Below are 144,179 nucleotides of genomic sequence, written 5' to 3'. Positions count from 1 at the left end.
TCCTCATCTCCATGACAGAATTTGCTTGTAGCAAGCAGAATGCAAGTGCTTCGCTTCACCCCTCTGATGCATTGGAAAGAATCAGCACTACATGTTTTATTACCATGGGTGTAGAAAAACTAGACAGCAAGTCACATTGATCAGAGAGCCAATAAAGCAAAGAACTCTCCCTGCAATATGGAGCCTGCAGAAGCATTGCCAAGTAGCGATCACAGCACTGCCAAGTGTCACTGCAGCAAGGCATAGAGATACTCAATGCTGCATTAAATAAAGGATGAGGCTTGCTGCATTTCATAATGCAGCTAAAAAGAATGTTTTGCACTTTGCCACCTTTTTGCCAAGGATTGCTATGCACTTTGCACAAATTGATGGCATTCAGGTTCCAAGCACCCATATGGAGTAGTTTTCCATATGGCAGAGGTTCTTTTCTGTCCCTAATAGTGCACTGCACTCATTATTATGCAGTAGAATTTTTGTTTCTGCATGCCAGGCCTGGGTTCTTACAAGGAAGTGATTATACTTGCCTAAATGGAGATTCTGGTGACAAGATAATTTACAATGCTCTGTTGCATAATCATTGAGCCAAGGTCAGGGAAACCATTGATGTTGCATAGCCAGGGCAGTTGTAAATAAAACACACATCACAGAAGAGTTTGCTCTCAGTGAGAGCAGATGGATAAGAAAGGACAGACAAGAAAGAACCTCCAGCACCCTCACCATGGTAAAATCTTACTCCCCTCCCTTGCCTCCACATATCCTGTGGTTGGCTAATTAAAGAAAGAGGTGTAACTATCAATCTAATCTCACTTGTTCTCAAATTTACCATAATTTCTACACTTGAGAGGCTGGTGAAATGAAACAGCACTACTACAGTTTTCCATTCATCAGCAGGAAGTAGAACAACTCAGGGAATTGGGCTAAAAATACTTCAGAAGGAGGATCAGGTGCTGTGCGCACGCATCTGTGTCTCTACATGGGCGTGCAGGCACACAAGCATTTACTGGAGACAGCATCAGTAGCATAGGGGGAGATGAGCACCACTAGTAATTTTATCTCAACATATGAATGCTTGCAGATGCACTCACAGCATACTTATTAAGGAGGCAAAAAACACCCAAGAAAACTGCAATCAAATTACACTGTAAACAAAGTCACTGGAATCATACTGTCAGCAGTGCTGTAGGAGCCACTCAGGAGCTGCTGGGACGACAACAGCGCATGGGGCACTCAGCACATGGCCCTTACTACAGTGCACTGTGGGCACAGAGCATGTATCTCACCTCTGAGCAGGAAGCTTGCCATTTTCTGGAAGCACCGGTGATATGTCATATCCCTTGCCATTGCTTTGCATTCATGCAGTAACACCAGAGCTTTTCAGAAGGTATTGGAGTGACTTTTTGTCACAGTTTAGGTCCATCTAGGAACAAAGGACCATGATTAGCCATAAGTACCTAAGGACAGAGAGGGCCGAATTGCCACTTATGGTCCCAGGCAAAGCAGACAACTCAACTTGGGAAGGAAAACAGAAATTAGTTTAACTCACCACCAACCAAAAACATAAACCCCAAAACATAACAAACAGAATGAAGAACACAACCAGCCCTTTAAGAGCACCTTCTCGCCCATCCTTTCCCTCTTCCCAGGCTCAGAGCTGTGATTCTGGGTTCCCCCCACCAAATGGTTCAGAGGGGCAAGGAATGGGGGTTTCAGTCAGTCTTTTCCTGATGGCTCCTGCCGCTTGTCCCTCCTCAAGGCTTGTTCCAGTGTGCATTCATTCCGAGGGCTGCAACTCCTCTCTGCCTCTCTGGTGGGTCTGCTCTGGGGTGCACAGGCTCTCCAGCACGGCCTGTGCCATGGCCGCTTCCTCATACAGTCTCTCGCCCATCGAGGCACACTCACACAGAGCTGCTGGTGGCTCTCAGTCCTGCCATTGCCCTCCATGGGTACAGCCTGCGTTCTTGTCACAGGCCGCAGAAGGGTGTCCGGTCTAGCACTCCTCCTTTCTTCTTTCTTTCCTCCTTCTCTGACTGTGAGGCCTGCATGGTCCCCCCCCCATCTTGTACCTCTCCTCCACCTCCTCTTCCAGTGCAGATTTCCCATCTTAAATAGTGATGGCAGAGGCACCAGATTGGCCTGGCCGGGCTGGAGGTGGGTCCACCTCATAGCTGGGAGATGTTTCAAGAACACAACTCATACCACTTTTTTACTTTTCCCACTCAGGCACTATGGAAGCGAGGTACAGGGCTGCTGCTGGAGGCTCCACTCTGCACAGCATGGATGCGTCTGGTTCAGGACCTCCTTCAAAACACAAGCTGGTCAGATACACAGATATCCTGAACTGTTAGTGCTGTTCTTCAAAATCCACTCAGATAAGACAGCTGAGAAGGAAGATGAACCTGAGGGGCAGGCCTAGGATAGAAGAACTAAAGTAGCTCTTACCTGAGGAATAAGCTATCCAGCAGAACAATTATTGAGAAAGCTTCCTCAACTTTACTACTAGTCAGGTTACACACACAATTACATGCCCTGTTCCAGGAAAAGCCTTTATCTAGTTTGCAGCTCCTCCAAAAAGTGTATAAAGGAGTGATAATGACCCAAGTCCTCAAGCCAGTGTAAAGCAACGCTATTTGCTTGCCTCTGCTGGAAAACTCACTCTTTATTTCGGTTAAAGAGCTAACACAGTATCTTAATATGCATTTATGCTAATATTTGCACTTTGTAGGGCTAGGTAGGTTGTGCAACTGGCACATGTCAGACTAAATGTCACTTCCAAAAGATAAGGGACCAAACTGGAAACTGACATTCAGAATGATTAGCCGACATGTGGAACCTCTCCGGAAAAGCCTTTCCCCCTCAAGCGCCTCCTTGTGATTAATCTTTCAGATAGGCAAAACACATTACAATTTTTAAAAGAAGAATTTTTAAGGACAGAACATGTTAGTGAACAGAGCAAAATGTAATCAAATTAGCATCCTTAGAGGTAGTGGCCAGGTCACTACAGACACCACAGCTGTAGCTGCTCTCTGCAACATTGCCTCCTGGCAGCAAGACTGGATCCATCCCCGGAATCTGGACTCTGTGCCAATCACTCCAGTGTTATTAAGATGCATAACACCATGGCAGAATTCAAATCAACTTTTCTTTCCCACACGTTGCAGTGGGATAGGCATCAAGGTTGACACGAAAAGTGAGTGTGCTGCCCAGTAATGATGGAGTTTTGTATCACACAAAATTTAAAAAATGTGCACATTATTGCCTTTCACTCCATATTTGATCTTGCAGGGCTACACAACTTAAACTATGAGTGTCTGTCAGAATTTGAGATAATTTCACAAAGACTTGTCATCCTCCTTCACCATATTGCTCTCTGTAAGACATAATGGAGGGGGTTGGAATATATCATATTAGAATAAGTATAAATGGTAAAGAGCATTCTCCTCCACAACAACTCCACTCTAAGGAATCAGTTAATTAACCTTGACTCAATCAGGCTTGCCAGTCAGGAATATAACAGTTGAATTGATAACAGCTGACCTCTACATCTCAAGGATAAGATTCAGTAACATACAGAGGGACCTTGACAGGCTTGAGAGGTGGCTCTATATGAACCTCATGAAGTTCAACAAGGCCAAGTGCAGGGTTCTGCACGTGGGTAAGGGCAACCCCAAGCACAAATATAGGCTGGGTGATGAGTAAATTGAGAGCAGCCCTGTGGAGAAGGACTTGGGAGTGTTGGTGAAGGAAAAACTGAATGTGAGCCAGCAACCATATCCTGGGCTGCACCAAAAGAAGAGTGGTTAGCAGGTCAAGGGAGGTGATTATCTCCCTCTACTCTGCTCTCATGAAACCCCACCTACAGCACTGCATTCAGCTCTGTGGTCCCTGATGTAAGAAGGACATGGATCTGTTGGAGTGAGTCCAGAGGAGGGCTGTGAAGATGATCAGAGGGCTGAGGCACCTCTCCTATGCAGACAGGCTGAAAGAGTTGAGGTTGTTCAGCCCATAGGAGAGAAGGCTCTGGGGAGAGCTTATTGCAGCCTTCCTAACCCTAGGTCTTTAGTACCTTTGATAGCCCTTTTAGTACCTAAAGGGGCCTACAAGTCAGAGAGTGACTTTTTACAAGGACATATAAGTGATGGGACAAGGGGTAATAGCTCTAAATTAGAAAGGGTAAGTTTAGACTAGATACAATGAGGAAATTTTACTCTAGGGGTGGTAAGGCACTGGCGCAGGTTCCTCAGAGAGGATGTGGATGCCTCATCCCTGGAAATATTCAAGGCCAGGTTGGATGGAGCTTTGAGCAGCCTGGTCTAGTGGAAGGTGTTCCTGCCTTTGGAGGGGGGTTAGTTCCAACCCAAACCATTCTATGACTGTTTATGTTAAATATTAGCTTATCCTGTGAGGAACACCCAGAAATCAATAGGGATTGCACTACACAAGTAAGACAGGCAGACTCTGATGCCAATTATAAACTCAGATTGGCCCCCAGCTAGGTATTTCTGTCTGGTTTTTTATTTTTTATTCTGTCTTTCCATATTCCTCCTCCCTCATGTCAGCACTCAAGAAAATACAGAACCTTCTCACTTATAGAAGGCATTTAAATGGTTGCTTTTCTTTTCTCTTTAATCCAAAAAGTATGACTACTTCTTGTTAAAGGAAGGTAACGCTTGACAAAACTTGGCAGATTTGAGTGTATTTCTAAACCTGGAAGGAACTCAGTCTGTTTGATAAAATGGAAGCAACAATTTGTGGCTTTTAAATGTGAAGTGGTTTATTTCTTCTTGAACAAAAAAGTGTAGATGAAATCACCAGCAAAAGTATTAAGGGAAGCAATCTGGACTTAAAGAAAAGGAGATGTAAGATGTGCACTATATTTTTTTTAGACCAAAGTGTGTGGGGGAAGAGGTGGAGAGAAACAAGAGGACGTATTTTCCATTTACAGTTCCTTTCCACAAGATTTCCCAGTAGCAGAACAGACTGTAGCTGGGTAGAGGAACTGAAAGCCTAAGGATACTGGTAAAGAGAATACCCATGTGACGTAAAAGGGAGATGGGAGAGAAAAATCCTTCAGCCTTTTATTTTGAGACAGCTCAAAGTTAAATTACATCTTTCTGCACAGAGAAACCGTGTCCCTTGAGAGCCACAACTTTGATTTCTGTGTCTCCTCTCTGGTCTGGCCTCCTGCATTGGACCTGTCTCCTAAAATGTCACTACCATGTGCTGCCTATAGTAATCTCCTTGCCTCAGCCCACCTAGAAGAGCACATTTGGACCACTAGCTGGGTCAGGGAAGCTGGAGGGTGGTGGGCGAAGTTGCCTGCTGACCTTGCAGAAAAGCAACTCAGCCTTCAACCTTTTGAGTTAGCTCAACACACTGAAGGACAGTAAACTTAGGTTAGGCAACCCTAAAAGCAAGCCACTTTTCAATGACTCCTAATGAAGGAGTTATTAGTGTGTTAGATGTTTACGTGGCAGAAACTGTATTTTTGATCACAAACATTGTTTTAACGGGAAATCTAGAGGCAGACCTATTTCCTACAGAAAAGAAGTACTCCAAAAAACATCCCACTGAGATCTCAGGAATGAAATCATGAAGAAATCATCCTTCCAGTACTGACATGCCAGCACAATAGATTCCGATGTTTTTTACTGCTGAATGACTATTGTTCACTCTGGCTCTTTGAAAGCTGAGTGACAGATTGTGCTGGAATTAGATGGGAACCATTGCTACCTTGAAGCTATGTAACTGTCTGTGACTTTGCAACAGGGACTAGTTTTAAGTCTCTATTTCTGCCCAGCCTCAACCCCCCGACCCAGTTCAGTAGGTATTTATCTGTATAAATTGGGTGCTTCCAGGTTTTTTCAAGCTTGTTTTTCACATCAGGCACTGTCTGACTGCCTGAAACTATTGGATACCTAGCAAGCTAAAAAAAACCAAACCAAAGAGCTGTGTCTGGCTCTGGTGTTGTTTTCTACTCGTGTACTAAAGCCACGTCAGGTTGAAATAAGGTACACAGCGTCTCTCCCATCCTCCTTCTTCAACAGTGTCTTGGTTTCCATGGAAAAAAATCTGGATCATATACTGAAGGGGAAGTGAAGCATGGTAAAATAGGTCCCTGATGTAGATGTGAGGGCAGCAGGTCTGTGGGCACTTGCCTGGCTGTGGAGACAGAGCTAGCAAGTAAGGGCTGTCTTATTCTTTCTGTAGGTAGAATCAAGATTTATTGCTTAGTGTAGGATTGCCTCTGGGGTTGGAATTGGATTTCTCTCCAAACTGTTACTTCATTTCATGTTCTTTTCAAGCTCCTCTTCTGTGCAGAAAATTTTAGAAGGAAATGCCACTGGATTACACAGCTACTGTCTGCCTGGGCTTTAAATGTGCCAATTTGCATCAGTCTGTAGGCAGTGCTGAGTACAGGCTGGAAGGGACTGCAGCTTTCCTATGTTACTAGTGTCATGTTACTTGCAAATCTGAAACAATCGAAGGGAAAAGGTGCACTAGAACTAGAGACAGTCAGCTCTGAGCTACTAAAAATAAAATAATTCCTTCTGAGAAAAGCACGTGTGAAACACAGTACTCTTGAGGGATGCCCTACAAGATGTCAGTGTGAAGCAGAAGTATTGACGGAAGAAAAATGAGGTTCACAAAGCAAAAATGTCTCAGTTTGTGTAACTCAACAGGCTGGGAATGAAAATTGTTGCAAACAAGCCTGTTACTAAACACACTGAAAACTTTTTAAAGATAAATGAGAACAGGATCAGTGTACCATAAGAAAGCTGATTCCTATCCTTGTTTTGCAGACACACGTAATCTGGGTAAGAATCCAACTGTAGAAATGCTGGTCAGCAGTGAAGCTCTAAAACTTTGTAGTTACCTTTTTTGCTAACAGAGCAGCAGGGATTTCAGTACGGGAAGCATCACCAAACATCATCACTACAAAACCTAATGTTACCTTCATACTGCACAAGTAGGTTTTCATCTCTTAGAGAGACCTGTTATTTTGCTGTTCAGTCTTTGGGTTATGCAAGGACTTTGTACCTTGGCAGGCTCAGAGGAGGAGGCAATGTGAACAGACTGAAAATTGGCTGTCTGCCTTGCCTCTTGTTAAATCAATTCTGGTGTTGAGTTGTCTCTTGGGAACCAGAGATGTTGGGCTGAGGAAGGAACTGCCTTGCATGTTGGCTGCACATCCTCATATTGAGACTGATATATATGTGTGAATGAAGCAATTCAAATTTAGAATACCTTCAGACTTCTTTTATGCCCAAAAGGAAGGCATAAGCATCTGCTAGTGATGCACAGAGCAGACAGATGTTAGAACACACGTCAACAAAACTTCAGTTTACTGTCATTTGCCCTTCACTGTATGAGAGACTTTTAAAGGTCAGAGTGCAGGAAAAACACTGCTCCGTGCTTCCACAGAGGAAGGTAATGAAACCCTAAGACACTGATGAACCAAATTAATAGAAGAGTAAGATAATTTAGTAACCACCATTCTAGAGGTGTCAATCTTTGTTCAATCATAACTAACATTATTTCAAGACATTTCTAAATATTTATATCACCAATATCATGATTGCAATATTGGCTGCTCAAGTGCATCACTCCTCAAAGTTACATGCTTCATTTCAGTTGGCACATTCAAGGAGCTGAGTATTTGGTATCACAATCTGACCCTATGGTAAAGCACATAAAAGGCCTTAACTACTAAATTAACATCTCTGTTTTCAAAAGACTGTGCAAGAGGAAGAAAAAGACAGACTGTCTAGTTAGCACTTAAAAAATTTAAGAAAGATCATACAGAATTATTAGAGAAACTAACTTGGACAGCTACTGCTATGATTATCTTGTGGGATTCATTAAGGCCCTGTTTGACATTCAACTAAGTTCTTTTTTTTCTGGTGGCAAGAAAGAGAATGTGTACTTTAAAAAAATTACAGGATTTAGAATTGAAGATGAAAGATTCAGCACTATCTTCTAGTTACTTTCTGCTTCCTCTGCCCTCTTATAAACTGGAAATATTATGACAAGATGTATGGTGGCCTCTGATGTACTGCACAGAAAGAAATGAGAAAGTTAATAGGGGAAGCACCAAATTAGACACCTGAAAGGAGAGGATTAAAAGATGAATATTATATCACTTGTCAGCATGGCATTATAGAGCCCAACATCATCTTTTTTTCAGGTTTCGTTAAGCAAATGACTGGATGGGGCTGCTTCTTCCATAGCCTGTGCAGCCTACTAAAAACGTGGGATAGATTCACTCCAGTATTTGCATGGCAACAACTTGCAAGGCCTAAAAGTTATTTCATAAACAATGGAAGTTCCTATGAATTTGTATTTTACATCACTCCCCCTCATCCTAACTGGACCTAACTTTTCCATATAGCCCATTCTGTGATTGGGACTGAGCAGAATCCCGCCCCTGCTGCTGAATATCCTCATAGCTGTTTCACAGACATTTCTGCAGCCAAGCCACAGATGTTCTTTGTGGTTACTCTATTAAATACATAAGTGAACAGGGTTCGTAACACATAATCTGCCCTTCTTCTTCCCTCGCTCTTCTCCCAGCCATGCCATGATAGCATGTAAGGTCAGCTACAAGTTTCCACTATAGCTTCAGGGGAACTGCAAATGTGTGTGTTTTGCTCCTCATTTATCATTCAGCAGCACTCAGACTTAAGATGTAGACCCTACTGATGCAAGATCAGAATATGATACATACAAAGTAAATGCTTGCAAGTGTTAAAGATGTCATTAACCATTGGGGCTTATTCTTCTTCAACTCCCATTTGTTCCTGAATATCTACCAGCCACATACAAGCACATTTCTTTCCATATGTGGGCTGTAGGAGGTAATGCTCAAATACTATGATGACGAAGACAACCTAAAAATAGATAAAATCTGAGTAGATTAGACTAAAATAAACACAGACAGGGATGTGTTGGGAGATGATCCTTTTAGGTGAAATTTTCACCTTAGTGTGGCAAGGATTGAGATTTTTTGCTGTTATGGAACATTATCAATCCTAAAGTTCTCCCCAGGCAAAAGGATGTATTGAGAGCAGCATAAGTAGATGAAACATATAAGATCTGGCAGGCTTATGGAAGATGTTCTGCTTTTTTATCAGCCTATTATGTGTATTTTATATTTGGGTTGATGCTGGCTATATGAAAGATGTACTTTTCAAATTAAAAAAAAAAATCAGAAAAAATGCATATCACAATATATCTTCACCTGTTACATGTAGTCAAACTCTTCTTAGGAATGGTTTCTCACATTCTGAATGGGTTTTAATAAGTTGATTTTTACCTTTAAAACCAATTTTAGTTGTACAGAAGTTTCGCTGCTACTCACATAAAAGACTGAGATGCTAAGATATTGTATTAACTAAAGTGACTGGTACCATATATAGCTATTAGAAGCCAGTAGGATTTTCCTCTTTCTTTTCAGTTCATATAAGTTTGTTTTGTCTGGCACCTTGCTTTAAAATTTAGCTGGAAATAAAGCTCAGTCAAAAATCACTCTTATCAGAGTGAATTCCAAGTAGTTTTGTATCCAAGTGCCTCCATTTCCTCAGACACTCCTTTCTAGAAATAAGAGACTGAGTTTTAAGCTAATTACAAACATTAGACAAGATTCTAATTGGCCTGATTTTCTTTCACACAACTTCATCTGCACTTCACAATTTCTGGCACACCCCCCTAAATAAGCAATATGTCACATCCTGGTTGCCATGATGCATCTGTGGGACTGAATAAGTAAAGCCTTGCAGTTATAAAAGGATGTTCAGCCTGCATCACTAATTTCTAGTTCTACTTATGATCCTACTTCATTTACCAAAGACTGCTCCTTTAAATATCTGCTCAAACTGTCTGAATTGGCTCACTGGAAATGCAGTTCTTGGCATACATATTAGAAAATATGAAAGAAAGAAGCAAGAGAGTGGAAAGAAAATGATCAGAGAAAAGGCAAAATAATCGTTCTGTACTAGATCATCTCTGAGAGCTTTCTTTTATCTTGTATTTTGTCACCTCTCAAGCATTTAATTACTCCAAACTATTATTCCAGGACTAGTGCAGATTGATCTCGAGAATCTCTATTTTGGATGTCATTGAGTAATATTTTCTTAATATGACAGCCGATCTACAACAAGAAATCAGCTGTTATCATTTCTCTGTCTTTCTCTTGGGTTCAGAAGGAAACATTTCACTTGAAATATTCTCATGGTGAATTTCAGAATGTTTCTTTACACCTCTCTCACATTCTGGCCCTGTGGGGAAAAAAAAACCCACAGGGTTTTAGCAAGATGTTTTTAGCATCTTTCATACAGCCTACACTTCAATAAATATTAAATGATTATGTCTTCAACTTTTATGCCTGAAACACACCTATGCAAGAGGATTGCGGAGTTACAGAGGTGCTACATCAAAAAGGTTAAATGCCCACAGAGGTGTCGTGTCCTGAAGATTAATTTAATTTAGTTAAGGCAACCAACACTTCCTTTTTCTGTGGGGATGTTCCTAAAGGAGTATTTTGTACTTTGGGGGCACCCTTATCTGCTATATGATCTGAATTAACCCTCTCTTAAACCACATTCTCTAATTTGCCTTTCTGTACTTTCTATTTCTGCTGCTGGAAGCGTTTCCTTGGGAATCAGAGTAAGTCTTGTTTCTTTACTCCTTATCAAGGCCACTGTCTTTCTCATCTCTCAAAATACCATAGGGGAAATCTCCAGCTCAACCTCTTTTAGATCCAAGATCCACATAGGCACCAATTTCCAAAGAGAAAACCCTTTTTCCCCATTAAAGCATGTTCCTTAATCCCCCTCAATGACACTGGGAAATCATATGCTGCTTGGCACAGTTCTCTTGATTCTTTCCAGCTTTCAGCTACATTTTCCAATTACAAGGGCTACAGAGCAGCCACGCTTTTATGCAGAGTCGTACCCTTTCTCATCTCTAGCCCCGTGCAATAAGCCTGCTCAACTTGGTCCTTGTTCACTTCAGGGTCACATACCTCCCAGGACATTTTGATACCTCAAGCTTCATCTTTGTCTATCAGGGAAGACTTCAAAGCAGTGGTGGGGTCAGGGTTCAGATCCTTCTCTGGAAAAACAAAAGAAGATTCTAACTGTAGCTTATAAGGCATGATTACTTTTTGTCAAGCAGAATGAACTACACATGGGCTATCCAACAAACAAATCACTTAAATTGCAAGCCATACTGACTCCATGTTCTTTTAGGAAGTACCCCAAAGGATTTGAGAGATACAACTATAGAGGAATTTTACCTACCAGGAAACAAAGCACTGAAAGATTACCAAAGAAATCAAAGCAGTTCTGTAATGGAGGGGATTGTCTTCCTTTTCTTGAAATGCAGAAATTTCAAAGTGCAAAGAGATTTCTAAAGTACAAGCAAAGACAACCATAGCAGGATAGCCTAAATCAGTATTCCTGGATTTCCAGACACAATCTATCATGGAAGTAGGTACCCTTATACAAAACATCAGGAAATAAAAATTTGGAGAAAAGGAAGAAGAATGTGTAAACCCAAATGCTAGTCATATATACTAGTCCATTGGTGAATTACGATAATTAACCCACAGCAACACCAGAAAGGATTACTAATCTATGAGCAACCTAGAGAATATGAGAAGAGCTGACTAGGTTCCCAGATAGCAATGAGACCACACAATTATCCCTTGTGACTGGATGAGACAGAGCAAGGACTATAAAATACACCAAAGGATGCTAACGTGTTCAAAGGATGTTTGCCACTTAGTACAAAGGAAAGCATCATAGGCAAAAGGGTTGGTGATATAAGTCAGACCTGAGGTAGCTAGGAAGAAAGACTGGTGTGGGTAAGTTTTGATCCTTCTGATGCCATGTGCTTACAAAAATAAGTGAAGACAATCTGAATTCCTTTGACAAAATCTCTTGACTTCATGCCAATTTGCTCTAATGACAGTAAATCTTATTTTGAAATGGATAAGTTTATGTAAGGTAAGGGCAGAAACTGGATCTCTATTCAGGGAGATGCTTACGGTTCTCCAGAGGATGACAGGTAATAACACAAATGCAGCTTTTGCTCTTTAAACTTGACATTAATAATGCCGAGCTATTCCCCTTTCCACACTCTATTATGACTAGTTGTTTTTGTTATTAATAGTAACAATTACTGCTAGTGCAGTAGAGCCTAGATATCTTAACTGAGATCGCCCCTATTGTGCTGTGTACTTTGCAAATACCTAAGAAGGAGCTTGCAGCCTCACCCTGCCCAGGAGCTCAACTCTAAAAAGACAAAGCAATCAAATGCTAGGAGGAGACCAGAGCAGGGAGAGATGGGAAAGGAATCAGCCAAAGGTCACATCTCAGTGTTGGAAGGAAAAGCAAAATGAGGCGCTGGGCTGGATGGTTGCCATTGCCAGGCTGTGCTGTTGTCAGCCTGGCCTCTGGGGTCCCAGTTGATTTGTGCCAGTACCTTGATGATACTTTTGCAGTGAACTGACTTAGACAAGGCTGGGTCTTTCAAAATAAACTTGCACAAAATCCTCAGATTTCTTGCCTGCACTTTCATTTTCTGATGCAGATGTTTATTGGCTTCTAATAAGCAGAGTAGGGTACCTGAACAACCCAAGTGATTAAACTTTTACATTGGTACCTGGTAAAACATTATTGACGAATTTGAGCTCATGGTACTGTTAACCAGAGTAACTTTGTCTCTCTTATTTTTGATCCATGCATCCTCAGTTCTCTCCTGTGTTATATGACACAGGCAAACAACTGGTGGTCTCCTCAGCTCCAGATGAAGGCAACAAATGTCCAGTGAGAAACAGAAAAGCATGTTTGATAAGAGGAACTACAGTCTGAACGTCAGCCTCTCATTTGAAGGGATTGCAAAGCACTTTCTAGGACTGATTAAAAGCTCCACTCGGCTGCTACAGGATGGGAGATGGCAGCCATGCTGACAACTGGCACATCCTTGCTGCAGAAAGATGGAGAGGTGGTAATTTTGATCAAGGATATGAATGCAAATCCTTGTTGCTACCAAGAGTCATGAAATTTGTAACAGTGAATCAAGAGAGAACAAACAGGTTTTGTGTTTTTTTCAATCCCTTGATAGAATTTCAGCTGCTTCTTTCCAATAAAATCCAGGGGAATAAACTTGAGCACCCTGGAACAGTTAAAATAAACACATTTCAGAGAATCGAAATGCTACAATATTATTAATCCCAAAAAGCAAACCCCAGAAAAATCGTGACATTTTAAGACAAGACCATTATTTTTCTTCAGTTTTATTTTGGCATGCTGCACCCATGTTTTCCAACTTCTGAACTGCAGATACCAGAACTTTTTTTTTTCCTAGAAAGCAGTATTTTAACATTATTAAATTTTTGTTGAAGTGGGAAGCTTAGTAAAAACACTAACACTGAGATAAATGCCAATGCCTGTGATGCAAAAAAAACCTTAAGCCATTTCATCTGACTAAACAGCATAAGAGACAAAGACCTTTGAATTGCTAACAAGTTAAATCACAAATTGTAGGTTTTGCTGTTAAATATAATACACCACAAGAAACTTTATGACAAGCGATTAGAGCTGGCATTAATTTGTGCTTGGCTTCGACTCCATAAAGCCCAAGTGCACCCCTGAGAGGGGAAATCCTTGTGCCTGTGGAAAATAACTGTGAACTTTGCCCTATAGTGAGTTTGTAAGAGGCTGACATACGAAAAAAGAAGTGAGTAGAAAGGATCTGACTGGAAACACAATAGCAGTCTTAAAAGACTTTGATAAATGAAAAGTCAGTCCAAGATTAGGGTCTCATTCAAAAACATAACAAAGACATTTTCTGGTATGTGGCTGAAAATAGATTCCATATGAAAGCGCTTATTAGAGCTTATCAATATTTCTCATTCTCAGACCTCTGAATAAATGCAGCATTTCTAAAAACTAAACCAGCATTTTAAAATCCTCCTGTAATTGAGACACAGAAGCTACACAATTAATGCTTTCATTTTTCAAACCAATAATGCAGTTTTAAAGGTTCTGATGTTGCAATTCCTTCACGGGTTTTTTTCCTTCCATCTGCCTGATCTTGTCCTCACTTCTCGTAAAAATACCACAAGTGAGGAAAAAGAAAACAACTTTCCTTGCCTGAAAACTGAAGTGATTTAGAATCAGGTAATTCAAATGTTCCAGAAGCTTTATGTAACATTTAGCGAACATCTCCCATGTTCAATGAATCTTTAAACCTCTCTTATCAAGACACAGCTAAGATTTTGAACTTTGTAAAGGTCCGTTGCAGACAGAATCCGTTTTCTTTTGCTATAAAAAAAAAAAAAAAATCCCTGTATGGAGTGAATGTGAAATGCAACTTTGAAAAGGCAAAGCAAAAGAAAGAAAATTCAGTAAATTTTCTCAGTTTACCTAACATCTATTCATGGTACAGCATACACAAATAACTCAGTTGTTTAACAGTAAAAGCACATCTGGTGGAGAAAAAAAAGTGCTATTATTCTGTTGATATATTAGATATTAAATCCTTGCAGCACAGAATTAAACCACTTGTAAGTATAGGCTTAGTGCTACCACGTTTCTTACAGACGACATTAACCTGAGAACACAGATGGACATAAATGGCACACAGGCAATCTCTTATTTCAGGAACCTCAGCCAAAAAATAATATCCCACCTCCCTAGAGCAATCTTACTCTAAAAATTCACTCCAGTCCAAAGGGATAAGGGATGTTGCTGTGTAGCTTGGTAACTCCAGTACTTTCCTTCCAAAATAAACTGAAAACTCAGGAGCCTAGGCCAGGCACACCCTGGGAAGAGGGATGGAGAAGAGGATGTAGGAGAGCACCACCTAGTGACTGTCACCACGAGAATATCACTGGTGAAAGCCACCACAGGAAGGAAAGGAGACATTGCACTTTTAACAGCAGTGGGCCATGCCAGTTCATTTTTGTCTCTTTGTCATTGGAGATGTCTCATTTTCACCAAATACTGATGTAAGTCAAGATGCAATTTAATTTTAAGTTTAAAATAAAGAACATATTTTACCAAACCCCAACATGTTTTAAAACAGTCAGGTCTTCTATTAGGATTTGCACTTTAAACACTGTAAATATGCAGTGAAGGAATCTGGGAATCCAAACCACCAAAAACTCAATTCTGCAACCATGACTGAAGTGAATAATCATGAGACATCTGTGGGACTTCTTCCAGGAGTAGTAAAAGCAGCATATGTCTCCGAAAGTGCTTAGAGCAGTACAATTCTGCCAATTTTATCATGAATCTTCTGTCTGTTGGTTGAAGCTGCAGCTTCTAGAGTCAAGTGCTTCCACGTGAATCTAAATTTTAACCTAAAAGGAATAAAAAATCTAGTTTCTAACTCAGAAGAGAAAAAGCTTGGGCAAGTGTTAGACGCATCAACCTCCCCAAACTAGAAATCACCATGAGTAATAAAGCAGTATATTTTAAAATCTGTTTGAATGCCACTCAGAGCGCGTGGGCCTGGGTGTCTGGAGATGGCAATACTGAGCAAACTCTGTGAACTTCACTCCTGTGTGCAGCAGCTCAGCAAATCAGCCTCTCAGGAGAGAGCACCCCACCCGAACTCTACAGGCTTGCTCTTCTGCTGTTGCAGTCTGCTATTTCTGAACAACCCTGTGCAAGAGGCTCGAAAACAGTTCTGCGTTGCTTTGGGGAAGGAAGAGGGAATAGAGGAGATACTGACAAATCCTATTTATTTTCACAGATCAAATGTGGTAACCATGGGTAATTACACTTGTATTAACGCATACAACTTGTAACTACAGTGCACCTTCTTCAGCAGAGAAGTAGCCTAAATGCATACACAGCCACAGGATAGCCATGTACTATATTACTCCTCTTTGTGCTTCTATTAAAAATACAAACTAACAAACAAATCTAGTTATATAGGTTGTTTCTTCCCTTTTTCCACAATGAGCCCAGGTTTTCTGGTATTGTATTACGAAGCAATCTGAAATAGCAAATCTTTCCTCTTCATTGGCTGAAGTCTGGCAGATCATAAGATTGTAATATGCTACAGGAAACTTATTTTACTGTGTTTCTGTTGGTGTTTTGACCATTATGTGTAATTTTAGTTGCTGTTCACACCAGTTTGTAGCCTTTAGGTGAAGGTCAGTGTATCATCTAAACTACATCTTCAAGGAAAAGACTTGCAAGCTGTGACTCTGCTTAGGGGTTTGCTCTTGTGGGGGAACAGGCAAGTTTTCCTCCTGGTTGCTTCTCAAAGCATCTTTCTTCACTACACTTTCCATCTGCCCTCTTTTTTTGCTAACCATTAAGGAAAGTCTGTGTGTTTTTCCCACTCTGCATGTTGCATTAATGGCACTCTGAAATTGAGACTTTCTCTGGATGGGAAATGTTTGGTGAATTTTTAAATACCATTATTGATTTCACATTAATTTTCTTTATGAACCAGGAAAAGCTCTTATGTGAGGCTGTAACACCCAAGAAATACTTGACAAGCTGTTTAAAATCTATTCCCTAGAAGCAGTCTGATAGATCAACTACTTTACTTTCCTTATTTTTAAGTCTTTAAACATATCTTGTCTTCACTGATTAGTATTATTCATCCAGTACAAAAGTGATCACATATTACCTGCAGCAGAGGTGACTACCTTGTGAATTTTTGCTGCGAGAGGTATGGATATTTTGCCCAAAGCCCTTTCTTTCCTCTTCATTTCAATGGCACATGATTAGAACATAGTGATTTTTGTTTCAGTGCCATTCAACATTGCTTCTGTGGCTTCTGTTTTAGGACATCAAACCTGTAAAAGGGCAGATTCATTCATATAAGCAAACTTTTCAGCTACATCTGTTTATTTCACATCCCATGAGTCTCCTTTTGGATACAGATTATTGACTGCTCTTCAGTGAATAACTTTTTAGTCATTCTTTGACCTCAGAAAATTACCTTTGAAATGTTTTATGCAAGAGTATTCATTATGAACAATTAATGTACTGAAAACGTCAGCACCTCAAAATGGCATTATATAAAAGATGAGTAAATTTATGTTCACACCTCATTCAGACTTCCTGCATTTTTCATTCTTGTAAATGTATGTCTTACATTGCAGTACAATAGCTTATATGAATTTGATCACCTGAATGGAATAATGTCAAAAGTGCCTTACTGCATGTTTTAGAAAAGGAAAGAAATTGATTAAAAGTTTTCTTTCCTCTATAATTATTTTTAGGTATGACATCTGGCAGCTTGATAGTAATTCAAAGGACTTATCCTGGAACATCTCTTTGCAGTTTTTTAGTCAGAAGCAGAAAAAAATTGGTTCAGAGGAAGCTACAGTCTACATAAAGACATTCACGTAAAGTAAGAAAAGTCTTTTGTGTCAATTTGGGGGTAAAAGGGTTACTTGTCCCCTTTTATCTTGATATTAAGTTTTAAAATATAGAAAAAACTAAATTTAAACTTCTTAAATATTTATATTTGACATGAGGAAGGATCTCAGATTGTTTCATTTTATTTAGTAATGTTTAAGCCTTAAAAATGATGCATGTTTCACATCACAGTCAAAATGCTCTACAAAGTATTTTAAAGATACTGCCAGCTAATGAAACAAATCCAGCAGCAGCAGATTCTAATCTAATTTACAGTAACATTGTGAAGTAATACCATTGGTCACTTCAGTTGGTCTGCACTGCTGGAAGATATGAGAGCACAGGTCACTCTACATGACTCGCTCCAGTTATGGGCACCATATATCTCTCTCGCCATGTCCCAGCACCACACCTAGGAGAAGATGAGCAGAATTGAATAACTGATTCCTTGTTGCCAACAACAAAGTCCTCCAAAAACCAGAAGAACCTTCAGCTCTGAGCTCTCAAAGTCATTGATCAGCTCCCTTCTCTGGTCTATTACAGCCACTCTTCAAGGTCAAAACATGGGTGCTGTCTTTTTACCATTTTAAGAGGAAAGGCACGAGATGGTTTGTGTTCATGGCAGAAAGGTTTATTGATTTAGCTTCATTAGTTTTTTTGCTAAGTTTAATACTGGATTAATAGTGGTATGAATTTTAAACAAAAGTCATTAGATAGCAGACAGATTAGGGACAAATATGTCAGTTGTATATCTCATACACTATGACAAGGGAAATATTGTTGGAATAAGGTCTGTATTTCAACTTAACTATATTTGGCAGGTTAATTAGAATTTCTCAGTAACCATGATACAAATATTTCCTCTTTGAGGGTGCTATAGTAATGCATATTTTTTCCCCTTTTATGTCACAATATGAATTATGAACGTGATGATTGTAATTAAAACCAATGCTAAACATTCCATTCCTCAGTCTTCATCTTTTTGTTCCTTCACTGACTACTCTTCCACGCCTCCAAAAAAATTGAGTCATAAATCAGACTTCTACCTGTTTTCTCCCACACGTCATAGGTTGAGCGTGGAAATATTATGTATACACAGTTGAACACAGCATCTTGCAACAGAACATAGTTAGCTGTCAAGACACTCATGTAGGCTGTGGAAACTCCATGATTGTGGTAGCTGGACCTCCCATATCCACCCAAACATGTTCAGAGCTATATGAAATCCCAGCACTGGGCTGCCACAGCCCAGAACTGCTGAACATTAGTTGCAGTAGTCAATGTAAATGTTGCAACAAAGTTTATATAAAGAAAACTTGATTTGATGACTTTCTCTATTTTCAGTTGTTTTCTGCATCACACCTCACTGAAAATAAAATGCCTGACTCCATGTTTTGTTGTGAACAAGTATTACCCTACTCCGTACTGAAAGTAGTTCACAGAGGTAATGCTGTCTACACAGATGTAAATCTAAACCAAATCCAATTTGCATCAAAATATGCCTGGTTTTGCAAAGCAACATTACAAAACAAAGTCATTCATTTAATGACACACAGCAATAACATCACTGTTTGATAAAAAGGAAGACAAAGATCAGCTGTTAAGAAATGAAGATTATAAAACAAACAATAAAGGTTGAATGTTGACAAAATTCTAAAGCAACAGCTAGCCTAAGTACCTCAAACATGCACTTGCAATGACTGTCAATAACCTGTATACACAACACAGCATGGACACGTCACTTCCCTGTATCCCATTCCTAAGAGGAAAATTTTCTCAAATATTAAGACTAGCCTTGTCCTACTCAAGTTTTCCTTCTCTTTTTAGCTGATGTTTGAAAATAACATCATCATCTTGATTTTCTCTTTTTCCTCTTTTGTTTCGCTGTGAGGAAAACAATAAAAGATTAAGCTGAGGAACACGAAGATGGAAGACTTTTGGTGACCCAGTAAATCTGAGTTTATAGTACTGGACACAGACAAGTGGAGAAAAAACAGACTTTATTTAACATATTTAAAGCAGTCATTTGTAAGCTGTCCTTACAGTGAGTTTGCATTTACCTATACGATATAAATTTCTTCAAGGCCTAGATCACACTGATGCTCATCACCAGTAGTCAGTGAAGAGGATTTTAGTGGTACTGATCTCATTTACACACACACTCCTCTGAATGGATGATCTCTTCTCCATCTCTGCCCATCAGCATAAAACAGATGAGATCCCAAGATATTAGTTATAGGTGACAGAGGTGTGCATTTTCCATATACAGCAGCTATTATTTATCTGTTAATTTGGGTGAACTCCTGGTTTTATGTCCTCTGACTAATGAAAAGTTCAAGTATCTTTTGGTATTTATGTTCACATGCTGGGTGACATACAGTCAAGACTAGAGAATATACACCTATTGAATGTATATCATACACTTTGCTAGGGAAGCAATGCAAGTACTCATTTCCTTCAACTGCAAAATCCTTGATCCTTACAGGGATGCTGCCTACCACTCCAGCACTCACTTTGGCAAACATAAATATGCATCATTTCAAGATTAGCTAGTTAGTGGCAAATAAACATTCAAGACTCATTACAAAGATTTTTCACTCTGAAAGTAAACCAAATTGATACTCCATGCAAAACAGCCTTTACTCAAAGTTCTGAGTCCCAAGATGGACAGAGATTAGACTACTCAAACCAGCAATGTCATAGTGAAAGGCATTGAGAACAGGATGTTCAGAGGAGGTGAGATCTGATCCACTGAGGACAAGACAACACAGATCTCCCCAGAGAAAGTCACTGGGGAGACAAAAAACAAACCCACAACCAAATCTTTGATGGATATAATAAAGAGGAGTTAGGAAAAACTTCTAGAACTAGAATAACCTAGGATGACAGTTGAGGAAAGATTCAAAGGGAGATGACTGCAGCTTGTTGCCTCGTAAATCTATTTTTATAAAGCTATTATAAGGTATCCTTAGCAAAATACTTTCTGATGTTGATTAGCTGATCCTGCTGAGATGTAGGAATGTTTACATGTAAACATAGGAGCAAAAATGTCCTCACCATGTGGATAACTGGCAAAACCATGCAGCACTGAAAAAAGTAATCCATAGGTATTGACCTGTAAGGCATTCCTTGCCAACTTACCTGCCACTTGCTCTCAGCAGTGGAAGTCCAAAGCTCTTGAAGGTAACAACCAACATCATCATCCCATAGCCATGAAGAGAAATAAGCTGTTGAAAGTCATTATCTGTCTTAAAGTCTGTACTCTCTGTGTTACCCCGAGTTGGTCATCTTTTTAAGTACATGCTGTCACCTGCTTAAATGGATAGCTCAATCAAGAAACAATGTGGTGCTTCAGCAGCAGCCCAGACTCTACAGCATAGCAGCCATGTCTGAGAGCACGCCAGTAAAACATGCCTAATTAAAGATGACTTTCACCCAAAGGCCTGGGGAAATGCTAAAAGTGTGCTTCCAGGTTCACAGTAAGCCAATCTGTATGCAAGCTTCCTTTGCCACATAGGGGCCAGCCTTTCCCAGCACTTCTCTGTGCTGGCACTTGCACACGTGCCCGAAACAGCTGCGCTTTCAGCTGGATTAGTTTTCAGTTAGATTACCTCTCTGCCTAACCATGCTGCTGCATAAATGCTAGTTGACAGAACAGGTGACAGGGCAGTGGCAGCAAAAAAGATGCCTGTGAAGAGGACTGATTCTTAATGGCGATGACAGTTTAGACAACTGCAAAATGCTCTGCAGGACATCCAAAAACCCTTTCTGGGGAAAGATCTTTCAGTCACAAAGATAATTAGACCTTTTTTCCCCACTCATCAGATAAGCCATGAGTGAGAGATCTAACACAGAGTGCAAGATGAAGAAAAAAAGGACCGTAGGCCGTCCTCTCCTAGATGCCCAACCTAGAGAAAAAGCAAACTGGCAAGACATACACATATGCCATGATACCTTTTTTTCTGAGTGGGTTCATGGGAATTAATTTTGCAACCTTTCTGTATTTAAAGAATTCTTCTGTAAAAAAGGATACCGTTTTGGAACTGGACATTTAAAATGGCACTGATCTACCAGGCAGCAAAGTTAAACTGTAATAGTCCTCATATTTTTCCTTTTCAGCATGAAAACTTTGCTCCCACCAGTAAACAAAGTCATTTGGTGGTAGGGCAAATCTGTCAGATAATAGCAGTAGCACCAACCCCCACCTGCTCTCAACATTTGAAGGCAATCGCACCATATGTGTTTATGTGCCGATGACAAGGCTACAGACACTTTTAGTTTTTTGTGTCCAGGACTGAAGAAGTGTCACTTATCACTACTGACCCTTCTCTGTAAGGGGGCACCAAATCTCATTTAAGAGGTACTCTTTGGACACTCCACAATGCCACTAATAGCTTGACATGCTGAAAAATGAAGATTTGGATTTCTTGTGCTCCTTTCAGATTTAGTTGCTCATAATGAAGATGAAGCAAAGTGTCCATAACTGCTCTTGCTACTTGAGGCCTGTCTTGGATAAGCATCAGGGAGCATGACTGCTATGTAAAATTGGGAAGAAGCCGTCATTTTCTTCTTTGTTAGGCCTAAACTCAGAGGCAGGCCCTCATACAACTCCAGCCTCTTGGTAGCAAACGATTGACCAGTTGGTGCTATTGGAAGTAACACCCTTACACCTGAAGCCTGACTCAATTATGAAGGATTCGCTCAGGCTGTATCCCCTCCAAGGCAATAAAAACAACCAACATAACATCATTATTTGGGGCAGGAAATCCCCAACTCTAAAGACAGAACTTGCCTTGCAGCAATGTTGCTGATGCAATGAGCAAAACAAAAGAAGACTCCAAGAACTAAAAAAAAAAAGAACAAAAAACCAAAAAAACCACTATAGCCAAGCCCAATTTGATGGAATTGTTTAGGTTGAAAAATGACCTTTGAGGTCACCAAGTCCAACCATTAACCCAGTAGGATTAACAAGACATGGGGAAATTTCTTAAACCTGAGACTCAGACTTGAGAGGAACTAAAAGTATAAGGTGTAGCCCATGGGTTTTTTAATCTCTGTATATGCATGTCTGAAAAGCAGTGGTGAGAAGCACACCTTGAATGAATAACAACCACCAAGTCCAAACATTATCTATCTCTGCCTTAATTGTATCTAGGCAGATCATTCAGGAGAATCATGCTATTTTGACAGGTCACTCAAAACTATGTGACTTATATCCAATGTATTTTTATTAGTTTTAGCAAAGCTTTGTTTCAGTTCAGGCTATCCGAAACATCTAAGTTTAGTAAAATACAGAGGACCAAGGTCAGGGACATCAGTGGAGGGCAGGGGGTGTCACTGGGAAAATGAGGCTGAAAACATAAATTGGATGCTTGAGACAGGGTGTCATCTACTCGACCTCATCAACATGAATTCCTGTCATTGGCTGTAGGCTGGTCTGCAAAATGACATCTCTGCCCCAATGCAACCTTAAAAATCACCATTCAGGCTTCATCTCCACTATAACCTGTTGCTCCTTTCACTCTGGACTCCAGATCTCTTACATTCCTGATTTATAGCTGTGATTGAACATAACTTGAAAAAATAACGCCATGTGCCAGTACAGATTGGGGAATGAACTGTTAGAGAGTAGTATAGGGGAAAGGGACCTGGAGGTCCTGGTGGACAGCAGGATGAGCAGGAGCCAACAATGTGCCCTCCTGGCCAAGAAGGCCAATGGTATCCTGGGCTGTATTAGAAGGGCTGTGGGCAGTAGGTCAAGAGAGGTTCTCCTCCTCCTCTACTCTGCCCTCATGAGACCACATCTGGAATATTGTGTCCAGTTTTGGGCCCCTCAGTTCAAGAAGGACAAGGAGCTGCTGAAGAGAGTTCAGCACAGGGCCACAAAGACAATGAAGGGAGTGGAGCATTTCCCTTATGATGAAAGGCTGAGAGAGCTGGGGCTCTTCAGCTTGGAGAAGAGTGAGAGGTGACCTCATTGATGTTCACAAATACATAAAGGATGGGTATCAGAAGGATGGAGTCAGGCTGTTTTCAGTGATGTCCAACAGTAGAACAAGGGCTGTAAGCTAGAATACAAGAGGTTCCAAAGAAATACAAGGAAGAATTTCTTCACTGTGAAGGTGATGGGAGCACCGGAACAGGCTGCCCAGATGGGTTGTTTGAGTCTTTTTCTCTGGAGACATTCAAAACCCCTCTGGACGAGTTCCAGTGTCACCTACTCTAGGTGGTCCTCCTTTGGCAGGGGGGTTGGACTAGATGATCTTTCAAGGTCCTCTCCAACCCTTAAGATTCTGTGGTAACATTTTCTCAAAGTTTCGCTTCACAAAGGTAGCTATTGACCTCATTTTCCATGTGCCCTCATATACACCACCTCAAGCTGCACAACGGAGCATGGTACCCACTCTCACAGCAAGCCTGATTCTCTCTCTGGGTTAATCCCCATTCGACAGTTGTGCCAGAGGCCAGCAACTACAGCCCTCTGGTAGCAGCCCACAGGAACTCCCACCCCACCCCTTGCCTCCTTTCTTGCTAGTGACCCAGCAACACAAAACTGGGTGTTTTTTCCCCATAGGCTGACATTCCTCACATCAGACATCTTCTTGCCCCTGAAAATATTTGCGCAAAATAACAGAAGGCAGGTGATGTGTATGTATGCACATGGTTATGAAGGGCCTATCAAGACAGCCAAGTAATGCTTTGAAACACAGACACCATACCTCCAGGACTTTTTTTTCAGCAGTCACTCTTTAAAAGAAATCAGAACTGAAGTGCCATTCAGGCTTCCAGAGAGCTTTTGTTAGGGCAGAATCAAAATTAACATGTTAGATAAACATGTTGCAACAGTCATGGGAGGTTATAGGAAACACCACACATTTCCCCATCTCAAGGTCTTTATTCTTTCTGCAGAAACCAGGTTGGTACAGCAGCAGAAAACATTCCAGCCACAGACATTCACCCAGCAAACCCACTACGGTCAGCTAACATCAAGCCACATTTCAGGAGACACGAATTCCACAAAAACAGAGGGGGAGGAAGGGGTTAAGAGTCTTGCTGAAAGAGTGGGAAGATTTAGCTGCATTAGCTGGGATGTAAAACAACTAAGAGGAATGGAGGGTCAGAGAAATTGCAACCAAAATGGCATTAGTATTTGAGCTGTAGAGCAAGTGAGTTCAATCAGTTCTAGGTATCACTGTTTCTGAAAGGCTGACTTTTTCCAAGCTTATAAGCAACCATTTTCTAGGCTTCAGTAGTCCACATTGGGTCAGTACCAAATCTTCAATGCAGTACTTTCAATCCAGGGATATAGCTTAGGAGATGGTTAGAAATAATAGGCAAAAGTCTTATGCTTCTAAAAGCTGTAACATGACACTGTGGAGAAAGCCTCAGATAAGGACTCCTGTACTCTGGGTTCTATTCCTGGCTCTGTTAATAGCCTGTAAATGCTCCTGGGAAAGTAATTTCAGCCCTTTTTTTGCTTCACTTTCATCTATAAGGAGAGGGAGACCCATGTAGCTCTGTTGCAAAGCCACCTGAACCAGATTAAAAAAGTACAATAAAAACTGACTTCTTGTATTTCTCATTCAAATCCATGAGCTGTAGCTAAAGGTTCTGCAGCAAGCTTTGTGTAACAAACCGCCAGAGTGCTCTCAAAATATTTCTTGTTCTCTCACAAATATTAGGAAGGAAGAGCTAGTGAGAATAGTGTGCATCTTCCCTTTAATTGCAAGCCAGCAGGTCAGTGGTGTTTTTTTCAGAATTCAGAAATTTGCAGACCTGCTTCTGCAGGGGGGTTGGACTAGATGATCTCTAAAGGTTCCTTCCAACCCCTACTATTCTATGAATCTATGATTTTTAAATAGAGCTCTAAGCCATGGTACACAAGTTAAAGTCTGTTCTTCCTTATTTTTTGTGAACCCCTTAGAAGTAATCCACAAATCACCATCATTGGAAAGCTATTATCCTAGACTTGTTTTGATGAACTGTTAAAAATATTCACATCCTCAGGGCAAGTAAGGATTGGAACTTCCATGAATCTGACCCACATTCAAAGCATTTCTAACAGCCTCTGAAGCAAGGCTTTTCAGGTTGCTAATAGATACGTACACTAAAGGGAATAAAATAGTGGTGATTTCTGCAGATCACCCCGGCCTGCATCAGCCTTGCCGAGTTAATAATTTACAATGCCCCAAACCTGCTTCCCAATTGTGCTTATTCTGTGCCCTCCACCATCTCTAGTCTCTTGTCTATTCCCTGTTGAGATTCTAGAAAAGGAATACTTAACTGTTGCATTATTTTGACCAGACTTTCAAACTGGTTTAACTTTCTTCCTCACTTTAGAGCAACTCATCCAAATCAAAGTCACTCCTGCTTCTGTGCATCACCTCCACAAAAAAAAAAATAGGAAGACCAATACCAATATTTTATTCACTACAACTTGTACTACTTCTGTCTATGAGGCTGCCTCATTAGCTACAAAGCTCTAACTATTCTATGTTAGTACATAATTAACAAGTTACTGTTATGATCACTAAGCACTCTGTGGCATCCCTTCGTCCACGCATGAAGGAAGGTGATCTCTTCAAAGTAGCAACCAACTCCCCACGTACAAACAGAGAACCAAATATCATTAAGTTTAAATACATATACATTTGAAATTCAGTGCAGCTTAGAAGATAGTCTCATATGATGAGCTAGCACTTGATGGCTCTGCCCAAATTGCTTATGCTGTAAATGGTTCAGGTAAACGATTCACCCAGGTCTTATGCCTTTCTGTTAATAACATGAAGTTGCTCATGGGTCACCAAAAGGTGATTTGTGGCCAGCGTAACCAGTCTAGCAAGCATTTATATTGTAGACAATTATGCAAATAAAAAAAGAATCACAGTATAGCTTAGTTCCATGTTCCATTCCCTTTCTTCCAAATTTCAAAGAAAAAACTGTTTTGACAAAGGCAAAATTATTTTGCCAATATAAACTGTACCCACATCCAAGAACATTTTATTAGCACATCATACAGGATGGCTTAAAGCATCTCCACAGTGGTCAATACAATAAAACCTTGATACTAGTTTGGCCTTCCAGTGTAGTCTTCATCCCTCAGTGTTTTTCCTCTCAGAGACTATACCACATCCATCCTGTGTCTCCATTGCTAAGTACATTTTACAGATTGACCTACAAAACTCCGATCATGGTGATCGAGTCCCAGTCATCTCCACTCAGATAAGACAGATTTAAGTTGGTTATGAAAAGAGATACAGAATTCTAGTCAAAAGTGTTCTGATGATTTTTCAAGCTTTCTAGTGTCTGGCCTTCTAAAGTGCAGCCAAGAATATTAAGTGAGAGCACTGTTTTTCTACTTCATGTCTTATATGCTACCAATGAATACTTAAAGTAATTTTGCACCAGTAATTTATTTAGTTAACTTCATCAAGTTTGTTTTACTCCATATACAAGGTTCTCATCATGGAATCATATAAACTCTGAGCATCTTTCACAAGTTCTTGCACAATCTTCTACTAACTGCCCTTGAAGCATTCTGGCTAAGACAGTGAGACAACACACTGGAAATGCTTATACATAGATTCATATTCTTCCCATTTACAGTACATTTTGCCAGACGCTCACAATCACATCCCTAACATGAGTTATCACTGTCGAAAGTCAATTACAACAAGTGGGTTTCAGGCCACGAGATTACTAGGTGTCAAATTAGTCCAAGGTTATTTAAGAAATAAGCTTGCTCTGATACAAGTTCTCAATACAGATTTGTATTGAATAGGTTTTCAAAGGCTTAGAGCGCTAAAAGTCTGGAGCACACAAATTTCACATAACCTTGCACCACTAAGAATCGATTTGCTAGATCTTGGTGAGGAGAGCACAACTAGAACAGCTGAACAGAAATGCAGTTAAACTACTAAAATACTGTATTTAAAATCTTATAGGTTCTTAATGATGTGCAACTCCCTAAGTATGTCACAAGAATCACAGAATCTCAAGGGCTGGAAGGGACCTTGAAAGACCATCTAGTCCAACCCCCTTGCCAGAGCAGGACTTGAGTATCATCTTTCTTCGTATTCAAAAGCTACAACATAGTTTCACAATGCTGCTATGAGTAGAAAAAAAAAAATATGGTATGTGTATGAAATTGCACAACTCCACTGAATGTTTAGTGTACTAGCCTGGTAATTGTTATGATGGAAACTGGCCCCAAACAGTGATGCTCACTCTCTTTCCCGATTTAGTTATTTTCACAAGAGCTTAACTTTATTATTTCTTCCCCTACTATCAGAAAAGGTGGTAAGATTTTTTTTTCTCAGGCATAGAAAATAATCCTCCACTCTTTCTCCGGTCATTTCTCGAGGCAACAAAGTGGCAAGTCTCAGAAATGCTCTTTTAAGAGCTATGGTGAGATTTCTGGTCATAAAAATACAATTTCAGTGTCATTTGCGTTAGAAACACAACCACAACCATTTTTAAAGCTTTTTTTTTTCAAGTGATAATTTCCTAAACTTATATTATACTTTCATTTATCATCTTTGAAGAAAATCCTGCCTAATGTGTTTTTAATTACAAACATTTGTTTACATTTTATATCAGAAAACACACTTCAGCTTTTCCAGTGCAGACATGGGCCCTGCCTCCAGACTCAAAATGCTTAGCCTAAGCAGGGCTACACACAAACCCACCTTTGCAGCACAAGACACAGATTCCCGAGCACCCCTGCAAAGAGAAGATACATTCTTTACCGCTTGGATTTTGCCATCCATTTTATTAAGTGATTTAAGAAAAAAAAAAAAGCACAACTTTTTTTTCCTCGGGACATCATCTGAGTAGCATCATGACAAAACAGGAGAAGCCTCATACTGTCTAAACTGCTAGATCAACAGCATGTTGCTGTAGTGGCAAAAGGTTACGCCAGCATGAGCATGCCCAATGACCAAGGAACTGACACATTCCTCTAGTGAAGCCGTCGTTAACTACCAGTCAGGAAATATGCAACCAGTACGTGGAAACCGAAACACAGCCGACACCCCCAGCCCGAGCCGCATCACGGCGAAGCCCACACCCAGGGCAGGGTTAACAAGAAACACAGCACGCAGAAGGCATTTTCGGCAGCCGCCGCCTGTCTTTGCCTCCCGCATCATACACGGCCTCGGCGGAGTGCTGCGGGCGCTCAGCCACCTCCACACTCCCGCTCCCTCCAGCAGCCCGAGGGCAGGCTCGGCCGAGGTCCCGGCGGCACCCATGGTGCGCGCCAGCCGCTGACAGGCACCCAGGTTACCATTGCGGGGCTCGCCCCCGACGCTGACTGCCCCGCCTCCTCCCCGGCCCACCGGCCTCAGGCGGATCCAGCGGGACAGGGCGGCGCGGCGCGGCGCGGCCCTACCAGGCCCAAATTCGTGAGGCCCTCTCTCTCCTCACGCCGCGGCAGCGCCCGCTAACCACCGGACCTGGGCCTCAGCCGGACTCACGCCTCAGCCCCCACCACCACCGCTCAGCAACACCTCATACAACCACCAACCCCACCCTCCAACCCGCCGCCCCGACCCTTATATCGTGCTCCGCCACCCCACCCCGCGCCGTGCAACTCGCCCGCCCCTCCCCACTCCGCATCCCATAGAAAACGCGCGAAGATTGGCTATGCAGCTGCGGGTAGGCTGTGTAGAAGGCGCCGATTGGTAGAACGCGGCCGACGGCGGGTGCCTCCTCACGAGTGTGTGTCTCTGGCAGTGTCAATGGCTCCTCCTGCCACGGAGCAGCGACGGGCTTGAGACAGGCAGGACCGCGGGGCTCCTTTAAGAGAGGGATTTTCGGGGGGGCCGGGGAGGGGGGCCGCGGCGCGAACGTCTCCCACAGCCAGCGCTCGGGAGAGCCAGCGGCCGGCGGCTCTTCTGCCTCTCGAGCGAGCCGGCGAGGAGGCGGCAGCGGCGGCGGGACCCGCACCTGGAGACCCCCCCCCCCCCCCCCGCCTCCTCCTTCCCTGCTGCCCGCTGCTGCGAGGCGGCCGCGCCGGGGTTCCCTCCTTTTCCCCCTCCTCGACGAGGCACCGGTTGCCGGAGGATTCCCCCCTCCCCTCCCGCCACCCACACGAGTCGGCAAATGAACTCGGTCCGAGCCGCCAACAGGAGACCCAGGCGAGTGTCCAGGCCGCGCCCGGTGCAGCAGCAGCAGGAGAGGAACAACGCCGCCGCCGCCGCCGGGGATCGGGGTAAGCCAGGCGCCACCGCGCTGAGCGGAGGCCTGCACGGGGCTCGCCGGCGGCGCTGGGCCCCGCCGCACCCGGCCGGGCACCGGCAGGAAAAGCCCAGGCTGCTTCACCCTTGGCTCCCGCTCAGGCCGCGCTTTGTTTGGCTTGGGCTCTGCCCCGACGCGGGGCCGCTGGGCCCTGCCGCCAAGCAGACGGGAGGTGGGGGCTCGGCCCCTTTCCCGACCGCGCTCCCACGCCCGCTGGGGAGGGGGGAGCCGATAGCCTCCGGCTCTTCGGGACGGAGCGCGGCGAACGCCATCCCCCCCCGTCCCCAACCCTCCCACCCCGTCCCCAGGGGCTGCGGGAAGGCGAGCCGCCTTGGCCTGGGGGAGCCGGTGCCTCCCGGCGGGGAGCGGCGGGCTGGGCCCCCGGGCCGGCGGAGGGGAGAGGTGGCGTGGGGGAAAGGGCGCGCGGGGGGCCGCGGCGGGGGGTAGGGCGCCAGTGCCAGGCAGCTTGCGCCGACCGACACCTTCCTCGCCGCTGTCGGCGAAATGGTGTCCGGGGGCGGCGGCCCAGGTCTGGCCGAGTCTCCGCGGCTCGCCGCGCCGCGCAATGTTTGCTGCGCAGTTCGGCGCCCGGGCTTCGGTTACAGTGCCCGGCGGGGGGGCGCGGGCCCGCGGCCGATCGGCCATTTATTTACCTCAGACATACTACCTCCCCCTCGCCCGCCCCCACCGCGGCACCCGGCGGCCTCGAACGGGCCGGAACCGAGCACGGGGCTCTGGCCCCTCGCGCCTCAGCACTGCCCGCGGGTCCGCCGCGGCTGTGGGGCCGGGGCCTAGTGTAAAAATGTTGACAATTTGGAGCTAATGGGGGAAAGCACCATTGTCTGAGGGGATGGGGAAGTAACGAGGTTGGGATTCCTCCCCTAACAGCTCGGAGCGGGGTCGCTAGTGCTGGGGTGTGGGGTGGGGGGGTGGTGGGGTGGGGGTGAGAGTGTAGCAGTCCTTCAGCCCTGGACAGTCGCCCGAATGATGGCTCTGGGGGGTGCGAGTGTGCGTGTGCTCTCTCTGTGCAGGGTTGGCTTTTTCTTTTTTTTTTTGAAGGCGAGATGGGGGTGGGATTGGAGGAGACATTTTGCATGTCTTATCTGGTGGATTGGATTTTAATTTTTTATGCATTGACTGTCACAACTCTGGCATGATAAAGGAGACTGATCAGTGGTGCAGTTTTAGATGTACAAATGTCTTTTTAAAATTAAAAAAAAGGCCTTCATTGTCATCTGAATGCCTTTTGTTTGAGTATCTAGGATATCACATCGAGAACAAGGTATTTTAACAACGGGAGATGAATCGTGGTAAATATTTAAGTGCGTTTTATGCAATCAAAACATTTAAAGCAAATGAAGTAAAGAAAATTTAATCTGAGGAAGTATTTTTAATTCTCAATTCCTCCCCCGGTCCCCTCCCTCCCCTTTCCTTCCCCCGCCCCCCCCCCCCCCCCCCCCCCCCCCGCACACATTGGTCGGAGCAAAGAATGTTAACCAGACCAGATTGCTGTGTATATAACCAGAGGATGTGATGTCTTATGCCCAATTATGGGTCTTGTGTAAACCTTCCAAAATCTTCAGTAATTATATAATTAAAATGACTTCTCTGGTATACTGACATTTAAAATAAAAAAAAAAAAAAAGGCAGCCACATAACGAAAAGAACTTCCTTGTCTCAATGACATGCACAGAGGATTTTCACCATCAATGTTCCATATGCAAAATATAGATTTTTTTTCAACCCCACAGTTTACTTTTTCTTTTAAATGTAACTACTAAAGGGCATCTGGAAAGGTGTGCTTATGGATTAAATACTGTGATTTTTTTTTTCAGTTTTATATTGGATTGCCAGTCTCAAACTGTTCATATGTTACTAATTTGCTAAAGATACAGGCAGAAACTTTTTCTGTTAAAATATGAGACTGCAATTTATTTATATTACTCTGACATTTTGTGGGACTTTTTTTTTTTTACATTGTTCGTTGCTGTTTCCCACTCAGTGGTGATAAAAATTTTAACAAAATCAAGTTTCATAGTTTGCTGAAATTACTGTTCCATATGGATGACTGCGTGCTTTTTCCTTGCATTTTTGAAGGTCAATTGTGATAGGTCTGACTTGCCCAAAAATATATCAACAGTGTTAAAGAATCTTTTGTTGTTAGTGTTATATCTACATTTGGGGTATCTGTGGTGCAGTTCCTATTCCTGTCTCAGAAGTTGCAAGGTCTGATCCACTGTCTCTGGAAGCTAATGCCAGGTTTACCTGTGACTTTGATGATTTTGCGCAGGGCTGTTACTGTAAAGGATGATGAATAATGCTACTAAATTATAAGCCAATATACTAGGGTTAGACTATACCACACAAGTCAGTGGTGACTTTTTTCACCTTTATTCCCAGGCAATGTAGGTCATCTTAAAAATATCTCTACAAAAGGAGCACTGTAAGTTAGTAGGAAAGGATTTCTATTAAACTCAGGTTTCAATTTGCTTTAAAAAATGTTACTGAATAGTGGGAGTGCAGCTATAATTAAATGAAAAATATATTTTGTTATTATTAATTTTCTCCATCTTACCACACTACTTAGAAGTACAGATATCATGGAACAGTGTTGATAATGTAGCACAGTTAATATTTGGAACTTCTTGTTTTATGTCGTTAAATAGATCGCTTAGTAAAACGCATACTAGGTTTTGAGCAGCTTTATTTAATGCTGCGTAAGTAGACCGTTTTGCAACTAGGTAACAGCTGTTACATTTTCACCACTGGGTAAAAATGTATTACTTCTGTTATTAACAAGTAGATCACCAAGAAAAAAATATTTTATAAAAATCCTCCATCAAAAGTTCCTCATAAGGATTTAAAAATCATACAAGGTTGTGTTTTATACTGCAGTGATTCTTAATGTATTTATGTAGTACGAATAGATCTAATGAATATGTAATCATGCTATCTATATTATACATTGATAAATCCTGTGTTCTAGTTAGTAGGGAAGGGAGATCATAAATGTTTGCAGACAAAAAAAATTTCCCCCTCACACTCACTGTGTTGAACAGACAAGATAAGATATCATCAGGATATACTTCCCAAGATGTTTTGCCTTATGTTCTGCTGTTCACATCCCCTTCCACTCTGGCTAAACTGTGCTGCTGCTGTTTTACTTTCTAACTCATGATCTCTCCTCAGTCACCAGTGGGGTTTCCAGTGGTTTATTCTGTGGGTTTGGAATCCTGCATGAAGCGTACAGAATAGATGGGTCCTTTCATTTTCTTTAGGACAATGGTCTACCCAAAAGGAAATCTGGACTGGGTGATGTCTGTGTTTAAATATTCCTGTATTTGCTTATAGTGCTTTTTTTTTCCTTGAGGGTATAAGTTTGACTATAATTTTAGGAAGAAGACAAGGTTAAACACTTTTTTTTTAATGTTGCCCAACATGCAGCTGAAACTGTCAACCTCAGAGCTACCACATAGGATCTTTTTCTTCTTATTTCTGTTCTCAAAATAATAACTACATTAATGTGTATGTGCTTCTTTATAACATCGTCATATTATTGGATATCATACTAACAAGGTTCTGAGCTTTTTGTCCAGCATTGGGTGCATTCAAGATTGGATCCTTTACACTGTTAAGCACCAAACATGTAGCACCATGGCAGCTGTGTCTGCCACAATCCTGTGTGTTCCTTTTCCATGGTGGCGGTGTCCATGTGACAGGGCAGTGAGCTGGCTCCAGAGCTGCCTGCACCAAATGCAAATTGCATTTTGCTTTTTTTTTTTTTTTTTTTTTCTCTCTCCCCCCCCCCAGGCTGATTTTTGGCACAAGTGCTGGTACAAGGAAAGGTGCCTGTGAGTATGGTAGGACTGTGGCAGCTCCAATTTAAATTGAGTTAAGCTGAGTCAATAATTTTGAAGTTGGGGCATATTTGATACATACAGCCTGTAAACCTAACTTGAAAGTTTGCTTCCCCTCTCCAGTCTATTTTCCAAAGAAAATTAGACTTTACACACATACGGTCTGTCTGTCAGTCTGCAACTTCTAAACTTGTTAGCTTGTTTCAACCAGATTTGACAAAGGGATGTGAAGTCCTTAAGTTTTGTGGAAAGTAATAGCTGGGCAGAGGAAGAAGACAATGAGGGAAAGACATTTGTAACTTATCTTTCTCTGCGCATGCCAAGAGGCAGTAACCAGCTGGTCTGTCAGCACACAAGGTAATTTAATTAGTCATTTGTCTGTATAGGGGACATGAGGGCTTGACGTACCTGGAGAAAGAGGAGGTTAGGCCATGTGAGACACAAACGTGTAGAAACTAAGCTCCAGTAGATCTCTTGCTCACAAAGCTTGAATTTTGTAATGTTGAGATAAATATCTCAGAAAAGTTAAGGAGTCTTTATTTGGCCCTATTTCAAGTGCATGTGTGTAAGCATGTGCATGGGTTTTCTTTGTTGAGTTTTTTTTTTTGTTAATATATGCATCAAAAGGCTTACATTGGTGGGTACTGGGCTGTAACAGTAACTAACTTAAATGATTCTTATTCTGAAGCAAATGCCCAGACTTGCATCAAAATAACTACGTTGGTTTCAGTTTTTGTAGGATCATTCCTTATGGCAAGAAATCAGGAAGTCAGGCATCAGTCGCTCTGACTGAAAAGAAATCTAATTCAGACATTTCCATGTTCCTTAAGAGAGTTGTAGGCTGGAAAAAGATAAACTTACGTATTAGATATGTAATCCTTGTATCTGCAATGAAAGGTTTCCAAAAGCTACCTTACAGATAAAAGTTTAGAATCTATAAACTTGGTACTTCAAGTACAACTTCTGTTTTCCAAAGCCTGATTCTGCATCATGAGTACAAAGGAGTGTCTGGGTATCTCTTTTGTCCGTCAGGTAGGACAAGTGCCTAAATTTATGCTAAAGTTTTCTATCTGATTTGGAGAGGTCAAAATATAGTATATTTGGTCTTGTTATACATGGTCACGTTCATTGCTCATAGTTCTGGTATATTTTGGTAATTCATAAGACTATTATCATGTGTTAGGATTTCCCAGAAATACAAGATCTTTTATTTAGTTTCTGTGTTAGAAAAACTTTGAGTCCAATGGTTTAAGTAAATAGGTAATGAAGTCTCCTATATTGGTATATTTGGTATCTTTCTGTTTCTGGGGAAGGGTGTGCGCTATGGCATCCTCCTGCTCTGCTGCTTCCTGGGAGCATCACAGTTGTGGAGCAAACCAAAGCCACCCAATGTGTGTCAGGCTTTTGTTGCAGGTGTGCAGGGCATTAAGCATGATAAACACTGTGTCCACTGGATATGGAGGATTTAATGTATGTACACAGAAATGGAGCACTGCGAATGCTTTGTCAGCCCAGCAGCTGCCTGAGAATGTCAGGCTTGCTGCTTGCTTTATATGGTGGTTTCCTCACCAGCATGGTAAATCTGGTGTGCCCAGCAAGTGCTGAATTTGGAATGCCTGTGCAGAGTGACTGCTGTGCGTCTGTGTTTTTTCGGCACATTAAGCACACTTACTCTGCACATGCACGGTGGTGTCACTGGCGAGGCCAGGTGGCAGCCAGTGGGGACTGCTGCTGCAGCAAGGACAACTGGTGGCCCACTCTGAGGTCTGCATCACTTCTGTAAAGGGAGTGAGTGTGCACCAGATATATTGTAACGTGGGTCACCTGCAGCAGCACTTAAACTTCCTCTTAGAGCTTGTGGCTGTAAACTGTTTGATCTGCTGGCAAAGGGAGCTGGTGTGCTTCTCTTGAGTTTTCTAAATTGTGCTGGTTAAATATAATTAGCCTTATATATTATAACACAATGTCTGAAAAGTAAATCAGAACTGTGTTGTGTGTGGACAATAAGAGCAAAGAAGATGTGACTGAACTAACAGGAACAGAGAAAATGAAAGATTTGTTCAGCTGACTTTCTTATTATCTAATCCTCTCTTATTTTCTGGTTGTTAAGTACTTGTGTTTGTTTCTTGCTTACATAGTGTTTGTCTGATCAGCCCTTGAATATGAGGGGAAGCACACTTGGTGATTTTTGTTATTGTTTATGAGATTAAATTGTACTATCGGAATGTCACCTGAGATTTTAGTCTGACTCTTTGCTTTCTCCATCATTTCATTAAGAAATGAAATTAAAACATAAAGTGAATTTACAGAATATCTATTAAAATTATTTTATAGGATATCACTACTTTTAAAAAAGACTTCGCAGTTTTTGTGAAAGAAAAGGGCAAGATCTAGGTGAAGATTCTAAAGTAAAGGAGAAATCTCATTATTTAAATTGTAGAAAGTTTAGAAAACTGTTAGAAAGTTAGAAACTGTTAGAAAGTTTAGTGAACTTTTTTGAGGTGATTAAAATCTCTGAATCTTGAATACTTTTTAAAAGATAACTTGCATAGTGGTTATTGTGGTTCTTCAATAACTACATTTTACAGGTTATTACTGCCACTGTTCTTAAAATGTTGTTCATCCATACATGGGAGCTGGGAGGACACAGATGAGAAACGAATGAACACTTTTAAAACATACAGTTCTTTAAGAAGGCTTTTAGGGACTATTTTTTATGCTGTATTCTGAGATACTTCCTTTAGTTGCATTTGGACAGGATAATTAAGTAATCTTATAGCCTGGTTGCTAGAGGAAGAGGTCATTGTATTATTCCTGCCTGTAGTCCAGTGTTCTTACTCTCTGCCTTGCCTCTGCACTTGTAACTCCCTGAGCCAGATCACCACGGAAACTAAGCCTCCAAAACACACTAAATGTAGTTACCTGCTGGTTTAGCTCTTTGAACTAGCTGCAGAGTTTGAGTGTCTATGGGTAGCGGTCATCAGGTAGCAGTTGGGAGTGAGAGGAAGGAAGTGGGAATGTCCCTCATTGTCACAGCTAACCCTCAGATCAGTTGAGCTGTCACGTGAGACTGTGCACAGTGACTGGCAATGATCCTGTCCATTTGAGAGGGTCTGTCGAAATGCTGCTGAGACTCTGTTCTATGATACGTGCTATGATACATACAATGAAACCTACTGTTCAGTGTAACAGAAACCTGCAGTTTCCACTCCATTGCCAGGTTTGTCAGGTCCCTCCTGATGTTTTAAATGTGAGAGGCATGGCTTTGTTGTAGGAGCTCAAACTGCTGCATAGTTGTTTTCTGCCTAGAAATGTTACTGAGACTTCTAGGTTTGTTTCTGATAAGCTTCTATGTTTTCTTGATTTTACTTAGTTGATTCAACAAAAGTATATAGAAATACCATTCCAATACATACCGGATGTTGCTGGTATTCCAATAACAAAATAATAGTAGTATTTATCTTCTTGTGCAACTGGTTCTGTGTTCCAAAAAACCTGATTCAACTGTATAGCTTTATCATGTGAGTGCCAGTCCAGTGTTGATAAGAATATATACAGTTTTCCATTGATTTTTCTGTCTTGCTTGACTTCATCGAGCTTGGTAGACGTTTGGATTATAGTTGTTTGTTTGATCATGGTTTTTGCGAATATTAGTGAAAACATTTAAAAAATGAATCGAACCTCTTTGGCATTACTCATAGGCTGGGAAAATACTGGGGATGAACAGCAAGAGTATATGTGGGTTACTCTAGCTGTAGTTCACCAGGATAGTCTTTCTCATGTTCTAGAGAGCTCTTTAGTTCCTAGCTCCTGAACACAGCATAGAGAAACAAGCACTCCTGGGAATGAGATTGGGAAGCAACAACTTGTTTTTTGTCTTACTGTGAATTGCCATTACAAGGCAAAATTAACATCTGTACTTGGAATTATTATACTTGTTTTAAATAATCACTGTCCAGACCAGCAGAAAGCTGAATTTGCAGTCTCCTAGTCATCATACTGTATGTACCCTTTTATACCAAGACTGGTTAGCATGAGTAGGTCACGTTACAGTAACTATTTCCTTATGGTAATCCCAGTTTGTAGTGTTTGGAAACAACCTGTTTGCCTTAAGGGCTCTGATTTGTGGGTTCTCTTCTGTTGCTTGTCAGTTTATACATCTAGAAGCAAGGGTTCAAGGGTTTAGCCTGTTTGTTTTCTGAATAGGGCTGAGTTGTAGCTCTACAGCCAGTCTAAATTTCAAGCTATCTTTGTATTTGGACAGGTTATTGTAAGATGACAGGTTACCATATGTCAGCTGATCTGTGATATCTGATTCACAGTAATTGTTCATGTGTATGCTCTTAGCCTGTGGCAAATGGAAGGTAATTTGAGTTAGCTTGACCCTCTTTCATTATGCTCTTTCAAGGCACTCCCTTCTTCACATGGATTGTTAGACCTGCTGGAGCGCCTTGGCTGAAACAATAATGCAGTTTCTGTCCCCAAGCTAATTTGGGTGTACCTATAAAACAGTAAGATGAGGACTTTGCCACAGTTTCCTGTATTGTTGCTGATGTGAGACCATACCTTGGTGAGGGAGTGAATATTACAAAGATGCTACCCTGAAAGTCAGTCAAGATATTAAAATTACTAGATGTGTTTTTCTTCAGCAGAGCTTAGGAAAGCTTTATTTAGTACATTTTAAAACACCACAAATAAGTAACTTATTTCACCTTGCCTTGTTACAGTTTCTTGTTTTTAAAGAAATGGGTTTTACTTTGAGTTCTTTCAGAAGATGCTTGGTAATTGAAATCATTCTATCACCGCAGTAATGCTTTTGGATGTTCTGATTCAAAGCCCACTGAAATCCTGGCTAGCAGAAAGATTCCTATTGACCACAATTGGCACTTGAATTTAGTCTGAAATGACATGAAAGGTAAAACAATTGATTTTTCTTTAGTGCTTAGCTCTTATTTGAAATTTGATTTTGCAACAGTAAATACATAGCTATCCAGTCTGGTTCATCAATAATTATTAAAAAGTCTAAAATACTACTCTAAATGCATATGGAAAAAGACTTCTCAGTAGTCAGATATTGCCACCCTGCCTTGCTGCCTTATTGACTTTAAGGTCCCCAAAGAGAAACTCAGAACTGCCTCTTGAACCTACTTTGTTTCCACTTCTCCCACAGATCAGGTGGATCTGCAGTACTGATCCTGTCAGCATATGACAAATAAAGTTTCCTCCCCATTTTTAATTCTTACTTGTCCAATGAGAGTTTTTTAGGAAGTATTGGATAGTAGTCACAGTTCCTAAGCTCCTTATTCTTGGGAAAGTGTCCTGGGTTTGGGTGAGATAGGGTTAATTTTCACAAGATGCTGCACTGGTACAGGTGGGCTTTTGGTGTAGCTTCCTTGGAGACATAGGAAACTGAACAGCTGTCCAGCCTGCCCAGTCTCTTGGAGAACCCTTCTGCTATGGAGTTACTGAGGGCTGAAGAACAACAGGTGCTAACTGCCTTCACAACAGTACATCAGCAGCAGTATCATACCAGCTGAGACACTCTGATTCCCATCCATGAGCTCATTCATCAAATAGAGAGCCAAGGGGTGATCAGCAGGTCTCATTCACCCTTTAACAGTCCCATATGGCCAGTGAGAAAGTCTACTGGAGAGTGGAGACTGACAGTAGACTACTGTGGCCTGAATGAAGTCACACTGCCACTGAGTGCTGCTGTGCCAGACATGCAGGAACTCCCAATATGAACTGGAGTCTTGAGGCAGCCAGATGGTACGCCACTACTGACACTGCCAACACATTCTTCTCAATTGCTTTGGCAGCGGAGTACAGGCCCTTGTTTGTGTTCACCTGGAAAGATGTCCAGTACTGCTGGAATCAACTGCTCCAGGGGTGGAAATACAAACAGAGCCCTACCATTTCCCATGGACTGATCCAGGCTGCACTGAAAAAGAGTGGGGCCCTGCAACACCTACAATATATTGATGACATTATATGGGGCTACTCAGCAGAAGAAGTTGTTGAGAAGGAAAAGAACATGGTTCAAATCCTTCTGAAGGCTGGCTTTGCCGTAAAATGAAGCAAAGTCAGAGGGCCTGCGCAGGAGATTATTAGGAATGAAACGGTAAGATGGTTGTCAGCTCATCTCAATGGATATCATCAACAAAATTACAGCCATGTCTCTGTTGACTGAAGAAAAAGAAACACAGGCTTTCTTAGGCACAGCAGATTTTTGGAGGATACATATTGGGCCTTGAAATACACTGTCTTGAGGTAGTTTATGCTAAGGATACATGATGCATCTGAGCCAGTCGTGGTAGGGTGTTTATACCACTTATTTCCTGTTAGACTCCCTTCCAACAAAGTGAGCTGTTGGGAGCCCCCTAACACTCCAGAAATACAAATGTGTTCTGTTCCTTTATGGGTGGATGGCATCAGTGTACATTGTGCACTGGTGTCCACTAGAGCTTTATACTTCTGTGGGTCTGACGTGCTAGGCCATTGGTTCCACACAGTCCAATGAACTCAGTTGTCCCTGTCTGTGTTCTGACTGGAGGCAGGGCCCCTGTAGTACTACTTATTGCATTTATCAATGACTTTTTGTGGAAATGAGCAAGAAGTCCCTTCAACAAGATCAGAAGTGAGATCAACCATTATACTGTCTTAGGAACTCACTGCTGAGGCAGCATTTTTCCATGAAGAATCTCCTTTTGTTGCTATTTTTCTCTTGTAGGTCATATGCGTATGCCTCTAAGCTCAAAGTAGATTTTCCATCCCGCTTCCTCATGTTTTCTCCATGGCTGCACAGGTAGAACCACAAGGTACCCCAGGTATGTAAGTATAGAGAATACACAAGTGTGTCTCTAGGTCTTCTCTCTTGGTCAGAGGAACATTTACTCCGAAGAGCTTGGTCACTGGCCCGTATAAGTGAGGAGTAGGATATATCTTTTTTTTAATTGCTGGACCTTCTGGGATGATTTCTGCACAGCTGAGCCACAGGACCGTAGGGAGGAACAGAGACTTCCTTCATGTTGCTTGAATTGGCCAACTACTTCATCTGCTGTTTCTCCCTTGCCTTCCTTCCAGGACATGACTGCCAATGAGTTGGCATAAGATGGTGCTGCACTTTGTAGGAACTTCTGCTACATTGGGGGGTGTGCACTGGACTTTATCTGTGAGTAACTGCACATTATCTGGATCATTATAAACCACCACCAACATGGCTAATTCCGTCAGGTACTGGATACCTCTCTTCATAGTAGTCCACTTGCCTGGATGACATGTAATATCTTCCTTGAAGGTGTAACTTTCCTTCACGCCTGTCAGAAATCACCTCCAAAGGCTGAGGACTTGTGTCTCCAATTGCTGTGTTGATGCCTTATTCCCTAGACAGGGATCCTGGCAGCTTGGCTTTCCTGCCCCCAAGTTCCAGGCTACTGGCCCCATTATCCCAGCATCAGAGCAGCCAGGTGACAATGTGTTTCCCTGAATGACGGCTGAAATCCTTTAGCGTATCTCTCAGCTTGCTCAGGGATACGGATTGGGTGGTAACTGTCTTGTTCATGACTTCTGCCTTGTATTCCTCTTCGTGATGGCCCTGCTTCTTCATCCAGTTCCTCCTCCCCCTTTGTTTGTTTCTTCCCTTACTAAATGAGCTGACTTTCACATTCAGTATTTCTTTTCCTGTATAGAGGCAACTGATACTGGTACAGGTTTGTTCTCTGATTCAGCTGCAGTGCCTGTTTGGTGGGGTTTGAGTAGCCACAGTGCCTGTCAGTCTGTTTTCCTTCCCCTTCTCTCCAACCTGAGGGTGTTTAGCAGTGTTTGGTAGATACTGGCCAGGGCGCAGGACACTGTGGTGAATTGTACCTCTTTGGAATAGCCGCAACATACCCTATCACTGTTGTAGTTGTCCAGGGCTGAAATTCCAAACCACTGGAGGTGATAATTTCTCTAGATCTAACAGTCATTGAAGATCAGTTATTCAAAATAAACCTGAGTTTACTCTGGAATGTTGTGTCCAGTTCTGGGACCCTCAGTTTAAGGACAGGGAGCTGCTGGAGAAAGTTCAGCACAGGGTCACAAATATAATGGAGTGGAACCACCTCCCTTATGATAAAAGGCTGAGGGAGGTAGAGCTCTTTAGCTTATCTTGGAGAAGAGGAAACTGAGGGGTGACCTCACTAATGTTTACAAATATGTAAAGAGTGAGTGTCAGGAGGGTGGAGCCAGGCTGTTCTCAGTGATGTGCAGTGATAGGACAAGGGGCAATGGGTACAAGCTGGAACATCAGAGGTTCCAAAGAAATGCATGGAAGAATTTCTTCACTGTGAGGATGAGGGAGCACTGGAACAGGCTCCTAGATGGGTTGTTGAGTCTCCTTCTCCAGAGACATTCAAAACCCACCTGGATGAGTTCCTATATGACCTAGTCTAGTTGGTCCTGCCCTGGCAGGGGAGTTGGACTACACAATCTTTTGAAATCCCTTCCAACCTTTAAGATTTTGTAGTTCTGTGAATTTCACTTGCTCCATTTTGACCTGTATTGACTGCTACTGCCCAAGCTTAGACCATTGATAGGGACAGAACATAGCTGAGCTTCATCCTTTTGACTTTGGAAGTTGCAAGACTGAAGGTCTAGGATGGTTGCAGTATATGAAAATGAGAATTGGGTTTTCAGTCACAGGAAAACAAACTATTTTATTCAGATCCATTTTGACCTTTCGCTCTGGCTCCATTTTTAACTCTCTGCAAAGTCAAATTGTAATTAAGCCTCTAATGCATATGCTTCAGATCATTGTTGAGGGAACCTTCTTCAACACTGTGCTAGCTGAGCATTTGTGGGAAGGCCGAAGATAAATACTTTGGGCTATTGTTGCTGCCTGGGTGATGCTGCTGTCTAGAAGAAGAATGGATATGACTATGATAATGGGTAATGTCTGAATGACTTCAGATGGCCTTTCATAATGAGCGTAGACCCTTTCATATCTTGCCAAATTTTGTAGCAGCAGCTGCTTATTGATCAGCAACTTATGATCAATAATATGCTGATACACTTGACAGTATAAGTATGGATGCTTACCATTGTCAAATTTTACCTTAATTTAAAAGGTTTAAGTAGCTGAAAAAGGCATACCTGAGTAGGTTCGGTGGATGTCTAATGAAACTCTGTTCTGAAGGTAATTATGGTGGATGTAGATATGCTGGATCTCCCATTTTGTATAAGTAACTTTTGAGCATCTGAGCTTGTGAACGTTAGAAGTATTAACAGAAATAATGTTTTCTGACAGCTCCGTCTTGTCTAAACCTATTATTTAAATGCCAGGGAAGAATAAGAGGTGAAATTATTCTGATTTTCAGTTACAGACAAAGTGGCCTTAGTATGTAATTTTAAAGGAAATATTGGTCATGCTAATATTGAAATGAGCACTTTGTCTTCTGGAGCTTCTTGCTTTGATATAGCTATTAGCTATAGTTTCCATTATTGGGCTGAAAATAAAGTGAATTGAAAGGAAGTGTTAACTTATTTGTAAAAATGTGAATGTGTATGGGAAAAATAATGGAAAATTAATTTAAAACACAGTTTTATTTTAATTTTTCAGTATTGGTATTATGTGGTAGAACAGTTTAAGATAAGTTTTCACATTAATTTTGTGATTTTTGTTTTTTTCTTTTTTTTTCCCCAGCCTAAGTTTTTCTGAATAATTTTTTCAAGTAAGTAAGTGTGCAGTCCACTGTGGGTAGCTTTTGTGTTGATAATACCACAGAAGTGAAACATAGGTCATGTAAGGAAAATCATGGGTTTTAGCTTCTCTGTTTGAAAGACCTGCCATCCACTGATGCTGTAAGAGGGGGTTCATTACTGTGTTGTTGAGTAAATACCAACAGACTAACGGCATGGTTTGTTTCATTTATTTCAGTCATCTTAATGACCGAGATCACAAAGAATGCTATGAGTTGCCCATATGTTTTCTTTTGTGTAAGATATAGAAATGTTATACAATTGTGCACTTAGTGGGTTTGTGTGGCCAGGTTTTGGTAGTGGGGGGCTGCAGGATTGTCTTCCTTAAAAAAAGAATCTGCTAGAAGCTTCCTCTGTATCTGACAGAGCCAGTGCCAGTTGGCTCTGAGATGGACCTGCTGCTGGCCAAGGCCAAATCAATTAGCGATGGAGGTAATGCTTCTGTGTTTAACATATTTGAGAAGAGGAAGAAGTTGCTGTGAAAATGCTGAACTACAGCAGAAGAAAGGAGTGAGATTTTGAGAAAAACATCTCCGTAGACACCAAGGTCAGTGGAAAAGAAAAGGGAGGAGGTGTCCAGGCACTGGAGCAGAGATTCCCCTGCTAGAGTGGTGAAGGAGGCTGTCCCCGTTGTAGCCCATGGTGGTCCATGGTGGAGCAGAGATCCACTTGCAGCCTAGTGAGGACCCTATGCTAGAGTGAGTGGATAGCTGAAGGAGACTGTGACCCTGTGGGAGGCTGTGTTGGATCAGGCTTCTGGCAGGACCTGCGAACCTGTGGAGAGAGGAGCACATGCTGGATTTGGTTTCTGGCAGGACCCCATGGACAACCCTCACTGGAGCAGTTAATTCCTGAAGGACTGTTTTACCTGTGAATGAGACCCATGTTGGAGCAGTTTGTGAAGAACTATGGGAAAGACTAACATTGGAGAAATTAATGGAGGACTGTGTCCCGTGGGGGAGACCCCACACTGTAGCAGTGGGAAGTGTGAGGAGACCTCCCACTGAGTGGAAGCAGTGGCAAAGTCCATCTGTAATGAACTGACCATAACCCTCATCACTCATCCGCCTGCACTCCTCAGAGGGAGGAGGCAGAAACTTGCGCAGAAGGGAGGGGTAGGGGGACATGTTTTAAGATTCAGTTTTATTTCTCATTTCCCTGCTCTGTTTTGATTGTTCATTAAGAAACCATTTCTCTACAAGTTAAATTTATTTTGCCCATGATGGTAATTGCTGAGTGATCTCCCTATCCTTATCTGGACTCACAAACCTCTCATTCTATTTCTCTCCCTTGTCTAGTTTAGGAGAGGGAGTGATAGAGTGGCTTTGGTGGCACCCAGCCAGGGTTAAACTACCACAGTGTGGAATCTAGAACAATAGCTGAAACATGGAACATGCCAAAATTATACGAAGTTAGGCACAGCTATTTGCAGACTAAATATGTTTTGAGTGCCACCCCAGTGTTTCTTCCTTAGCAGCAAGTTTAGACGTCCAGCATTTGTCCGACCTACCACTATTAGCAAAACCTAAAGAAGTGATCTGTTTTAGTATCTTTGATGTCTTGATGCAGATCTAGTCACTAAAATAGATATATGTGTATTGTGTATTCACCATTCACTGATTTTTTTATTAATATTTGTATGTAGGGTCCAGTTGGCAGAAATGTTATATTTTTTTTGTAATACATTTTGTGTACATTATGGTGGCTTGAACTGGGTTAAAATTTCTCTTGTAAGATTTTTGGGATATATGTTTTGTCTTTCCTGAAAATTCTTTAGTACTGAAGAAGTGTCTGAATCTGTTACAGGAAGTGAATTTTAATTCTTCTAGTTCATGAAAACATTAGATCAGATAGATCAGAACAGCAAAATTTGAGAACCTAGTGTCCACAAATCCTTCTTGTGTCGGTTTTGTAGTTTGGTTAAAAAACCTTAACCTGCTCCTTTGTAATTAATATAAGTAAATGATAGATTTCCTCCTGAGGCATGCCTCTTCCTCCCCTCCATCAGATATTTATTGCATATCTGGAGGCAAAATTCTTAAATATCCCTTTTTCCAAACCTATCTGGCGAGGTTTTCTCACCTAGATAAAATTTTTGTTAGCAAGAGTCTACATGAGAGGCATAATAATCTTAGGGATTTAAATTAAATAAGAAATTACTTTATTTAGCAACTTTTTTCTTTTAAGAATAGACTTATGTTTATGTATGCATACACTTTTTTTCTTTAAAGCAAGAGGAGCAATTCAGTGATTCTTTCAGTACTTCTAGTGACTGTAATGCAGCGGGTAGAGTGAGGCTAAGGAGCAATTTTTAGTCCAGAAGATTCCTATCTTACAGATCTCCCCACAGAAATCTCTGGTTTTGTGCGCTCTGAGAGTTTATTTTGGAAAGATCTCATCGAACATTCAGAGACGTAAAAAAGATCCTAACCAGTGCTCTCAACTTCAATCCTTCCATTCTGCCTGAAAGTCTTTTGTTGGGATTGAAGTAAATGTGGGGAAATGTCTCTTATTCCACCATTTCTTACAGTGATTTTAGTGATGGCCTAGAGTAATTTCAGGTACTGATAAGAATTCCCTTTTTTTCACTAATTTATTTGTTTTGCAGTACTCTTGTGTCTTGTAGGCTTTCAGTCATGTCTGTAGCTGTCCTCATTGCACACCTGGGATGTAGTGAAGTACCATTCAATGTTCTGACTCATCAGTGGGAAATTAAAGCATAAAAAAATGATGTAACTTGCCCAAAATCACCAAGGAAGTTTGTAGGCATGGTTTCACTGTTGATTTAAGCAGGGAAATTGCAAATGGTCACTAAAGGGGATTTTCTCTGTGGTACTTTGCTTCTTCCTCCCTTTGTTGGTTCCAGTGATAGTGCAGTCACTGGTCATGTGTGAGGAAGCTGGTGAAAAAAGGTCTGTACTCTCCATTATGGTAATATTATACTTGTAAATTGATGTAATGTTGTCATGCAACCACATCTGTGGCAAAGCGCAGAATCCAACATGATGCTCTTGGGTTCCAGTGGTTGGTTATCTAACTTTGAAGTGTACAGTGTCTCTTGGTACAATATCTGTCTCCTTTCTGGACTTATTTTAATGTTCAGCTTGTCCCAGGATAGAAACTGGGTGGTTGAACTGAGAGTTTGTTGCTCTCCGTTGTCACTTGTATGCTCGAAGCTGATCCTCATTCAAGGCAAGGTTCACTGAATGGCTCAAAATATGGTTGCAGTGGTGCTTTAATCTTTCAGGGCAGCATATTAAGGTAAATGGGAATTGCAATTTGCTGGCTTAATTATGCTAGGCTGAAAACTTGAGCCACTCTTGCATTGCCACGTGGGCTGCATGGCCATCTGTCATTGGAGCAACAACTTGTATTCTAAGGGGCAGCTGGCAGGGTTGAGGCTTGCTTCAGCTGGCAGACTTCTGTTGTAATTTGCCACTGCGTGTCAGTCAGCGCTCTTATTTGTGGGTAAGGAAGAGAGTAGGAATTGCCTTAATTGTTTGTGTAATTAACTTTAAAAATCCCAAGAGGAACGGTGGGTATTTCTGTGAGAATAAATTACATTCATGTAACTTACATTTTGTGTCCTTACAGACTCTTTCTTGCAGTTTTGAGATAAAGCAATAACATGACAGTTGTGAAACCATAGGTGTGCCTGTGGGTGCACTGAACCATATATACGGCAGAAGAAAATGGCACATTCTTACTAAAATACTGTGTTATATTGTGAAAGCACAAATACTGAGGAAAATAGGTTGAGAGACAACCTACAGAAAGGATAATGCAGAAGATTTATACATTTAGATTTTGCACTAGTTCTTTAGAAGCTTTGTCTTTCAGGCTCCCAAGTAAGGACCTGCGAATTCTTAATGGTATTGGATCACATTGCTGTGAGCAGAAATAAAAATCACCAAAAACATAATTTTATCTGAGGAAGACAGTATGTGTTTATGAAAGGAATTGTTGGGAAAATCAGTTGTTGGAGAAAACACAGCAGTTGGCAGTCAAACAATGTACAGTTTTTAATTTGATATGCTGTGAATATTTTTATCAGAAGAGAGGGTACAGTTCCCTCTGGTTGATTGAAGCACTTCTGTTGTCCTTTTTCAAGACAATGAGTGAATGGATAGTTTACTGTTTTCAGTAAGCCTCGGGGAGCACAGGATAGCATTTTACATTGGCTCTTGCAAAGTCTTAACTGCTGTTACTTGTTCATCCCACATGGCCAGCCGTACGCTTGAGGTAGAGGTTAAGAAACAGAATAATGTGAAGTAATAATGAATTCTTAGTCCTCAAAGATAATCTGGAATGGTACAAATGGTATTGTGGTCTAACTTAGACCAGAACCTTTATAAAGGTAATGATAACTGGCATGTCTGCTTCTCCCCCCATTTCTAGCACATCCAGTAGATGGAAGATCGTTCAAGGGAATTTGTGCAACGTGGATTTGTTGGCTTTGTGCTTAAGAGACACTGGTTTGGTCTCAGAATATGTGTCAGTGTTGATTGTCTTTGCAATGTTTTGAAATAGTTGGTAGGGCCTCCAGACTGTTAAGGTTGGAGTCTTACAAACATTCAGTAGGACATGGCTGAAGCATCTCCCTATTGCTACATGTAGCTCAAACAACAGGCTGGAATTGAAAATTTCTGTCGAACCATCCTCCTACATTTTGTCATTTGCTAGGTGAAAGCAAATTTTTTATATGAAACATTTAAATTTTTTTTGGCTTTCAGACACAGTGGAAGCATTTGTCTTTAATAATTGCTTCAGATTTCCAGGAAATCATATTCAGTTCTCTGTACTTTCCAGTATGAAAAATAGAGTTGATTTAAAATATAATGAATTGAAATAAAAACTTACAATTGTAACCAGTACCAGAAAAGGTACTGAGGAACTATTGTGCTTGTTTGTACTGGCAAAATGAAGTTCAGTGGCACTTCCAAAATTACTTTCATTGTAATTATTTCTGTTAAGGGATTTGTCTGATACTGTCTGTATTTCGAGATATTCAGAACCATGACTTAGTTACCTTGATTTTGGTCTTCTCTCTGGCACCATGCTTCTGAATAGATTTATGTTAGCAATCATGCTGTCTTGCTTGTTGCTGTCCCATTGCAGGTCATAGAGGCTGTGGAGTCCTGGCATTACTATTTTTTTAAAATGTCTTTTTAACTTATGTTTTAATACATATTGGTCTCCTATCTCCAATGTCATTTGTAGTGATGAGTAGGGAGAATTTGGTGTCAGTATGACTGACTTTTTCCTCTCGTTCTTTTGATATCAAGTCTCTTCTTTGTTGGAAATTCAGTACTCTCTTATATTGACAGTGAGGAATTACTTTAGAGTAACATTTGACTTTATAGAAGTTGAAAATTCAGTTTGAACTACTCTTTACTCAAGATGGCTGCAGCTTTGTATTTGTTCTCTAAGGGCCCCAAACAGATCTTTTTTGGCACTTACGTCGTTGGCAGTTTTGTTGCTGTATTGGTTCTAGTTTTCCCTTTGTATGGTTTTCTTCCATCCTTGACACTGTCATAGCTGAAGGTTTGCAGATCTTCAGCCATAATCCATTACTTTTAACAAAAAGAAAACTTCTTTCCCATTTGTTTTCTAAAGAACACAGAAGATTTTTTTTTTAAAACATTTTTTTCTCTTGCCTAAAACATCTAAGCTGAAGTAGCCAAACTGGTTTTTGATTTTTTTTTGATGTGACTTAATAGAATCATAGAATGGTAGGCGTTGGAAGGGACCTTTAGAGATCATCTAGTCCAAACCCCCCTGCAGAAGCAGGTTCACCTAGATCAGGTCGCATTGGAACACGTCCAGGCGTGTCTTGAAGACCTCCAAGGAAGGAGACTCTACTACCCCTCTGGGCAGCCTGTTCCACTGCTCCATTACTCTCACGGTGAAATAGTTTTTTCTTATATTTAAGTGGAACTATTTGTGTTCCAGCTTCATCCCATTACCCCTTGTCCTGTTACTATCTACTATAGATAAGTGGGATGTCCCAACCTCCTGACACCCACCCTTATTTATAAGTGTTAATAAGATCACCCTTCAATCTCCTCTTCTCCAGACTAAACAGCCCCAGTTCCCGCAGCCTTTCCTCGTATGAAAAATGTTCAATACCCCTGATCATCCTGGTGGCCCTGTGCTGGACTCTCTCCAGCAGTTCCCTGTCCCTCTTGAGCTGAGGAGCCCAGAACTGGACACAGTACTCTAGATGAGGATGCATCCCAGAATGCCATTGGCCTTCTCGGCAACGAGGGCACATTACTGGGCTCATATTTAGTTTATTTTACTTTTTAAGTTTAAGAGTGCTAGTTCTCCAGTGTGAAACGTGATTAACAAATTTTTCAAAACCTGCTACATTATCTCTCAGCTCTTCACTATGTTTGCAGAAATGCTGACATTTTCTGACTAATAGATGGCACCACATGTAGTGTAAATGGTTCTCACCCTTGGAATATTGAAGAGTTTGCTGCAATGATAGTTTTACTATTCTACCTAACTACTGCTCTTAAAGTCTTGTTAGCATAATACTGTTTCATGTACACTTAATTATATGTATTCAACAGTTTACTGCCTGGCAGTAAATCTAGTCTGAGCTCTAAATATGACTTTTATTCTCCCAATCTAGGTTGTTACAAATGTTTAATGTTGGTTTTTTTTTTTCATTCTGATAACTGCATTTGACTAGTGCACTTCATCCAGAAAGTATTATTGCTCTATGCTTTACTTAATACCAGATGGTAGCCTTGATATATGAGAATTGCATCTCTATATGTTTAATTAAAGCAATAGGTGTATATTACTTAAAGAAGCTGTCAGCCTCTTTTCTGTAAGCAAGGCCTAGAGTTGCTTGTGGATTGTTTCTCATACATGATGTCTGTGTATGTACTTTTTCTTGTGAGATAGCATGAACTGCTGTGTAGCCCATATCTCAATTAAGGTGTCAGTATGACATATAGCTATTACCTACTACAGGCAGAGTGCTTGCTTTGTGGGTAGGAAGGTCGGTGATGGGAAGAAGGGATGAGTAGCGGTTTCTTCAGTTGAAACTACAGAGAGCTTACTAAAAACCAGGAATTTATACATTTGTTTTCAGTGATTCCATCACCTGTTCTGGGAAGTGAGAGTTGGAGAGTGTACTGAACAAAAAGTGATACTGTTTTTTTTCTTCCTTACAGAACTGTATTTTTAATTCCCATAGATCTAGAGGTGCAATACAACTATTAAACTCTAAATGGTTACTCTTTGTTTTTTGGGGTTTCTTGTTTCTTTTTTTTGCCATTTCCAACTTCATATATGTGGTCTCACTTGCTCCTTAACAGGAGAGAAAATGTCACAGCATTAATGACGGATTCCTTTGACTGTTGGGTTGCTTGCATAGTTGGTGTCCCTCCTGTTTCGTATTCCCCCTCATAATTTTGTATTTGGGTTTTTTGCCTTTATTGTTATTTTTAGTGTACCCTATGTGAATACTCAGATGATAAAAAGTAGGTGGATGAGGATGTTTGAAAACTCAAAACTTAAATACTCTGTGCAGGTAAGGCAGATGACTTTTCTGCTGAAAGACTTAAAATTTCTATCCTCAGCAGAGTCCACAGAGACTAGTCAGTAACTGCAAGGAGGGAGAAGTTTATAGTTTTGCAATTAAGGGGGTGGTAGGAGTAGAGGAGAATCAAGTGCAGGTATGTGTCCTGACTCAGGACTGGTATTTTTTTCCTGCAACCTCTGTTAGTCCATAAAACTGAATGACCAAATGTAGGAATCTCAACTTCAATTGGAGAAGTCTGCTTTGTGGTCAAAAGGTGGGGGGAACTCAATGACTGGGTGCATCGTAGTGGGGAACATAGATGCAAACACAATTTGACAAAGATAAAAAGTCAGAGAAGATCTTAGCAGTGTTTTATAGTGCTGTTACTGACGAGTGGGTGAAGGCTAAATGTATCAAGTTTCCATGGGAAGGAACAGAAGAGAGAAAATCTTAGAAATGAGTGAAAGTATTCTGGAGGGTGTTTATTTCTTTGCCTAAATGGTTATAAAAACAAGTCGTGTTTAAAGACCTAGCATATACTGGAGAATTGTGCTGTGAAGGTTTTGTCCTCTTATTTGTGCTTTATGCCTTAGACTGTCTGCAATATTTGGGAACCAGCCACTGCTGGTGTGGTTAGTCGCTTTGTGTACAGATTTGGAATCCTCCCTTGCTGCCTTCTGTGGCTTTTTCCACGAGTGAAATTTGTAGTCCAAAACAAGGAAACCTCAAATTTTACAGAGAAGCTTTGCATTACCTAATCTTATCTGTATTCATATTTACTGGTACGCTATTTAAAGATCAGACAGAAAGTTATTTCAGATTTCGAAAACAAAAGGTAGGTTACTTCTCAAAGTTTTCTGCAGGGTATGTGAGGAGAAGGTAAGGAAAAGATGAATAAAATGTAGAAGAGGTGAAATGGTGGTGGAATTTGTTCATGTTATGAAAAATGAAGTCTTCCGGAAAGGGATTTATGGTTCTTGGTAAATTAATACTAGCTATCCTTCCTTAATAGAGGTAGTAGTTCCAAGAAGAAATACTTGTTCCTACCAATATAGTGGTTTTTGAAGTTGTGAACAGAAATCAACAGAAATCAACCCCAGAAAGCTAACCCAGGTGGTGTATTTATAGCATCTGAATATAGGATGAATATTGATATGTATGCAGGAAAAGGGTAAAGATTGCTGTAGAAAACTTATGGATTAACTTCAGAATGGTGAGACATGATGTATGCTGAAAGTTAATATTTTCAAGAATTATTCTTAAAATCTGTATTCTGTGTAAAGTAGTAATAAAAACTATGAGTGAACAAATTACTTTGGCATTAAAAATATTAAATGTTTAGTTGTTCAAGCTATACAATATGAACAACTTGTTTTTTAAATTAGCCATAGTTGGAGAATAAACATTTCAAGAATTCAATCTGATCTAATTTTTTAGAATACATCTTAAGAATTTTTTGTGCTGAGTTGAGCATGAGTATATAAAGATGGCTAATAATCTATGCACTCAACCGAAGTACAGGGGGAAACATGACAAAGCTCAATGCACTTGTAAAATATTCTTGATATTCTTGTTAGAACACTTTGAATATCCAAATTTTCCTAGTAGAAAAAACAAACAACAAACAGAAATCTAAGGACTTTGTTCTGGATAGAGTATAATTAATAGTTTACAAGTATTGTATATTACAGTTCAGTGGAGGAAAACATCTACCTATTTAGTAGGCTGCCTTTAACCATATTTGTGACCCATGTGGCATACTTTGAGTGCACAACTTGTATTTTACTTGCTAAAAATGACTTGAATGCTTGTGATTTAAGAACAATTCATGAAGGATACTTTAAAGTATCTAGCAGTGCTGAATCTGCTTCTGGCTATGCTTGCACTTCAAATATAACAGACTGGATGAACTGAAGTCATGTAACGGCAGCTTTTTATGCCACTAGCCCCATTATCCCAGCATCAGAGCAGCCAGGTGACAATGTATTCCCCTGGATGATGGCTGAAGTCCATCGGCTGAAATCCTTTTGCATGTTTTGCAGCTCTTGCATATTTTGCCACTTGCTCAGGGGGTAATTGTCTCATTCAGGGGGTAATTGTCTCATTCAGGGGGTAATTGTCTCATTCAGGACTTCTGACTTGTCTTCCTCCTCATAATGTCCCTGCTTCTTCATCTACTTCTTCCTCCTCCCCCTTTGTAGTAGGAGTTTCTTCCCATACTGCAGGGAACACGTAGAGCATGTAGGAATTTGAATAACACCCCCATGTAAACAAATGAGTCAGCATTGTGACCAGTCTGTGTCATTTAACTGTTATAAGGAATCTGTATAACAAATGTGTTTTAGCACACTCTAGTCAGATCTGTCCTTATCTCAAGCCTTTGTACCTCTCTTTGGGTGCCAAAAAAAAAAAACCTGTTGTGGTTGAAACCCAGCTGACATTTACCAAACTGTGCAGGCTGTCAGTCACTCCTCCTCACCTTGCAGGATGGGGAGGAGAATTAGTTAAAGCTTTGTGGGTTGAAATAAGGACAGTTTAATAGAAGACCACAAGGAGAAAACAAACAGCCATATCAACAGCAAAGGAATACAGAAAATGAGTGATGCCCAGTGTAACTGCTCGCTGCTCGGAACCCAGCACTTAGTCCTGATGGAACAGCCCCAGAGCCAGCTCATTCTCTTTATATACTGAGTATGAGGGCAGTATGATATCAAGTAGCCTAGCCACTGCCCCTTGCAGTATCTTGGGAAAATTAACCATATCCCAGCCAGACCCAGGACACTGCCATGATATTTTCCCAGAACATCACTATATTGCAGTGCACCTGTCTGTTACCAGTGTCCATTGTGCCTGTTGACTGGAAATAAAGATTCATTCCATCATAGTTCAGGCATTGGCACATTTCTCATCTTGGGCCAAGTATCAGAAATACACACAGCACTGACAAGAAATAATTCACTGGCTGTGAAGTATTAAACTTCAAAGATAACAGCCTGATTCAATGTCAGGCTTCATAGTTTTTCAATCATGGTTTGACTGATGCACCAAAATTTCTTTGTGCTTCTTACTTGTTACTCCTTAGTGGTGACATGTACTCTGACACTTTGGGGAAAAAAAGATAATGTCAGCCAGCTGCTGTACAATGACAGGGTTTTTAAAGGTGTATTCTATATTCAAAGTAGCTGGCATTCTGGCTATTCTGGTTGGAATCCTTAGATTTCACAGTGTTTTGAGTAATGCCCACTTGTCCAGCCTTTACTTAGAGCACTGAGAACCTGTGGGCCATGTATTTTCTTCACAAGATTAACTGCTACCCAAGGACCTTTTGCGGGTGGTGTGTTTCTGAAACACATGCTTGCTTGTGTGGCATCAAGATGCTTTTGTTGTCTTTGAGATGGTTGGAGAACGTGGCCATTCTATCAAAATTTCAGTTGCATTGTAGTGAGCATGACTATAAATTGTGCTAGTTCAGTAAAGAAAAATGTGAGGTAAATGTGGTTGATGAAATTAAGGACTTCTGGTACTGAATTAATCTTGTAAGCCTTAGAACAAGGTAAAGTAATTCAGATCAAACATTGGAAAGGGAAGTTGTCTAGATATGCTTTTATTATCACCAGCAGTTTTCAGTGGAATTTAAATTCAAAGGAGTTAACAGAAAATACTTACTCTACCCTTGCTGTATAGCAGCAATGTCTGAAAGAAATAGTAACTTAAAAAATATAAGCAGCAATGTCTTTTAAACCCTTCCCATGTACATTTGGAAGACAATTATTTATGTGCTCCCGAATTGGGTAGGGTATCTCAAGAGGACAGTAGCCAGTTCTGCATTGGCTCCATCAACTTCAAGCAAATCTTTGAGGGCAGAGGTCTTAAATTATGTGGCTGTCATACCAGATGATCAACAAAGAGAGGAGATAACTGTAAGAATGCCAACAGGGATACAGAGATGAGGTCCTTGTTCACGTAACCCCAAAACACTGCATAGTCAACGTGCAGGTATAAGCCAGTGTGAAAACAACCTAAACATGATTGCATCTTATGTCTTATTTTGTCTTGTTCAAGTCCTGCTTGTAACCACGTCCATGAGCTCTTTAGGCTAAGTCTGGGTTTTCCCTCCCCTGCTTTTAAGTATTTGAAGTGAGTCAGTTGGCTGTGTCTCCAGGTGCTACTGCAAATTAAAAACAGTGGAACAATTGAGTAGTTTACAGGTGTGTCAGATTGCTAAGTTCAGAACAGGTGAAACTGTGATGGGATGATTTGATGAAGGAAGCTGAAAGTAAGACCAGGATTACAAAAACTGACAGAAAATAGGGCCTTATAAATTAAATTTGCTGATATTATATAACCATCTTAGTGCAGCCTGTAGATTCATTAGTTCGAGAACATACTTTGTAAGAGAGAGTGATTGCATGTGGCTTCACTTTTAGAAAATTGGCTGTAATTTAGAGTGAAGGTGTAGGAGGTTGAATATATTATTACCCTGATTTCTAGCTGCTGTGATATTGTTTAGCAGGTGAGTTTTTCAGTGTGTTCAGCCAGTATGTGTTCTGGCACACTTCAATTTACAGTTTCATAGATCCTTGAAACCATGAATTGGCACAGTAGAACTTCTTGATTTAAAAAAAAAAAAAAAAACAAAAAACAAAACATTTTTAGACACTGTGAGCCTACAAGAATAATATGGAAAAAAATCATTACCTCTTTTTATACCAGGAGGATGTTTGCAGGTTTGTACATAAATGGTGTACAGCAGTAGTAACTATTTAGTCCCAGATGAAAGGTGGAGAGGGTATATTGTTTTGAAGATCACTCTTAAGTAGGTGGTGCTTGTAAGCCAAGTATATAATTTACTGCAAGTGCACGAGATGGGTATAGGAAGAGAGCAGAGCACGCTGCAGTTGTTTCTGCTGGATGCCCATCCCTTCTAAGCTGCAGGATAGCTAAATGTGCACTGCCCACGGCTAAGTGCCCAATAGGGCTGCAAGCCTCTGCTCAGGTTGCTGTGCCCAAGAGGGCTTTACTTCTGCCCAGAGATGGGAGGTTATCACTGCTCTAGCATTTAATTTTGAAGTCTTAACTCTCTTAAGGAATATCTGTTGGATATCTTGGACTGTATCTCTTAACTCGAGTGGTAAGGGATAAATATTTTCCTTTGTAATCAACGCTTTTATTTTTGTTTTAATGAAGTTGGAGTAGTGTAAATGAGATCACAAAGTCAAGCAGCAGTTTTGTTGTTTCTGCTGGGCTGTCTTCATACCTGCCTTGCAGGGTGAACTCATGTATCTCTTACCTTTTGTTGAAGTCTTTAATGTGATGTGCTGGTTTTGGTATGACTTGGAAAAATGAGGAGGGAAGCAGATTTAGTTCTCCTGTTTAAAACTTCTGCAGATCGCCTTTGACCACCTTCTGTATTTTTTTAGTAGATATAATTAAATAAATGGAAGGTTATGTTTTCATCAGTTACTTATCAACATTAAATTTTGTAAAAAGTTCGCAACTACTGTAAAGTAGCCCTTTAGCTAAAATAAACATAGTGTGTTTTAGGCTTGGTGATGTTTCACTTGCCTGATCAAGTGTGTACCCTGTGATGTTTTACAACCTAACTCCTGGTCAGTATGTTTGGTAATGGTCTTTTTTCCCTGTAAAGCTCTGGGCCAGGACAATGATGAAATGAGACAAAGCCTAACAGTTGAGAGGGAATGAGGTAATGTATATGTTATGGAAATCTAAGCAGAACACCTTAACAGGTTGTATTTTAGTACTTTTAATCAAATCTGTACATTATTGTGCTGAGGATGTTTTGGTTTAACTTAAAATATTTTCATTCTTTCATAATAAGTTTGTTGCTGACAAAATATATTTGATATAGATTCTTTGATTGCTTAACGTAGTAATGCTTGTCAGTGTAGAAAATAGCCACGTGTATATAGCACTGTAAGCTATGTGAGGCTGTGTAGTTATACATGGGTATGGTTGAAAATGCTGTGGCCTGTATTCTTATCCTAATGTCACGATGCCTGGAATTATTGCATGTGTGGAGTTCTCAGCAGAGTGAAATTGATGCTAATTTACTGAGATTTTTATAACAAAACATTCCTTGGGTGAAAACAGTTTGATTGGAGCTTCAATGTACTAGTGAAACCATATAAGAGGAAATCTAGAGGGTAAGTAGAAGTCCTGGCATGTTTGGCAGGAGTGGGAGAGCTGTTACTGGGCTGATGAGAATGTTGGAGTCAAGCAGTGAATTAATTGTTGTCTGACGATACCTTCTCTCTTTGCTGGCTATTTGAGAAGTCTGGGCCTCTAACTTAGATAATCCTTCAAAAAATGTCTGGAACAGACTTTTGAGCTGATGGTCTTTTACTTGTTTTACTTCAGCTCAGATAAGCCACGTTAGCAAAGCAATGGCTGCCTTGGAAAGGGCGCACAGAGTTTGAAGACTCTACAAGCTCTCCAGACAACCTGTTGTAGCAGTGCTCAGTCACCCTCACACAGAAAGAAAGAAGGAAAGAAGGAAAGAAAGAAAGAGTAGTCTATTTATGTTCAGATGGAAATATTTCTTTAGTAATGTTATTCCAGGGCTTAAGTGCATTCTCACCTTACTTGTGTAGAGCTGTAAGTGAACTTTTGCAGAGCTTTGGGCCAAAGTATTTGTTTTTATTTTAAATAATGCTTGAGCTGTTTATCCTCCAGAAGAGATAATTACCTATAAGATTATTTATCATACAGAACTTACTTGAATGTTTTTTAGCCATGTGTCTTATTAGTAATACAGTGTTCACCCTTGATGTTAATACTCTTTATTCCTGCAACCTTTTAAGGATATAGTCAGATGACATAAAAACCACAAGAAAATTAATACTTCCAAGTGGCAGCTGTCCTCAGCTGAGGTATTGCAACTGATCTCGTCTGTTGACGTACTAAGTAAAATCAGTTTGACTAAATGAGAGATGTTTATCTTTTCTGGTGGCTCAGTGTCTTTGGAACTGTTCCAGGGCTATACACTTACGACTCTTCTCTTAAGATATGTATTTTTTTTTAATATATAAATCAAAATTGTCTGCAAAAGAATGCCTCGACAGCTATGGATATACAAACAGCTGTGTTTCTGTTCTATATGTATTTGTTTAACTTCTCATCAACACTAAGAAATACTAAGAGGGCCAGGATGAAACTGCATAAGATTGTTGGGAATACAGAGGTAGAAGAGGAATCAGCACTAGTCATAGGATGGAGGGGAACGACCCCATGCTGCAGCTGCTATGGGAAACTTTGTCGTATTTTTTTCCTATTCTTTATCTGAAAAATAAGTCAGGAAAGGCAGGTAAAATAATCAAAAAAGGAATGTAATGATTTTTTTTTTTTTTTTGCATGTGTTTGTCCACAGACTCTCGAGTGTCTTGCTCTCTAAATACTCCTCTTTGTGTATATGCCTGAGAGAAAATATGTACACAGATAGTGATGGAACTGTCCAGACATGAAAGAAAAACTTACGTATTAAGATGGTCAATTTTATAGATAATTTTTTTTTTTTTGGCATGGTGATAAAGAACACTTCTTCCTCTTAAAGCTTCTTTAGATCCTTATGGCCTTCAAGCATAAGGATTATTTTTGGTGGCTGTTTCAGTCTGTATTTTAATGGCTCACAATACTGTGAGCTCAGAATTACTGTGTTTAGTGAAGGGTTTTGAGAGTCTGGAAAGGGCTGTGTTGTTGGACTTTCTCCAGTCATACCATTTCACCTCTGGGTTTTGTTGAGCATATTCAAACAGCTTTTACACTTAATACACATTATTATAAAACAGTTTTTTATATAGAAATTTGCCATACAGAGGAATGAGAAACTGTAAAGAGTTTGTAGGAAGTACGGTGGGTAAGGACTTCAAAATGAATTTGAAACAAATGACAGAACCATTCTATATGGTCTCAAAATTGGTGAATATCCATAACTGAAAACTAAACAAAGTGGGAATTTAGGTGCATGAGAAGGAGGACCTGTTTATTCAGGTTCTACTGTAAGTATATGCAAAGACTGGACATAAAAGGCAATGGAAAGAGGAAGAACAACCCTGTTTAAAACTTTCAGCACTTCTTGGATATTTTAGACAGTATGAAATATTAGTAGTTCATCTTGATTTTGTGACTTGTGCTTACTCTCGGGTAACCAAACTTACATTGCCTACTTGAATTTTGTCTCTTAATGTTGTTAAAAAAATACTTGAAATGCTGATAGCAAGCATCTCTTTTATTAGGAGGAAAAATAAATCTAATAGACTTTTTTTTAAGATGAGTTTCCATATTGGTTGGTATAACAGAGCTTTAGCCAAATTGAGACCATGACGAAAACAGTTGAAAGATGCTGAGTAAAGAAGCTAGACTTTATTTTTCAAAATGAAATTGTCAGTAGTCAAAGGTAGTTCATTAAGATACAGGGCATCATCTGCAGTTTTAAACGAGAGCATTCACTGTAAAAGAGTCTCAGTTTGGAAACTCTGAGTTTAAGCTGTCTTTACATTTTACTTCACAATTCTCTCAGGAAAAAAGGTATTTATAATTAGTTACCAAAAGACATAATTAATAGCCAAATACAATTTTTGGGGGAATTTTTTTTGTTTTTTTCCCCACCCTATCCCCATTTACACCTTGGAAATTGCAGCTGCTGATGTCTTAGTCTAAGTTTTACGGAAAACTGAGTTCCTTTGTCAAAATCAGTTGCATTATGCATTAAAAATAGGGATTTTTTTCCTGAAGTTCAAGTACACTTGAATATACATACTTATATGTAAGACCTGCTCACAATGTGAGATGACTGTTAATAGAAAATACTAATGACAGCTTAAAGCTTTTCCTAAGTAGCTACTTAGAAGTTCATTGATGCAGCGTTTCGTGCATAGTCCTGCTTTTGGTGGTAAAAATATATGGTAAGTCTGCATCTGACTGCATGTTTCCACTGCAGTTGAAAACAAGGGAAAGTTACACATAAATGAGTGTTGTAGAGTGCTTGATTATGAAGTGCTGTGGAATGAGTTGGATAACTAATGTGTATAGAATTTAAACAGAGGGTTTAGGTTTAAAGAAAGTATGTGTCTTTAAACATGGCTTAAAAACCCCTCTTTTTAGAAGGAGAAGACAAACAATGAAGATAGACACTAGGATTAGTATATCCAAAATTATGCCATTTTATTTTCTAATAAAAAAATGAGGATGTAATTTTTTTCCCCTCCTGCAAATGTCCAAGAGCAATAACTGCTGGATTGGGGTTCTTGGAAGTTCCTTACTCCACAAGCCAAGGAAGAAGAACAGAGTGTCCTCCCTCTGCTGCGATTTCCCTGAACATATAATACAAAACCTTGTTTCCAGCTCTCCTGGTGTTTATTTTGCAACACATTAGCAATGGAAAACAGACAGACAAATTCTTCCAATTTGTATTTATGTAATGTATTAATATCTTAAAACCTGGTAGAAAATCCATTTAGTCATATCTCCTGGAGTGGATTTGAATAGTTCTCTGTACAGGGTTTCCTCTCTTTCTCAAAGGAGCTTGGGTTTAGGTAGGTTGTTGGGCCTTTGTGCGTAGTGTTTGGTGTTGATAGCCATTGACTGAGTCTTTTTATGTACCTCAAACTTAGATTTGAATTGGAAGTGGCCTGCTACACTGGTGTTTTATAGTTTGATGACAATTTCTTTAACCCATCTGAATAACAGATATGCTGGTAAGTAACTAATGAGTAATGTACATTTTCTTCCCATGCCCAAACATTGCTTGTTTTTCCCCACGCTGTTTTCTCATAGCCATTTCCCTGAAGCTAAACAGAGCCATGCTTTCCTGTTCTTGTCAGGCACCTTGGAGTTTGTAATTGAAGTAACAGAATAATAGGAACAGTCATTTAGAAAAATTTTTAGCCATTAATGATCAGAAAAATTAGACTTAGTGTATGCAAACCTTGCCACAGTTAGTCTTGTAAAATTCGGCATTATTACAAAGTACGTTAGATACAACATATGTTCAACTAATCCAAGGATAATAAATGTTCACTTTCTTTTGTGTGTATGTGTTTGTGGCATAATTACCACTGAATAGCCTTGCTGATAGTCAGATTTAAAATAACTATATACTGTAATCGGGTGCTGGGTTGATGTCTTTCTTTTTGGTGAGTAAAATAAAATATTTCTTTTTTTCCTTCCCAGTCTGTAGTGTATTTTATTTTTGAATGTACCGTTGCTAGTCATGTTGTTCATATGACATTTCATGAGGGGCTTTGGAGTGGGGTTTTCTATGAGGTTCAGATTTTATGGGGGGAAGTTGGGGTGGTGTTCATTTCGGCTGTAATATTTGAAATGTGTAAATGTTGATTGTAGTACTTGGGTGGGAGGAGAAAGTATTTAATGTCATTGTAACAGAGGAAATGGCCACCGGAGGTAACGGAATTTGTGTTCCACCTTTTGCAGCTCACACAGTTATCTTTTTCTAGTGACGTACTCTTGGATATCCAAAGTTGTATTATTAGTTCAAGGTGTTTTTTCCTCCCAGCTATCTGCCGAAGTTACAAGGTCAAGCTTTTACCTGTGAACTGTTTGGTGTTCTGCTGTTTGTTCCAAGACTGATGGTTGGTGTAAATAACTACTGCAGCTGAACATGACTTCTTGGTACAGTATGTATTTGCGCATCTATACCAATAGGTATTTCTCCAGAAAATGATGCTTCATAGTCTGTTGACTTGTATAGTCTCTGAAGGTTATCAAAACGTTACCTGGGACCTATAGAAAGTCAAGAATTGAACCAAGATTTTCATGTTGACTCTCTGTTTTCGTACTTTAAGTCGTACAAAGAGCTTAAGTTGGTGGTTCCTGGTTCTTGATTATTATTCTTTTCTTCCTCTAATGTAACATAATAGCAGGATACAGAAAGGGAAGAGTGACAACCAAAACCAGTAAGATTTAAAGTACTGTTAGTGTACTTTTTCTTTCTCTTGCTTCTTTCTTGGAGGAACTAATACTTGTTGTGCCCCCTCACCTTCCTCCCCAGCACACAAAGAACTGTCTGGCCTTTTTTTTTTGCCTTTGCTACTGCAAGACAGGTCCATGGCAACAGATCTATGGCTACCTTTCCTTGTCATGACAGACGTTTCAGAAACTCTTTTAATTCTGAAGAACCTTGGGAAATTCCTAGTTTAGTATATCGAAACTGCTTCTTGACATAATTAGGTTCCAGCTGGGCCAATGTATTGATAGATGTCAGTCAGTTCTGATATAGAGTCCATATAAGGCAGATGGCTTTGCATGGCAAGTATGTCCAAATCTGCTACTACTCTTAGTAGCAGGAGATAGATTTAATTTTTTTTCAATGACTGTGTTACAACAGTGCTCTGCAGATGTGTCGTATGGCAGAGGAATCTGTGGGAGGATTTCATTTCCTGAAAATTTGGTGAAATTATTGTGCCCTGAGATTACTTTACTTGAATTAAGCTTGAATAGTTGCAATAGGATTTAGTCATAATGAAACTTGTAGCTATGTGGATTGTTTCACTGCTCATAAACTTTCCTGCCCTATCAAGAGGAGCCATGTTTCTCTTAGCTTGCCATGCATCACAGAAAATTTCTGCAAATGAATCAGTTATGGGCCATAAAAAATTAGAAGCGTAAATTGTAGATGCATTAAGTGAAAGCCCTGCATTCTCACTGAATTTACTCATTCCTGTAACTGTGGATTCCCCCTGTCCTTCTTTAAAGATACCAGAAACTCAAATGAGAAATTAATAGTGTCATGCCTGTTCTTTAGTTCCAGCAGTGCTAAAGGCAGTTACTCATGCAGCATGAGATTAGGCTGGAAATAATTGCCACTGGAAGTTAATAAAACCAGGAATTTACAAACTTATAATTCGTTTTTTGGAGTTTACGTGTATCAAGAATATCCAGACTTACTCTTATTACAGAATGTGAGCTTTTTGCTTCATAGCTCAGCTACTCTCTACTTATTGGAAAGAATCTATCCTCACAAATAACTCATATTAATTTTACATGTGCTAGTTATGACATGTGCTTGTTAGTGTTCTAAGAAAAATGTTGTCTAGCCTGAGCCAGGCTCTCAGACAAGATGGAAATACTGGTACTGGTTTGCCTTAATGCCTGTTCCATGAAACTAATTTATTTAATTGTCCCCGCTGACCACAGTCAGAGTCTGTGTCTTTCCAGTACAAAAGTTTTGGAGGCTGGTTTTCATCCTGTCAATGTGCAGCCATTTTACTGCCAGCGTAGTTCAGGGAAGCAAGTTCTCTGTTGGTTGGATTTGCGTTTTCTCTTTGTTTAATTACGGTGGCTGCATAGTGGGATCATTCCTCTGTGCCACCAAGGTAAAGTGCACAGTGTTCTGGTTGCTTTGGTGTTACTGTCGGAAAATCTGTAATTTCTCCCTGTCTGAGATACCAAAAGTGGGATGTTTGTAGGAAGGAAGAGGAAGAAAGGGTTTGTGGTTCTTGTTTTTTTTTGTTTGGTGTTATTTTCCATCACAGTAGCTCTGAGGGTAAAGTCATGGGGTTGCATTCTTACCTGTATGGAGTAATCTTAAAATACTACTTGAAGTTAAAGTATGATGGTTATTCAGAAACATGCTTTAGGTCAACTGTGACACTGAATAAAATGAAAATACTTGAACCTCTTTCAGTGTGGTTATATTGTTGTTATTGGCCAGGCTTTTCTAATGAGATGAAAGTTGCTGGTTTTCAGCTGGAGAAGGAGATGACCTTTAAGAGTTGTAACTTGACTTGCTCTGACAAAGTGATGGGACCAGGTAGAAATCGCAATTAAATTGTTCCTAGCTGGAAAATTGAGTCAGTAGTCAAAACAGACAGAAAAAAAGAAACAACTTGTAGTAATAAAGTCTATTTTCTTTACTATCACTCAGAAATGTTATGAGTAAAGGCTCTTAAACACTGTATATTCCTGAACCTTTATTTTCACTAGGTTCAAGGAACCATCCAGCACGGCCATGGCTTTGAAAGTATTGCTTTATTAATAAGGAATGCACCCAAAAAGGGATCCTTGTCCTTTCTCAATGAAAGCTTGTCAGAAGAGTCAAGCTGCCTATTAAGCAGGAAGGGAAATTCCCTTAAAATACTTGCAAAGCAGCCACCTGGAGATTTGTTTATTAGTTTGGTAAATATTATAGACCATGCTGTAATACAGATATCATCAGTTTGGGAAAACAGTATAATTTTTAAAAATACCAGAGGTAAAATCTATTTTCTTGTTCTAGTTTGTCGATACTATTGTTTGAAACATGCCAGTGCTGATTATTAGAGCTACTTATTCTTAAAGAACAAAAAATCTTTTTCTATCAAGCACGTAGCTGAAGTATACAGGTATTTGCACAATAATTCTGTAGGTCTAATTAAAATGTGTGTGTGTTAAGATAATTTTCTTTTAGAAATTCAGTCTTTAACCTAGTGTTAAATAGCTCTTTTGGGGGAGTGGCTGTGGAGAGAAACTAGAATTTTTAATCAAATCCTACTTTATCGCTTTCTGCTCCTGGCTTCTGAAAAGGAAAATATTCGTCATAGTACCTAGAGGGGTTTTTAACTAGTGTTCACGCACATTTTTTGTGCTAGATGGTTTTAGACTACAAAGTCCCTAGTGAATGAGGTTAAGAGATGAGAGTAGCTGGTTGTGACAGTTGATAATTTTTACAGAAATAAAGCTGGGGACAAATTTTGGGCTTGCAGTCAGTTTATCTTTCCCAGTTGTCTCGTTTCACTTTGTCTACTTTGTGCCAGCTCTAAGAATTTAAGTTTTTATGTTGTGTATATAAGCTGTATTTTTAGTATGCAGCATTTTGACGGCGCTAGTTGACCTAGCAGACCTCTGAGGGAGTGTTTGTCTCTCCTGTCTGATTTGAGTGACCTATGTAAGGATTGCTGCAGTGGACTTCACAATGTGCTGAGGAGAAAAGATCGGATTCTTAGATAAAAGTTAATTTCCATAGGTCCTCTGAATAACTGAAAAAATAATTTGAGCCTTAAGAAACTCTCTGTGTAGATAAAAGAAGTAGTTACTTTTCTCCTTGTAGAAAAAAAAAATAAATGTGTTGTAAAACTAGCATGAGCTATTGAGCAAATACTAATAGAGTTGGCTGTCTGATCTATTCTTATTTTTTAGGCCATCGTGACTGCACAACCCACTTCCAAAGAATAATATGCTGTCTCATTTGGATATCTGTTTTTAAAAGCTTAAAATGTAAAATCAAAAAAGGTGCTGTGTGATTCTGGAGGTGGGGGGTGGTACAGGATGTGTCTTGGGTTTTTGTTCTTACACAAGTACCAAGACTTCTAGTTTAAACCTTTTTTTTATTCCCCCCTTGCAATTTAAGAGAGAATGTCCGTACAGTAACAATTTTAGGTATTCCACATACTTCTTGTTTATTAAAAACTGTTAAAAATTATAATAACATTGCATGTTGTTAGGTAATTAAGTAAGAAATTGTATGTATATTTAAAATATTGTTGTAGTCAATAATAGTTACTGTTGTCTTAGTTGTTGCTTCCCAGAAGGCAGACTCTCTTTACTCCATATGGCATTCAGTAAGTCTGATCTTTCTGTAGTCTTTAGGAAAGCGTACATTTTTAATGTTAGGTCTCTACCCTTTCCAAACTGAAAGTCTGCTCCTCTGAGTGGAGATGTGTCTTTAAATCTTCTTGTTCTGTCTCTTCCAGTTTCAAATAACATTGACTCCTGTCAGAGATTAATCCTTCTAGTTGACTTGTGCCATCAGAACCTTATAAAACTACAATATCTTATTGCTTGGAAAATACTGCAGAGTTTCTTTTGATAATGATAATTAAAATATATTACAATATTTATTATGGTAGTAGTTATTTATTTGTGTTAGTAGTAGATGAGTTTGCAGCTGCTCCTTATTTTAATATCAAGGATTTTTAATGTAAAATGAAGGGAGTTGCTGTATACATGTCTCCTGTTTCTTTTGGTGCCTTCCTTTGGCTTTTGAGTTTTTTTGAGATCCGCTTCAGAGAAGTGGAACTTGACAGCAAAAGACTACCAAAATGGTCTTGCCTTCAGGACACGTTGGACCTGGGCTCAGTGAACTTTTCATGTCATCTTTCTCAGGTTTTGAATTGTATGTTTATGTCTTTGGGGTTTGTTTTGTTGTGGTGGTACTTCTTTCTCTTGGGAGAGATAGATACATAAGTAGCTCTCAAAAGAGGATAGTCTCCATTTCAAAAGAAACCTGCCATCTATGATTTAACCTTTAAATGCTGCCTGAATCAATGAGAAAGCCTCTGCAGATGTGAGGAACTTCTGCTCAGAGATAAGGAGTAGAATGTGCCAGTTCTGTCCTCGGTATCTTTCAGGTTTTGTTACTGAATTTGCGTTTAAGTGTCAGCCACTTGTTGGGAGTATTTGCAGGAACATAGGATGACTGCCAGTCACACTTACTGATATGTTCATTTATTTAACAACTCACTCCTAGAGTTTTGCTGCTTAAAGAAATGCTGTGGTTGTGCTCTCTGTTGGGATTTACAATTTGTTCTGGAGATGTTAGTATTTTTGCAGTTGACTGTATGTGCAAATACAGAATATCTTTCTTGTATTTCTGTTTTGTAAGTTTTTTTGCCTTTGTTGCTATCTCTTTTTTTGAGTACCTTCCTTTTCTACTGTCCTAAATGTGTGTTGTCTTTTCATCTCCATTGCAATTTTAAGTTAATCCAGCAGTGAAGTGGCTGGAGCTGTCATCTCACAGGTTATCAGTATGCTTTAGCCACATTTTACCAGCTATATGGCAAGAGTTGCTCTACCTAAAACAGCTGAACTGTATAAAGTCACATTTTAGTTGCATTTCTTAGATTTTCCTCTATTTGTGAAAATGAATAGTATTGGAATTTTTTGTTTTCATATGTTATTTCATTCTGAAATGGCACCAGTTCTACTTAGGACACTATATGATGAATTCTTGTTGCTATTGAAATTTGTTTGATAGGTAAGATGAATCATCACTTCATTCAACTAGGTTTAATATAGATTATTTTTCAGAGGTGGTGTTGTAGGACCTACTTCCAATTTGATGTGGATTTTTCTGTTTTAAATCTAGTTTCTTGCTGTTTTCTTCCCCCAGTCTGCAGGAAAAAATACAGTGCTGTGTCTGGGAATACCTGCCACCCCCAGCATTTTGTCTGTCTTGACTACAAATCTTTTGTTCTCTTCTCTCCATTGTATTTCGGGAAGATTTGGAAAAACGGCCCCAAAAAGAGAAATTTCAGTGTTAAAAATAAGTGATTAAACTGTACAGATTAGTGTGTGAGCTTTCCTTCTTTGAACCCCCTAGCACCATTTTTTTTATTTCTGGTAAGAGTGTATTTTAGAACTTTTAAATACTACGTGTATATGTATCTTTTATAGCCTTACTTTCTTAAACAAAAATTGTATACTTTTAAAAGTGTATAATTCTGTAGTGTTTCGGGAAGTGCAAGGTGGTTTTGATTGATTATAGTAGTTGACAGAGCACCAGATTAATTTTGTTTTTCTTTCCCTACTGGAAGTATTTGTGCTTGATGGTCTTTTGTGGATGTTTCAGCTTGTAGTGTTATGGTTCAGGTTTCATAAGCTGTTTTGAGCTATTAGATAAAATACTCATAATTTAAATTTAGATTTTGACCTGTTAGTGTCACTAAGTTCAATAAACATGCTTTTGTTTGAAATTATTTAATCTTACTATACAATATAATTGGTGTAAAATATTCAGGTAAATGTTTATTTGAGTGCAGATGATATTAATTTAATATCTTAAAGCTGCAAATGTATTGACTTGCTTAAAACTGACAGCATCTGGCAAGCATTTCATCAGGTATTTGCATGAGGATATTAATATTACATACACACTTGCCCAAATTTGTTTATTGACTTTTATACTTCTACCATCAACAAATGTGATTATAATCCCTTTTTGTTTATGTTATTAGATGCAGAAGCTGATACTGTTTCACTTTAAAATAGTTTTTAAGAAGTATTTTTGAGGCACTGAGGTTGATTTTTCTGCTTTACAGCAGATAGGTCTGTCATGTGAGTGGTGATTTGGTTTGTTTTTAGTGGATGATTTTGAAAATACAGCTCTTGGAGTTCTCAGTTTGTATTATGAGCGTTATCATGTTACTTGCTCAGGGAATGTTAATGTGTAGTCTTCAGGAAGTACTAGTTTGTGAGCAGCATTTTTCTGGTAGCTAGCACTGTAGCTGGTTTAGTCTGATCAGAGCTGACAAAGGAGCATTTGGAAGGCTAAAACCAAGAACCAAGTCTACTTCTGTAACCGATTACTAAAGACTTTCAGGTCTCCTGATAGTGTTTCACTTGACAGTAAGTACACAGGCTGCGTTTGGAAGAATATTATCAGTTGGTATTGTTCCTGAAATGTTAGAAATCTATGCAGAAGCTGGTCAGGCCCCAGAAGTGTGATAAGCTGCTGGTGGACAGAAGTCATCCAACTCTCATTATCCTTCTATAGCCAGCAATTACCTATGCACAATTAGCAGGTTCATGGCAAGGCTAGTCCTGAGACTCTTGATTCCTTGAAGCACTCTCGTCTCAGTGAGCCACTGTCACAAAGTGTGAGCTACTGTCATGATATGTTCCATGTGCAGTGCCGCATGGACTGGTGCCTCCAGACTAGCATTGCTCAGCAGTGATGGGCACTTTGGCACGTGTGTGTCCTGGGTATCCTTCTTGCTTCCCATGTGTTGTGTGTGTTCATACATTACCTGGGTGTGCTTCTCTTATCTTCCTTACTGTTCCAGTGGAAAAAAGGAAGAAGTTCAATTCTTCTGATAACCTGCTGTGAATCTCAGTGAATGTGTATATATCCATTAATGTTACCTGTGCTAGAAGAGTGATCTTCGAACAGGACTCCTGCCATCCTCCCAAACCCACTGCAGGAAAATGAACACACTCTTTTTCTGCTTATCCAGTCCTTCATCATTTCAGCCAAACTGACCTTTACCTCTATTTTCCCCCACAGGCTTCTTCCTTCTCTTTCCAGTAATAAAATGTTTTATCCTTAGTGGCCTCCTCAGGTTTACTTCTAAGGGTCTGATTGGGGCTCGTCTCTGCTCTTTTCATTGCTATCTGAGGGATCAAAATGCTGAGCTTTGATTTTTTTTTCTTAATTACTTTTATTTTTGTTTCCCCCCCCTCCGTTTTCTTTGCATATTATGCTGTCGATGTGTTTCATGTGACAATTTTGAACTCTTCTACTGACCATCCAGAAACAGGGGGGAAAACCCCAGTTGTTCAAACAGTCATTTTGTGTCTTCAATGCAAAGTAGGGGAAAAGGCTTAAGACACTCAAAATCCCTGAGTATGCTTCAGGGAATATTAGCAACAGAAATCATAGTTACTGTATCAGACCTTAAATAGAATTAAGGGGTGCAACCCGCTGCAGTGTTTGAGTACATTTGGGCATTTTGTTGTGAAAGCGCCTTGCGGCTGGTGGTGGCTCCCTGAATTCTTCCTAGTGGGGCCTTTTTCAGATCCACAGCTGCTTTCCTGCTCTGGCCCGCAAGGGAAAGCTGAGGACTCTGCTGTAGCAGCTTCTCTCTTCTGCCCGCTGATACCTTGTTAAATTGTGTCATGCTTTGGCCCAGCTAGCACAGAAGCACCACGACAGTCTCTCGCTTGGTGACCCTAGCATGGGATCTTATTTAGCAAAATGAATCTCTGCCCTTGATGCGGGGTCTTTAACGAAATGCAAACAAGTCTCGGCTTCACCAGTCCTCTCTGTAGAATGCAGAGGAGTCTCTGCTTCAGCACACCTCCTCCTCTCTTTCCTCACTGACCTTGGAGTCTGCGTGGTTGTTTCTCTTCCCACTCCTTGCACCAGCCAGAAAAGAGGAAGGGACAGAAGAAGAAAGAAATAGGAAGAAGCCTTCTCTTCCGATTTCTTGTTAAAAAGCGATCATGGAGGCATCTAATTGGCTCAGCCTCAGAAGTGGATCTGGCTCAGAGTTGGGGAGAGTTTCAAGCAACTTCTTACAAGAGCCATCTTTATAGCCCCTTCCCCCTTACCAGAAAAGGCTGTCATGTCAAACCATGACAAGTTAGAATATTTTCAATTGGAGATTAAAAGAAACAGGTAAAATTAGGCAACTGAATTGTGAGCGGGAAGTGAATCTACTCTGGAGTCAGTAGCCTCCCCCAGGCATGCAATGCCAACACTGGGCCAAACACTGCTTCCCAGGAAGAAGCATAGCAGTTCATCTGTTAGTGTCCTTTAGGTCTTTTGCATAATGCATAAACACTTGGCTTTCATAGGCAGAGAAGTGCTCAGAGGCTAGTGAGGTGTGCCATGTAAGTAGCAGATGGGTAGAGGGGAGGAGTGAGCTAGCTTCTGGTTGAAGTTATGGAGGTTGCTCTTTTTAAAAAAGTGGTGTTTTTTTGGTAGAAGTTTAATAGTTCACTTCTTTCCTTAAAAACCTGTGCTATTGCTGCAAAAGAAGTGGTTCTTCCCAATTGTGTGGTCTTAGTCCCCTCCTTGTGGCTGTGCTGAGCTGGACCAACTGCTGTGCTGGAGGAAGGCTAACTATAGAGGTGCTTCTCTCAGGGTTATTTTTTGGGTGGATTGATGAGCTGATGATACTCTCCTGGATTGTGCTGAGCTGACTGTGTGAAGTTACATGCATACCACCAGCTAACTTCATCTTTTTGCCAGCTTCTGTCCTGTATGTAGATGTCTTGGCTATTTATGATACGTGGCAAGGTTTGGCATTTATAAATGTTTGCTAAGATAGAGGGAAAATTGGGCCAAGAAGAGAGCAGGAGGACACTGAAACAGCTTTTTTTTAAAAGAATTTTGTTAGTTAACTGTCACTGATGTTGCAGCTTGGGCTATGATGGTATGCATAATCCTATGTAAATGCAATGTTTTGTAGTTTATGTAAAAAAAAAAGTGCCCGACAAACAAACAACCTCAAAAAACCCCAAACCTTAGGAAAATGACGGGATTTAGATCTTGAAATGTAAAAGAATTGTTAGAATTTTTTAAAATTGCTTTTCTTTGAGTTTAATATCTGAAAAGTAGGAGGAATGTTATGGTGGTGGTTGCATGTTTTTTGTTTGACATCAGCCTCTTGTCATCCTAATATATTCAGGAAAACTGCTTAATCTACAGTATTGCCTTTTCTGACTGTTGTGTTTACATCATGTGTTATCCTGCTTAAAAATGAAAAAGCAGTTAAAACAAAAAGGAAATTAAAAAATCTTTTCTCATGGTTAAGCAACTGCAGAAAGTGTACCATTTACTGAAGTGGATCTGGGCTGTATTTTCTTGGTGTTTTGTTTTGGTTGGGTTTTTTTAGTTCTAGCCTTTTTAAAGTACTGATGCCTTTCTGTGATGCTAGCTATAGAGTGTGCAGTGGTAAATAATTATTCCTTGCTTGTTTCAATTACATTCCAAAAATAAATAAACATGGAAAATTGAAACTAGTGAATCAAAAAAACCTTTCAAAGTTCCATGCATCTCACTGTCTGCGTGTTGCGTTGTTGTTGTTAAGAGCAGGGAGAGAAGACACTCTTTACTTTTCTAAGTATAATTTAGACAAACAACTTGTATTTAAATCTACCTCAATTTTACAGGATTTGTGTATGGCCCGGGCTATTCCTGAAGTGTTTTTGAAAATTCTGCCTTTTGTATTTTGTACTAAATGCTATGTTTACTACAGGAATACTTGATAACATCTGGTTAATAATTGAAAATCCAGAGTTTCTTGTTATGCTGAGGTAATGAAGTGATAGAATTAGCACTATGAACTATATACTTGCAAAAGCATAGGTTTCTCTTGTTGTTGGGTTTTTTTTTTGTTTGTGCTTTGATTTTTTTAAAGTAACATTTGTTATAGCTGCTGTGTACATATGGAGAATGTAGGCTAATTCATGTGTACTTTCTCATGTAATTTGATACATGCTGTATATATTAATTTTTGCTAAAAGTTCTCTGTGCTCCAGCACTTCTTCCCCATCCTCCTGACTTGAATGTATTTATCTGAAAATTTCTGTAATATTTTTCTGGTCTAAAACAAAATTACAACTCTAATTAGCAAATTTCCTTTTTTGTTGACAGATGATGATGTACCTGCAGATATGGTTGCAGAAGAATCAGGTCCTGGTGCACAAAATAGTCCATACCAACTACGCAGAAAAACTCTTCTACCTAAAAGAACAGCTTGCCCTACAAAGAGCAGTATGGAGGTAACTTTTGGGTTATTATGTTTTTAAGTGTCAAGTAAATCTCTACTGTCTCAAGAATAGAAAACTAGTTGGTACTTTTAGTAACTTAGCTAAATGACTGAGCTAATTCTTATTTATTTCATTAAAGGGTGCCTCTACTTCAGCTACTGAAAACTTTGGTCACCGAGCTAAACGTGCTAGAGTATCTGGAAAATCCCAGGATTTATCAGGTAATAATTTTTTTGTGTAAGTAAGAGGTTGGGGAATGATGACATTTTGATTTCACTCACACACCGCCCCTGAACTTATTTTTCCTGCCTGTTCTCCAGGTAAGAAATGGTAGTGAAATACAACTACAGACTTGTTCTGAACTTCAAATTTGGAAGCATGATTTTAATCTGATATGTAGGATTTGGTCTTTTGGCCTTCCTGCTTTACTGCAGGCATGTTGGCTTGGGTTTTTTTGGGTTGATTTGTTTTTCATTCTGTGGTGTAGCTGTATCCAGGCTACTTATTGTTAGAAGCAGCGATGCTGCAATGGTGCAGCACTCTGACTAGGCTTATTTACAGTTTCTAATATTGATGTATTGTTCCAGTATATTTTTTAGAGGCAGCTTGGGGATGTCATTATAGCACGTCATTGTGGAGAAAGTGAGAGTGTTTGCACATGTTTATAACTAAAAGGTACACATATACCTACATAGATACATGCACATTTCACACACATATACAGTATATGTACCTTGTATAAAAAACCCATGCAATACATCTGTATATATATTATTTATGTGTGTATAGATACATATATTTTTTGTGTACGCACATTTTATGTATATGTACACAGACATATATAGGCACACATATCCTACTTGTTTATTCTCTACATGATTTTTCACTTTCTCTGCTTCTACCCCTTTTTGTTTTCTGACACACTCTTTAGTTCCAGGAGATTTACTGTCACTTTTCCTTAGAAAATCAACACCCAACGCTTGCCAACTCCTATTGATGTGGTTTCTGTTTATTTTCTTGGGTTTTTCAGCCCATGTCTCTTTTGCATTGTGAATTAAAACTGAGCAGCTGGCACAAGGCTTTGGTCCATTTTCAGTGCTTCTGTTGAAGTCTGCTCTTTCTGGCTTCTCACCTTCTCTGCAGTGTAGATTTTGTCTTTCAAACCCTCTGTATCCCTCTGTTTTATTCTCACCACTACTGCATCGTTCTTGACTATTCAGCAACTGTTTAAGAGTCATTTAACCTCAGATTTATATCCTTGAAATAGCCAGAACCAGCTGAATGTCAACCCACATCATTCTACTTCCAGTTTAATTTCCTGATTTGGTATCTGAAGCATTGTGGAAAGTTGTCTTGTCAGTTTCTCTTGCCAGTTCTTGGTTCTTCTTCAAGGTCCTTCACTTTTGATGTGTTCCTCATATGTGTTTACTCACCTCCTTGCTTTAGTGAGGGTATGTAACTTTACTTGAGTCCTGTGGTATAAATTACAGTGTGAATGACACTAATTTTCAAAGGAATTCTCCACGCTTTTGCTGTGCATTCCTTCTGTTACATTCTTGAGCTCATGTGGGGAAAGTACTGGCATTGTGGAGGCTTCTGCAGCATGGAGTTACTGGAGGAATTGTATTGATTGTGTAATTGAACTTTTACGATTGTATTCAGACCAGTCACAGTCTTAACTAGGGAGTGTCCTTCTAAACCCATTTTCTATTAATCTCTTTCTTATTATAAATGACGGTTATTTTTTATTGTCCTAATTGAATGTTTGAGATGTTCCTTTAAATTTGTACAGGTATTGATTGCATTGAGTTTTGTTTTGGTGTTTTTCCCCAGGTTTTTGTTAGCATAGATAATGATGGCTGCTGTGACTGAGTTGTAAGCTTGAGACTTTCTGGATTGTCATCAGTGGAGATTATATATTCTCATCTGGAACATAATAGCTGTTTATTTTAGAAATGTAGGTGAAATACAGGCATGGGACTAGAAATATAGTCAAATGTCTTGATGGAGAACCGTTGTTCTTATTTGTACTCTGAACTGAGGAAAATTTGGTGGAGGTGAAAGGAGAAATGCTAGTCGATTAGAGTTTCCAACTGGAGTGGAGCCAGTAGTTGGAAAAACAGAAGATTTCCTTATTTTAGTACTGATTTCAGAATTAGAGCTGCTGATGGAGAGTTGATATATTTTTTTTTTTTCCCTGTACAATTTGAAATAATGACATGATTTTTTCTATTATTTGTCATCCTCCATTTGTAATTACCTCCAGTAATCTCTGCAGTGGGCAGGGAGTTCTTCAGTCCCAAGACAGAAGTATTAGTGAATATACCAAAATTTTGATGGGAAAACACATTATAGAAAATATGTAAATACTTTTTCACTTGAAACCTTAAATAGAATTAAAAAAAAGAGAAGAAACCAAAAATTTAGATAAGAAAAAGGTATGATGGAGCTGTGCTGCAAGCATCACGAATGACTGATGAACCTACGAATTCTGCATTGATTTGGCACCTGTAAAAAACATTCATAGCTCTTATCTTATTGATCCAAATGTTTGTGTTACATGCTTATACAATATTTCTCTATTTACACATTTTAAATTCAGCATATCCTATTTCCTAACACTACCTAGACTGTAAATACGTGCTTCTGCTTACCAGAATATTTCAGTCTTCAGTATTGCTTGCCTTCTCATGTCACTTTAATTCAGAGTTTTAATGATTTGATGTACTCTTCCTATTTAAGATGTAGGTTTTCTCCCTCTCTTGCTTTAAGATCCTTACATTTGCATATCTGTCTTATAGTGGGCTGTTCTTGGTGAATTTTAACAGTCTTTAGAAGACCTCAGTTTAGAGACAAATTTTAATTTTTTTATTTTCACTGATCTGCAGAGTTGCAGTAGATAGTCTGGGTTACTACATTCTTCTGTGCTTTGGGTACATACAGAGCTGATGTTCACAGATATTGTTGCCTTTTAAAATTTATTTTTTACTCTTTCCATTGATTTAGAAGATATTTTACAGAACACTGCATGCTATGATTTCTGACATATTTCTACTTCTTAACAAAAAACTGTTTTTACTAAATGCTTCTTTATAGAACAAAAGCTATTTATCTCCATCTTCTCCACTAAAATGAATAGAAAAAGGTATCCATACAGGAGACAATTTGGGATTCGTGGGATGGCATTTTCAGTCTTTGTACAAAGAAATCTGTCTGCTAAATGATCAAAATTGAAACGCAATTAGCTTCACACATATGGTGTAGAAACAGAATGACATAACCAGCTGTATTTCTAATTTTCAATTGTCTGGTGTATTAACACTTTATTAAAATTATAAATAGTTCAACTGTCAACTTAGGGCAAAGATAAAGATTGACCTCCTGCACTCTGTATTTATTCTTGTCTGGTTTTAACAGTTATTTGGAAAACTGTAAGGGTTTTTAGAGAGGTATATTGGTTTTGTGTTTTGTTTTTTCTTAATAGATTGTAGCATTTTTTGCTAAACCTTTGATTTGTCAGCAGGCATAAAACTGTCAGGAGTAGCAGCACATTAATATATCTGATTTGGTAGCCAAAGGAACCTTTAAAATTGTTTTGGCTTATTTTTGTAAACAGGGAGGAAGAACATACCAAATGTACTCTTGTGTTTAAGGATTACTAAAAGATAACCAAAACATGAAGTGTGAATTTATAAAAGAAAAGCAAGGTCTCTCTTGAACCCAGAGGATATTAAGTCTTCCCATTAAGAAGCAAATTAGGTTTTTTCAAATTATACTGGAGAATTCCACCTAGTAATCACTGTATCGGTGATTTGAGGGAAGAAATCTCAAATTATCCCCTTCTTAATTCAGCAGAAGGGCAATTTAAGTTACATGACCCCCTTCTGTGGGATTTTGGATAAAGATGGGTGAGGACAGAAAACATCTGTAAAATTCTCATCTTCATTTTGCAAGCAGTGCCTAAGTTTCCAAGTAAATACAACTTGAAAAATTGCAGGAAGAGTATAGGGTATGTTACTGTGGCTTTTTTTTCAATTGGATGAAGTGTTTTTAACACTATCATAGTTGGTCCCTGCCCCTTGCAGACAGGAAACACATCTGGATTTCAATTTCCATTTTTCAGATAAGGCCTAGGCACGAAAATGGGAGTGTGAACAGTTGAGCAGTGGGGAGGTAACTACACTAGTGAACTTCCTTGTTCAGTGAAAAAATGAATCAAGGTCCTGACATAGATAAACCTAAAGGAAGAAGAAATTCTGCAAATTATTTGAAGAAGTAACTGATTGTCTTGGGAAAAAGATCAAATTGTATGCCTCAGGAATTTGTGCGTTAAAAGGAGAAGACAGGTCATGAAAGGCTTGTGAGGATTTACTGCTTTGTATTCACAACGTCACATTTCAACCTGTAAGACAGTAGAAAACTGTATCTCCACATCTAACTGGAAAGCTACCAGAAAAAGATGGATTCAGAAGCAACATCCAATTACCTTAAATGCATTTCAAGAGTAATTAGGACTGTAGAATTAAATGCTGCTGCTTGTTTGACACAGGAAGGAACTTTTATATTTGCAGTGGAAGAGGACCTTTTTAAAAACCAGCATTGGTTGTGCATGTAACATTTTTTATGATAACCAATCATTCTCACTTTATGGACTGCTGGTAAATGTTCCTCAGACTTTGGACTTCCCATGTGTCTCTAGAGCATAAGGCCTTTCCAGATTACTTGTTTTTTATTAGTTACTGCCTTCAGCCTGGCTTGCAAAGACTCATTTTTGTTCTGTTTCTTGAGTAAAAAAATTTCTTTCAGCTGGCTTTAATAATACTGCTGGTGAAGGGAACTGTCTTGGCCAGCTTCTGGGTGCTCGTTCCTGCCTCCTTCCTTGTGCCCATGCTAGCATTTCTGTACCACAATGAAGTGTAACAAGGAGCTGATCCATAAAAACATTAGTTTGGAGGAAGATGGGTAAGAATTGGGAGTGGGGTGGAGGGAATCTGTTTTATTCTGTCTGTGATGACTATCATCAACCTAAAGGATACTTTAGGAGCAAATACATATGGGCGTGTGGAATGGTGACACTCATTCCTTTGGTACAGCATCGGTTTTTGTTGAATTAAAGTGGCATGTACCTATAGTTTATGACTGTAAGCTGTGTTACCGTTAAGAGCAGCCATCAGTCAAATGAGTAATTGGTTACCTGCCATCTCAAAGGAAATCAGTATTTGTGAATCACCAAAGTGACATTCATTCAGTAGTGCAACAAGAAATAGGTTCAGGGAAAGTCACTGCAAAGTCATTAATAGTTCAAAACTTCAACAAACCAATCTGACCACAAATGTAAGCATAACATCCCAGAAAAAAAGGTTTAATCAGTTCTCTGTAGTGCCCAGGTTTTGGTGATGCGGTGTGTAGACCACATCATCTTAGCATATTCATAAAAGCCACAGTTCTGATGCTTGCAGCTCATGTCTTCTCACTCTTCTAGCTGGAAATAAATAGGTTACTTGTTCTGCTTTGCCCAGGGTAGACTTGGGCCTTTTGTGTATGTGTGTGTCTAATTCCATATGGAAACTACTTCTCAGAATGTTTTTCCCTCATATTTAGTAGGTTGTCTTTCCGAGGGTCACCTTAGTAGTCTTTCCGTAGTAGCCAAAGTCGTGATCCTGTTGCTCCCTAGATTCAGATGTTCTAGGAAAAAAATGAATAATGCAAGGGGCATTACATCGATGTAATTGTGTTATGAATGTAGCAGGAGCTTCTACTGCCTTGCATACAAATCCTCTAAACCATAGAAGCTGTTCTATGTGGCTCTACCTGAGAGAGGATCCTAAAGATAAGAACCAAATGTGTGGTTTGTACAAACAGAACTCTTTTGCTGTCAGGCTGCCTGCCACAGAAGGGACTTGTGAGAACACAAACTACAGATAGGGATTTCCTATGTGAACTATTATATATAGAGTGCACATGTGCCCAGTAGTGAGGATTTGATGATGTGTACTCATGTCTCTGCAGAATAGTACAGGAATGCTGCTTTCTCAAACCTCTCACAAGAAATACAACATCTGTCAAGGCCAACACTTCTTCTGGCTTAGATTCTTCATTTTGACAGAAGGGGCATTAATGGGAGTAAGTGGAAGGAGGAGACTTTGGAATTGTTACTGTCTACTGATTTCCTGCATCCTGGATGTCCTTTTTCCTAATGTATTCGCTGTGGAGGAACAAGGAAACTGTCCTAGTAGTTTTTCTAGAGTAACTTTTTTTGAGCAAATTGTTCTGTTTGAAAATGTTTGCAGAGATTTTGACTATGGGACTGGATTATTATTACTATTATACGGATAATGTGGGTTAATTGAGCCATAATGAAGGTGATATACTGACTCCTCATTGCATCTGAAGGATCCACAGTAGCCTACTTAATATGTGCAAATGTATGCAGATTGATTCCTTCAAAAGAAAAGGTGAACTAAAAAGTTTTGATAGAGGACTTGAAGTCTTAACTGCTACCTGATTCCTTTTGCCTTTAGATTTAGATGAAAGATACTTTTTTTGTTGTTTTTTAGAAAAAGAAAACAAAAAGCTGTTTTAAATGGAAGCCTTTCAAATGTTGTTGGTCACTTGTTTTGGTGACAATTTGGGCTGGTTAAGTATGTCAATAATCTCACATGGGTTACTGTTTAATAGCAGCACCTGCAGAACAATATCTTCAGGAGAAGTTGCCAGATGAAGTGGTTCTAAAGATCTTCTCCTACCTGCTGGAGCAGGATCTCTGTAGAGCAGCTTGTGTGTGTAAACGCTTCAGTGAGCTGGCTAATGATCCCATTTTGTGGTAAGTAAAAAGCTATTCCTCATTATCTTGAGGAATATTAAATGTACTGGCATCTTGTGCTTCACAATCGAAAAATTGAAAAGGTTGGTCACAACTAGTTGAATTAAAACCAAATGTGTTTTAATATGTCTAATTTACTTAATCTCTTAGTTAAGAATATCTGATTATATCTGTTAAATGGTGAAACTATTAATTCTCCAGCAGTGTAGGTAGTTAAATAACAGCTGGTTTAAAAAAAATCAGTAGCCATTCCTTTCCTTCTTCCCCCCTTTAACCTTTTTCAGGCTTCTATGGAGACTGGTACTTAACACAAAAAACCCAGCATTTTTTTAATGTTAGACACTACTTTTGTCTGGTTTCTTTTTGATTTGGTTAGATTTTTCTTTATTTTGTCTAATGGTTGTTTTAAGTGTTTTACCTGATATGAATCCTCCATACCTATGAGTTTTTGACACCTTGGATAAATGAGATCTAACTTTTAAATTTTTTTATAAGGGAAAGAAATAACATGTGTTTCTTAGGCTATTCTTTGAAGATTAAGACTAAAAGAAAAATAATAAAATTTCCGTATAACCACATCACAAAAATACCTTTTTCTCTTCCCTGTCGTGAAGACAGTTTTGGGAATGTCTTCTCAGATGAATTACAACTTCTGAGATTCAGTGACACCCCCTTAGGTCCGGCTTAGTATTGGCAGGCTCAGGCACTGCATTTATTTATATTCTTGCACTATTCAAAAGAATCCTATTGCTCTGTGTTATTTCCTTCCTTTTAAGCCACTCTCCACTGATGAACTAATTTTTAAACACAGTGCATCATTTGTTCTCTGAGAACGTTTTTGGGGTTTTTTTCTTTGTTTTATTTTTTTCTTTCTTTTTTTCCCCAGCTTTTTTTTGACAAGTCGAGGAGGAGATAGTGGCTTGAGTTTTATTATTCTTATGCTACTAACTTTTATAAGTGTAGGTAGTTCATAGAGAGTTAGGTTTGAATTCTAAACAGTGTAACCAACTGCTTAAATTTCTTAAAGGAAATTACACGTTGAACTCTTTCACTTGGGTCGTGAAACACATGTCAAAATTTTTCTTAGAAGAACACATATGTCAGTCTAACAGAAAAATTGCTTGGGAACTGTTTTAAAGTATTTGATACTAATCTTGGTCAAAGTCATTGTCAGGCTTGCAAATGCTGTTGGAAAACTCGGGTTATAACATTTGGCATGTTAAATTACAATGGGAGAGTAATCAGAAGTACATTATTTTTTTTTTTTTTTCTGCTCCACATTTCTACTCAGGAAAAGATTGTATATGGAAGTATTTGAGTACACTCGTCCAATGATGCATCCTGAACCTGGTAAATTTTACCAGATTAATCCAGAGGAATATGAACATCCAAATCCCTGGAAAGAAAGCTTCCAGCAATTGGTAACAATAGTATTCATTTAAATTTCAATTTTGAGATGGTTTATAAAAGTAAAACCCCCAACTTCTGAAATGTGGGTGACAATAGTAATTTTGGTTTTAAACTTTTAAATAAGATGATGGGACTGAGGAGGTGGGGAAAGATTTCTCCATTCTTATGCAATAGGGGGATATCTGAAGTTGTTTCTTGTTTTGAATCACCCTTTAGAGTGATACATCATGGTTAAGGGGAGTGGTTGAGCATCTAGATATTTTATCTTGAGTTTTCCACATGTATTTCATCACTGAATTTCTGTGGAAGATGGTCACGATCTGTGCACCAAAAACTCCAAAGATACTCTTGTTGTTATATATTATTAAACCAGTATGCATGCTGGTTATTAGATTTGTATGCATTTTCCTTTAGTAAACCAAACAGTATATTGATAACATCACTTGTGCCTAAATAGTGATTTACAGCTGATGTGATTGGAGCTAAACAAGTTACCTTTAAGGCATGTGATTGAAACTCTTAATCCAAAGTGTCTAGGGTATTGTAGGAATGGCTGGGCATGATATTTGAAAAACACAAGCAAGGGAAATAAATATCAAGGTGAATATATGACATAAAACTGCATGTAATTGGTTAATGAAATTCCCCCCAAAATGGAAAAAAAAATGCTTGGCTGGGCTTCTTTGTTCAGTACTCAATCAAAAGGGAAGATACAGGATTCTTTTTTCCTCACCATATAAATGCAGTTTGTTTTGTGGCAAGCTGTTAGAAAATCAAAAGATGTGAATAAGAACATTTGTTGTGGAGTGGATAAAGTATATAAAGCTTTTTCTGTTGTTCTAGAGGCTTTTGGCAGTGTGAGTGGGTTAACCTCCTGGTTTAGTGGATCACTCGCTTAGGCTCAGACTTTTTTTGGTGTTGCCATTTCTAATTGGGTGCCTAATATGGGGGCTCAGAATATGGTCCTTAGTTCCTGGAACAAACTGGTACTAGCAAATGGCTTGTTAATTATAGGATTGGTAGATCTGTTGTCTGTGCAGTCAGACCCACCTATCTGTGAGCTTATCATAAACCATTTTCCTTGTTTCAGTACAAAGGAGCACATGTAAAGCCTGGTTTTGCTGAACACTTCTACAGTAATCCTGCAAGATACAAAGGAAGAGAAAATATGTTGGTACGTTTCTAAAGCAGTTCTTGAGAATATTCATGTATCTTTGCGTGGGTATTTCTCCCTAAATTTGTTTCTTCTCTTCTAGTATTATGATACCATTGAGGATGCTCTTGGTGGAGTTCAAGAAGCTCATTTTGACGGACTTATCTTTGTTCACTCTGGTATATATACTGATGAATGGATATATATAGAATCTCCAATCACCATGATCGGTGCAGGTATTTAAGAGCATCTTTGTCTCAAAGTATGACTTATATTAATTACCATCTTAATTAGAAAGGTATTTTGGTGTATTAAATATTCAGTAAAAATGCCCATCTTTCTTCATCAGTCTAGTAAATAAGTATTTTTCTGTGCAAGTGTTACAAAAAAATAACAGATGCTTCATACTGAAGTACCATTATCTGCTTGATAATTCTTGGAATAACTTATTTATCCTTTTATTTCATTAGAAATACTCAGTTACCTGGCTGCAATTGAAATTAATATATAATATATATATATATGTCTCCAGAGCAGAATCTACTAGTGGGAGCAAGCCCAAATTAGTATCTGTCCCATTTTTTTCAGCATCATAATTCCATCTTGAGGAATGAAATGAGAGCGTCCAGCAGAAAGATTCTGAGACTAGAGGTTCTTTCCTTGTTTATCTCCCAGCTATTCCTCACAAGGAGAAGCTTTATGGAGAAGAAAATAACACTTTCAGAATAGGAAAGGTTTAGAAGTGTAATACCCCTGGCTGTAAATTGTGGCAATAGTAGAGATGTTTGTTTTTCCCGTCCTTACTGTGAGGATGGTTATCCTCAATAGTATGATAATGTGGTAAGAATTAAGACTTTTCTTAATGTCTGGTAGAGATCTTAGTCAAGAGTTCTCAGACCTCTTGCTCCTGTGGTGACACAGAAGGAAACTGCGTGCTGTCAGCTTTTTCAGAGATACTGTCTGAGTTGGTTTTTTTTGGTTGTTGATTGTGGGTTTTCAGGGGATTGGGTTGTTTGGTTTGGGTGGGGGTTTTTTGGTATTGTAAGCTTTGGGTTTGGGGTTTTTTGGGGTTTTTTTTTGAGGAGTCCTTCATTCCAGGTGTCTATCTGTTCTGTGTATCATGTATTGTTCTTGAATGTGAGCCTATTCGGACACTTCTTGCCTGGGTTTTGCAGGCTTGGTAATGAGAATGGTTTTGAACAATGCAGTCAGATTGTTCCAGTGTTTGTCTTAAAACTTGACTTGCAGATCTGCAAGATGCAGCTGTGTTAGTATGTTAGCTTGTCGGTTCATTACTACATTTCTGAAGCTAACATCCTGAGCAATCCCTACTTCCAGTGCCTTGGTTTGTGTTGTGGAGAGGTTTTGGACCTCTAACTGGATTCCTTTTCGATGAGACTGAGCCATGTTCCTGGAATACTCTTATTGCACTCTAGTAATTGATGTGCATTCAGTGAGAGAGACCAGACTAGGACTAGTCCAAAGTCACAGTCTCTTCTACCCTCCCTATATGTATGTATGTGGCATAGATGTCTGATTCTCAGCACTATTTCGCTCTGTAGTACCGTTCCTGTCATACTGCAGTACTTGCTCATGCACACATGGCCTTAGACAAATAACAAAATATTCCTGGCTTCTGTTTCACATAGGGGAGGACAGTAATAGATGTCATAGGGCAGGTAGTATGCATGAAGTGTTTAAAATCTAGACAAAACTACATCAGTATAAAAAAAATCCTCAATTACTTTGTGAATCTTAAGGTGACATCTTTGATATCTGGTTAAACTTCTGCAGGTCTCTGGTTCCTGTTAAGGTTTAAAAGACCCTCTGCTTTCCCTTCCGCTGGACTGAACTGTTCTTCTAAATAACAGCTTATCTTAACTATAGTCCTTTAAATGCAGGGGATCTGTACAGTGTATTTTTGTAATGGAATAGCTGTCTTGGGGAACAAAACCTCCAAGAGAAATCCAGAAATGCTAGATGTATTTATATTTCAGTTTCTGGCACTGCTGACTCTTCACTTCCTCAGACCTTATCCACTCAATGGTGAATGATATTGTAGAGAGAGTCAATTTTCGTTTGTCTGGAAAAGAAAACAAATTAAAGTGAACCACTGAGCCTTGGAGAACTAGCTCTTCTGTGTTCAGTCTGGCATGCTTTTCAGAATGGTAGGATTAAGGCAGCATCAAATCTCGCCACAGTTCTTCTCAATTTTCTTTAATAGTTTCTTCTGCAGACTTCTGAAGAAGCACAGAATTGTTAGAAGGTCAGCTTTACATACCTCAAACTTTCAAGAAGTTTCTACTTTCTCATATAAGCAAAATATACTTAAAAGGATAATGCTCGGTATTCTAGGTTTGTTCTGTTTAGTTTTGGAGTTATCTATTTCTTGCCTTATATCTAGGAGAAGGAATCAGGTTCAGAAGGAAGCCTTTGGAGATATGAGCTAGTGCTGTGGCTTAAATGAACTGTCAAGAAATAAGAAGCAAGAGCAGAAATCCTCTAAGGAGACTGATGCATCTGGTTCAGTGGACAGAAATACCTATTTCTTAAAAGAATTCCCTTTTCCAGGGTTGGGAGTGGGTAGCACTCACTACATTCTGAAGAATGCAGATCTTCCATGGAGTGCTCATCTTACTCAAGACAGAGCCTCACATCTCAGTAGCTGGGTTTCAGCAGTTGTATAGATGTGTTCTGATCTGAGAATCTTCACTGTATATGTGGGGGTTTTCTGTATTTTAAGAGATACAGCTTTTGTTTTTACTTCATTTTCTATTTGACTTAAATAATGTGCAAGGAAACAAAAAAGGGATTATCAAAGGATTTTTCCAATCCAGAAGAAAATAGTAAAATCAGTAAGAATTACTCTCATTTTAAGGGCAGAAAACTCTAAAATGCTGAAGACTTTCATAAGTAGATATTTTCTTGTTTGAGTGCAAGGGAACTTTTACGTTCCTGAACTCTTCTTTAAATACCTATTCTGCATCTTTGTATTGAAAATTGTATCTTAGATTAGTTTAGAGCTTTGTTCTTTGCTATGCATGTTACAGACTACAAGTTCTAAAAGAGCTTTTGCACTTTTCTTGCCTGATATGATTGAACAGGATCACAGTTATTTCCTGTACAGTTATTTTTCTATTAATGCATTGAAAAGTGAAGTTTGTTTGTTCCTTGTGAGGAATAAAAGAATGCTGAGGAAACATCCAGTTAATTTAAATACTTTGAGCAGTTCTTTATTGAAGGCTTTCTGATAAATTATTTCTAAATGGTGTCATCTCAGTCCTTAAACTGTGTGAAGTGTGATCCCATGGAACATGGCTCCCATAAACTTCAGTAAATAGACTTTTTGGGAGATATATTTTGCTCGATTATGAAATTAGGAGCCTTTTCTTTCCTTTCCCCTTTCTTATACTGTTTCGTGGGGAACAGTACAAGTACTGTTTCTTGTATTGTTTCTGTCTTCTAGATTGGTCTAAGCCAAAAGCTGGAATATCTATATTTCTCTCAAAAATTCTTTTGCAAAGTTTGAATACGACGTTGAAGAGAATTTCTTTGAATTTAGAACAAAATCAATGCTTCAGCAAGTCCCCTTTCCTTGTCAACCTTTTCTTGTCTGGGGATCTGAATGCAGTGATCATACTAATCGACATGTTCCATAATAGGCATTCTAAGACCTCCCAAACTCAGAGACTGTGAAGTGACTTACGTGCTGAGTAGATGTCTGTAGAAATCATTGTCCAAGTGCATGGCAAACGCTTTTTGGCACAATTCCACAAATCTATCTGCTTTGCTTCTCTGAGAGGAAACGCAATTCTGATATTAATTTATGACTCTTTTATTTCCTTTTAAGGCCTCTATTTATTTTCTAATTTTGGATCACCTGCAATATTGTGAGGCCATTCTTTCTCAGATGCTTTAGTATACTGATGTATGGATGCCAGCATGTTTGCACCATAGTGAAAATGTAGGAATGTTACCAGGCCACAGGAAAAGTATTTTGTATGATGACATAAGCCCTCATCAAAGCCTATCTTAGTTGTTATCTACTACTAAATGAATAGTGGTATGAAGAAGAGCTAGACTACCTTACATTACTGCAGAGCTGCAAATATTTTAAGCAGAGATCTAGCTTTTAAGATAGTGAGAACGAGCTGGATAATGATGTAAACATTGCTTCATCCTAACTGGCACCTTTCTACCTGAGTGATAAAGAACAGGACATACCATTTGCTGTGCTAGTGTCAAGATCTGCTTAGAGAGGTGCCGTGTGCAGGCTCTTCAATAAGATACAGAATTCAGAGCAAATATCTGATCGTGTGTGTGTCTTAGGAATAGTTTAAAATTACTATTGGGTAAATTATCTGCCATCATATGTGAAACTTCCATATTTACATTTCATATATCGAGGCAAGCTTCTTCTGGCTTGCATATTTAATGTACAGTTCTGAATCAGACAAATGCATCTTGCGTGTGAATGAGTATGGTTGAATTTATATCAATGTAAGACTACTGTTAACTTGTGCTCCCTCTCCTGGCTGTTGCCATACCAATGTGACATTTCCTTTGGATTAAGAATAAAGACTTAACATAGGAAATCAAATTTCAGGTTATGGGAACTTGCAAGTGAAACATTTTGAAACCTTCTGTACATATGTTCAGAAATATAGCTCAGTCTAATTTTATAGGATAAACAAGGATATCGGTTCAAAACTCTGAATGTTATGTGTGAGAAGTGTGAGGTCACTTGTAGGTCATGAGCAGATTACTAAGTAGTTGTTTAAGTGGGTTCAACTTAGTGATGCAATGTATGTATTTAGGTTTTATTAAAGGTTTTAGAATACCAAAATAAATTTTACTTGGTAACAGAATTACAGTGCCTCTACAGTGGTGTCTATGTTTAAACTGTTAATTCAGCTCATAAGTAGTAGTCAAAAAATAGCTCTGCATGAGAGAAGATTCTTTTTTCTCACAGTACTAGATGTTAAATTGGTGCAGGATTGTCTGAGTTAAAGACTGCTTTGTCTATTATCCTTGAAACTTTCCGAAGACTATATGCCAAGAAAAAATTTCATTTTCCTTTGTTGCTTTGAGCAGAATTCTGTAAATCTTTTGAGGATTCTTTTTTTTTAGTGGCATAAACTAAGACTTAATAAATATCTTCTTTGCAGCACCTGGAAAAGTAGCAGATAAAGTTATAATAGAAAACACTAGAGATTCCACCTTCGTTTTTATGGAGGGTTCTGAAGATGCCTATGTTGGATATATGACAATCAGGGTAAGAGTCTCTAACTTCAGCAAAACTTTAATTTCATTTTAATGCCTGAGTAGTTTAATAAATATTGCATTTCTGTGTTTTCCTTTTTCAGTTCAACCCTGATGACAAATCTGCTCAGCACCACAATGCACACCACTGCTTAGAGATTACCGTGAACTGCAGTCCAATTATAGATCACTGTATTATTCGAAGTACTTGTACGGGTTAGTGGGCTCTTTATTGCTTGAAATTAACACTGTGTTTAAAGTTACTGAACTAACCAGGGCACAAGGAAGCAGCACACAAATAGACTCTGGTCATTGTTGGCGTAGTTCATTTTTTGATACGGGTGTTTAATACTGGTCTACAAAGAATCTTCTGCCTTGAATTGGTGTTTTTACAATGACTTTTCTGTGTTCAAGACTGTTGTTGTAATGTATACTGGGCCTTCTGTTTCATTCAGTTTGGATTCTCTGGGAAGTTAGTTTCAAACCTGAAAAGTGACAAGTTGATATCAACTTAGTTGGTTTTGGTATATGTATAGTAGTAGCTGGCAGAAGACAGCATTTGGAGGAGGCACAATGGAACTTACACATTAGGTTCATTGCAGTATGCAATATTGGGGCTGTGGCATTTTAACAGTTGTAAGCTGTTACTGCTGAGCTACGTTTACTTTCCTGTCAAGGGTAGAATGATTTGACATACTCAAGTATGAGTCCCTAGCTGTACAGACAGAAGAACTCACAGTATGGAAAATGAGACTAATTTTGCCATCAAAGATATAATGTGGAATTTATACCACCCGATTTCAGAAACATTGGTAATCTAGATTCAGGAAAGAGAGGGTTAGAAGCAGTGGAAGTGAGAGGCTGGATGACAGTTCACAGTCATTGTTAGGAAGATGTGGCAGTTCACAATCACTAGACATAGGATATGGCAAGTTTAATGTGTTTGAGCACAGCTAGATGAAATAGAGTTGCAGTGGCAGAAGAGGTACAGGGGAATTATGATACTGAATCTTTGCATAGAAATGGCAATACGAACTTTACTTAAATTCAGCTAGTGAAATAGAATGGATCTAGACAGCAGACTATGCATAAAGATTTCTCAGCTCAACATAAAGGCAAGGAAACGAGATCTGCAACTAGGTTATAAAAACTACACTTTTCTGATACAAACTATGGAGGAAGGAATTCTGCAGGGAACCGTATCAAGAACAGTGGAAGGATTCCTTGTATGTGCCTCTTAGAGGAAGATCTGTTCTTTCTTGGAGGTTTCAGGCTATAAAACACTATGCTTTTGGTCAAGGCAACTCCACACTTCACATTAGCATCAGTTTTATTTTAGACATATCAGCTAATATGTGGAAGCATTAAAAATGAAAAAGGAGGAACAAAGGACAGCTAGCTGCTCTCAGCATCCTGGTTTCTTTGTTTAATGCTAAGTGCTGGGAAATTGAAGTATGTGAAGAAAACTTGTTCTGGAGGTTCCTATATACCAGGATTGGAGAGCCTGTTAACAAATTAGAGGAATTAGATTGGTTTCTTGGACCACATTCAGCTTGGTTATAAAAGTAGTTTGAAAAGCTACATGGCTCCATGTTGATAAATGTGCTTATAGATAAGTGAGTAGGTCTTGATGTTTTTGTGAATTGTTTACTAATATTAAGCCTTGATAACTTTTTCCATGACTACTTTTTGTTATGGAAACCTGTTTCAGAGAATTTTTTACTTTACCCTCTTAGATACTCTGGATTTCTGAATATTTGCTGCATTGTTGTTAAATTTCTCATCAATTTTGGAGGCTGTTTGTAAGCTGTAGTGACATCACTTATTGATTATTAATTTGTACGGATTTTTTTTAAATCCTACCAAGCTTTGCTATAACCTACTCAGGAAGTACTGAGTGTATGTAAAATGGGAGGAAGAATGGCAATCTGCCAGAAAAGGCATTTACTGTTTCCAAGTCGTTGACATCTTTAAAATATTGATCCATAAGCATTCAAAATCTCAACCTCTTTCCTAGCACATGCTTTATACACTTTCTGTGGGTCAAAATCTCAACCTCTTTCCTAGCACATGCTTTATACACTTTCTGTGGGTCAAAATCTCAACCTCTTTCCTAGCACATGCTTTATACACTTTCTGTGGATCTCCTAATTGCATTACATATTTCTACATTATGTCATATGTAAAGTTCTTAATGTGTGTAATATGTAAAAGGGGGAGCCATGGAAGTGCAAGTGATTTAAGTTGGAGATCTCTTGCTGCCAGTCCAAAGCGTCTTTGAAATATTTTAAAATAAAATCTAAATGGTGAGATCCCAAGTCTAGAGGTTTTATTGTATCTGTTAAAGAAGAAGTCTGTATCAGTTCTCACCTCAATAGATAAAAAGTAGTGGATGACAGTGTGCCTTTTTGAAGTATCGCTTAAGCATTCTGAGCAAACAAAATAAAGCCTAAAGGAGTAATATAATAATGAAGTCCGGTGAACTGAATCAGAATAAAGATTACTTTTGTTTAAATAGGCAAAATGTGGTAGAGGCATGCTTGTAGAACACTGGGCCCCAGAAATCCACAGTTGCTTGGCATCACCGAAAGAGGGAGAGGGAAGGAGAAGCAATTACGAAATACAAGAAATGAGAAGTTATCAGCAATTAATAAGAATATGAAACTATCAATTGCAGGAAACTGTGGAGACTCCCCCTAAAATACAAACATCTCAACAAAATACCCCCCTATTCCCCCTCCACCAAAAAGAACTTGATAAAGAAGGCAAAATATAACATCTGGCTGGAAGAGACAGTGCTTATATCTTAACTTGGAGAATAAAGGGCATTTTAGCAGTGATGCTGATCCATCATATAATGAAAGAATTTGAATGGCAAAGTGTTGTGTAATTTCTGTTCCATATTTAATGAGAATAGGCAGGAATGATAAATGTGCTCATGCCCCAGAAGGGTAATGAAATATGTTCCACTCTTGACAGTAACCACGGATGAGGTTAAACAGTTGTAAAATAGACATTCTAAAATCATGCAGGAGTTTAAAAAGAACTGGACAAGAAATCTTCTGGGTTCCTATTACGTATCAACAGTAACTTGAAACCTATGTGAGATGCTGTGAGTCCCTGGGGAAGTCAGCATGAGGGAGACAAAACAGGGTTAAGTATGGCAAGTAGTAGTGCTTATTGATCCTGGGTAGAATAATGAGATGGTAAATGCAGAGGCTGGGCCAATCAAGAATTTAAAATTTATGATTGAAGCAAATTAGTGTGTATTTACAGAAAATTATAATGGTTGCATCGCACTGTTAGCGTTTTTGCTTACTTTGACTAAAAGAAGTCCCAGTGTAATTACATAGATCCTTGAAAAATATTTTACTTCAATGTATAGTGACCTAAAACAGTAGAATTTTGCAGAATTACCAGAGCAAACATAAAACAGATGAAGAATAGCTTTCTGGGTAGTGATAAATGGATTTTTTGTGGCTTTTTCAAAGATGACTTCTAGACTTCAAGTGACTTTATCAGTGACTTGCAGAGAAGTAGTTAAAATGCATATCTATGAGACTTGTAGACAGTGAAGACTTAGAGTATTATAAGTAACCATGAAGACAGGTTGCTGTGCCATTTTTTGGAAGGGGACTCTCAAAAAATAGTCACATCAAAGCGGTCAAGTGTGAAGTTATATACACAATTTGCTTTTGTTCTTAGATTTAAGTGATAAATCTCTCTCCTGAGAAGCTAGATTCCTGGGAAAATCTTAAAAGAGTCAGTGTGGATAAACAGCTAAACATGAGCCCTTGTGTTACAGTTGAACAGACGAATGAACCAGTGTGATTCTTAGTTGTACCTGAGGGAATATTGAGCAGAAGTTAAGAGACCCTATTACGCCTCTGCTTAGTCCTGATTCAGAATAAAGTGCTCTTTCCTGGTGACCGTAGCAACGTGTTGAAAATTTAGAAAGGGTTCAGTGAAAAGCCCTAAAAGATAAAGGAGAAAAATTCAGTTGTAATGAAAAACATACTGCCTGCAATTTGTTACTGTATCAAGGAGAAGGCTGAAGGGGTAAATTACTTGCACTGGATAGGTGCATGCATTGGGTATGGCATACACCGGTATAAAGAGAACCGATAGCCGGGTCCTAAAGCTGGAGGAATTCAGATGAGCAATTAAAGTGGAAATGAACAGGGTGACAACTCTGTAACCAGCTAACAAGCTTTATGGTGTTTTCTCAGTTGTTGGAAATCTTCAAATCAAAAATTAAATGTGTTTCTAAAAGATAAGTGCTGAAGTTCCTACTACTAGAATTGAAGCAGGAATTAATTCAGGGAATTATTATAACCTGTATTATTCATAAGGTCAAAGTAGACAATCAAAATCATTTCTTTAGGATTGGAGGGGGGAAAAAAGCTTTGTAAATGAGTCTATGAATTATTGAAGTATAGTCTTTGTGGTACTACGCTAGAAGGTAATATAAAAATGTCTTAGTAGAGCGTATACTGTCTTGCTTATTTAGTGATGTTTGATTGCGGGCAAGGTGTGTACTAGGTAGGCCACATGCCCTGAGATGAGGTCTTACCTTTCTGAAATCACTGTGAATCTGCCATTGATTTTTAGTGGCTGCAGAATTTCACATTTTCATACTTCATGGAATTCAGGGCACTGAGCTGCTCTGATGAGACCTTGAGCAGTTTGAATCCTAGTTGCCTGAAAAGAATTTGTTTTCTAAGTAATGGTATGATATGGTATGGTAGCTGAAGTTGTCTGAGAAGCTGAAGCATGGAGCTTTGCAATTCAGCTAGGAAGAGAGCTATTGATTTCTGAGGTGTAGTTCTGTAGTCCAGATAGTGCTGTTTGCCTCCTGTTCATCCTTAGTTTGTGGCATACAAAGACACACTGTCAAGTTATTATTTGTTTTGGGCTCTTTGAAGTACCAGGTTATGAAAGTTCAAAGGGAAGTAAAATAAGGCAGTAATTAACATAGAATTGTATTATATTTCTGTTGTCCATTGTTGTGAACAGGCAGTATACAGTGGGCCTACTTTAGGGAAATGAGTGAAAGCTTTCCTAAGTGTGAATTATTATATAAACTCTTGTCTGTTCTGGCAGTCGTATGTGCAGCTGTGTAACCTTGGCAGAGTGATCTTAAAGCAACTCCTGCCTTGAGGTTTTTTTTGCATCTGCAAAATGATGACATTAGTGTTTTTCTGCCTGTGGCTTGCAGTGCTTTGGCACTGTGTACACCGAATCTTTTTAAAATATCACTTCACACTAACTTTTCTTGCAAAAGCGCTGCCAGACTATTTATAAATACCCTGTGCTTTGAAGCTATGGTAACTGTACTGTTTTCTTCCAGTTGGCTCTGCAGTATGTGTTAGTGGCCAGGGAGCTTGTCCTACTATTAAACACTGTAACATCAGCGACTGTGAAAATGTTGGACTTTACATTACAGACCATGCCCAGGTATCTTTTTATATCAATTTATTTACTTTGATAAAAAATGTGTACTCTTCTGGGATCCCACTTAATTTACACTTTTGTTTCTCAGGGGATATATGAGGACAATGAGATCTCCAATAATGCATTAGCAGGGATTTGGGTTAAAAACCACGGCAATCCCATTATCAGACGGAATCACATTCACCATGGACGTGATGTTGGCGTTTTCACTTTTGACCATGGCATGGTAATGTACATGTTTTCTTTTGAAGAATTAAATAGAGGTGTTACGTAGCTAAAATCATCAAATTTTGCCTGTCATTGAAGAAATGTTTAAAAAATACCCTGCTTTTACACGTGAACAGATTATATATGCCTACTATTCTTCTCTTGCCCTTCAGTGGGCAACTTCACTTTAAAGACAACTTTAGTTGAAAGGTTTAAGTGAGCTTTTTGCAGTTGATTGGCAGCCTGTTACATTGAGTTATGGTGCAGTGACAAAATACCTTCTGAAATAGAATGTAAATGCTAGGCTAACGTTTACACTATTCATTGCTTTTCCTTTGAAACAGAACAAAAAATAAGGTGCTGGAAGATGTTAAAAAAGAAATAAAATGTCTTATTTTAATGCTAAATCTGTTAAACAAGAGAAGGTCCCACATCTCTGGGAAGAGGACTTTACTAGCATGGAGTTAGTTGTGGAATTTTGACACAATTTCATTTCAGAATTCAGGCCTACTTTCATAAAAATATTTATTTCCGTGGGATGAAGGTGATAATTTCTATGTACGTGTGAAGTACTGAGTAATGACTTTGCATAGCCCTTGAAATAAGCAGAATGGATTTTTGCCATGGAAATAAAAGACATATTATTTACTGATTTGTTCTAGCAAAATATTCTGCATCTCTTCTATGTCAAATCATAGTTTTGCCTTCTTGAATGACAAAGTCCCAGTTCCCACCACCCTGCTGGCAAAATGAGTATTTTCTTATAGTCATTCTTAAAATGGCAGATCTGTAAGGCTGCTTTCAGTGGAGTGCAAGAGATCTTGATAGCCAGATGTAAGAAATCAGGAAAACAAGGCAAGAGACCGGCATGAGCAGGGACAGATATCCTGGGACGCTGCCCAGTTGCGTAGGGATGAGGTCAGGAAGGCCAAGGCATGGATGGAGCTGAACTTGGCATGGGATGAAAAGAATAATGAGAAGGGCTTCTACAAGTATGTCAGACAGAAAAGGAAGGTAAAAGAACATATACCCCCCCTGCCCTTGTTGAACAAGATTGGCAAACTGGTAACAAAGGACAAGGAGAAGGCTGAGGTACTCAATAATATGCTTGCCTCAGTGTTCATGGTCTTCCCTCACTTTTCAAGTGGATGGACCACAAACAGGGACTAGGGGAGCAAAGTCTCTCCCACCATAAGAGAAGATCAGGTTTGTGACCACCTGAGGAACCCGAGCATACATAAGTCTAAGGGACCTGACCTGATGAGATGCATCCCAGAATCTTGAGGGAATTGGCTGATGTAGTTGCCAAGCCACTCTGTGTGATATTTGAAAAGTCATGGCAGACAGGTGAAGTTCCTGATGACTGGAAAAAGAGAAACATTGCACCCATTTTTTAAAAGTGTAGAAAGGAGAACCCTGGGCACTACCAACCTCAAAGCCTCACCTCTGTGCCTGGGAAGAGCATGGAACAGACCCTCCTAGAAGCTATGCTAGGGCACACAGGGGACAGGGAGGTGATTCAAGACAGCCAACATGGCTTCACCTAGGGCAAGTTCTACCTGACCAACCTAGTAGCCTTCTGTGATGGAGTGACTACATCAATGGGCAAGGGAAGAGCTACAGATACCATTGGGACTTCTCTGAGGCCTATGACAAGGTACCCCAGAACATCCTTCTCTGAATTGGAGAGAGATGGATTTGATGGATTGTTCAGTGGATGAGGAATTGGTTGGATGGTCACATCCAGACGGTAGTGGTAAACAGCTCAATGTCCAGATGGAGACCAGTGACTAGTGGTGTCCTTCAGGGGTCTGTATGCTTGCTGAGAGTGGACTTGATCACACCATGTCACTGATGACACTAAGCTGAGTTCTGTGGTTGACAGGCCTGAGGGACAGGATGCCATTCAAAGGGGCTTGTGCAAGCTTGGGCCCATGTGAACCTCATCAAGTTCAACAAGGCCAAGTACAACGTCCTGCACGTGATTTGGGGCAACTCCAGTATCAACACAGGCTGGAGAAGAAGGGAACTGAGAGTAGCCCTGACAAGAAGACTCGGGGGTGTTGGTTGACAAGCCAGCAACGTGTGCTTGCAGCCCAGAAAGCTGACTTTGTCCTGGGCTGCATTGAAAGAAGCACAACCAGTGAGACCCCAGTCTGTGGGTACTGAGTACTGTGTCTAACTTTGGAGCCCTCAGCACAATAAAGACATGGAACTGTATGACAGGTCTGTGTGGAGATATTTCTAGTAACAAGGAAGGGACTGCAGTGGTTGCCCCTGTAAGAAGTTCCTCAAAACTTTCCCAAGCTCTTAAATCAGAACCACCTCTGGGACTGAGATAAATGGGTACCTCCATGATTACTTTTTAAGAAGAAGCCAGGAGAGGAGGATTGTTTTTTTTCTGGGAGATGGTGGAAGGAGTTGAATGAGTGAGAAGTAACTGTGTGGATGCCAAGGTCAGTGAAGGAAGAGAGGAGGAGGTGTACTGGAGCACAGACCCTCCTGCAGCTTGTGGTAAGACAGCAGCTCTTCCCCTGTAACCCATGGAGGGTAATGGTGGAGCTGAAATATGACAGCAGCTTATAGAGGACCCCATGCCAGGGATGATGACTGTACCCAAAGGGGCCATGACTGTGTGGGGAAGGTGTTATTGGAGCAGAATGTGGCTGGAGTTCTGCTGCCATGGAGGAGTCACAGAATCACAGAATCTCACAGGCTGGAAGAGACTTCAAAGATCATCTAGTCCAGCCCCCCTGCCAGAACAAGGCCACCTATAGTATGATTAGGGAGTGTATCCTGTGGGAGGGACTCTGTTTTGGAGCTGGGGAAGAATGTGAGGAGTCCTCCTGCTCTGAGGAGAAAGAAGCAAGCAGAGACCATCTGTGAGGGACTGATCACAACCCCTATTCCCTGCATGGCTTTAGGAGGAAGGAGGTGGTAGAGTGTTAGTTGCATTTTTCTCATAATCCCACTCTGTTTCTGCTTGCTGTCTGTTCTAGTTGATAGTAGATCAAACTGATCTTGATTTCTTCCCAGAGCTGAGTAGTTGAATCTGCTTTGCCCAGAACCATAATTGGCAGTGAGCCCTCCCTGCCCTGGTTTTGATCCACAAGGCCCTTGGTTATCTTTTCTCCTCTTAACTTGCTGGGGCCTCTGCCATCTGATGGTAGGTGAGGGGATGGAGTCAGTGGCTGCATGGGGCTTCATTGCCGGCTGGGATTAAACCACAGTGACCTGTTGTAGCAGGTCCACAGGAGACCACGAAAATGATCAGAGAGCTCCTATCCCCCTCTCCTAACCCCTATAGGGTTGTTCAGTCTGGAGAAGAGTGCTCCAGGAAATACTGATGTGGCCTCAGTATTTAAAGGGGATCTACAAGAAAGGTTGGGACAGACTTTTTAGCAGGACCTGTTCTGCTGGGGCATGAAGTAGTGCTTTTAAACTCAAAAAGAGTAAATTCACAATAGACATAACAAAGAGCTTTTTTATGATGAGGGGCTGAAACACTGGAAGAGGTTGCCCAGAGATGTTAGATGGCCCATCCCTGAAAACATTCCCGATCAGATTGGGACAGGGCCTTGAGGCTGCCTGATGTAGTTGAGCATATCCTTGCTCATTGTAGGGGAGGTTGGACTGGATGACCTATAAAGGTACCTTCAAAGCTAAACTACTCCATGATTCTATGAAAATTGCATGCATAAGAAAAACAAATGTGACCGGAGTATAATGAACTAAACATCAAAGTAAAAAGGGATGCTGAAGTTCATACTGCTCTCTGTCAGATCAAGTGTAGTGTTCAACATGATTTCAGACTCATTCTTGCCTTCACAACGATACCACAGAATTTTATTGTCTTGCTCTAGGCATTGGATGCCGCAGAACATGGGCTTCCTCTGACTTTGATGATAGGGAATAATAAATGATGTAGTCAGTTGTTTTGGGAGTTGCATTTTTAAAGGTACTGTAGGTAAATGGGAACCTGTTCTCCATTACTGTGCTGCTGCTGTAATGAAAACCTCGCTGTAACAGGTTTGACTTCAGAATGCTGCTGAAGAATGAGATCAACCAAGCCAGTGCATGTTTCATGTACTTTAGACTGCTAGTGCATATTCCCCTCCATTTTGTTCTAGCCTTACTACCTGACATGCTTCTTGCCTAGCTATGGCTAAATATGTGCTAGAACTGTTTTTTGGCAAGAAGACCATAATTAGACCTGGTATGTTACATCCGCAGATGTTCTTCATTAGAAAAAGGCTTTTATATTTTAAGTAGTAGTTTTGCTGGTGGGTCTATATTTAGTCACTGAAAAAGGTAAGGAATACTTGTATGAAATACTTGCAAAAATGCAAGCATTAGACATTAATGGCTTTGACTAGGTGAGAAAAACGAGCCCCCAGCTTTTGCAGACATGGCTTGGGTGTACACTGGGCCTCTGTTTTCTCCTTTCAGTTTTCTCACTGTATCTTGAGACCTTTGTGTCCACCGTTCCTTCCATACCCCTTATGCATTTCATCTTGCTGTTACTCGCCCCCCACCCCCCCCCATCCCCCCCCATCCCTCCAATTTATTATGTTCAGAGATCAGACTACAGTAGACATTCATTTTGAGTTTAGACTCATTTGATGCTTGCTCCAAGGAAACTGTAGTCTACCATTTTAAAGTAATCTGATTCCTAAACAAAATGTTTATTAATTCAGGTGCTAAATTGCTTTAGTTTCCTACTGAACTTCTACATGAGGATTTTCTACACCGTATGTTGGGGGACTCTTGGCTGGGTCTCAGATGCCTATCAAATAACATAATAATCTCTCGCAATGAGGCATTTCTTTGGGGAAAATAAATTTCCATGGTTTTGATGAATGATTAATGTAATTGTAACAGCACAGCAAGCTTTCAGCAAAAAGCAAACATATTTTATCGTGGCTAAGAAGAAGAGAAGCAGCAGCTGGATTTTGAAGGTCAATGTTTTGATCCCTGGCTGGGTGTTTTTAGGCTCACTAAATTGTGGATCTTTTTTCCTTTTGTTACGATAATTTCTTTCACTTGTTAAGTATTTATTTTGTTGTTTTAGTTCTAAATCTGTTCGGGTTCATGGTGAGTGTTGGCAGTCTGGAAATGGTATTAACAGAAAATCTACTGTGAATAGAAGCTAGTGAGGCCTGTCTCCTTTTTACCCAAGCTGGTGAGGAGGTTGGGGTAAAGGAGCGCTGCAGCACTAGGTGTAGCTGTTTATTTTGCAGTTTCCTGGTCTCAGTGGAAAGTAAATAAGTTGCAGAGTGCTGTTACTTTTGCTGCTGGCCTGAAATCTTCTTGTCAGTGGAAGGTCAAATGTGTCAGGATTCTGCTCTGTTAGATGCCTCTTCTCTACTCTCTGAGTTACATGTGAAGGAACATATTTCCAAGAGGCAAAATGCAGAAGATAGCCCTTCTAGCACTCCTCTGACAGATTTCTTTATATTGTTTTATATTTTCTAGGGGTGAGTTGTTTGGTCGTTTTGCAGAGTGGTGGCAGACTTAAGATATTATGTCTTTGTTTTATGTGATCTCATTGATTGGACACTGCCAGTGCCTCACTGAAGCTATATTAACATACAGTGTAAGCACTCCTAATCCGCTTCAGTGGATACATGTATCCATGCATCCCTCCAAGAATTAAACATGCTCAGAAAGGTGAAGTGATTTCAGCTTTACAAAAGCTGGTGAAAGAGAGTGCTTCAGTATCTCTTGGGGAGGAGATTTCTGAATGTAGGCTTGCAGGTTAATTGGAAAATCAGATTAGGAGCTGCTTCTCGGTGAAACACTGTAGTATAAATATTAAGTATATGAGTACTGAAATATTAAAAACAATTAAAAGCCTGATTGAATTCACTTCATACATTTAAAAGTGTATTTGATCTATTTTCTTACCAGTGGAATGTCTGTTCCAGTGCTGTGATCAGTGGGGTATCACAAGCAAAATGGAATAGAAGTAATTTTTTCCTTTTTTGTTCAATAGAAGCACCAGTATGTTAAAGAGAATATGGGAATAATATTTATCTCAGCTGTAAATATTATTGAAGTCTTTCTTGGTCATAAGCTTTTTTGAAAGATTGCCCACCCCTCTTTGATCTCCCAAGTCTGCTTTTGGCAGTGTCCTCTCTTCTGCATCATGCTAATGATAGAGTTGATGAAATGGCATTATTGGCAATACTTACATACTCTTTAAGTGACGTGGTATCTTTCAGATATAAATCTTACATACCTAAACAAATTAATGGATTTTCTATGTTCTCTTCTCTTCCTTCTCCTGTTTTGGGCTGTGTAATTTTTTTTTCCTCTCACTGCTTGTGACTGAAGTGGGATAAGTACATTCCAGTGCTGAATTCCTGCCCTGTGTGTTCTTTTCCCGTGGGTTTCTGTGCTGGAGTGCTGACTCTGAAAAGTTCAAGAGTGCTTTGTTTTCCAGTTTCATGCTCTCAGACAGTTCTTTGTGTTTTTATGCTTGTAGAAACTTAACCTCTTATTTCTAAAGTGGCAATATTCTGACGTTGGCCTTGGTGCTTGTGCCAAATGTTTAACAAGAAAGCATTAAAAATGCAGCATGGCCTTGGCAGCTCTCAGTGCCTTATGCTGACCTCTCTTGCCACTTGCCTGAGACCACTTACCAGACGTTTGTCATAAATTGTGCTTAGTAGTTGTATGCAAACCTCTGAGAAGAAGGATAATTTTGTAGTTTAAAATTGAGATCTGGGCCTAACAGTCTACGTTTTTCTTTCTCTCAAATGGGAAACTTTGCACCATTGCTTGTTCTTCTTGATGAAAGAAAAGTAGTAGTAGACTGGAACATCTTTCATATGAGGAAAAGCTGTGTGAACTGGGGCTTTTTTGTCTGGAGAAGAGGAGACTGAGGGGAGATCTTATTAACATTTATAAATATGTAAAGGGTGGGTGTCAGGAGGTTGGGACATCCCTTTTTTCTATAGTATCTAGCAACAGGACAAGGGGTAATGGGATGAAGCTGGAACACAAAAAGTTCCACTTAAATATAAGAAAAACTATTTCACTGTGATGGGTGATGGAGCCCTGGCACAGGCTGCCCAGAGGGGTTGTGGAGTCTCCTTCCTTGGAGGTCTTCAAGACCCGCCTGGACATGTTCCTATGCGACCTGATCTAGGTGAACCTGCTTCTGCAGGGGGGTTGGACTAGATGATATCTAAAGGTCCTTTCCAACCCTACCATTCTATGGCTCTGTGTGTCCAGGTGATTGTAACTAGTTGGCAGCTCAGTCTTTTGCATACTACAGATCAGATAATTTCAAAGAACTGTGTATAGAAGGTCAAAAAACCAGAAACTTATGGCAGTTTCTATACAGACTACATAAAAACTTGCTTGGCCTGTTGCTGAAATAGCAAATTTTTCCTTTGCACTAAAAATAAAGAGTTTTGTCTTGCATCTTGAATGTGGTTTTCTTTACGCTGCATTTGGTTTTTTAACAAATCCACCAGCTCTTAAATAAAGAACATTCAGGCTTTGGGAGGCAGATTTTTATAAACTTTTTTTTAATAGTGTCAGTCACACTTGTTATTGCTACTTAGTTAAATTGATACAGAGTCAGATACTTTTTAGCAGTTTGGTTCTTTCTATCTTGTTTTCCTGGGTTTTTTTTTCTTACCTTGTTGAGAATAGGAGTGTCAATAAATATTTAGAAAGTGTTAAAGCTTGCACAATTGTATTTTTTAATAGCTATATTGATCAAACAATTACCTGAAATACCTTTTAGAAATATGTTGGGGGAAAAAAATTCCTCTGGGAAGAAAAGCAGTGAACAAGATCCCCTCAGTTAGAAATTTTAACACTAATGCATTTCAAAGCAGTGTTTGTTATACTAGATAAAATACAGCAAGCAAAAAAGAAATCCAAGTTCAATTACTGAATTAGTCTTTATGTAAAAAGCCTTCTGGGGTTGTCCAGCTGTGCAGGAACCCTTGTTTGTCATCACATCAGCTTTTTCTGTGTGTGGAAACATCATTGTCACCGTTACTGTGGTGTTTGTTTGTGATTATCTTTTCTGCTCAGATCTTAACAAGCTGCAGCAGTGTGTTTGTGCCCACACTTTGTCACTGTCATCTCGTGCCCACTAGCTAATGCTTTGCTTGGTATTTTAAGTATATGTGATGTATTGAGGTTCTTTTTAATACTTAGGAATTTTCAAGCAGAAAGTTACTGCTAAGTTATTTTGAGTCTCCTTATGCTTGGTATTTTTGTGTAAGATTATAATATTTTTTTTCCACCTGCATCCCTTCTTCCTTCTTTCTTACTAATCACAGGGGCCTCTTTTTCTTCCTAAGCAATCCTGGCACTGCCAGGTGCTGCATCCTCCAGGTTCTTCTACTGCTAATTGGTGAATTATAACCAGAATCTATCACAAAACACGAGTAAAACACATTTCTTGGACACAAGTAAAGCCCTTCTTTAGAGGAGGTGGGGGCAATACAAGGTTTGCAATCCATATGTGCAGAGGAGGGGTATTGACCTGCCTGACCTTAGTAGCTGCCTGGCAGGCTCCATGAAGGATCCACTCTTGAGCTGCCCGACAGCTGGATGGAGCTTAAGAGCTGCAAGTTGGGCAGCCCATGTGTGCTGTTAGACAGAAGCAAAGGAACAGATTGTTTCTAATGGTGTTACTGGTTACATCTGGAGCTTGGCAGTAAGCTTTGGATTTGCAAACAGTATTAGAGTGGGCCTTAGGGATAATAGATTATTCAGCTTCATGCTCACAAACAAAATTTCCCTATTTTTTTGTGAACAAAATATTTGTTAACTTTCCACAGAGAAAAGGTCTGAACCCATATGTGATTTCTTGGGAAGTGCATCACTGTATTCACATTTTCTTTCAAAAACACATGTTCTTGGATATAAGGGGCAGTGCAGTTTTGGTAGGTTGTCCACAGCAGAGTACTGCCCTGAATGTCGTGTCCTCTGGTTTTGGTCTTGCACCCCTGCAGCTGCCCACTGGAGATAGTCTGGGTTAGAGCTTTCAAGAGCTTGCATCCAAGCCATTCGTGCATTAAAACACATCACTGGGTGGTCATCTACCATCTCCAATAAGAGATGCTTCCTCTTTTTCAGTTGTTCAGTTTCTGTTCTTTTACTTGGGTGAAATGGACATGTAATACCATTGCGGTTCACCTCAAAGAAGGCTGAATTTTAATATCAAAACGTTCCAAAACCATGTCAGAAAAATGCTGTGAAAGGACTGACGCACTTACTTTGTGTGTCTCTGGAGTGAACTAGAATCAGAGAAATCATTGGATGGAAAACAAATGTTTTGCCAGGTGATTTTTCAGATGAAGAAGTTCATCGTGCTGCTACATGAGTGCTTGTTGGCATAGCAGAAGGAGCATGCCTGGGATGGTTTTGTTGGGATGTCTTCCCTTACCCTGCCATAGCTATGCTGTTTATAAAGCATTTGTTTGGATACAGTTCTGTTGTAGGCTCACTTACTACTATTGCAGCATCTAAATGGAAACATACACCATTGCTATAAAAGGGAAAGGGGGAGTAAAGTTTACTTGTTGGCTGCTCAGACCAATCCAGCCCTGGAAAAATTACTCATCTCCCACATCAGTGTGTGTTTGTTCTGACCAGTTATTTCAACAAAATGTAGGACACTTCTTCCTAAATAAATTGCATTCTCACCAAATACACGTGGTTCTGGGTCTGAAAGTAAGTAGCCAGTCCTCTCTATAGCAGTGTCCTTTTTATATTGGGCCTGTGGGCTTTATGGCCTTCAAAGGAGTCTGATCCTTAGGAGCTGCTACAGAAACCTGACACTCGATCTTCTTTGAGGTGCTATATCCAGGGTTGCCATTTTTTTTCATGGTATTTCATGGGTTGTAATAAATAGCAATACAAACAGAGCGTCTTTTGGGATGGGGGGAGGAATAGGTGGCAGTAGTTGTTTTCGTTAGCTATATAAGTACTTATATATTGCCAATTTTGGTACTGATTCCTTTTACCCGAGGATGGTATTTGGAGAGGAGGGGAGGGTAAGGAATAGCCTACATTTTTAAAAGGACTTTTACAGGAAATTGCATGTTTTGTGCCTTAAGGGTTATTTTGAAAGCTGCAACATACACCGAAACAGGATAGCGGGTTTTGAAGTGAAAGCCTACGCCAATCCGACGGTTGTTCGGTGTGAAATCCACCACGGCCAGACTGGAGGAATCTACGTTCATGAAAAAGGAAGAGGACAATTCATAGAGAACAAAATCTATGCAAACAACTTTGCAGGTGTTTGGATTACTTCAAACAGCGACCCAACAATAAGGTGTGGTTTTCCTCTTTGGTATTTTACCACTTAGAAGAGATTTGACGGGAATGGGAAAAGTGCGGTGTAGTTTTGTTTTCTGTGTTTCTAATGAGCTGTAAATATTCCTGTGTGTGTAAAAATGAAGTTGCTGTCAGTGTTTGTGCTGAACTCTGTGTTTTAATTTGTGTGTATACTTAGAAATACGTATTTCTCAAAGTGGCAGAGCATAAATTGTCTATTTTAAAGCTGAATATTCTACAGTCCTAGATGTGACAGTGCCTTATAATCGTGTCCTAATGTGCTTATTTTTGTTTCTAAGGGGCAATGCAATTTTTAATGGGAATCAAGGCGGTGTTTATATCTTTGGTGATGGAAGAGGCCTTATTGAAGGAAATGACATTTATGGTAAGCTGATTTGCTTACCATTTGCTTTGAACTCTGAGACCAACAAGCATGTCAGTTAAGCATTAACATTTTTGTTAACAGGTAACGCGTTGGCGGGAATACAGATTCGAACAAACAGCTGTCCCATAGTTCGACACAACAAGATTCACGATGGTCAGCATGGTGGGATTTACGTTGTAAGTATTACCCAGAAACAGGCACATGGATTTGGCTTCCCTACAGAGAAACATTGGAAAAGGCTGCTCCATGTAAAAAAGTTTGATTGTACTTGACAGCGACTGAATTTCTGACATTATAGATGAGGTTAATTGCAATAGGTGCTAATACTTAAAAGACAAGAGCTCTGGTGAATGTCACGAAACTCTTTCTATTGCAGAGGAAAAAAATGTTAAATGGGATAGACGACTGAATATCACCATTTCTCCGTTAAAAGCTTCTTAAAGGCTTAACTTTCGGAGTAGTTTGTAATGATTTAAAAACAACTACATTTGAAGTCTGTTCACCTTTTTTTGGAGCGTAACATGCTTACCACTAACATCAGAAACTTCTTCTTTTTTTGCCTTCAGGATGATACACATTTACAGTACACAACTGTACAGCAATTGCAAAGAGAGGAATAAAACTCAATTTCCAGCATGTGCTAATTGAACTGCAAGAGCTGTCAGGTTCCCTTGAGCAATACCAGATTTTGAGAAATTTTTGTGTGTCTTTCTGCCACAATTTACTTAAGGGGTCAGCAGATGCTGCAGGTGTGCAGCTTCACCTAGTTGTTCTGCAAATCTCACCAGAACAGCTTACCCTGACCAAGAATATGGCTGCTCTATTTTTAAGCACAAACACGTGGTAAAGACGGTTACCTTAAGAGACCTGCCTGTTTGTCATCAGTCTGGTGGGCAGGGCTGGGCACAGGGTTTAAGTGCCACATGCCAGAGCTTTCATCTGATTGCGTGGCACTGGGGTGGTACCTGTGTACCAGAGTGAGCAGAGAGTGAGCAGAGATTTGCAAATACTGTTGCAGAGACTTGAAATACAATTATTTACATGCAGTGTTCTTTGTTTCATGGCAAATATTAAAAATCATGCTGTGCTGGTTTTATTTATTTATTTTAAAAGGAAAATGTGTACTCAAATAGAATTGTTTTGCTACAGTGAAAGAAGCGGTGCTGGGGAGGGATGAGTACAGGCCATAAGAACAGTATTGGCAGTTTAGCAGGTCTTCTGAACTCTGAATTGTCTTGTATTTAGCATGAAAAAGGACAAGGTGTGATTGAGGAAAACGAAGTTTACAGCAATACTCTGGCTGGAGTCTGGGTGACAACAGGGAGCACTCCAGTCTTGAGGAGAAACAGAATACACAGTGGGAAACAAGTGAGTTTTGCTCTGTGGTTACAAGGGAGCCATAGAGAAAAAAGTTCTTTTGTGTCTTTGTACCTCATAACTTTGGAACTAATCCTTTAATTCTTGATGTGTTAGGTTGGAGTTTATTTTTATGACAATGGACATGGTGTGTTAGAAGACAATGACATCTATAATCACATGTACTCAGGGGTTCAGATAAGGTAAAATGTTTTCTGATTTTCTGTCGACATAGGCAGTAGCTTGTTTTGTGCTCTCTTGTGTTCTGGTAATTTTGTTCCTGAAAATACCTTTTTTGAAATCCAGTGTGTCTGAATGTGCTCTGCTTCAACTTACAAGAAAGTTATTACTGATACAGCCTGCACATTGACTAGAAGATGTGGCCCTTGAAGTCTGTAAAGCTAAAAGATGGTTGCATGTTGGGAAATAACCATATTTTAGTAAGATTTTAAAGTGGTGAGATCTGTGGGGCACTTCTGTAGCGGCATTTTAAACCATTGGTGACAGTGAAGTGTTTTAAAGGGCTTTGCTTACATTTCTCTCTAGAACTGGAAGCAACCCCAAAATTAGACGCAACAAGATCTGGGGTGGTCAGAATGGTGGCATTCTTGTCTATAACTCCGGTAAGTTTGTTTTTCATGTTTATCCAGAGTTGTTTATGTTTATGTTCTGCAATATTATCTCTTCCCATTTGTTACGCTTTTTGATTCTGGTTTTTTCCACCCTTCCTTCAATTGCAGGGCTTGGATTTATAGAAGACAATGAAATTTTTGATAACGCAATGGCTGGTGTATGGATTAAAACAGACAGTAATCCTACACTAAGAAGAAATAAAATCCATGATGGCAGAGATGGAGGCATCTGTATATTTAATGGAGGAAGAGGTAATATTTTTATTCCCCTCACTGGCATATACTGAATATTCTGGATAAGAGCTTAATTTCAGATTAAGCAATGTCTTTTTTTTTTTGTAAAGTGTTCTTTAGAAACCTAGTTGTTGTTTTCTGAAGTGATAAAATAGTTACAACGAACATAATGCTGCTGCTCTTTAGCCTTAATTACATTGTTAATACTTAAATCTGTGGGAGGCAGAGAGGTCGTCTCATCCAAGATGACCGTGACTGTTAGATTGCTGCTTAGGACAGTCCTTTTATCCCATCTGCTTTTGTAAGCTTTGCCATTTGACTGAAAGAGAGTATTGAATTCAAGTTACATAGCCAAAATCATGTATCTGAACAGTTCAGGTTCAACCAGTGTCAAAGGTTTAGGGGGTTAAAAAAAGACAGATCTTTAAGGAATTGCTTGTATACTTATAAACTTAGAAGAGGTCCTCCTCAAATCCCCTGACTGTTGTCAGGGGAAACATCATTCACTTTAGAAACTGAAAAGATTTAGTATTTCCTCAAAAATGAAGTGGAGGTTTCTGTAATGGTGCACACTATCCCAAATTCTGTTCTGTGTACTGGAGAAATACACTTTACAGGGTTGTACACTGAGAGTGACTTGAAACTTGTGTGACCAACTTCAGTGCTGTCAGTGGCTGTTTTCCAGCTGAAAGGAATTAGCACCATGATGAAATGCAAGGCCTTGTGAAAGTGTTCCATAGAATGGTTACAGGTAAGGAAATGTTAAGGAGCTCAAATGTTGTGTTTCTTGGTCTGTTGTAGGTCTTCTGGAAGAGAACGATATCTTCAGGAATGCTCAGGCGGGTGTTCTGATCAGCACCAACAGCCACCCTGTGCTAAGGAAAAACCGAATATTCGATGGATTTGCTGCAGGTTTGTGTTGTTTACATCATGTTTTGAACTGTTAGAAAAAGCTCTTCTTCACAAAGCTAAGTCTGAGTTTCTTTACCCCACAGTATTTAGACATTTTTACACGGATATGGATATCCTTCAGTGTACTCTAGAAATCATTTGAGAATTCGGAGTTGTGGCCAGAGTATCTTTACAGCAGCCTCTGGAATTACTCGCATGTTGAAAAGCAACACATACCCTGCCTTCTCATTTCTCTGTTAGATAACTTTTCCATTGTTTTGTTGTAGAAGTAGTAGATACAGTTGTCTGGGACATTTATAGTTGATCTGCTGGATGCTGGTTTGAATGTTTTATCACTGTTTTAAAACCTAGGAACCAGAGCTAATATACATTTTAAAGTTATTTGAATTGCATCTCATTCATTGCATTCAACTTTCTCACTCCACCACCTTAAAGTTTATTAAAAGGAGCATTTCATATCCCAAAAGAGATGAAGAATGTTTGGTGGTGGTTTTTTGTGCAATTTAATGGTTGCAGTTCTGTGTGTCTTGTGCTCCATTTCCAACTAAAATTGCATTCTTGAGTTTTCTCCCATCTTTCTTTCAGAAGAAGCAAGTTTTCTGAGAAGAACCTCTAAAGGTGTTGTTTCAGTGTGGTGGGGGGGGAAGGATAGGTTGCTGTCAAGAGCAGTCCTGGACAAATGACTTGGAAGACACAGGTTACTGATAGAAGCTAAGATTTAAAGAAATGAAGCTTAGGTGCCCATCCTCAGAACTTTTAAAAAAAGATTGTATAAAAAGGGTAAGGTATGTGCACAAGAACTTTCAAATGTGTATGAAGATGACAGCTTTAAGCACCCAAAAATCATATCCCCTATGGAAATACATGATCGTAGTACCATTTTATTACCAGATAAACTAGTAGTGTGTTGTTACTCTGAGAAGCCGTGCATGCCAGCTGCAGCTCTTTGGAAGGATTCAACAGCAGAATCTGAACCTCACTTCTACAGAAAAATTCAATTTGTACTTTCGAGCTATGTCATTTTCCTTCTTTTTTTTTTTTTTCCCTTTTTTCCCTCCTGAGTTTACCATGGTTTAAAAAAATAGAGATATGAGAGAGGTACAAATGCACAGTCGCTAAGGATTTAACTTTCCCGCTGTCTTCTCTCTTCTTTGTTCCCCCGACCCAACGAAGGTATTGAAATAACAAATCACGCCACTGCAACGTTAGAAGGCAATCAGATTTTCAACAACCGTTTTGGAGGTTTATTTCTAGCGTCTGGTGTCAATGTCACGATGAAAGGTGAGCCCTGATCTCTCCTTGGTTCTGTTTGTTCACTTGGCATGTTTTAAATCTGGTGCTGGGTTTGGGGTTTATCATTCCAGTTTTGGATCAGACTTGGTACCACCTGAAGCTGAAGTTAATAAGCCAGGCCAAGCTGTTGTAGGTTTTTAGACAGCAGGATGTTTTCAGAGTAATTTTAGGGTTTTCCTGTCCTATCAAAACTCTTGTTATTACCTCTTCTGTCTCAGAATTGTGTCCTAACCAGTTATTTACTGGTCTTTGGCCCACCTCAAGTTCCAGTTCTCAATTGGCATAACAAAGTTTTTTGTCACATAACTGAAAACAAATGTCCAGTAAAGAATCATGTCTCACTTGGCTTTTAGGATCTGAAGCACAAGTAGTCACGATCTTAAAGGTCTTTTCCAACCATAACGATACTGTGGTGATTCTGTGATGACCTTGCATCACTTCTTTTCAGAAAATAGAAAGAGTTTACATACATAAAATTCCAGTGTATAGTGGGGAAGTGTGAAAGAGATAAGACCCTCTTGGAGGAGATCGGAGTGATAGTTTGAATGCCAGGCAGCTCCAGAAGATAATAGTTTGCATAATTTTTACCTCCGTGGCTGTACTATTGATGCCTCTTCCTGTATATGCCTTACCCCACTTAACACACAAGCTCTGGGTCCCTTCTTCACAGCTCCTGGGCTTTACTGGCTGTATCAGTCAATGCTGCAGTGCCTTTGGGAGCGCTCAAAACTAGTTTGAGGTGCATGTTGGGACCTGACAGAAGATGGAGTAGCTGAATAGCAGAGAGGATTACCAAATTGGCTGTGCCTCAGGCGCATCTTTTAAATGCTGGAGGTGGTCAGACCTAATCCCATTTCCGTTGTGTTGGGAAGTGTCATATTCTTAAACTCCCCTGGGGGAAAAGCCGTGCTTTGCTGCTCCTCAGGGGATGTGGACAAGCCCCTTATGCTAGAGGAGAGGCTTTCAAATGTTGGGGTGTCAGAGCTCTCAATGGAAAAATGAAGCCCGATAGGAAGGCTCATTTCTCTATTTTGTTTGTTCACAAACCAGTTTACAAAGAATATTTAAATGAAGGCTTATCAGGTATTTTACGCAATGTGTGCAAAGAGGAGCAGACTTTCTGGTCTGAGGAGTGCACTGCACTGCCTGAGCATCTGCCTTGTAATCTGGCATTGAGCATGTGATACGCTTCGATGCCAAAACTAAAATGGAGGCATAGAACTAACTGTTCCTATTTAGCTCTTAAAAAGGAGGTGTGCTGGGGCAGCTCTGCTTTAACACTTCAAGAAAAAAACAGATGTTGATCCAAGTGTGATTAGTTCTTGGATTTTTTTTCCCCACCAACAGATAACAAAATAATGAACAATCAAGATGCCATCGAAAAAGCTGTCAGTAGAGGCCAGTGCTTATATAAGATATCAAGTTACACCAGCTATCCGATGCATGACTTCTACAGGTAACGGGTTCTTTTCTGCCATCTACAGTAAGGGTCCTGAGTCAACACTGTTTCCTTTACAGGAATACCACCTAAAACTGTTGCCAGATGTCTGTTAACGCACAAATCTTCCTCAGCTGCAACAGGAGAGGATAAACCAACAAGTTGCCATTGTCTTGAATTTACTGTGGGCTTGTGCCAAAGAGTTATTGCTACTGTGAGGCTCAGCCTCAGGGCTGACATGGCAGAAGGGCTTGTGGCAGATGGCCACACAGAGGCTGTGCAGTCCGGCCCCCCCGGAAAGCCCCACGGGTTAGGGCTCTGTGTGCACGTGCCATCGGCACTGAGGCCCTCCCCTCGGCACGGCTCTGTCCCCCTGGCCCCCCCTCCCTCCCCAAGCTCCTCAGGTTTTGCCTCATGGCTGACGTGGTCCGTTTCCCTGCAGGTGTCACACCTGTAACACCACCGACCGTAACGCCATCTGCGTGAACTGCATTAAGAAGTGCCATCAAGGACACGACGTAGAGTTCATTAGACACGATAGGTACGTGTGAGCAGGGCAGCGCGGGGAGTGGCTCTGGCCGAGCGGGATCTCAAACCGTGCTCTTTCGTTGCAGGTTTTTCTGTGACTGTGGTGCTGGAACACTGTCGAATCCCTGTACGCTTGCTGGAGAGCCTACACATGATACAGATACACTATATGACTCTGCTCCACCTATAGAATCTAACACATTGCAGCACAACTGAATTCCTTTCAGCAAAAGTCCTGCCATTCTAATGTCGTTAACTATCGAAACTTTTTTTTTGGAGAAAGTTATACTGGCCCATTTCTGCAGAAAGAGACTGTATTAAAGCGGATGTGTGAGGTGTTGACACTATGGAGCTCAACCTACCAAAAAAGAAAGTGGCAATATGTTGACTCAGGATAACAGAACTGGGCGTTTTAGCATTACTGTGTAAACAAAGACTTTGAAGGGACAGAAGTGAAGAAAAATAAGCTGCAATTTTGTACAGATACCAACTTCTGAAAGCTGGTGTTTTTACAAGTAGCATTGAAACGCAGTCCAATTTGCAGTAGTACTATTCTGTAGACAAGCAGCATTCTTTGTTGCTGCCTTTATGGACATGGGTACCAATTGCTTTTGTAACATGGTAAAAAATGTGAGCTAGCACTTCTGCATTTCTTTTGATTTTTTTTTTTAACATTTATTCAGATTGAGAAATATGATTTTAATGCTTTAATATCATGTAGTTTGTTTCTAATTTCAAGCAAAAAAAAATCTTATTGTACTTGAATGTGTCCTGTTTTGTTAGCACACCTAGACTTGCTGTAACTGTACTCATGTCCCAGTATCTACGTTCTTTCTATGAAAGAGAAAACACTAATCTTAAATTATATCCAGCAATTTTTCTGGTGTCCTCTGAAGTTAGAATAATCTCCTTCCCTGCCCCGGCAATAGTCTGTACTCAAACCCCCTCTAACAAACAAACAAATGGAAGAGCGAGTGTTTTAATGAGACTTCCTAGACTATAATGCACTATAAAACAAAGTACCCATGTAACTAAGTTTTGTGAAAGAAATTTTACTATGTTTTAAAGTACACCGTAGAAAGTCTCCTCAAAACAGCCTTGTACTTTACTCTGTTCATAGTTTTTTTTGAACAGTCTGGACATTACTTACATAACCTGCTGGAAATCACAGCAATTTCCTGCTCTAATGAAGCTGAGACAAGTATATATACAGCCCTATACAGTTTCATAGCTTTTTTCCATTTATGTGTATTGGTGACAGTGGGTAATCAACAGCCTGAAAGTGTATGCATGTACCATAACATCTAGACTTAATATATTGTGGAGTACTCAATAACCATTATGTAGAAGGTAGGTAAGAATTAAAGGGTTTAATTTCCTAGGAAAGACAATGGAAAAATGGTCATTTTTAAAAAATAAAGTTTATTAGATCATAACGTTGTCTGATACCAGCTTTGTGAGAACCCACCGCTGCACCACCCCTCGGTCGTCCTACAGGTGCTCAATCATGGCGATGAGCTTCCGCAGGGCCTGCGCGTCGCTTGTGGCACCGTCCAGCACCCGGCACAGGTACCTGTGGGACACAAGGCAGCTGCACCCAGTGTAGGGGCACAGCCGCAGCCACCCCTTACCTGCGCAGGTGCCCTTTGGGGCCTCATGTGAAGGCTGCCAGCAGCCCTCACAGCTCGACCTGAGGCAGCAGCTGGCACCACCCTCAGCCCTGGGCCTGCTGGGGCCCTGCCACCCATAGCCCCACACCGCTAGGCTAAGGCCTCCCTTGGCCCTGGAGCCAGGTGTAGCCAGCCTTGGCTGAAACAGTGTTACCTGCCTGCCTCTCACAGTCAGGCATCAGTACTTCTGAAAGTCACACACGCAAGCGAGAACTGCCCCCCCTCGCCCCACTGCTGTGAGGCTGAGCAGAAGCAACTGCCCCCATTTTAAAATGTAGCCCTACTCGCAATGGGCAACTTCAAAATAGAAATCCAAGGCCTTACCTAAATGTTCTCTGTGAAAGGGTTGTCTTTTCAAACTCTTGTGCTTTTCTGTGCCCCTTCTGAATAACTTCCTCTGGAATATTAGCAAGCCTCGCCGCGTTGAAGCCATAGCTCTTGGGACACGCTCCTTCAATGAACTTGTACAGGAATGTAATTGTTTCCTGGCTTGGATCTTCACTCTCATTTTCAACCATACAAGCCTAGAAAGAGAGTAGTTGCCAGTCAGCACAGTACTCACCTCCAGCCTAATAAATGCAGGAACCACCACATCCCTTTCCTGGGCTGGGCTGCGCGTGGGCAGAGGTGTGCAGGTGAGCCTGTGCTGCAGCGGAAGTGGCAGCCCCCCCTGCAGCCACAGCAGCCCTACAGCTCAGGCAAGCCCCCAGAGCCACGGCAGCCCCCTCTGGGGGCTGTGCCCCGCCACACACCATGTGTCCCAGCCGCACGGCAGGGCTGTGCGAGTAGTCCTCAACCAGCGAGTGGTAGTGGGTGGAGAACAGCGTCCGACACTTGATTTTCTCTGCCAGTTCTTTGACAACTGCGCTTGCTATAGCTGTTCCGTCAAAAGTAGCAGTGCCTCGGCCTGGGGAAAAGAGATGGAAAAGCTTTGGCACACATGGGAACACAAGTGGCAAGTCCAATCTCGCGTTTATTTTCAGCTGAAAAGACACACATCCCTCACCCCTTTCATTATTAAACAGAAGCAGAGATGCTTTTCTGAAGACATGCAATGTGTTGTTTGCCACGTACCAATTCATTTAGTTTTTCTCCCTGCTCACTGAGTGGAAAACAAACAGCAGAGAGCTACCAGCACAGAATCACAGAATGGTAAGGGTTGGAAGGGACCTCTAGAGATCATTTAGTTCAACCCCCTACTAAAGTAGCTTCGCCTCAATAAGGTCACACAGGAACACACCAGTGTGAAGTGACCCAAGTATTTGCCCTGTAACAATTGCAGTCTTCTGTACTGCAGAAAAGGACATTTCTGCTCTTGAGACTTGCTTGAGGTTTGTTACAAGTAATTACACAAAGGAAACTAGGAAATCTCAGCTAGGAAGAGGCCAATAGGGGGAGTCGGAGGAGGTGTATGGGTTCCCCAGACCCCTGCAAAGTCCATGTTTTAAAGATAACCACATAGATACTGACCAGTTAAGGAATATGATGCTGAAACTGCCCGTGTGCACTTGGTGGCCATTTGGCCAGCCCAACCACCTTACAGCCAAGGTGTTAACCTTACAGTTACACTACTTACCCAGTTCATCCACAAGAACAAGCGAGTGCTCCGTTGCATGCTGGAGAATGCTCGAAGTCTCGCTCAATTCAACAAAGAAAGTACTTTCACCTTTAAAAGAAATGACAAAAAAGTCAAATATCTGAAAATGGCAACTAAACCCCTGTTTAATCTGCACTAGAGTCTTGGACAAGCCAAAAAAAACCATCCAAACCCCAATATGACAGCAAACTGAACAAACCCGTAAAACTTCTTCCCCAGCATGAAAATGGTGTGTGTCTCTATTTGCCAGAAAAGGGAGGTTTTGGTTCCTTCAGAGTACATGTGTGGGCACAAGTACAATTCATTAAGTTTTAGGCCACCTCATCTGTTTACTTTTCATAGCACAGGGGCACAAGGGATACAAGATGGGGAGAATCTTTTGCCCCTTCTTGCACTTGCACGAGGCAGGCTTAAGGTATGTGTGCCTCTTCAGTGTGAAAAAGCAAGCAGAAAAATCTTAAAGACTGAAGTAACTAAAAGAGGTTTGGTTGATGGTGTTGTAACAATTCAGATAATTAAGGCTGTACTGATAATGTACTCACAAAAAGTATGTCAAAAGAAATAGACTGCTAAGGACTGAGCATCTTACAGGCGTTCTAGCAGCCCAGATTAATGAGCTTAATGAAACTGGGAGTTTTTAGCAGATTACAAGCAGAAGTACACAATTATTAGATTTACTAGTTCTTTGTAGGGTTCATTCGAAATAATCACATGGAACTGCAATTAATGGGGGCATTACTTAAGTTTCTGAGCAGGCAAGTTACTTCCTGTACCCAGGCTGCCTGAGCGCTGCCGTACTCTAACCTACGATTTTTAACATGAATTATTTAAAGACCTTTTCAGTACTGAATGTATTTTAACAATGTTAAAGAGCAATTATTTTTCCACTCCAGAAAATAAAATAAACCCTTACAATCACAGAGGCAGTTTTTAAATTGTATGACTTAAAACTGACTTGCTGAAAGTCCTGTTGACACTCGCTACCGACCGACTGCTGCGGAACAACTTCTGTTGCGCTTTCACTTCCACAGTGTGGAAACTTAACTTGTCACATACAGATTTCGTTCTGCCATGCAGCATTCAGCCCCACAATGTGAAATGTTAAAACACTTGTGCACATACTTGGAAGAGAAAAGAATAGCAGTTGACAGCAAAAAAAAAAGACCCTGAAAATGCTGTTTTTTCTAGAGCACCTCGCTCGTGCAGAAAGGGCAGTTCTTGTTCCTGCTGTAAGCACTGAAGTACTCTTCCATTCTTAAGATTTCCTTTTATACTAAAACCATAGAATCATAGAATGGTAGGGGTTGGAAAGGACCTTTAGATATCATCTAGTCCAACCCCCTGCAGAAGCAGGGTCACCTAGATCAGGTCACATAGGAACATGTCCAGGCGGGTCTTGAAGACCTCCAGAGAAGGAGACCCCACAACCCCTCTGGGCAGCCTGTGCCAGGGCTCCGTCACTCTCACAGTGAAATAGTTTTTTCTTATGTTTAAGTGGAACTTTTTGTGTTCCAGCTTCATCCCATTACCCCTTGTCCTGTTGCTAGCTACTATAGAAAAAAGGGATGTCCCAATCTCCTGACACCCACCATTTAGATATTTGTAAATGTTAATAAGATCTCCCCTCAGTCTCCTCTTTTCTGAACAAAACAGAAAATAGCTGGGCAAACAAAGCCCTAATAAAACTCTCTAGCTGCAAAGAACAGTCTTGATTTGGGGAAGTGTAAATATTTTTCTAAATTAAGAACTCAGGATGATTCATTTCCAAATTCCTGATGTGCAACAAGTTCAGGAGGCTTAACTCCTTTCATATTCACTGACCCACATTCTTCAGCAGGAAGACCACAGAAAATCTCTGCTCTCCCTAAATGAGTTGCGGTATTACTACTCTTACCACAAAAAGTACTTTGTTTTTCAAGCCCTGTGACACTCTGCCTGCCACCACAGGCAGACTCCCCCATCCCAGTTATGTCATCCTCTGTTTCTGTCTTCCTCTCCATGGAAGAAAAAAATACTCCAAGAATGGCCAACTACTGCCTTCAAGAAGGAATCTGCCTCTCTCTGAAGAAACTGGATTTCAGACATAAGGCAGATGTTCTGATTGAAACCAGGGACCTGTTGTCCTTGGGAGAGAGTACAAAAAGAACTCCACACCAAAGCTACCTGAACATCTCTCCTATTCCAGAACACTTAGAAAAATATCCCTAATGTAAGCAGAACTCAATCGACCGCACAATATCCAAAAAGCTACACCTCAGACTTGCATCCAGCTGCAAGGAAGCTTTGGAATGTTAAAATCCATTAAAAAGCGATGCTGTGTCTCTGTCAAATATAATGGAGGACAAGCACATCAAACTATTCAGGTATAACTACAATCCTGTTTCTACTCCGAACAATGAGAGACAACAAATGAGTTGTCTTGCTCGCTCTTAAGAAACCAAAATCAACAGGCTCTCTCTTTCCAACTGGCCACTCAAACCAAGGAGAGAAACCTGCTGGGTGGCAAAAACACTTCAGACAGCTGGATTTCAGAAACTCACCAGACATAATTCTGTCCGAGGCACCGAGCCTCGTAAACACTCTGTCAATGGGCGTGAGCCTGCAGACTTCGGCGGGTACGTAGCATCCCAGTTGAGCCATTATAACCAGGAGACCGGCCTGCAGAACAAACATTACAACAGTCACGTTTTCTCTGAGTGCTTGGAGCTGTAGTTCTGCACAGAGAATGAGGGAATGAAAATGTATTTCCCCTAAAACACTCGAGTACGTAAAGCTTCCGACTGTTTTAACAGTTCCAGGCTGCAGCATTGTAATCTCAAATAAGACTAAGCTACTCTGAGAGCCTTCAAAACCCACGTTACCACAGCAAGCAGCGTTTAGACAGCAAACTCCCTGTTGCTTTCCCAGTTGCCACTGATCTCTATTTTCATCTTGTTCAACCTGCAGAAGCATCTTTTGCCAGATGGTGGCAAGTCCTGGATAAGGCCACTTGAAAAAGATAAAAAGATACTCTCACTGCTTTTTCCCAACCTTCTCTTGTGAGAAATAAACTCATTCCTCACTAAGTGAAAGTAAACAATCTACTACCTAAACATGGGTGTTTCCTATGAGATTATCTTTTGTCTTTACAGTGGAATTGCTGTACTGTGCTGTGCACCCTGAAAGCCACTGCTGGGACCTCCTTTGACCTTTGTAAACAGTCAAGTCATGCAATTCCTTTATGCAAAACATAGAGCTACTACTGGAACACTTGATCTTAAGTAGACAGTCAATCACCTGTCTCATGAGCGTAGATTTGCCACCCATATTGGGGCCAGTTACTAACACACAGGAAGCTTCACTACCACTATCTTCATCTTTGCTGCCTATCATGATGTCATTAGGAATAAAGTCGTCCCCAAAGAAAGTTTTTGTAATGCATGGATGGCGTGAGTTTTTAAGTTCCAGGAAGGGAGGAGCACTATCCACAGGCAGCAGAATTACTGGTCGGCACAGTGGTCCGTCACCGTCTTGACTGTAGTTAGCAAGGGACATCAAGACATCTATAAGATTAAGAGAAAGTCAAGTAAGTCACCCTGTCTGTCACCTTTCTTTGTTCATTCACTGGAATGCAACTGCTCATTGAATAGCATTTCTGTAAACACAATTTTCCATTTTCATTCCATCCTCCTATTAAGGAAAACACCCAAGACATCCTCCAGAAGAACGAGTAAAAGGTTCGCAACATCTTTCCTCATTTCTTCCAGGTTTTCACAGATGCCAGATTAAAAATCCTCCCCTCTAGTTTTTAATTTAAAAGAGTCTTTAAAATCCACATTATTTCACTTCAAAAGCAATTTTAATGTACATGTATAAAGTAATATTTTCTTGCATTATTCATTCGTAACAAGAGGAAATCAGCTTCCGTGACAGTAAATTACTCTGACTCGTAATACTACCTGAAAGTTGCCAGAATAAATCTATACAAATACTAAAACTCTGTCAGTGTAGCAGAAAGCAGCAGCCTGATCCCCTTCCATCAGCCAGGCTCTAAGGTCCTCAGAGCTGATTACCTACAAATTGAGGCCATGTTCTGTGACCTTAGGGATACATGCACACATCCCACAGCAGAACCCAAAAGCTGCCTGCCTCTCTGTTTGCTGTTCCTGCCCTGGTGCTGGGGTGTAGCTGCTGCAACTGCCTCTCCCAGCAGAGCCCTTTCCTGGACAGCACTTGCTGCCCACCTGCCCTCCCTCTTCTGCCCCAGTGGTGTTCAGAGGGTGGTTTCTTTTCTCCCTGGAGCAAAGACATCCCAGAGCACCTCACGCTAGCAGAAAAGTCACAACACAGGACTACGTCAGTGCTAAGAAGGGAACACAGCAGATTGTTCTGCTCCAAAAATTTAAGGAGGATTTGGGGAAATCTTCCTGCTGGACTACCTGCTTCAAGACAGCGGCAACAACCACTTATTTTTAATGGCTACTGAGCAAGCAGCCTGCTCAGACAGAAAAACCCCACCTGGACGGGTTCCTGTGTGACATACTCTACGTGGTTCTGCTCTGGCAGGGGGGTTGGACTGGATGATCTTTTAAGGTCCCTTCCAACCCTTGAGATTCTGTGTGACTAGCAGGTTAGACTGTTATACCTCCATCTGCCCCACTGCCTTCATTCAGTAAGAAACTACTAACCCACACAGAAGAACCCAAGAGGCAGTGAGAGATCCACTGGGCTATGCTGAACTGCGAGAAAGACTCGGCTGCACCCCTACAGTCCCACAGCAGGAGTGATGAAAGCACTTGCAAACATCGAGACCCGACATCTGTTCTGCCATTTACTGACAGGAAGGAGACAAGCGTTATCAATCCTGCTACTGCAATCAGAGCTCTTAAACTACACATTAAGAGCTGGCAACAAGGCTGTTTTGCTTCTCCGGGTCACATTTCATCCTTTACTGCAGAGGAGTATTTTCACTATGTGTCAAAACGAGGAAGACCTCTTACCTAACACAGCGATGCATTCCACAGCTGTCTGCCAGTCTTTGCTATTTTTATCAAAGTTGTAGAACAAGCGCCTCATACAGTCTTTGAGCGCCGCGTCCCTGCGCTCCTCTGCATTGACCGTTGCAGCCAGCATCTTCTCAATCTCCTTGGTCCAGTAACGTTTATAGCCCTTCCTGCTTGACTTCAACTCGTATTCCTCTGGCAGATTCCGCGCCACGACACTTTCTGGTATCTCCATTTGGTACCGGTTTTTGCCCGTCCCCCAGTACACCACGGATTTGAACCCCAGCAGTTTGCGCTGCTTTTCCAGGTACTTCTGAAGATCTTCCTCGACAGCTTTAATATCCTGCAGTGCTTTATCATAATCGGGGTCAAACCCCGCCTTCGGAGTAATCACGCCCGTCTTTCGAGCCTGGTTATGATCAAAAGCAGTGTCCCACCTTTTGAGCTCCGCGCTCAAGTCTGGGAAGCGGCCATCTGGATTCTTGCTCTTGCGGGTGACCAGCTGCTTGAGGACTTTAGATTTGAAGTCACTGGCAACTTCCTCCATGACATCGACAATTTGGGTCATCACTTTAAACCCCTCCAGAGCGGACAAGAAGTCGGCAATTTTTTTCTTGCTGTACTTGATTTCTTCGTAAAAGATGGCCCTGCTGTCAGGATGGTTCTCGCTTTTAAGTGGCGATCCAATGCTGTGAATTTTGTTGAGCAGCCTTTCAAGGTCAGGGAGTTTCTTCAGGTGCTCACTGACTTCAGACATCTTGTCTGGCACCGCGAGAAGGTCCTCGACAGCGTCTAAACGATCGTTGATGGATTTCGGATTGCAGAGCGGAGCGCAGAGCCACTGCTTCAGGAGCCGCTTCCCGAACGGGGTACAACACACGTCAATCCTTTCCAACAAAGTACCTTCTGTGGTGCCGTTGGTTCCGTTCTGCAGGACTTCCAAGTTCATCAGGGTGACTCCATCCAGCACCATCCGCTGGTCACTTTTGGCAAAGGAACCACTCGAACTCATAGTCTTTGCAGTGTCAATATCCACAGGGATGTACTCCTCGAAGTTTGCCAGGGACAACAGCTCCTGGTCAATCAGACATTTTTTGAGATAGAAGACACATCCCCCAAGGGCTGACAAAGCCAACTCACTGTTTTCGCCTGGAGTTAAGCCCAGCGAGTCGCTCTCTGAAGTCAGGGATTTGATCACAGAGGGCAGAGAACATCCATTTTCACAGTCCTGTTTCTCCTTGAAGTAACCTTCTTCGAGAAGGACTCGTAGCGTTTTAGATGCGTTCCAGAACTGGGAACCAGAGGTCAGCCCTTCCTGAATGCAAGAAACAAGCGAGCCCTTCAGTATCTTTTGTGTGTCCACAGATAGGTTCCCCTTCTCATACAGCACCTGCACGGGAGTGTAATGCGCTACCAAAGTCCTAAACCTCGAGCAGTGCCGGTCATCTGAGAACTGGCCCACGAAAAACTTCCCCACCGACGTGTCTACAAAGCAGACCCCATAAATGCGCTGGCCGGAGGAGTCTTCTTTTTCCTTGACACATAGGAGGTATTTGTTGTGGTTCTCCGAGGGATCGCAGTCCAGGATGCTGTAGGTCTGGGTTCCTTTGGTGATGATCCTGCATATTTCTCGGCGTACAACCTTGTCAAATTTAGTCGGGTGGGCCATCGACTTGCAGCGCGTCTCCATCATTTCGGGAGTTTCTGTTTGCTCAACACGAGCCACCTTGTAGCCCTTCTGCACCAGAACATCAGAGAACCTGCCAAACGCTGTTTCTGGAAAACCGGAATGGGCCCAAGTGCCCTTCATAAAGATCAGGCCCAACTCACTGACACCGGTGACTGCATCCATGTGATACAACTCATAGAACTTCCCAACCTTGTAGCAAATCACAGCATCAAAGTTTTGACTCTTCAGCTGCCACCACCTCCGCATTCCCGGCGTACACTTGTTGAGATAGTCCTCAGGCACATACAGAGTGCACGGGTCGTAACTGGGGTCGCTCTGACGCCTCCTGTGCGCGTCTTTCCTTTTCCCTTCCTGCAGCCAATCGAGCTTTTCATGTTCCCACGCTGCGAAGCCACCGATGCCCCCGTTGCAAGCATTTGCTTGAGACTCAAAACTTTCAGGTGCTGCAAATGATGTCAGCTTAGACTTGGCTTCCAGAGAAACCGTTGCTGCTCTTTTGGGCGTTTCAGAACGTTCGTTTTCTAAGCTACTCCTTTTAGCAGGCTTGTTTATCTCTCGTCTCTTTCGTTTAGAAGGGACTTTTACAGGACTTTCTGCAACACTCTCTGCATCTGTGTCTGTGTCAGTAGATTCATTTTCATCCACCCCACTACTGGCTTCCTCACTGCTTGCTGCTTCTTTCGCGTCAGGCTTGAACTCCACGTCGGAGCCCTCGTGATCACTGTCAGAATCCAACACTCTTCTCCTCTTGGCTTTTACAGCACTTTCCCTGCTCACTACTCGCTTACTGCTCTTCACGTCCTCCTCGCTATTGCAGTCGTCACTGTTGCCTGACGCACCTTCACTCATCTGCTGGGAAAACAACATTATTTTACCTACAAAAAAGCTCTGGCTACAAAGTAAAGCATTGCTGCTACCAGAAGCAGCATAAAAATGTGTGGTAATGCAGCAGCTATGATACTTCAAGCAAGAAAGAGCAGAGCCACAGCCAGTTCTGTTTACCTTCACAGAATTTAATATTTGTCTGGATAACGAGCTGCTACCAGCAAGCAGCATCACTACTCCTCTTTGCATTCTTTACAGCCTGATTCATTACTTTGCGATGCTGATTAACAAAACACTTAAAGCTGGACAAAAGGCGTATATGAAATTCAGCACAAAGGAGAAACACCACCATAAGCTAGCTCTGTGCTGTAAGGCTTTGCCCACTGACCTCTGTCAGAAAAGTGACTGGTTTCTGCAGCCTTTCAGTACAAGCCTACGTGAGTTTTGTCTGTGATTTTTCTTTTTGGAGTTCACTGCCTATTTCCACTTACAAACATACTGCCTTTTAGTAACCCTCAAAATCACGCACATCTAGGAGAAAGAAAGATTCCATTATTTGCCTTTTCAGTCTGAAACTGTAAGAACTCCACCACCAGCACTGGAGAAAGGCAGCTGTGTAATGTCTCCCTGTAACGTGTCCCCTGAAGGGACTGTAACTTATGACAAAGTGCCAATGCGCACTGCACCGTTGCCAGGAACATAATGCTTGGAGTGGCACCTGTCCCTCGGGGCAACGTCACACTGGGCCATGCTAACAGAGGAGGCAAAGAAAACCACTATCCCAGTTTCCTCATACCATTCCTTTGCAAAAAGAAATCTATTCCAAGGGATGCGGTGGCACAGAAATAACATTTGAATCACTCACAATACAACACACCAACAGATTGCTGTTAGCGGTACAAGAATGTGTATTTTAGTGCTACGCTACAAGATATGGGCAGGCTCCAAAAATCCAACTTAATGCCTTAAGATGAATACTCAAAAAGTTAGGAATTTCTACATCACGGCAAATTAAAGCTTCAGATTGAATGTATGGGAACCTGGAATATGACTAGCAGATAGAGAAGATAAAAAGATGCAGCAGAAAAGAAGTACTTTGTGAGTGAGAAAGTGGGTCAGCTGGGTTACCCAGGGAGGGATCAATGATAAGTCAGAGAAGTTAGGTAACTTGTGAGGTCAGTCCTTACCATACAGAACCTCAAATGGATATTAGACTTATCTTTCCAACTAGAAAAAGTGAAAAACCAGCATATCACCTAGCAACACAGAAACTAGCAAAAAAAAAAAAAGATATATGGATACATGTGTGCAGGATTAAAGAGCAGATTAGCTGTGATTACCATAACTGAGAATTGCTGGATATTCCATGCTTAGTTCCAAGAGGCAGCTTCTAAGTTCTAGCACTATTTCTGAAAATGACAGCAAGTAAGAAAAATGTTACCTCAATTTCCTCCTCTTCTTCCTCCTCCTCCTCTGTGTCTGAAGGTTCACTGCATACTGCCAGTTCAAGACGCTTAGTTTTATCTTTACTCATTGCATCGTCTGCTAACACCATTGCTCTTTTAATTTCAGGCTTCGTACTATAAAACATACCTCCCTTCAGCGTCTCCCCATCTGATGAACCTGTAAAACCACAAATAATTTGCCAGAAACTGAAGTTAGATTAGCATATCGTCAGGCCTGTAGTTAGTGTTCATACTTCACTTTTAAATGCATTCAGACAACTCGTACAATTACCTAACATTGTGTTGTTACCAGTTGTTCCCACCACATCTTAAATACAGCAATCCACCACTCATTCAGCCTCATACACTACCCCAGAGAAAGTCTGAACACCCGCAGATGAAATGCCCACCTAGTACATGAACACTTGAAGAACTGCTTCTATTTCTGTAACTCGTTACCACAGCTGAATACTTCTAAGCTAAGCTCTGAACACCCTCAGCTACTACTGAAAAGCAACACTTCAAACCAGCGGTGCAACACACTTGACTGAGACCACAGGGCTGTTTTAACAATGATAGGGAAATGTGACCATAAAGTTATCTTCAAGGTATTGGCATTGGTTATCTGTGACATAGACCTCTTGGCTAAAGCTCCACTGGCTGCTCAAAGTGCTCTGATAAGCACATCAAGGTGTCCAGAACCGACACCAATCTCAGCAGCCTGGTTAGCTGACCATCAATCACACTGGCAACTCGCCCTGATGCTGCAGAGTATCAAGTAAAGCTCACTATTAATAACTGCAGCAGCCCTCATCCTCTTTTGTATCCCTTGAGCACCACCATTCCTTGTACCACCTGTACATAAACATAAAAGCAAAGCCAAACAAGATTGATTTCTAGAAAGGGTCTCCAAAGACATCAAGATTCACCTTAATGCCATGCTCAAGAGATGAATGCTATATATAACATATTGTATATTCAGCTTGGCGAGGCAGGGAGGCATACGAGGACACTCTAGATGGGGATGGACGATTCCTTCTCCTGCTCTTGCAAGTTTAGCTGGCTGCACACAACAGTAGGATCTGCCTGAATAAGCCCTTACACCCACTCTTGTGAATCCCTTCTTAGGCTGCTATTAAATGAAGCTTCAGCTCAAAGTCAGTAGCAGACAAAAGGCAGTTGGCCACCTACCAGTCAGCTTTCTCAGAAACAAGCCAAACAGAATGCTTTCCCAGATTCCTGTCTTTGAGCTTGCAGCAGCAAAGCACAGTGTTACAAGGAGCTGCTGCTACAGCACAAATGCAACACATTAAGAAATCAGATCTCCATTTTAGTTCTGCAAATGCAGTGAGATAATCTAAAACTATTTTGCACTTGACAGTTTAAAATCTCATCATCATATAACTTAACTACATACTCAAGTGTGCGACGTGCATATCTACCAACTTGTAACTCCACTCCTTACATACAAGTTTAGCCCTGCACTGTCTGTATTTATTCAGTTTCAAACAATAACACAATCAAAGAAATTTCTCCATTTTCTTACCCAAAGACTCCCACCTCTCTTACACTGCATACAAAGACGCTTTTTGTCTGAATTTAAAAGCAAAGTATGTATTTGAAATATTTATTGTCTGTTCTGCATTAACTTTTCTTGTGGATAGGGCAGGGTTTCTGTGCTTAAATATTTTGAACACCACTTATTGTCCTGCAATTTTCTTTTGGTAAACTGATCAATTCTCCTTACCTGTATTTGCTTCTTAAGTGCAACTGCAAGCTGTTAAAATACATTTGATTCTTTTAAAATACCTTCAGGAGAGGTACATTTAAACCATGGACCAATTCACTCGGGTTAAGTTATGCTACCACTTATGGTAATTACATGACCATTTTAATTTCCAACTAACTATGGCTTAAGTACAGTAGGGAACTGCTGGAGAGAGTCCAGCACAGGGCCACCAAGATGATCAAGGGTATAGAACATCTTTCATACGAGGAAAGGCTGCGGGAACTGGGGCTGTTTAGTCTGGAGGAGACTGAGGGGAGATCTTATTAACATTTATAAATATCTAAATGGTGGGTGTCAGGAGGTTGGGACATCCCTTTTTTCTATAGTAGACAGTAACAGGACAGGGGGTAGTGGGATGAAGTTGGAACACAAAAAGTTCCACTTAAACATAAGAAAAAACTATTTCACCATGAGAGTGACAGAGCAGTGGAACAGGCTGTCCAGGGGGGTTGTGAAGTCTCCTTCCTTGGAGGTCTTCAAGACCCACCTGGACATGTTCCTGGGCGACCTGATCTAGGTGAACCTGCTTCTGCAGGGGAGTTGAACTAGATGATCTCTAAAGGTTCCTTCCAACCCCTACCATTCTAGGATTCTATGATTCAAGTATAAACAAGCCAAAAAAAGATGACTCCATCATTACATGAGACAGAAGTCTGACTTGTAAAAAGAGACTTTAAATCCTGTTGTTACTACTGACATCATAAGGAAATCCTACGGCATACAAAACATACTGAATTACACCCAAAGTACAGGTTTGATTACCAAGAAGGCAGTTTGCAGCAACGTGATTGAGGCACGACAGTTTACAGCCAATGATTTACACTTTTCAGCAGCAGTAAAATCATAAGGGAAAAGCAGACCATGATTATTAACATGGTGCAATTTGTTATGCAAAATGCTGGTTTAATGCTTGATGACACTTGATTTTCAGTAGTCGGCTAAGTCGCTTCTTCAAGACGACAAACACCAGCTCTGCCCTGGAACTACAAGCACTACCCTAACAGTCAGAATCCTCAAGTTATGTATTTTATTAACAAACCGTACTGCACTGCCTAAATGAAATAACACCACAGTAGAGTTACATTTAGTTATCTAACATCCTCTGCCTAGTCTTTTGATTCTGGACAAACCGCAGCTTCCAAACAGCTGCCTAAGAACTAGTTCGACATTTCTAATATTTCAGAGCTGAAAAATGAAATAGCAGATATATCTGTTAGATCATCTTCTTTCCTTTATTTATCCCATCAAAGTAAAAAATCCCTTTAAAACAAATGAAAACTTTTAAAGTTTGTGCTCTAATCTAATAAACAATAGGGCTTAGTGGTTTATGTGTGAAGAACTGTATAACCATAAACACACCTGTAACCCTCAAAACTTACTTTCTCTAACTTACAAAGTACAGCACATGCCTCCCCACTCAATACTAATCTTGGGTTTGCTGTGCTTTCTCTGTAAAGAATACCATATCCTATACTCCATGCCTACTTTTCCAAATCAAGTGGCATATTTCTGTTTCAAAAAGTTTTATTTCTATCTCTTACCTTTATATGGTCTCAGGTATTTAATACTGACCCAGCCCCTTGTAGGGCTGTCATCAAAAAACTGTACGTGAACACGAGTAGATTTCCCTTTTCCTCTGACTATTGTTCTTTCTGTCGGATGGTTGTATATGAGACATGGCCACCAAGGATAACCTTCCATCTTGGCCCAGACTAAGTCACCAGGTGAATACTCACAGGAGACACTGCAAAGACAAGAGATGTCTAATTTAAGGAACACAAACATTTAAAACAGCCCCTTTCATAAATGTAACTACACCTCCTCTTGGCCAGCTTGCTCTCTGAAAGTCTTGGAGGGTTCCTAGGTGGCTGAACCTGGATTATACAGTCCATCTACATCACCACCAATTCTTCTCTTAAACAATTTTTTGGATTTGCTCCTCCAAGTTCTACTGGCTCCCCACAGAGATAGAGCTTTATAGTCACAGAAGCCTGGCTGAGTTTGGAAAGGATCTTGTCCAACTCCCCTGCCCTGCTCCAGCAGGCCCATGGAAGGGATCTTGTCCAACTCCCCTGCCCTGCTCCAGCAGGCCCATGGAAGGGATCTTGTCCAGCTTCCCTGCCCACTCAAGCAGGCCCAGGTATAAGCAGACCCTTAGTGAACTTCTTAAGCGAGGTGGAGGGAGTGACTGGGTCCAACTGCACATTAACTGCAAGCTATGCATTATAAAGTGTCAACCCATATTACTAAGACAAGTTTTCCTGTAGAGACTAATTCTCAATTTAGGTCACCTAAAGGAAATGAGCAAGATTTCAAAAAACCCTCAAGCTACAAGAAACAGATGAATAAGTAAGAACTCTTGCCTCCACTGCGAAACACCTGCGGCAGCTTTTATTTGCTTTCTTTCGTGTGCCCGGAGATTTACAGGCGGCCACCGCCACGCCCCTGGCTGTAGCTAAACCAGCAGCGCCATTCAGTTAGCTGAAGTTTGAGGCGCTGGCCATCAAGATACAGAGCAGGACGGACATTTAGGCGCGCCTGAAAAAACGTATTTCAAACCAGCGAGCACTCAGAATCTGACCCGCTCTCGGCAGATGTGCGCGTTACCCTGCCGGCAGCCCGGTCCCGCCTCCCCGAGCCCGGCTGAGGGGAGGGCCGCCGGCCCGCAGCGCCAGGGCGCCGCACGCCCCCCCTAACCAGCCCCTGCCCGAGCGGCCCGGATCCCGGCATCGAACCCGACGCCGAGCGCGGCGCCTGGCGGCCAGAGGCGCGGGGCTCGCTGCGAACCGGCTCCCCGGGAAGGCCCCAGCGGCGCGGGGCGGCCACCGTCTGCCGGAAGCGGGGGGACACGGGGGTGACGGGGCGCCCCCCGCGTCCCGAACGGTCCCGCCCCATCCGCCGCCAGCGACGGGATGGGACTCGCCTCGCCTCGCCCGCCCCCCCTCACGCAGGTCACACGCCCGCGGCCTCCCGTCCCGCCGCCGGTTTACCTGCGGGCCTTGGTGGCCGTGCCGTCCCCTCCTCCCTTCTTCTCCTCCTCTTTGCGCCGGGCCGCGGCTCTGCTTGGTGCGCCGTTACTCGCCGCGCCGGCGGGGCCGGTGGCGGCCTCGCGGCCATTCTGCTCCCCCGAAACGCGGCGGCGGGTCCCCGCGGCAGGCTGCGGCGGGGCGGGCGGGGGCGCGGGCGCAGCCTCCCGCGGCGGTGCCGGGGAGGCCTTGGGGAAGAAGCGGAGCAGAGTGCTCTGGCGAGACATGGCCAAGGCGAGAAGCGCGGGCCGCCGCCAGCGCGCGCCAAACCCGCCACTGCCCGCCCCGCCCCCGGGCGTGCCCGCGCCCGCGCCCGTCCCGGCGCGCGCTGCCCGCCGCGCCTGGCGGGAACCGCTGAGGCGGCCCTTGCGGGAACCTGCGCCTGGACTGCGGCCCCTGGGGGGAAGTGTTCCTCCTGCCTCTCCCCGCTGCTGGCTTGGGAGGCTCCGGGGGCCTACTGTGTGGTGGCGTCCCGGCCTGCAGCGCCGTCCCGTCCCTGGCAGGCACTCCTGGAGTTCTGTAGCTTACAGCAAGGACTGCCCTTATTAACGACAGCCCTTCCAACCCTGCGCCTCGTTTGCAGCGAGGCCAGAGCGCTTGTTATAATTGATCTTGAGGGAAAAGCGAAGCTGTGGCATCTGATTTGGAGAACTTACGTTCCCTCCCACCTCTACAGTAGAGGGCAAGAGCAGCAGTGTATTGGGAAGAGGAGCTAGTAGCATGGCCAGAGCAGAAGATTCCAGTCCTGCTGCTTGGCTGCAAGATGGCACTTCTCAGCTGGCTTTAGAATCATTGAATCATTTTGGCTGGAAAAGACCTTTAAGATCAAGTCCAACCACTAAACACTGCCAAGCCCACCACTAAATTGTGTCCCTTAGTACCTCAACTATGCATCCAGGGATACTTGCTCCACCACCTCCCTGAGCAGCCCGTTCCAGTGCTTAATAACCCTGTCTGTGAAACGGTTCAATCAAATGTCCAATCTAAACCTCCCCTGGAGCAACTTAAGCCCATATCCTCTTGTGCTATCATTTATTACTGGAGAGAAGAGACTGAACCCCACCTCACTACAGCTCCCTTTCAGGTAGTTGTAGAATGGTCATGTCTCCTCTCAGTCCAAAGATAAGCTCCTCCAGGCGAAACATCTCCAGCTCCCTCAGCTGCTCCTTGGAAGACTTAAGCTCCAGACGCTTCATGAGCTTCGTTACCTGTTTCTGGACCATGCTTCAGCACCTCAGTGTCCTTGTAGTGAGAGGCCCAAAACTGAACACAGCACTCGAGGTACAGCCTCATCAGTGCTGAGTACAGGGGGGCCAATTGGTTCCCTGGTCCTGCTGGTCACACTGTTTCTGATACAAGCCAGGATGCCATTGGCCTTCCTGGTCACTTGAGCACACTGCTGGCTCACATTCATCCCGAGGTCCTTTTCTGCCAGGTAACGCTTTTCCAGCCACTCTGTCCTAAGCCTGTAGTGTTGCATGTGTAGGACTCAGCACCTGGCCTTGTTGAACCTCTTAGAGTTGGCCTTGGCCTATTGCTCCAACCCGTCCAGGTCACCCTGAAGAGCCTTCTAGCCCTCAAGCAGATCTGCACACCTACCCCCAAGGGTGCATTCTATGAGTGCACTTTACTGGCAGATGCACAGGACAGCTTAGAAATGGCAACTGAAATAGCAGGATCTCTTCCTCTGCTTTTCCTACATGTATTTTTCATATTCGTAGGTGATGCTGTGTCCTCTAAAAGCAATTTTTTGAAGAGTTAGAATGTAATCCATTTCACGATTCTCAACAGTTGTGGCCAAGCTACAGTATTATGGAGCAAAAAATAAAAACTTCTTTTTATCAGCAAAAATTCGGATACAAATTATTTACTGCCGTTAGATGTCTGTTACCATATCTGCTTCTTTCACTAAAATTGCCTTTTACTTTTGCAAGCCCAAACCTGTCCTACCGTTAAACAAAACTGTAGCCAAAAATGTTCTAGGTGCACTCCCTTCGCCAGTAAAAAAGTAAAACTGCAAGTCAGGGATTTGACCACAAGAGGTCACGCAAATCCAAGCGATACCCCTTCAGGGATCTTAGCAGCATCTTCCTTCTAAAAGAAACGTTTCCGTTTAATTTCAAAGCATAATTTCCATTTAACGTGTCATCTATTGCTTTCATAAGCAAGCTCATGCACCGTCCTTTACACATACCTCCAAATGAAGTAGGAAAACAACTCCATTTAGTTTTCTGAAAACAGTCCAGGGGGTTCCAAAGCACATAGACTGAGAAGTGGAACAGACTGGTTATGGAGTCTCCTTCTCTGGAGACACTTAAACCCACCTGGACACGTTCCTGTGTGACCTGATCTAGGTTGACCTGCTTTGGCAGGGGGATGTTGTCAGTTCATTACAGATGGACTTTGACACTCCTTCTTCTTAGGGGGAGATCTCCTCACACTTCCCACTGCTACACTGTGGGGTCCCTCCCATGGGAGAGAGTCCTTCACAAACTTCTCCAGTGTGGGTCCTTCCCATGGGCTACAGTTCCTCACGAACTGCTCCAGCATGGAGCAGTTCCAGCGTGGAGCCTCACACAGGGGCAGCTCCTCACACTCTGCCCCAATGTGGGTCATCCACTGGCAAAACAGTCCTTCAGGTTCTGACTGCTCCAGCCTGAGTCCCTCACAGGATCACAAGTCCTGACAGCAATCTTGCTCTGTCATGGGCTCCTCTCTCCCCACAGTCTCCTGGGTCCTGCCAGGAACTTGCTCCAGGTTGAGCTTCCCATGGAGTCACAGCCTCCTTCAGGCATCCACCCACTCTGGCGTGGGCTCCTCCATGGGCTATGAGTGGGTCTCTGCTCCCTGGTGGCCTCTATGGACTGCAGGGGCACAGCTGCCTCACCATGGTCTGCACCACAGGTCATAGAGGAATTTTTCTTTCAGGGTCATGCATCCTCCTCCCCTTCCTTCTCCACTGACCTTTGTGTCTGTGGAGATGTTTTCACATTCTCACTCCCTGAAGCTGCTGCAGTTTAGTATCTGTGCAGCTACTTCTCCAATACATTATTCACAGAGGCGTTAGCTCAGTCACTAATTGGCCAGGCCTGGGGCAGCTGTGGGTCCATCTTAGAATTGACTGGCATTAGCCCTATCAGTTACAGGGGAAGCTTCTGGCAGATATTTGTTTAAAGAAGCACCAACCCCCCTGCCCCCGCTACCAAAAACCTGGCCCAGGCAAAACCACTACAATAATTCTACTTGTTTTTCTACCAGTCTCAGCAGGGTAGGTTATACAATAATTAAAACACGAATGCCTTTGAAGTTGTTTGATAGGAGGTTATAACAGGTGACATGACTGAAAACATTATAAACAACTCTGTCCTTCCCCCTTTTTTTGAATATCTTCTTTTGAAAAGAAAACCATAGGGAATTGTTGAGCTTCTGTAGTGCAGACTTTACACCAAGCTCAGCTGAACGCCCAAAAGTACTGTATTTATCTTAATTCTTTTCCTCCGTCTCCCTCTGCCAGTGCATATGCGAATACTCCTACATAGCCTTCAACTGTGCATTTTAGCTCCCTAAGCGGTTCTGAACAATTTCCATTCTAGGAACATTGGAAATGGCAAGGATTTGGCTTTTTTCAAAATAAGATCTCAAAATTTTTGAAACGGAAACAGCTTTGGATATACTTTGCTTTACTAGATTGTACAGTACCTTCTTTACAGCTCATGCAGAAAAGGATAATGGACTGTTAATAGTGGAGCAGGATCCAAGAGCTAGCTTGCAATGCACTGACCCTCTGCTATACCTGAGCTTTGTTCTAGAGTCTGTTTCTACCTCATTAGATGCTGGAATAAGAAAAATGCTAACCAGGTAGTTTTGAGGTCTTTCCAGAAAAATGAAATATTGTAAATCAAGAAGGATACCTAGAACACTAACTACAACAGAAAAGCAAAGTACACTTGAGACCAGGTGCCTGGATATTTATCTTCTGTAGTGTTTGTTAACTCTGATATTTTTTGGGAGAAACATTTGACAGGAAAGAAGAGTCATTCTTCAGGTGAAAGATCTACTTGAAGTTGCCAAGCACAGTCAAGAGCAAACTGGTGAGGCTTAAAGGAACAGCAGAAGCAAGGGTGCTCCTGCCACAGGCAGTGCCCTCGCTGACCATGATGCAGGCCCACAGCAGGTGCATCATAGAATCCTAGAATCACAGAACGGTTTGGGTTGGAAGGGACCTTTAAAAGTCATCTAGTGTATCCTCCCTGCCATGGACAGGGACATTGAGGAAATGGCCTCAAATTGGGCCAGGGGAGGTTCAGGCTAGATATGAGGAGAAATTTCTTTACTGAAAGGATTGTCAGGCTTTGGAACAGGCTGCCCAGGGAGGTGGTGGAGTCACCATCCCTGGAGGTGTTTAAGAGATGGTTGGATGTTGCACTTAGGGAAATGGTCTAGTGGTTGATAGGACTGGGACAAAGGCTGGACTCAATCTTAAAAGTCTCTTCCAGAGAAAATGATTCTGTGATACTACCTTCCACTAGACTAGGTTGCTCAGAGCCCCATCTAACCTCACATACTTCCAGTGATGGCTCATACAGAAGTTTCCAGGTCAATCTGTTCCAGTGTCTCATCATCATTATGGTAAAAAAAAATCATACCTTATGTTGAATCTAAATATATCCTCTTTCAGTTTAAAACTGTTACCACTTGTCCTGTCACTACAGGCCCTAGTAAGAAGTCTCCATCTTGTAAGCCCCTTTTATATATTGAAAGGCCACAATAAGGTCTCCCTGGAGCCTTCTCTTCTCCAGGCTGAACAACCCCAATATTCTCAGCCTGTCAGTGTGCTCCAGCCCTCTGATCATTTTTGTGGCCTTCTCTGGACCTGTTCCAATAGGACCATCTCTTTCCTGTGCTGAGGACTCCAGAGCTAGACACAATACTGACATGGGGTCTCACCAGAGCAGAGCAGAGGAAGAGAATCACCTCAACCTGCTGGCCACACTTCTTTTTCAACAGCCCAGGATACAGATGGCTTTCTGGGCTGTGAGCACATACTGATAGCTCATGATCATTTTTTTTGTCCACCAGTATCCCCAAGTCCTTCTTGTCAGGGTTGCTCTCAATATCTTCATCTTCCAGCCTGTGTTCATAGTGAGGGATACCCCAACCCAGGTGCAGGACCTGGTACTTAGCATCGTTGAACTTGATGAGCTTTGCATGGGCTCACTCCTCAAGCATGCACAGACCCCTCTGGATGGCATCCTGTCCCTCAGGCATATCAACCACAGCACTCGTTTGCATGCTGGCTGAGAGTGTGCTTGATCACATTATCATAGAATCATATTATGATAAAGATATTAAATACTATTGGACCCAGTCCAGATTCTTGCGGGCCACCCATTACTGGTTTCCACTTGGACATTGAGTTGTGTGGGCAGGTTACTGATAACTACAACCACTCCAGACAAGGCAAGGGGATGGATCAGATCCAGGGTCCACCTGGGAGGCAGGGCAGCAGGCAGGCACAGCTAGAGAGAGCATTGCTTGGGCAGGGGTTGGAGGCCCAGGGCAAATAAATTTCTGATGATAAACTTATGAAAGCTCTTCAGGCAAATTTTGCAAAAGAGCTCTATGGTAATTTCAAGGGCAGTCTAGAAAATTTCACTTTGGAGGGTGTTTGAAGTACAAGATATGTGCACTACCTCTCTACGTGTCTGCCGAGCAAAGCAGCAAATTTGTCTTCCAAAGCTACCTGAAAGCTCTTAAAGTGAGAAAAAACCCACCCTGGTTATTATAGGTACAATTTTCTTATTTTGAACAAAGCTGTAAGATTTTCTCATTCCAATATTCTACAGTTGTCCCACTGGGACCAATGTAACAATTTTCACTTTTCTCCTTTAGTGTAAACACATTTTCTGAAAATTTTTTAATCTCTTTTATTTTCATTTTTTTTTGCCACAAGATATGACTGTGGAGGAAGATCATGATTCTCAACTATTTTTTATAGGGCTGCTGCAAATATCAAGTAATCCTATCAAAACAGTGAAAAATCTGTGGCATGCAAATAGCTGAATATGGGGTGGAAAGAAAAATCCACTGCTTCGTTCAATTATGTCCTTTCTCTGAGGTTGACTTGAGCCGCTTTTATACCCATAGAGGTGAGATGATTTAGCAGTGCTAAATGCTTTATGGGCTTTGTCTTGGTGACAACAGGTGCCAGACCAATCTTAGATTGTGAGGTGGAACAATTTACAGAAATACTTTCATCAAGCTAATATAGACAGGACCGAAGACAACGTTGACCTTTCTCAGAAATTCCCGCAAAGGAGAATTTAAGCTGAGATGTACGCTGTAAATAAGGGAACAGCGAAAGGTTAAGTTTTAAGAAAAATGTGACTGTGACAAAATGTTAATGAGGTCATTCTGACCTAAATATAATTGGTCAGGTAGGCTGGTAAGAATCATGTATCCTAATATTCTAATTTTGTGCAGGCTGAAAAAAATGGATACGTAAGGTTGTTGTAAAAGCATGTTTAATGGGCATTTTTTCCCTAGTGCTAGGTTTACTACAACTCAGTTTTCCTCCTCAGCATCCTGCATACTTAAAGGGCTAAGCATAAGTATGAAAATAAGTCAGAGACTGTCTGTTCAGTAGCTTATTTTTCTGTAACTGGCCTTTGTTTTGGTAACAGAAAATAATTTGTTTCCTCTGTGGTTGGTTTTTGTCTGTCTGCAGACAAAAAGCTTGTATCTTGTACCTTGTGTAGCAGCAAGAAATGAAGCAAGAAATGCATGTTTATTTAGGGCCCCTAAAACCTTTTTACTGTTTTTCTTACATGACAAAGCAGCAAAAAGAAGAAAGTAAACTGTAAGGTTTCAGAATAAATGATATTTGGGGGTGTTTTGTTTACACCTTGCCTTCTTTAAGATGATGTGGGGCTGAGGTGAAATAAGAGCTGCTGGAATAACATGTAACAGAAACATCAGAAGCAAAGACTTCAAAGATCAAGAAAAGTCTAAACAATTAATTCACAATCAAAACCAGAGTGCATCTCCAATCTAGAAGTTTTTCATGTGATACAGTATAGATCCATGCATAATCATAGAATGTACTAAAAAAAAACCAGAAAGAAAGGGAAAAAACACACAAGAGAAAGAAAAACAAACCTCAAACCAAGAAACAAAAGTAAAATAGGCCAGGGCTGAAGACAATCAAACTCTTTTCCATGTTTCTATCCTACTCCCACAGAGCAGGAACAGTCATCTGTTGATTTTGTTGGGTTCAAGATGCTCCTGCTTTTTGAAAATGTAGTAGCAACTGACAGTTATCCTCCTTCCTGCCTTGTGTGTTATTGTGTTTCTATTAATAGTATGAATGCTTGTGGGGTTTTTGATGACATAATTTAATAATCTCAATTTGCAAAGAAAAAATAACTCATCAGTCCAGAAAGAAACTGTCTGACCTGCATGGCAGAGGACACTGAATTTCCCCGAATCAATCCATGTTTAAATCAGATAATCCCTTGTGGAAAACAAATAGTTTTGATGTAAAGGTTTACAAAGACAGATCATGACAATGGTCTGTTAATTGATTACCATGAGATACCTGCAGGGATCAGGGGAGGGAATATAAATTTGAGCTGCATGGATAGGGTTAAGCAAGTTCCATTTTTTTTGGCTGGCACTGAATTAGGAGATCAGTGTTGCAGAAAGAAAGTATTTTTATTTTGCATGACTGATGTTCTTTTACTTCAGAGAGAATACCTGTCAGCATTGATGATGGGTGAGAAAGGCAAAAGCAAAGCAACCTGGTGATGACAAGTACGGTCACTGCTTGGAGAATTAAACATTTCTGTTCTGCATCCCTGCCAGATACTGCTCAGAGAGCCAAAGGAAGATTGGTTCCTACTAATTAAAATGTGGGGGGAAAAAAAGAGAAGAGGTTTCTTGATTTCCTTCTTAAATCTATAACTTTGTTCTTTATGGGGAGCTAATCTCCTGCCAAGTGACATTGGCATTAAATCTGGGAAATATCTTCCAAATTTTCTTCTCTGACAAAGGTGCAGATTGGGACAAGGTGAAATGGGGTGAGGTGGTCTGTTCTGCTATGACAAGATGTTTTGAGTTTCATGCTGGAGGGGCACTGTGTCCACTTGAGATGTGTCCGTGCATTATCCATCCCCTGACTCAGATGTCAGCTGACAACTGATTTTCATAGTGAGAAAGATGTAGTTGAACTATGAACCTTTGCTGAATGAGTATGCTTTTGCTAGGAAATAATAACCAGACAGTTTACTAGAAATTAATGGCTTATTAGAACTACTACTCTGAGCCCTTTTCTTCAGACTTCTTAATGGAGATGCTTTGAGAGATCTCTTCTCTGAAAGTTGTGTTTTGTTAGCAGCTTTGTGTTTAGGTGGATTTATTTTTAAAGTGTGCATAGACTGAGTTTGTGACAGTCAACAGTTTATTGATTGCAGGGAGTCTAGAAATTAATTTTCCCCATAGTGGCCAGGTTAGTGTTTGTAAAGTTGCACAAAGGACAAAAGGTCTAAGAGACTCAGAACAATAATTCAGATGTTTAACATCAATGTTTTTTCATGAAAAACACTGTCTGTATGTTTGTGGCTGCCCTAGAGAGATGGTTCAATACACATTTCTCTAACCTAGTAGTACACATTGTAAGATGCTTCAGTTTTAAAATAATGCTTTTTTTAATGTAAGTTGGTGTCATGGGTTTGTGTGGAACTGCTTTCTGCTTTGTAACAGGGGGAGGGAGCTGCCGTGTTATCCCAGTAAGCAGTTCTGGAAACATCCCCCAGCTCTGAGGAGGATTCACCTCAGAGGGGTGGAGAGAAGGTGGTCTTAAAGGGCTGGTTGTGCTCTTCATTAGTGTATCACTTGGTGTTGTTTTCTGTTTGGTATGGTTTTTGTTTTTATGTTTTTGGTTGGTGGTGTATTAAATATTTTGTTTTGTTTTCTTCCCCAGGTTGAGTAGTCTTGTCTGTTTCGCTTGGGACTGTAAAGGGGAATTGAGCCCTCCCTGTCTTTAGGGGGTTACAAAGGCCCTTGGTACTTATATCATGGCCATAAGATCATGGTTTTTTGTTCCTAGATGGGCCTAAACCACACTTGGTTTTCACTATCACATCGTATTTCATCAGCCAGACTTGGCAGGCACGTAACATAAAGCTTCCAGGGAGACAGTGAGATGGCAGTAATGACCTCTCCTTAAACTCAGAGAAACAACTTGTGCTTGGCCCAAGGTAGAGCTGGGATCACTCCCTGGTATGTGTGGTAGAATACAAGCCTGGGGAAACATGGAGGTTGAGAGCTCTTGGTAGAGTTACCAGGGCTCCCACCCATAGCCATGATCACAAAAACTCTCCATGCCCTGCTGTTCCCCTTCCCGTACATGGCAATGGCTCTGTGCCACCCCACTTGCTCCTGTTCATACCATTTCTGCCATTTCTGCCACCCCTCACAAGCTCAGGACTCTGTCATTATCTCCATTTTCTTTTTTTCTGCCACATACACCATATCTCTCCTCGTATGCTGGGAACACAAGGTTTCCCATTCTTTTATTTTTTTGTATAATCCTTCCTTTTCTCTACAGGCATCTCCAGTCCTTGCCAAGAGCTCTGCTTGGTACTGTTTAAATTTTCTTTCTCTTTGAGAAGGAAGCCATGCAAGGTGCTAATATTCTATGCTCCACCAAGCTGCTGTTCAAAACTGACATACGTAAGGGCAACATTATGCTGTTAGGTGTCGATCTGTAGGCGGTTATCAATCTGTTCTCATTACCCTCCTAGTTTTCGGAAAGTTTTGACCACCATAACTGAACAGAAACAGCAGCTTTTGATGCTGCTTTAAAGTTAGGACAAAATGTTGTCAAAGCATCAAATAATACAACCAGTACTACTTAATAATTATCCTTGAAAGTTGTTTTGCAACCTGCAGACAGTTTAGTGATCTCCTATTGTAATTATTAAAAGAAAACACAAATACATTAAATGTATCTGGATGGCATGCTATTTCATGACACAATATGGCAAATAAGCAGTCTGGGGAACCAGTGAAGCAAGGAGTGATATAGGGGTGATTTGCCTATAGTACAGAATTATCTGTATTTGTGCAGCTGACATCCACACCTTGGAGAGGCAGGAGATGTAAGACTAAATGTATTTCAGGTAAAGATGAAGGTACATCTTCACGGATTAGAGACAGTGCCAAATGCAGTCATTATTTTCATAGATCAACCTTTAAAAAAATATTTCCTTTCTCAAGCAAGGTTCTAGTTTAATTTCTAAACCCCTAAGATTCAGTGATACCTAAAATAGGCTGCTATTTAAAGATGTCCTTCTCCATCCCTTCCTTTAACTGTTAAAGCCAACAATTCAGTCATGATCCAGTGACAATTGTATTGCTATAGAACCACATAGATCAGCACTGCCCATCACAGTGGGACTTGATGCAACCCTGGTGCTCTGCACTGAGAAAGAACATTATTTGCAGCTTCATTTTTAGGATCACTGCAGTATTTTCTTCTTTGTTTTCCCATGGAGAGTTTGAAAGACACGTGCATAAGGATTTGTGCCAGGACAGAGTAGGTAGCCTACTACATGGATTTATGGAAAGAATGTGCAGCCAGCCCTTGCACGCTCATCATGAGATTGATATCCAGTCACTCCCTTTGTGTAATCCAGAGCACGTGCAGGATGGCCATAGCTCCTCCTCCTCCTGGAATGCTGGATGACCCTGGGGATACTCTTCCTCCATCACTCTGCAGAACCAAGTCCAACTAATCCTCATGTTGGAACATTGATGGGTGTCAAAAAATGATGGACACTGCCTATATTCATTTGACATGTAACACAGGTGTCAAATATATATAGCAAATAGCTCTGATTTCAAAGGAACACTGAAAAAGTGCACAGTTTTAGAGTTGGCCAAGTTGTAGTGGGATAATTGCCCATTTCTGAACAGAACAGCTGTAACGATGAACGGTAAGTGTCCTACCTATGTGACTCTATAAACTGTCAACTGAGATTTTCATCAGAAATGTAAGTTTGTGTGCTTGTGCCAGACAGAAAATATCTCTATTGCTCATTCTCTAGGCCCTGGCATTTCCACAGGTTTGACACTGAGCCGTTGAGAGGTTAGACTAGTTGCACAGCAAGTCTGCTATCAGTGCTGCCTGAACTTCAGAAGTCAAAGCCTCTGGCTGTGACATTCATTCATGCATAATTTAAGGTATAATCACTATCACTACATTTGACGTTTCCACAGGGTTACCAGGAGACAGGGTCTCATTTCAGACGCTACCTTTTCATTACTTGTTTTTTGTTTCACATTTAATGCTCTTCTGTTTGACACATTCTCTTCTTCATAGTCTGAGGAAGGTAGCTTCAGCAGGAAGACTCCCACATGCTTGACTTGTCTATTACCATATGTCTTCAATATCCTGCATTCACAGTAATAATACCGTGCAGTTTTTGTACTAATAGAAGTACACCTAACTATTTTCCACTTGCCTTGGAGCATCTGCTATCTCCTCCCACATTCTTCCTTAAATCTTAACACAGGATCTCTTAAAGAAAATCCTGATTCATAGTTAAACTAGCTCATCAAATGGATGCACCTTTTCAACAAACTAATTGTTCTGTGAATGAAAAATGCATTTCATTAGTTTGAAAAACTTTTGTATTGGAAAAATTACAAAATGGCCCAAGTATAGCCTGTTCATCCATTTTCTGGGTGAAGTTTCTGTTTAGTGTCTTTTTCTCTTCCCTCAAGCAGTGGTTTACCTACCTCTCAGCCGATTACAGCTGGGCAGCACTTGCAACAGGGATTCATAATTTTAGAAGAAATTCTTGGAAACAGATGGTTCTTTTTTTTTTTTTTTATGAGGACTGCTGAACTCCTTTAGTATCTAATTTAAGTAAAACCAGCTGACAGCAGGATAGAACTTCTGCTATATTGTCAGCCTCAGGCATTGAAATATAACCAGTTTTCAAAATGTAATGAACTTTTAAACTTGCCTTGTGATTTTTCAAGCTCCAGGTGGTCTAATTTTCAAATATTTCTCTGGAAGGATGAAAGCTAAGAACCTGCCTTGCTTTCAAATAAAAACTTTAATTCTCATATGATCCTGAGGATTTGTAAACCAGGGCTTCACAGAAGGCATCACATGTTGTGAATTCAACAGAAGAAAAAACCCTGGGACTTGCAACTGTGCAGCTGACGATACACAACAGGGTAGTTTTGTGCCCTCACTAGAGTGCACCTACTGCAGGTGCCCATGGGTATGCACAAGCACATGCACAGACACATGCTGTTAAATTCAGAAAGATGTCTTTCCCAAAGCAATCTTCTTTCCAGCACTGCATTAGGGGCAGTCTGTTTTCATGAGTTGTCCACTGAGAAAGAGAAAGTACCTGCTAGTAGACAGGACAAGTCTAAGGAGGTATCTGTACATCTTTTAACGGACCTAGTTGGAGTGCTTGAAAGTGGCACAAGAGATAGGTACTTACAGTCATCTGCCAGCTGGACCTTGCCTTCCACACCTGCTTCAGATGGAGGCAACCATGTGAAACTTCAGTGTCAATTAATTCCACTGCAAAGTTAGACATGAGCTCAAATCATGGATGTTCACTGCTATCGTAAAGATGCACATAGAACTACTCTGCTGCTGAGGGACCAGAGAGTTGCCTCCTGCACAAGCAGCACGATCATTCCAGGTGTCTGCAAAATAGATGTGCATTTACATCTTGATTTCAGTTAAGTGCAAGCCATTTGACATTTTTCCGCTTCAGTTCTAAATGTAGGCCCCAGTCCTCAGTAACTTGCTTCTACTTGATTAGTTGAGACCAGCTTTGTGTGGCACAGAGATGACAAGTCGCATTCTTGTCATACCACACTGGGTTGAGGCAGATATGGAAACACAGATCTGCCCCATGGTCCTCAGCATACTTCCTCTCTTTGTTGTGTGGGTGGCAGAAGGTGGTTAACACTTAGTTTCATGGTATTGGTATACCATAATAACTGCAGCATCAGGGCACTGAACCAATTCATTTTTGGGCTGCCAGTGAGTTTTGCTCCACTTTAAGGATTTTGTGACAATGGTCAAAGGAAAAAATAAGGGAAAATAAGCCCAAAATGCTAAGGGAAGAAAAATCCAAAAGGAGATAACATAGGAGAGAAAGAAAAGTTCTTGAAAAAAAGAGTAATCAATGGAAGCAGGAGGAAAAGGAGCCTTAAGCAACGTGAGACCATCTGGGAGCCCTTCTGGAGGAAGGCACCTCCCTGCCTTGAAAGGAGCTACAACTGCACCAGAGTCTCTTTTGGTGGAGTGTGTTGTCTTTCTGCCATCTCTGCTGCCTGAAATGAGATATATCTTCAAATCTCACTGTAGACGATCATAAAGCTACTTCTTAGTGAGGCACATTTATTAGTGTAGTCTTTGTGTTTGGCTGTTTGGTTTGTATTTAAAAGGACTGATTTTTTTTTTCTCACAGTCAAGATGGAAACACTGACAGGGACCAGCAACACTGTCTAGGATGCTGCAGTAAATGGAGCCACATCCATAATCAATAAGAAATAACCTACTTAGAAAACCAGTTCCTAACTCCAGATGCCTAAGTTTTAGCATCACCACCAGGCATTATTGTCTTAGCATGCATCTGTGACAGGTTAATATGATATTAATCATAGCTTTGTTGCAAGAAACAGAGCAAACAAAATTTAACATAATCACCTACCAAATCCTGATAGGATTTTAAGGAAAAAAGTTTGTTTGTTTTAACGTTCAAGAGCCAGAATTCTAAAGGCATTTGAATATCAGAGAATGCAAAAGAGAAGGTCAAATGGTGCTTTCTCCTCACTGTATGTATCTGTTCCTTAAAGTGCTTCTGTTAAGGCTGCTGTTAGGATTACATCATTCACATTTTTAAACGTGTGCTTGAAGTGATTTTATTAGTAATTGGATTTTTTTTTTTTCCTGGAAATAAGCACCTTTAAAAAACAAGTTGCAGAATGTTACTGCTTCAAGTTTTTTGAGGGTATTTTGTGTAATTGCGTTTCAGCTTTCACTTTTGCTTAATGTACAGGATGGACTCATTTGAACATGAAAAGGATAGAGGAAGTATATTTTCCTAACATTAGAAGTGTAATTGAGATCAGATTACTTCAGTTTTCTGGGTTTTATGCTTGAAAGTTAGACAAATTGGACCCAAAAGGGTTATTATTCTTTCAAAGGGAGAAGAAAATAGTTTGGTTTTGAAAATTAGAAGATAGAATGAAATCAGCAGATTATAACTGTACCCTAGGTGTTGGAAGCACCTACATATCAGATGTGTAAGCACAAAACTTGTCACTGGGAGTGACGCTGCAGATTCAGGATATAGTGAGTTTGTTTCTATTCTGATGACATTGTTATAATATAGTTAGTAGCTGTATGTTGAACCTAACTTTTACAATAAATCAGTGCTAGAAAGATGTGACAATTTTGAGATCCTTTACATGATTTTATAAGTTATATGTTCTTGTACCTCTACATTATATATTGCCACTATGGAGTCTGTTTATCCTGATTGCATGTTATTTCCTCTCTCCCAGAGCTTTGGTTAAGTTAAAACAAAACAACAAAGAAATAATCCAGTAATATTGCAGATTTTGTAATCTTTGGGATACTTTGTAAAATTGAACAAAGCTCTAAGATAAGATGACTTTTTAGGAAAATCCCCAGTTTACATAATATTGTAAAGAAATATGTAGGGGGGCACCCCTTTTGTAGTTGATAGCATTTGCAAATCCTGCCAGTAAGAACAGACAGTAACAGGTTCTTATAAAGTTTTTTCATTTTTGCCATGTTGAAATTGAATTTTTTCCCCTGCTTACACATTTTTACACCTGTGTGAGCAGACATGACACAGAAACAACTATAAAATCACAGATGAAACACAAAGAGTAGATTTATTTTCATTACCTGGTGAACCAGGGAGGATCCCCACAACAGCATCTGGGCAAAGGCACGCAGGAAGGTCTTGGGATGCTGCAAGCGATGCTTGTGCAAGGATGTAAAGAAACAAGGAACACACATATAAAGACACATGGAGGCAACATAGTGCAACCAAGAAGACTGACTCAAAACCACCCCTTGTTTGCCCTCCACTTCCTTATGCATCCTGTCTCCTCCCACGTGATTAGCCAGGACTCAATTGATTAACCTGAAGCACCTGTTTCTGATAATTGGAAATGGTTTTTCAGCTGTATCACCTTTATTAAAGAAATTTCTGTCTAGTCCAAGTCATATTTGTACCCACAAGAGGGAATGTAGCACTGCACAGCTTAGCCCTTGATGGAGAATTACTGAACCTGCTGTTTTTGCCTGTCTTTCAGGGGTTCACACAGGTGTAGTGTACCACTGTGCTTTGATCCTTCCCACAGCAGGGCAGGAACCTCAAGCACATTTGACAGAGTGCCTCTCAATCTATCACATGCCTATGTTATCTAAGTACAGATATTCTACTTGTCAAGCATGGAAGATGAAACATGATTACTATGATATATATTTCTCTACACCCCAGCTGTGGGTCACATGAGCATATTTACAATCCTCTTCACCCTTCTTCCATTAATTTTCCCACATTTTCACCCCTTGTTCAAGAAACCACTTCTGCTGGGGCTGGCAAAGCTGGAAGTGTCCATTTGGGCTTGGTGGGGTGTAGCAGAGAGTAATTTACAGAGATGTGCAATAAACACATATAGAACAAAAGAATAAACATGTATCTACAATAATGCTTTGAATCAGGTGCCCCATGCACCCCATCAGGCAACTAAGCTACTCATCCAGCCAGGCATCACCAGTGGATTGTTTCGTTTGATACATTAAGTCCTAGAGGTATTGAATGTCATCCTCTATGCTAGCTGATTTGTCAGTTATGTTGAAGCAACAAGTGTGTTCAAAAAAGCAGTGGTTTTGGTGTCAAAGGAGAAAATAGTTCACTGCCAAATGATTTTGTAATGTTCATTGGCATATAGTCATTACCTACTCATAAAAAACAGCAATGAGAGACGCTAATACTTAGTATAGTATAATTCTGTAACACAGCTAATGTAGTTGGCACTCCACTCAAGAACGTTGTCAGAAGAGTCACAGCTGTTAATTTTCCCTTAATACAAAAGGCAGGTGAGTTAGTTACTGTAGAGGCTAACCAAATCCAAGTGTTTACATGTTGATCTTGGGAAAATGTATCGAGGACGCATGCTTATTGTACAAGACTACAAAACTCAACAAGCCAACCTGTGGTAGAGGAGGAAAACAGTGTTATGTCCTTCTGGTAATACATACACCGTTGCTCCAGCTCCTTCAGCTAATATTACTCTGGATTTGATAACTTGATGTGGGATTATTGCCTGCATAGATAGTAAAGCTTTGGTTTCTGCTTTTTCAGACTGAACTTCAATTCAGTGGGCTTGTGACACCAGCAACACTGTTCCAATGCTGTCTCCTCTAGATAAGGCACAAACACTCATTGAAGATACCTGAAATACAAGAGCTCAAGAATCTGATAACAACAAGGATGTGAAATAAAAGGAGAAGCTGGGGTTCAGAACCATACAGCACTCTCAGGGGTTGTTATATGAATCTTCATATCTAAGCTAATAGGTTGTGGTCCCACCATGCAACCCATTGGTGTAAAATATTCCATTTCCTCTGTAGTAATATTTTGGGAGAGATACCATCTGGAAGAATTTCAGTCCTCACCATCTTTTGTACTGGAGGTGTTGTGATATGATCATTGGATATTTGACTATGAATATTCTATCCATTTGATGAAAAAAAATCTGCATTAGTAAGATGCATACTCCAATGCTGCAAAGTTTTAGTATTGGTTGGCTTATTTAATCGTTCATTCAACATGTCATTCATTCTTTCAATCAAGCCATTAGCTCAGGGAAGGTAGACAATGTGGAATATCCAATCTATCCCTAGCCCTTGAGCCCAGTCTTGAATGTTATGTCCAGTAAAGTGTGTTCCTTGGTCGTTTTGGATTTGGTGGAGAGATTCATATTGAGGAATTAGTTGTTTTAATGCTTCATTTGTATCACATTGATGAGGTATTTGGTGGATTTACCAAACACAGTCTCGACACTGTATCCACAGCAGTGACCGTGTATCACCACCCTCTCAACAGAGTCAGGGGGCTCACATAATAGACCTGGTAGATATTCAAGGCCCATTGACCATTTTTTTTTCTTTCCCCATGGGAAAAGAAAAAAATTGTAGCTTTTAATGTAGCTGCATTCAAGTAGTACAATTAGGTGCACATTTTCTAAATATAAATATGCCTTCCTCTCCAGGATAACTTGAGAGGCTGCAATCAGTTCAGCCCACTGACTAGATGCCAAGACACCTGTTTGCCACAAAATAATTCCTGGAAGTGGATCATGTACAACTGCTGACCATTGTCTTTGTCCAGTTGTCACGTATGTTGCGCTTCCTTTGGTAAACCAGGCGTCTTTCTTGTGCTCTTCTATTAACTCGTCATAAGAGGGAGCCTCCTCCACAGGAGATGCAAGGATATCTCCAAGGGGAAAACTCTCTCCTATTATGGGCATCTGGTTAAACGGTACAGTTCCTAGAAGAGTGGCATGTGGAGTGGTTACATGTGGTCTTCCTGGTAGAAATCATTGTCGTAAATAATGTTTCCATTTCCAGTGTGTGGCTGCTAGAGCTACCTCAGGATGGGTCCTAACAGAACCATCAGTAACT

The 144,179-nt window shown here is 40.8% G+C and overlaps 2 protein-coding genes across 5 annotated transcripts; one reads left to right on the top strand and one right to left on the bottom strand.

Annotated features, from left to right (window-relative positions):
- Positions 1 to 29,097: 29,097 nt before the first annotated feature.
- Positions 29,098 to 110,824, top strand: FBXO11 (F-box protein 11). 2 transcript variants are annotated; one of them, XM_061991553.1, is made up of 23 exons: positions 29,098 to 29,601; positions 71,875 to 72,002; positions 72,130 to 72,211; positions 78,672 to 78,813; positions 80,105 to 80,234; positions 81,314 to 81,397; positions 81,480 to 81,612; positions 86,545 to 86,651; positions 86,743 to 86,854; positions 91,989 to 92,095; positions 92,181 to 92,318; positions 102,391 to 102,608; positions 102,910 to 102,995; positions 103,077 to 103,171; positions 104,241 to 104,363; positions 104,469 to 104,554; positions 104,898 to 104,974; positions 105,092 to 105,235; positions 106,019 to 106,129; positions 107,303 to 107,410; positions 108,770 to 108,878; positions 109,303 to 109,401; positions 109,475 to 110,824. In XM_061991553.1, the coding sequence occupies exons 1-23, from the start codon at positions 29,493 to 29,495 to the stop codon at positions 109,602 to 109,604; spliced, it is 2,658 nt and encodes an 885-aa protein (XP_061847537.1). In that variant the 5' UTR covers positions 29,098 to 29,492; the 3' UTR covers positions 109,605 to 110,824. The 2 variants fall into 2 exon arrangements, with proteins under 2 accessions (XP_061847537.1, XP_061847536.1); XM_061991552.1 differs by having other exon boundaries at positions 78,669 to 78,813.
- On the bottom strand, positions 110,791 to 126,661 carry MSH6 (mutS homolog 6). 3 transcript variants are annotated; one of them, XM_061991549.1, is made up of 10 exons: positions 126,377 to 126,661; positions 124,928 to 125,130; positions 121,594 to 121,775; positions 117,635 to 120,179; positions 115,932 to 116,197; positions 115,196 to 115,313; positions 112,635 to 112,724; positions 111,811 to 111,965; positions 111,383 to 111,582; positions 110,791 to 110,961 (listed from the first exon to the last, which is right to left on the bottom strand). In XM_061991549.1, the coding sequence occupies exons 1-10, from the start codon at positions 126,637 to 126,639 to the stop codon at positions 110,880 to 110,882; spliced, it is 4,104 nt and encodes a 1,367-aa protein (XP_061847533.1). In that variant the 5' UTR covers positions 126,640 to 126,661; the 3' UTR covers positions 110,791 to 110,879. The 3 variants fall into 3 exon arrangements, with proteins under 3 accessions (XP_061847533.1, XP_061847534.1, XP_061847535.1); XM_061991550.1 differs by having other exon boundaries at positions 117,635 to 120,176; XM_061991551.1 differs by lacking the exon at positions 124,928 to 125,130 and having other exon boundaries at positions 126,377 to 126,550.
- Between the last annotated feature and the right edge of the window lie 17,518 nt (positions 126,662 to 144,179).

The sequence above is a fragment of the Colius striatus genome, chromosome 2 (genome assembly GCF_028858725.1).
Source record: "Colius striatus isolate bColStr4 chromosome 2, bColStr4.1.hap1, whole genome shotgun sequence".
NCBI classification, from domain to species: domain Eukaryota; kingdom Metazoa; phylum Chordata; class Aves; order Coliiformes; family Coliidae; genus Colius; species Colius striatus.
Note: the sequence above shows the minus strand (reverse complement) of the source record. Positions and strands in the feature narration are given on the sequence as shown.

Bases quoted from the DNA above. Each gene is read 5' to 3' on its own strand.
- FBXO11 (XM_061991552.1), top strand. From the start codon at position 29,493: ATGAACTCGGTCCGAGCCGCCAACAGGAGACCCAGGCGAGTGTCCAGG. The intron at 29,602-71,874 runs GTAAGCCAGGCG...TTTTGTTGACAG, and splicing joins CGCCGCCGCCGGGGATCGGG to ATGATGATGTACCTGCAGAT. The intron at 104,364-104,468 runs GTGAGTTTTGCT...TTGATGTGTTAG, and splicing joins GAATACACAGTGGGAAACAA to GTTGGAGTTTATTTTTATGA.
- MSH6 (XM_061991549.1), bottom strand. From the start codon at position 126,639: ATGTCTCGCCAGAGCACTCTGCTCCGCTTCTTCCCCAAGGCCTCCCCG. The intron at 116,198-117,634 runs GTAAGAGGTCTT...TTAATCTTATAG, and splicing joins GGAATGCATCGCTGTGTTAG to ATGTCTTGATGTCCCTTGCT. The intron at 110,962-111,382 runs GTAAGGCCTTGG...TGTGTCCCACAG, and splicing joins CTTTCACAGAGAACATTTAG to GTACCTGTGCCGGGTGCTGG.